At 48.0% G+C, this 138,840-nt stretch overlaps 1 protein-coding gene, 1 long non-coding RNA gene and 2 pseudogenes across 5 annotated transcripts; 3 read left to right on the forward strand and 1 right to left on the reverse strand.

The window, feature by feature from the left end:
- The first annotated feature begins 9,717 nt into the window (after positions 1–9,717).
- Positions 9,718–67,724, forward strand: ZnT35C (solute carrier family 30 member 3). Of its 4 annotated transcripts, none has more exons than XM_089566110.1 (9): positions 9,718–10,098; positions 44,320–44,376; positions 53,943–54,102; positions 56,686–56,803; positions 57,477–57,623; positions 57,942–58,095; positions 58,303–58,564; positions 64,445–64,685; positions 66,062–67,724. In XM_089566110.1, the coding sequence occupies exons 2-9, from the start codon at positions 44,348–44,350 to the stop codon at positions 66,205–66,207; spliced, it is 1,257 nt and encodes a 418-aa protein (XP_089422236.1). In that variant the 5' UTR covers positions 9,718–10,098; positions 44,320–44,347; the 3' UTR covers positions 66,208–67,724. The 4 variants fall into 4 exon arrangements, with proteins under 4 accessions (XP_089422236.1, XP_089422237.1, XP_089422239.1 ...); XM_089566111.1 differs by lacking the exon at positions 9,718–10,098 and adding an exon at positions 21,968–22,043; XM_089566113.1 differs by lacking the exon at positions 9,718–10,098 and adding an exon at positions 35,116–35,210.
- Positions 59,371–60,637, reverse strand: LOC149371827 (uncharacterized). Its single transcript, XR_016286930.1, has 2 exons — positions 60,531–60,637; positions 59,371–59,620 (listed from the first exon to the last, which is right to left on the reverse strand). It is a non-coding gene; the product is annotated as an uncharacterized LOC149371827 (long non-coding RNA).
- A 2,946-nt stretch (positions 67,725–70,670) lies between the features above and the next one.
- Positions 70,671–76,069, forward strand: LOC149371828 (uncharacterized; annotated as a pseudogene).
- Positions 76,070–92,820: 16,751 nt separating this feature from the next.
- Positions 92,821–96,515, forward strand: LOC149371829 (very long chain fatty acid elongase AAEL008004 pseudogene; annotated as a pseudogene).
- The last annotated feature ends 42,325 nt before the right edge of the window (positions 96,516–138,840 follow it).

Consider the following 138,840-nt stretch of genomic DNA (forward strand, 5'->3'; position numbering starts at 1 on the left):
GTCTCTTTCGTAGCCTTCTAATAAAAGCGCTGGTACTGGTAGTATGTCTTCCAGCGTCTCCGGGTGCATGCAGATGCGCTTTGGTGCAGAATTTACCCACAGGCTCTCATTAACGCGGATATTATTCGCTGACGATTATTTTAAATCACGTGTGCACAATGCGCACTCCAACCACCTATCGATTCTTCCGACTGCTCCAGCGCAGCACACGCTTGTCTTTGTAATAGCTGCGTATTTTCGTGCACCCTGTGTGATTTCTGCACACTCGGGCTCCTTCGTTAGCTATGCGTTTTTTTCCCGCTCAGCATGCACGCTGTCCTTACAGACTCAGTAGTTCCGCACCTGCCCTGTTGCGTACGCTTTTTTTTTTTTAATCAAAGGACCGAGGAGGGAGTTCCCAATGGCAATCAGGATCCATTGTCTGTCGTCTGCAAACCTCCATCTCAGCCTCTTCTGCCCATAAACCGAACTGTGACTTTCAGCTACTGTCACACTTCAATCCCACTGACCGCGTCCTCCCAAGCGGACAGGAACGTTTTATCTTTCACTCTTTTTCTTTTTCGCAGCGAAAAGTTGTCGTGAGCTCACCCGCGACGGCCTCGAAAATTGAGTCCCGTCACACGCGCAGCTGGCTCTGCCTTTCCGCGCGCCCTAATTACCGTCGAACAGCCAGGTGTGATCTACGGGGCGCTGACGTCACAGCGGACGTCACAGGAAAAAGCAGTCGCGACATCGGCGAGACCGGTGCGTCTTCGTGTCTGTTATCATCAACGCAGGTGTGACGGCAATACGCACCATGGCCCGAGTTTGCTGGTCTGCCTTTGATATCTCTTGCTAGGCGGGCGTCATGCCTATGTAATAGTTACCTAATAATTACAAGGGATGCAGTTAGTGTTGTTGTTTATCTTCCCTTGCTATCCACAGAACAACGGGTGGGTAAACAGGCTTATGTCATCCTAAGAATACTAAGGCAAACCGGCGATGCAGTCTATCGTTCAGTCACACGATAGGAATGATGGAAAGACATGAATCTTCATAGATTTGGCTTCGAATATCCTAGCAGCCTCCTATTTGTTTCTAATTATCTCTGTTGTTTTTCTTTCGCGCGAAAGAGGCGCTGCACATCGAACTCTTGGGGAAATAGAACACCAGCATGATTTATTTCACACATAAATAGCCCAACGACGACGACAACGGCTTTTCTGCTATCGCGACGCCGCTATACCACCGCCCCACCGCTCCCTAGGCACGAGAAAATTTGCCATATGGAGACAACTTCAGACGAATTTGTACATGCCACTCGTAGTGGCAAACTGAATACATGACACTGTACCATTTGTCAAGCCTCTACAGCTGATCTGTACTACTTCCCGTGAGCCAACCCGAAGCCGCGCGCAGTGAATATTTCTTCCCCATCCCGTTCTTCCTGGGAGGTCTCTCTGCTATAATCGCTAACCCATCCAACCAGCCGATGATGATCGTCAGGGCCAAGGGATAAGCGGATGCCAGAGGGCTCCTGAACGCTACAAGAGAGACTTTAATAAAAGTTTGTTGCTCCTCCACGAGTGGTACTCCAGATCCTGTTCTCTGCTGCCGATCGATTCTCCCGAGCACACGACACTGCTCCTCTACGGAAAGACTCAGTTTTCCGATGCGCATCACTAAAACGCTAAATGTGTACAGAGTGCAGAGAGACTGAAGACGTGCTCCTATATGTCATTGTACTCTTTGAGTCGAACCACATGAACGACTTCAGGGTGAGGGGGCGGACGGGGCGGTTGCTTTACAATCGGGAGCACTTGCGGTGAACCACCTTGTATGATGCAAAGTAGCGTTTAATTAGCTTCTCCCTAACCCCACGGCATGGAACTGGAATCCACAGCCACACTTTTTCACCAGGATGGAAGTGAACGTCACGATGCCGGAGATTGTACCCGCGTGCATCGACGCACTGGCGGGCTTGAACTCGAAGCAGCCGGGCTTCTTCCGCGTGCTGTTCGACAAGTTGCGCATCATCGTGAGTGTGTACGTATCTGGCTCGTGAGGCAGCATAGCGTTAAGCATTGTAATCACTTCCCTGCCAGGTAAGAACCGATGATTTCTTGAGTCATGGTGTTCTGAGCAAAAGCAATGCATGGCAGAGCTTCGTCCTGTGTTTTGAGCTCAACGATATGGCAGCCGTGTCTTGTTAAGGCGTTCGGCGAGTACGTTCGTTTCGGATGGAATGTTATAGTTCTGCGCTGCTCGGAGTGGCTTAAGCGCAAGACGTCTGAAGTTGTGATATAAACACGGCACCAAGGTCAGGCGCTCTGGAGCACCGTGACGAAGCATTGACTGGACGAAAAACTTGGCCACATCCGCAGTTGTTGATGAAGGTAAAGATCGCGCTTTGGTATAGCGTGTGGGCAAGTACGTCGTAACGTCGATCCATCGGTTCCTCGACTTCGACGTATGGAAAGGCTCGAGCAGATCCATACGATCTGCTGGAACACAGTTATCGGAGGAGATATGGGGTGAAGATGTCCTGCAGGCTGCCGATTTTGACACTCACGGCACATCCTGGTATAATGACGAACGATCTTAGTCAGCTGCGGCCAGTAGTACTTTGAGGGAATTCGCATAGGCGTTCGACTGTATCTCAAACGCCCCGAGGTTGGATCATCATGAGTAGCTGGCACAATTTCCTAGACTAGGTCAGCGGGCACAGCGAGGAGCCACGACCAGAGCATTGCACGGCCTCAGGTCGGCTCGAAAGCCCAGGCCCGGCCTGGCCCGGCTCATGAGCCGTAAGTTCTCTCCTTTGTAATCCGAGCTAAACTGTGCTCAACTAAGGTCTGCCTCTGGTTCTTAATGTTACTGATTGAATTTTGTTCATCACACCTCTGTTCTCATCCTGATTTCTAGCCCTCCCCGCCGCTCCCCATCCGGTCCTCGTCAATTGGGCATGCCCGGTGAGAAGGCTCGCCCAGACTGCCCATTCACGTCATCGAGGTAGGGGCTTCTAAAAAAGCAGGGAGATGTCTCCCTAATCGGTTGCAAATAGCAATTTTTATTTTTGAAGCGAAAAGCTTCACTAGGCTAGGCTAGTCAACACCGGGCCTGGCGTGCGCCGTGATCAATTTTAGCCACAGCTGCGCATGCGCGAGTTCGCCGCGTGACGTCACTGGAGAGGCGCAGGTGATCGGCGGAGCCGCCGCCGAGCGCGGCTTCGCCGGTCGACCTTCGCCGTCGTTCGCGCGCTCTGCGCGTGTTTACCGAGTGTGCATCGACGCGCTCGGCTTCCTCGTATGACGCTACTTGCAGCCGCGTGTTTACCACAGTTACTACGCATGCGGAAGGAGGACTGTATAACGCGCTTGCCTACACCGTTATCGTGGTGCTCCCAGTGCATTGTGCGCAAACTGCGACAGCCATGACGTCAAACAAAGCATAACTGCAGCTTTTCGCTTGTATATCCAGGCTTAACCAGACCTAAGCCACTGCCAATTTTTTTTTTTTTTGTAAGTTATACTCTACGCTGAGCTGTTAAATTGGACTCGAATGCTCGCAAAGACCACCTGCACAGATTTGTTGCATTACAATATGACCGTCAAATTCATTTCAGGTTCCCTTCAAAACGTGCATGCATCTTTAACGAGCAAAATATGACAACGGAAGAAGGGACGCTTCTTTGAACTCTGTGTAAAACGACAGTTTGCACACCGGCACAATTGCTCAACAATAATTTAGACGTGATCGTAATGCATGCGTTTTCTGTTAACGAACTCGCCGGTAAAAATCTACTGCGTAGTGTCGAAGTGCGTGTTCGTACCCTCGGCGCGATGTGTTGATATAACGTCTGAGAGCATGCGCGGATATGCGCACGGTCGAACAGGTGCTTTCTTTCTCCATATTTAGTTTGTACTGCTGAAACACACTCGACCTCATTACAAAACTCACTGTCAACATGTATTTTGTCCCTTCGGTGTTTTTGTTTTTACCGCCGAGTACTGAAGTCCTTTCGGAGCACTCGTGCAGCTGCCTTCAACGTAGATACGCAACGCATATGGGCCAGGGTTGCTTAATTTATCGACCTTCCTCAGTAAGTAGGCTGCATACAGCACATTTGCCGGCGATGCGCTGCCGTCCTCACTGACTCGTTTTCTCTGCGACAACTGCAGCTCCGCCTTTGTACGATAACTGCTCACAAAGAGGCGCGTGACATGGTTCAGCGAATGAAACAAATTTCCTGGCTTGCCCGCTGCCATCTTCATAAGTTCGAACTGGCAGCGCAGCCGGAGGGTTTTACACTGATGACTGAACACTGATGGACCGACCCTATACCTGCAGCCACTTAAGTCCTCCCTAGCCTTTCACCGGCGTTGTACTTGGGCAGCTGACTTTCATACCGCCCCAAACTGGTACATGGGCTCCCTGTTTTTCTCGGGGAGATATGCAGCCTCAGTGCATAATGACGCCGCACACAACGGGGTGGTAGGCTGACATAAGTAAAACAGTGCGAATGAAGGTGCCCGAAGGCGAAATGAAGAAGGCACAGGCTGATGAAGAAAACGTGGTGAAGGATAGAGCAGTGCCTGTGCACGCACAGGGCAGGAGCTGCTCTGCACCATATCAACACCGATGATGCCCGAATAGCTCCGCTGAACATGTGGAGCATGCATAATCCGCTTATCACCCCTGGCAAAGCTGAACGTGGGAGCAGATGGTGATAAGCAGATCAGGCATGGACGTGTCCTTTTGTTTTTCTATTAACCATCATAGTGCTAAGTCCACCAGCATTCATAGGTTGGGCGCTGATTAAAAAGATTGAAAGAAAAAACACTTGGGCGGACCTCGTTGTATTGCTTGAATGCGTTAGCAGCCAAACGTTTCCTTATGAGCGAAGTTGACACATTACAGTTCGTTAGAGCCGTGGTGGTACAATTAGGTTCACTATGTCTAGGGGTTGGAGTCTATCGCTGCTATTTTTGGAAAATTCGGCGGTCTATTTCGGTGTTTTTTTTTCGGAACGCAATTTATGGCTTTTTTTCAACGAATATTACTTTCGTTGAATGAATTACTGACTTTTTTTTGCTGATTCAATATGCGATTTCTGCGCGATCAAAAGTCACCTAGAGTGTATCTCAGCATTTCTGTAAGAAAAAACAGTTTAATTACCACTAATTAAAGCGCAGATCGCATTACTTCGAGCTTTGCTTGTAGAAGGAAATGTTATCATCATTAAAAAGTGACGTAATTTAAGCGAGATATCCGGCAGCCAAAAACGCAACTGGAAGTTCCGTTCTAAGAACTAGGTTGACATGTTATTTTTGGGTTGTCACGCTCGGGTGAGTGAGAGCGCGGGGCATCACGGGGCCTGCATGTTCATGGCAGCGACGGAACTGCCACAACATGGCACTTTTTCATGGGACACCCATGCATGGCTTCGTGTCAGTGTGCGACATGCAGTCTAGCGGCGCAGTACCTTTTACTGCGCATTGTGACAACTGTGCCTCGATAGAAACTGTGGAACATATCCTGCTTGAGTGCCCTGAGTATGCTAACGAGCGTGCGTACTATGAACATTGCATGCAGAAGCTCTGCCCAGTGCCCCTAACACTGGACAAAGTTTTAGGTCCCTTAGCCTGCTTCAGGCAACAGAGACTTGCAATGAACTTTCTTTTTACATATTTAAAAGACATTGGACATCTCGATAAGCTCTAAATTCACTTGCACGTTACCTTCATGCATTCTTCATGCAGTGAACTTCGTCAGCCCATTTGTCGGACTATGCACTCCATCATTCCATAGGTTACATCAATACTCGCCATTGCATCCTTAGTACCCATTTAATGGCCGCATTTTATCGTCGTTTTTTTTTTTACCTCTTCCACGCTGCTCTCCTTCTGGCTTTACCTCCCAAATTCCCCTCCCTACGCAGAGTAGCATGCCAGCGATATTGAAACGCCGGCTAAATTCTCTGTATTTCATTAAAGAGTCTCTCTCTCTCTCTCTCTCTGCACAGCTGCGATGCTTGTCCAACAATACCAGTCTCACCTCGCCCTTGACTTCCCTACATAGCTAATTTTCAATTTTGGCAGAGTATAACTCGTACTCAACAGCCAGCTAGCAATGCTTTGCATGCCAAGAGTACTGACCTCTTTCCGTTAAAGCCGAACTCCTGAAACTGAATTCAGTGTACTTTTGTCGTTTTGTTTGTTTAAACCGAAAGTCCAACTCCTCTATATATATATACGGCGTCAACATACTTGGTTCCTTATAATATGCAAGGTCGAGGCACGAAAGTTCATTATAACGAAGGTGGCACACTATCCGAGGTGGCATCTTAAGGTTCTTTATATCCAAGATGATGTACTAAATTCGTGTACGTAGTGCATACTAAGTTCGTTCGAAGCCCGGTGGGCAGGTTGCTACATGCCAGTGGCTACTGACAGACGGATGTCGTCATTTCCGCTGGCACAGAGCCTTCTAATGCCAACGCATTAATAATAAGACGGGCCAGGCGGGCCCCGAAAGCGGACATGACGGCGATTCCACGGGGAAAAGTCCGTCGTCTGTAGAGGTCGCTCCGCGAGTCATCAATCGAGGACGAAGCATGCTTCGTCGTCATGCCATCCGGTATTTGCAACAAAAAGGCTTTGCAAGCAATATCCATTCATTTTTGTGCCTGTAAAACGATCCGCGACCCGAATCTTTGGAAATGTAGAACCTGGTAAGAATTATTTCGGTGGAAACCAACACACCCGATGCATCGTTCGGAACAATTGTTAGTGAGAGAGGCTCTTGGAAACAGTACATTAGTCGCATTTGGCTTAAGAACTTGAATAATGTGATGGTGCCTGAGCCTTCAGCTACAAAACACTCCTTGCATGTTGCCAGAATGTCGGACGGAGAGCAGCAGATTGGGTGGGAATTCTCTATAGATACGATATGGTAGGCAAGTTGGTTTTTGACTTCCGTAACTACAGCGCATTTGACGGCGCAGAGACGAAGACACACAACAGAGCGCTATGTTGTACGTCTTCTTCTCTGTGCCGTCAAATACGCTGGAGTTATGACTCTCTATAAATCTTTAGGATCTGTTGTATTGAGTACCTCATAACGTCCTGTTTAGTGCTGGGCGAGAACGCATAGAAACAAGAGCCAGTTGACGGGCTAGTTGGTTCTTCTGCATGGGGACGGAACATCGAAATAGACGAGACACAAGGAAAGAAACATGGAAAGACACCCGTGTGTGTCTTTCATTGTTTCGTTCCTTGTCTCGTCCCTTGCGATGTTCCCTCACCATGCGTAGAAACAAACGGCACTGTTGCCTTCCAGAATTTGGTTGGGTTGAGTGTAGAGAATTTCATGTCACTTTTCGAGTTTTATCCCAATACAACTTGTATCCAGTTTGCCAACTGGTGGTTTCCACAGAGCCAGGGTATTAGCATCAGATCATGCGTGGTTCCAGTTATGTCTGAAATTTTTCTTGTATCGACTGCAACACTCCGGCTTCTTAACTGAGGACGAAACTTCCTCAAAAATTCTTAGATATATGGATGATTTTTTAGTGCTCTTGAAAAAACGTAACGCAGGTCGTCATGAGGAAACCACGGAAAATTTTTTTAGAACAGTTAGGACAACATGGTAAGTGCCTCTCTTTCACGTACGAGTTATCTGAACAAAACCGCCAGCAATTTTTAAACTTGAACATCAAGCTCGAAGAAAGGTAAATTTGCTGGTGCAACCTGCCTAGAGCCAAGGAATTTTTCTTGCCTTTTGATTTGGCGCAACCAAAAACTGTAAAGAGTGCTATTGCGACCCGCTCTCTGGAATCTGCACTCGTCAGTCATCCGCTCACATGATTCAGGTAAACTTTCAGGGTGCGGTAGCCCGATTCTGCAAAGCAGGGTTCCTTGACCACGTGTTGACAGCTGTGGCGTAGGTACAGGTATGAAAAATATGAGCGGGGAACACAGTTGGAGCATTCATTTATTGATTACTCCGTTATTATTTGTGACAAGCGCAGTTTTTCTCTCTCTTTAACTAGTTTTCGTCTGCGCCTACAATATCCCAATGTCGTTGTGCAATTTAATAGAGAAATAACCAAGAAATTTGCAATTTTCTGCGTGAAGTTTGTTCCCTCTCATATTTTTCATACCTGTACTCCTGCAGAAAGTCAAAGAAATACCAAATAAAACACGGAGACCAGAAGGACTTGGCAACGACAAATCGATGATAATCCCGTACATTCACAGTGTCCAACAGTTTGAAAAGGGTTGGTACGGTGTCCCTATGCTCTTCTCTACCATGTTAATTGGCCAAGATGTGCCCTAAGATCAGCAGTGGTGGTCCTACGACTTCCGGCTGTGAAACGAAACACGCAAAGCCGTACGTCCGGTGCGCCACGGGTCTACGAGATCCCCCTTTCATGTGGCAAAGTGTATGTCGGACAGACTGGGCGTTGTATCAACGAACGTGACAGGAAACATGAAAGATCAACAGAAAACGCATCGGACTCGTTCCAGAATCTAACTGCCCACTGTCGCTCTTGCCGGCATTACAGCAATAAAAACTGTAAGCCATGATTTGAGGAAATCAAAATTCTAACTAAAAGTAAAGACAGATTAGCACGTCAGCTATAAGAGGCATACTTTTTTTTTATCAGCGACAGAGGAGACGCGTGAATCAGCACCACTGCAATCTTGCGAGCTAGTGAAATCAGCCTGCTGGAAAATAGGCAATAAAATGCTGTCTCGTCTACTTAATTTATTTTTTTCTTTAATCGTCATAAATGCGCGCGTGCTCATCTCTCTCTAAATCAATGTATACATGTGTGTACATTGATGTGTGTAGAAAATAAGTAGCCCTGAATTACTATTCTAGAAACTATGGTGGCAAGTAGCATGGCGAAAGGCCGCGCGCATGCTAATCCGCTTACCGGTACCTATCTCGACCTTCACATTTGTAGGTGGTAATAAGTGGATTAGGCATGTCCATGGTCTTTCGCTGAAATATGTCCAAGAACATGACGGGCCAGATTCGATGGTTCCGCCCCCCCCCCCCCCCCCCTCCTCTCTTACGCACACAGCGCCTGACACTGGAGAAGGCCACAATCTAGCTTCAACATCAGTTCCACACATACAGAAGACACCTCGCAATACTATACACTTTCCACTCCACTGAATACGGGGCGGAATGTCCACACTGCACGGATTTCCAGGTGCCAATGGAACTCCCTAGGCTGTAATCCACGCAGTAGTGGGGGTCGACAGGTTAATTTCTTCCACCTGTCGCGACACATTTGACGTTTCTCCCCTTCTTCCTTTCTGGGTCCTTTCAACGTTAAGCTGACACCAATGACACGTGGCCAAAAGGAAGGAAAACAAAACGAAGCATTACAAAACGCCGCAGCCACTAAGCCATCGCGGCGGCTGATTAACCAAAACTATAGAGCACTCGCTTATGGCGGTAGCTGTCTGGTTGAACGCCCGGAGTGAGTGATTGGAACGACCGTATCGCTCGCGCCAGAAATGCCAGCTCATCTTTTCGTCCGCTCGAAACGCGCGCTTCATTCAAATTCTGTAAGCTACTCCTTGCGAGCATGCTGCTCCGATGCAGGTGAGCGTTGCATGCATCGTCCCTCCTCCCTATTGGTCCTTCGCTTTGCGCAGCTGTGCCGCGGCCCGGTTCCACATGCGTGGCTTCCGTTCTCGCCTTCCGTCATCGCGCTTCGGCCTCCGCCCATCTAGCACCATGTTGCGAGCCCGGCGCGTAAACGCCGTCGGCGGTTCGTGCGCAACGCAGCGCGCCCTCGATGACCCGATGGCGGAGGCAAGGGTCCGGCGATGGCAGCTCGCGTCCGCACACGGCACGGAAGCGCGTGCTCTCAATGCGGCTCGGGTGCAGCGACCTGAGGCCCGTGTGCAGCGCGGCACTTATCTGCTGAGACGGCGGCAGTAGCGAGCACAAGGCATCTCCTCCGGATCGGCCGACATTCCTCGCTGCCTCATCGAAGCAGCCGCCTCGACGGCGTAGACGATCGACGTCTCTCGGCGGAGACCAGACTACAGGCGACGACGCCGGCAACAGCAGCCACCGACCACTAATACTCGGGTGAGAAGTTTCTTTTTTTTTTTTTGTTCCTCGGTGAACCCTGCGGCGCGTTGAAGCGGAAAGAGCGCGTCAGTGGTGTGCGCGCATTGCTGGCGCGCCCGACTGTTTCTGAGCGCGTCGCCAGTGCGCCAGCCAGCTGCCTCCGCAGCCGCTTATCTGGCGCGGGAGCGAGATTCGTTCCGCTGAGCTGCGAAGAAGGGCGAGGGCAGAACCATCGGAGATGGCGGCATTGGCGGCTTTTTCATTATATATCTTCCGTAGAGCGAGCAGGTGCAGACGCCTCCAGAATGAGGCAGAGGCTCTGTCTGATGCACGATGAAGCATATCTAGAAGGATGCTTCGGAGCGGCAACGCGGGTCAAGACAAGGGTACACATGCAGCAAAAAGCGACACCTACAAATGGATTCATTGAAGCCCGCATCGACAGACTGGTATACACTTTTATGTGCGGTTCGATCGCGTTGCCGCACCGAAACGCCGTTGTGGAATTATCGCGAATTGCATGACCTACAGCGCAACCCTGCGAACGATATCTGTCGACTACGTCGACATCGGGCCATACGAAATCCTCCTAGTCGTAATCTTTCTTTGTCACCGCCTTTGTAATGGAGTAAAAAAAAAAATAGCCTAGGCTGGGAGATGGACCGGTCGTTCGCAGCCTGTTATCGCGGCTTCCAGCACGTGGCAACGCCGCGGCTCGTCGATACATCATGATGCGCTGTGTGTGCCGAGTTGCTGTCACGCCTCGCTGACACCAGCTGCGCTGACCTTGCTCTAACTGAGGGCGTCCTCGTGCGTTGTCATCGTTAATGGAGCGGTGGAATGCATGGCGAGGTTTTCTGGGCTGGAAAATGTTTATTCGCGGTTTGTGCATGTTTCCTCCTCGTTCTCTCGAATATAGCAGGGTGTCTGCAGCCCGCCTCATGGTGGACCGTGTTCACCAGCCGCATTTCAATAGAGACGAAATGTTAACACGCCTGTTTACTTGAAATTTCGATGTCCGTTGAAGAACCCCAGTCAAGTGAAATTAAGGAAACAAGGTTGACCGATTGTCAAGGGCGGTCGAATGTGTATAATAAGTTGCTAACATGTGAAAACGATTCGCATTTCTTCATGCCCATACTCTAACTGATGACGATAGCCAAGCTCTTGTTCTTTAACAGACTCTCACCAAGCTCACTGAGAAGTGCGGGCTCTAGCTGATTCATTATAAGTGCATTTAACAGCACAACGGCGACTAATGCAAAAACATAGCGCATGTGTTGTTACCTCTTTTGTCTCTGCACTGCTATGTTCAGCATTATAGTTGCAAGGAAACCGTTGTTTCCACGTGGAAAAAGAAATTGGCGCCGGCCTCCGTTTAGTTTCCGTCAGCAGCAGCTTCATCAGCGCTTCCATACTTTCCTTCATAGTCATGCGCACAGATATCGCTGTTGTTGAACGGTTGTTCTGTTACAAAGAATTATTGCAAGGGCGGCGTCACCAAAGATGCGTGATCTGCTTAGCTCTCATACTCCGTTTGCGCAGCCCGAAGCTAGCAAACAGGCACAAGGTCCTAGAGTGGAATTGTAATCTTCTGTCGTGGAGATAAGCGGAGATAAGCGCCCTTGCTTATAAGGGCGGCCGCAGAGGTTGTCGTGAGTCTGATTAGATGAGGAAGACGGTGCCTATACTTTTAGTTATTCCTGTCGGATCTAATCTGATAAAGACCGTGCCTTACTGATCCGCAGAAAATTAGCCACGGAAAATTCCCAAACTTGTCAGCTATTTACAACAATAGCTGTTATATCCACGTTTCCGACTACGCGTCGTTGATGTCGGCTCAACATGGGGTGCAAGGAAGAAAGGGGCAATTAGACAAATATTAGAAAAGAGTTCAGAAGTCAGCGGCCCGCGATGTTTCTGGCAATTATAGTAACACATTAGTGTGTCTAGCGTCAAACAGGAATTCGAATGGGAACCTATTGAAGTGAGAAGGAGAAAGCTAAGGCTTAATATTTTTATTTTATGTTGCAATAAAATTGCTATTCTTACAGAGTAGATTTTCCATCCGCACTACAGATCCGAGCGGGTTGATCATAACCATAAAGTGCGCGAATTCAGATCAAGAACCGATTTGTTTATAAGATAGCGTTCTTTCCTATTCGAGAATGGAATGCTTTATCTTCTTTTTTTGTTAATGTTATTGAAAATGAAGTGTTTTTGCAACTTCATTGAGATTGCCCTTGCAATTTTTCCTTGTTTTGTATAACCTACCCCCCCCCCCCCCCACATGTGGCGCTGCGGGTAAATAAATAAATAAATAAATAGAAAACAAGTGCAACGGGCCACGCTGATTGGTTCGAACACAGCGACGTTGTGCGCGACGCACGAGTACGTTACATCCCTACCTCCACCCTCGTGCTCCTTGTCTGGTAACATCACCCGGCTACACTAACGTGGGTGTTACGGCGTAAACAAAACAAACATCCCCCATCCGCACCCACAGTTAGTAAAGCCTTTGTCTGGAGGTATCATTTCGCACCATCACTACTGTCGCTGGAATTCCCATTACGGCCGACGAATAGACCGACTTCACCAGCAGTTGCGCCACGCCACCGCGATGCACCCTGGGAGTTGTGACGTTGGCGCGGTGTGTGGCGTACGCGCCAGAAGCAGTGCTCCTTACTTCTCCACGCGGTGTTTCTCTGCACGAATGCTGGGTTTGTGGGACGAGTGGATTCACGCGAGGGGTATCATGTGTACCGACAGCTGCGCGAAGCAAAGGGCCCTGCATATTTCGTATTTTTTAAAAGAAGAAAAATACCTCAAAGTAGACCACAGAGGCTGGCTATATGCGAGGCAGCTTTAGAGCTCTTGTTCGGCATATTTAGCTGACATTTCCCTGTTTCTAAGCGTACGTCGGGAAGTTGTGAATTTTTGAAGTATGAGGCTCTGGAAAGTCTCTTACGCTCCATTCAGCTATGAGGGAGGCCCTTAAGCTGCCAACAAAAGGAGGCGGTCGGATTCACTCTTGTGCTGCCATTGCTACTGATCTCTGTCCCGCCTTGGCCACATGAACACATGTGGCGCGGTGGCGCATTCTCTTGACCGCCCCCTACCGTGTGAGTCAGAAATAGCTGCTACTGCTACGCTTTAGTCCTTCTCTGGCTAACTGCGTTGCCACCATCGTGAGTCCCTAAAAGAGCAGCCATTGATTCCTTAGAGACATCAATTGCGAAGGGGCACCGGTAACAGTTAGTCTTCCTGCGTACTAATCGTTTGCCGTTAGTCTTACTCCTTTTCAGCTTCGATTACGGGACTACACTCTTTTTGCCGCAATATTTATGGAGGAATCCCTCCCACCTGAAGTACAACGCACCCAAACATTCCTAGGCAAGACGCAATTTTCAAGCCAAGTTAGTATTATAGCACGAGGTGAAACCATCAATTTCAGGAAACCTAGAAGGGCAAGCTAGCCGAGAAGTAAAAAAAAGTGCGTGACTGCTGACACTTTCTGTTGGCTGTGGATCACTGGCGATCGCATTCTCTATCCTTTTTCATTTTGCTTTTGTGCCCCGCCGCGGTGGCTCAGTGGTTACGGCGCTCGGCTGCTGACCCGAAATACGCGGGTTCGATCTCGGCCGCGGCAGCCAAATTACGATGAAGGCGAAATTCTAGAGGCCCGCGTGCTGTGCGATGTTAGTGCACGTCAAAGAACCCCAGGTGGTCGAAATTTCCGGAGCCCTTCACTACGGCGTCTCTCATAGCCTGAGTTGCTTTAGGACGTTTAACCCCAATAAACTAAACCAAACCATTTTCCTTTTGTCTTATTTGCTAAGTCGACTTTTTTTATTTCACGACTGGACACTTATAACCTGCGATACACAAGTGGCGCAGGTTGAGGCCACGCTTTTGTTGGCCTTAAACTGCAGTCTTCTTTCGTATGTAGTACATCCTAACAAGCCCCTCATCTCCTTGCCCTTGTCTGCTCGAAGTGCAATGTTCGGCTGTCAAGCAAGAGCGTTATGAATATCTCTTGCGTGCAGTCCTTGTTTCCATTGCGGCCAGAGGAACGCAGGACGAGGAAACCGCGAAAACAAAACATAAATCGCTGACAAAAATGTAAGCGTTGCTTTGGGAGGTCAGCACGAGTGCGTGCTTGAAACGTTACGGATCAAAGGCAAAGGAACCCTGAAAGGGTCGGTAAAGGGCTCGTCCCCTGGAGTTCTGCATTTTTAAAGGAAGGCGTTCTTTTCTATCCTAACTATTTAGTTTTTCGTTTCAGCTGAATAGCAACAACCTTGAAAGGTTGAATGGGGAAAGTGAATTCCAGGCCAAAGAGCCATTTTCTGACGATGTCGGGACACTCACATCTGTTCTTTCCGTTAACAGGAGGGAATACAACATGTTGCTTCCTCCCTGCTATTTCCGGGTGCTTAAAAAAAAGAAAACACAAATAGAGAGGGACGTCAAAAAGAGCTCTCTTTTTACTGGCCTGCCATTTGTCTGTCTCGTCTACTAGTACGATCGTCTGATAGGCCACCCGCCCGCTGTGGATACCGGTACTCGCCTACGGGGCAGAAACGTGGAGGCTAACGAAAGGTGTTCAGCTTAAGTTGAGGACAACGCAGCGAGCTATTGAAAGAAAAATGATCGGTGTAACGTTAAGAGACCGCAAGCGGGCAGAGTGGGTGAGGGAACAAACGCGGATTAATGACATCCTAGTCGAAATCAAAAGGAAAAAATGGGCTTGGGCAGGGTATGTAATGCGTAGGCAAGATTACCGCTGGTCCTTAAAGGAAGCTGCATATGTTTTAGAAATCAACGAGCTTAAGAGGGTCGAATGCGTGAAACTTGCAGGTAAAGCATGGGAAGTCTTTTTGGGCTAGCACTTGAAATAGTGAAGTAATCGCCGGTTAAACTCCGGACGCCCTTCAAGCTTTTCCGCAGCGCACAACGCGAAGTGTGGGGCGCATGATCACGTCATCGAAGGTATCGGTACGCTTCCAACGCAGAAACGCCTGCTTTGAAGGAAAAAAAAACCCAACGCCACTGAAGGCAAACCCCGCCGATAGTTGTTTGGCAGCGTCTAACGAGTCAGGTCAGGGTCTGGCGGACGACAGCGGTAATTTCAATTCATACCTTCCGTGACGTCACGCTGAATTTCTCTGCACTCCTCCGGTGCATTGAGGAGAAGAGCAAAATTCGACCGTCGATTACGTCACCATTTTAAGTGCTAGTACAAAAATACTTGGCATGCTTTACCTACACCATATATAGATTTGAATCCTTGAATGTCGCGAAATTCTCAAAAAAGTGCTGCAGTTGCCCTTTAAGAGTAACGGAATGTACCCCAAGCGGCAAGCGTCGCAGGGAGCGACAGAAAGTTAGTTGGGGGAATGAGATTAAGAAGTTAGGGTGGCCACAGCTGACAAAGGTTAGGGTTAATTGGAGAGACATAGGAGCGTCCTTTGCCCTGCTGTGGGCGTAGTGAGGCTGATGATGATGATGAACGAAGAAATGCAAGAAACTCGCTTTTATCCGACATTTTCATTGTCTGGCCGTTGCAGGGTTAAAGAGCCGGCCACACTCTTTTAACGCATCAGGGTTAAGGAGCCCATGTCTCAAAAAAAAAAAAAATCCGCGTCGTTGTCTGTGAGCGAAATAAGAGCAACCTAGGTGGGCCACCTAGGTCACATGACCTTGTGACGTCATCATAATTTCTTCCCTCCAGCAATGACATGGCGCAGCTTGCATAAGCTGTTCGTAAATATTAAGGGCTCAACATCTAAGATAGCAATAGAAGAGAATCTAAGGGAGACAGTGCCTCTGTGTTGGCTGTCCCCAATTATATTTAAGATCATCATCGATGCCGCCATTGGTATGAGGACAGCTTAGATGATGTAAATAGCTTGGAAACAAATTTTGCGCAACCGGAAGGGTGGAGCGAAAGGAACAAAGGAGCGTTTCTTTATTTGGAGTCATATGTTTGGAAGTGACAACGACGCACTAAGATTAATTGTATATGTGGACAAAAGATTATCCCTGAAAGGAAAATGAAAAAAAAAAGTTCTGAAATACTTAATCTGCTTTTGAATTTCGGCCGTGAATGTGAAATCTGAAAACGCTTTAATAAAATGGCAGTACGTCCCAGTAAACAGTTAACTAATTGTGATATTTACCACTGATCTGTAAGGGTGGGCTGTCAGTTAAGGTGCTTCTGCAAAAAGTAGCCTGATGCTTGCACTTTACTTTGAGGTTGTGAAAAGCGTTTTTTTTTTTTTTTTGCATGAAGGCTGGCGTATACTGGTGCGTCCACCTTTAGTTTTGCGAAGTGCATGTTTTTACTCGTTTTTCTGCAGAATTAGGACCCGGCACACTTTTGCACTGAATGCTCAGCTGTCGTGTTTAACGTGGCCAGAACACTTGGACTGTGCCGTTTGAAGCAACGCCGGTTTGCTTTCTAATTTATCCGCGGGGATTCTTGTACCGTTGGGGTGAAATGTCTCTAAAGAACGCGAGCAAAAATTTAAGCACAGTCTCTTCACTCGCCTTTTAAAATGTGTGCTACTTAAATTGGACGCTTGTTGGCACACATAGCACTAACACGCCTGATCACTCGTGAATCGCACATCCTGGTGACTTGTCTCGATAAAAGACATCCCCTCCCCCCCCATCCCCCCACACCACCCCACCCCCTACCTTTCTGGCTGATTTGTGGACACGGAAAAATAGCACACGAGAAAACAGCATGCATCAGAACAGCACAGAGGGAAAACGGGAAAAACGGTCCGACGACAGAAGAGCACAGGGAAAATACTGCGCAGCACAGTACTTTGCAGCGTTGCAGGAGGGTTGTGAACTCTATCCCTGTCATAAACCTCAAGGGTAAAGCACAATCCAAACGGCAATGGATTGTAAGGTGAAGTTAGGTTAGTGACGAAGTGCTTGGGAAAACACTTTTTCTGTCTGTCCAAGGAGGCACTGGTCTGTCATGTACACGTTTTTCTTCAAATAACGTTTAATTCTTAAAACACTTTCTGGAACTGGTTGTATAAAGTACGGAAGTGTACCATCACATTCAGATATCATCTAGCGGCTATAGCCGTACGGTTAACGAGTTTCGCATAAGATTTCATTGTAATTGAACTGCCGTCTCAATGAAGATCAGTTCGCCGCCGCGGCGGCTCAGTGGTTATGGTGCTCGGCTGCTGACCCGAAAGACGCGGGTTCGATCCCGGCCGCGGCGGCAGAATTTCTTTGGAGGAGAAATTCTAGAGGCCCGTGTACTGTGCGATGTCAGTGCACGTTAAAGAACCCCAGGTGGTCGAAATTTCCGGAGCCCTTCACTACGGCGTCTCTCATAGCCTTAGTCGCTTTGGGACGTTGAACCCCATAAACCAAACCAAACCAAACCAATGAAGATCAGTTCATCAAAGTTCACCCGGCGAGGTCGGTCAGAGACTGCAATCAAAAGCGAAAAAATAAAATCAAGTGGATGTCCAGGCCAATTTAATTTCTGAGTTGTCTAGAATCTGCTTGCACAGTGCAGAAAATCTAGGCCATTAAAGCCAAACAAGCGAGGACGGCATAACCACTAGTTCTGCCTTAAGCACTCTTCAAGGAACGCTGCACCGTACTGTACTGCGCGATATTGTCGTAGCGCTGTTTTTCCTGTCCCCTTCTGTCGTCTTGCTGATTTCCTGTGTGCTGTTCTTTCATGGCGCCACACGGCTTGGCTCAGCGCGTTGACATTTTATGCGAAGCATATTACTAGAGGTACACTACAGCCCTTCGCCGTGGTTACGCGCCGTGCACACCACGTGGTACAGTGACGTCACACCACGTGACATACCACGTGACACATGACGTCACGACAGAGGAAGACGGAGGTACACTACAGCCCTTCGCCGTGGTTACGCGCCGTGCACACCACGTGGCACAGTGACGTCACACCACGTGACATACCACGTGACACATGACGTCACGACAGAGGAAGATGGGGGTCGCTCGCTTGCGTCGGTACCAAGGCCACGACGATTTTAAGTGACAGCAAAACTGCAGTAAGAAACTTCGCGAAAGGAAGAATCTCGGAAGAGGCCAAACACGTCCTCGAGGCGAGGCCGATAGAACGTAACATAGAGATAATATGGATCCCAGCGCATGAGTCTATTGCAGGAAATGAGGCTGCACACGAGCTTGCCCGAGCTCTCTATCACCGGGCGGCCGCAGAGCAGCCCTCCCTCATAGACATGAAAGATAGCCTAATTTCATACCATGAGATCACGGAACATTATAAGCTGAGCAGGAGGGTCTATCCGCCGCCCGACCGTTCCCTCGCAAAAGAGGAGGCAATTGCGTGGAGAAGATTGCAAGGGGGGAATCATATAAGCCCCTTCTGGGTATACATAACAATCTCCAAAGAGGAGAAAGACCAATATTGCATAACGTGCGGGGAGAGGGGCACTCTCGACCATGTCATATGGGAATGTGCTGGAAGCCCGGGCGCCGAGCAAAAGATAGAAGATAGAGAAGCCTGGGAGACCTTGCTGCGGAGCGAGGACCCCGCTAAGCAGCAACAAGCCATCCGCCTGGCGGCTGAGGCCGTGAAGAGACAATGTGTCTTCACCAGACCTTAGTTTGCGAGGCTCCTAAGTAGGGCTCCCTTAGGCCTGCGTGCCGGGGGGTCCAAAAAGGAGTCTCATTTCGGTGGAAATAAACGTTTTGATGATGATGATGGGGGTCCACCTCGCGCCGTCGCTGTGGTTGCACGCCGTGCAGACCACGTTGTACAGTGACGTTACACCACGTGACATACCACGTGACACATGACGTCACGACAGATCGCCGTCACGCGCTGGGAGAGGGAGAACGATGCCATCGCACAGACACCGGAATGTCCTCGAGCGGCATTCCCGCGCATTTCGAACGCGCGTTCACACTCGGTGTAGGTCAAACGCTCGCTCCACCGGGCAGGCGGACGCGGCTTCCGTGGCAATCCAGGCGCCCACCCAACGCGCGTCTCGGGGTTAGTCGGCGTTCCGCTGTAGCCATGCCGTTGTCTTCCCCCACGACGAAGGCTTCTAGTGGTTGTATTAAAATGACCAAGTATTCAACCAAGGAAAGCCATGTATTACCAAGCTTAGCCATCAATATGCTTCGCATCTGACCAGGGTTAACCAAGTTAAGCCTCAGCCATTTTTTTTTGAGCGCAGCTCTTTGGCGCCCGTTTCTGCGTTTCGTGGCGTTGCCGTCGCCGCTGTAACCAGCAGTGGACACCCTTTAAACTGTGAAACCAATGGAGCGGTAGCTTGGAAAGCAGAGGGAAAAAAAAATTGGTGAATTGGTTTCTGAGGACAGAAATTACGAAGTATCTGTCTCTCACAGCCGCGAAACCAATGGCGCGGGAGCTTGGGAAGCAAAGGGTAAAACTGGTAAATAGGTTTTTGAGGGAAGGAAATGGCAGTAGCTGCATGCCTCACACATCTCGGTGGACACCTGAACCAGAGGGAAGGCGCATAACTGCCCTCTTGGAACAGCGGACACCTCAATCGTGCTTTAAGCTACGTGGCGGTAGTGACAGATGAGCGCTGCATGCGTTGGCATTGACAACGTTGTGCCAGAAACGCGGCGCTGAAGCCATAGGCCGTCGGCATTCGTTGTGTTCATTGGCAATGGCGGTGACAACGCTTTACGCTCCGATCATTTTAAGGAAAGGAAGTGCGCATAACTGGCTCCCTGGGTCAGTGGACGCCTGAATCTCGCTTATAGGTACGTGGGGTGATGACAGAGATGTGGGCTGCTTGCGTGAGCGCTGACAACGGTGAGCGAACTCTCGCGACCAACCATAAACTGCCACCTGCCAGAGTGGCAGGTTGGGTGGGGACTTAAATGTCGATATAAAGACAAACAGGGATTTTATTACCACTTATGCTTTAGAACATCCCGTTCCTCTCGCTCGTAACGCCTCCCACAGCTGTGACAACCTCGCGAAATACTTGCACAGACCTCGTTTTTGAGAATCAGGCATTGGTGCAGCAGGTCGAGCATATATCCGTCTATTTCTCCGACCACAATGCTTCCTTCATGACAATCAAGAACTGTTACTGGAGTGTTCCTTGATGAAGGAACATGTGTGAAAAATAAGTTGTCTGTAATTGTGCATACATGTCTTGCTCGAATTCTTCGCCTAAATCTATCGAAAAGCTGTAACAGTTGAAGAGCTGCGCTCAAACTTCGCATTAGGGAGTAACGTAATCGTCGGCAATTTTTTTTCGGTAGGTTACTTTGGAAACTTGTTGCCGCAGTAAGCAATCGTTACAGTAGGGAAGAAACTTTCAGTTCAGCAGCAGAGTTCGATAAATCTGCATAGTTGTCCTGCTTCGGTGCATACCGGTACAGATATCTTCGCTATGAAACGCAGTAAAAACAATGCCGACAGGCAGGGACATATTGTTTCGGGCTGTATGTGCACGCTCTGTACAGGCAGCTTGAAATGCGCTGCTATACAGGAAAGAAACGCACGTATCTTGTATACAGGGATTGAAGCTTGAATAAAAAGGGTTGGCTTGGTTTGTTTTGTGGGGTTTAACGTCCCAAAGCGACTAAGGCTATGAGAGACGCCGTAGTGGAGGGCTCCGGAAATTTCGACCACCTGGGGTTCCTTAACGTGCACTGACATCGCACAGTACACGGGCCTCTAGAAAGGAAAACCTTTATTCTTGTTACCGTGGGCTAGTTGCGCGGCCGGCTATTTCCTCCCGCTGGTCACACATGCCAGAATGGCTCGCATCTGCGGTCAGATTTAGATCGCATCAGCCGTTCTCATCTTTCTCCTCCATCGAAAAGGTACATGGTGATCATGCTGAAAAATAAGTGCTCTGAAAGCGGTCAGTGTCAGTGGGTCAAAAATAATGAGCAGAATTAGCGGATACAATTAACTGGGCAGCATTGGATACAAAGCACGAAAATTGTCTGTTACCCATTCTTACCCGAACCCGTACATTTACGCCCACATCTACCCCGATCTCATAGACCCCACCTGCAAACACTGCGGTACCACTGCCACCCTCGATCATATGCTATGGGACTGCCCGGAGGATCCTCCTCCGGAAGCTCTTATAGAAGCTCCCTCACCAGACGCCTGGGAAGAAGTGCTGCGCAGCTCGGACCCCGCCGTCCAGGCAGGAGCCATCGAGCGCGCCGAAGAGGTCGCCGCCAGCTATCAGCTAACGGCCACCTGGCCCTTCTGCTAAGCGCCCAGGAACCCTTCTTTTCCGACAATAAAGTTTTCTCTCTCCATCATGCTCGTTAAACGCAGCCTCATATGTGGGGGAAGGGAAATTGAGGCATGTCAGCGGCTGACCTACGCATTCGAGAGGGCAGGCAACGTCACTGCTTTCTGCCGCTGGAAGTGGCCTCATGTGGGAGATAAGATACTGCCAGAAGATGCATGTTTCTACAGGTATTGAAGCGCTGGACGAGGCATACGCACCGGATGGGGCGGTTAGTTGTGAGATCTGCGAGCACACTGCCCATACAGATAGCAGCGTTCGGAAGAAGCTTCGCAAACACGGCAAAAAAACACCGTTCGGGGCTTAACAGCGGCAACAGACTGACAGATCCCGTCGAGCTGCGGCGCCAAACTCAGTCAGGGGTCGCGATTTGCTACGAACAGATGCCAGCTGGTTCCATTGTGTTGTTGTTCTTGTCGCAGCTTTCATTGAGTTTATAAAGGAGCCACACGTCCCACCTTCCCTCCCCTCCTTCTCTTTTCGTACCCCAAGGGAGCTGTCCCATCAGGGTCCATTGTGAATCTGACACGCGTATATACGTGTCTGACGTGAACGTTCGACAGCGTAGCGCGAGCGAAGCTGCACGAGTCGCAGTCGACGCTGCCGGTGTCCGGTAGGCACAGAGTGTCGCCGAGGCTCGTCTGGATGACTCCTTCGGCCGTGCTGGTGGTGAGCTGCATTCCGCTACTACGTATACGTTCTTAGAATACCTCGGCCTTCTCGCTTCGGGGTCTACTCCTTAATTGCGCCCCGAGCTGCAACGAAATCTACGTCTGCGTTCCCAACATGCTTCGCCTGTACGGCCAGAGCACGGCGAATTTTCGTCGTAGTAAATACCTAGTTCGACGCAGAGCTGCTGCTGCACCAACAACGAAGCGGCGCTGCAACGCAGTTGTTTTGTCCGTGTGTTCAGTTCTGCGCTCTTATCATGGAGCGCCTACAGTGCCAAACCGACGCCTTTGTGAATTTTGGACGAATTCTTGCGGAACGGCAGTATGCGGCGGCATCTACGAGACAGAGTTCTCGCGCGCTCACGAGCCAACACAGGCCTGGAAGCTGACGGAGCTTGCGCAGGAAATTTGGTAAAAAAACAGTGCCGCCCCTTAAGACACGGACTGAGCAAGATAGGACGGCACAGCGCTGACTTCAACTATAGTTAGTTATTTTATTGCAGAGCGGCACAATATATACAGAAAAAGTAGGTGGGAAAACATGGTGAACAGCAGCTGGGCTTGCAGGTGACAGAAAGATAACAAAATGAAAGACAGGAGATAACAATGCTGTATCTGGAAACAGACTAAAATGGAAGGGCGGGTAAAAGGAAGATAGGCAGTAACAGAGCAACAAATGACAATATGTGATGACAACATGAAAACAAGAATGCAAGTAAGATCGCCAAAAAGGCCATTAAAAGCATAATGAAAATAAAATGCAATAAAAGAGCCAGAAGGCCTTTAAAAGCAGAATGACAATAAAATGCAATAAAAGAGCCAAAAAGGCCGTTAAAAGCAGAAGGACGAACCCTTGCCAAAAGGGCCAGTAAGAGCAAAAAGCTGAAAACAGGAACCCTAAACTTTGAAACTTCGAAATTAGGGTAGGACGACCTATAATTACTTTAACTGAAGGTGGCTCAAATAGCCAAATTCCCGTTTAGTTACAGCTATCAAGGGCGTGCTTACACAATCTTCTCCTAGCTTTAGAATGTGGGCGGCATCTATGATTTACCGTGTGATCTGATGCGCATTTCTCGTGATGACAGAGCATTCATGAAGAAAATGCTCACAGGAGGAACGGGAGGAGCACTTTAGGCAGTGGGCTCCGATGTTTTTCATTACAGTGTTGTAAGCATTGTTGGAATGCTGAATAAGACGCTCATTGAGGCAGCTCCCGGTCTGCCCCATGGAGACCTTGCCCAGCTCAAGACAATTTTACAGACCACACCAACTTCGCAAGAACGAAAGGTGCATGATGTTTAACTAGGTAGGTTGGCCTTCGCAGAGCTGGTGCATTCACTCTTCGACAAAGCTTGGATAGCTTGTCGAGTGCCGAGAACACGACACGGACACCTGCGTTATGCCCGATCCTTTCGAGACTGAGAATAAATATGCAGGTAAGGCACTGCAGCAACCTTGTGTTGGAGGTCTGGAGCAGCACTCCCTTCACTTCCTTGGAGTTTCTTCAAGAGGGAGCCGGCTGCTGAGATTTGCAAGGAGCTTGGGGTAGCCAGCTTTTACCAGCCGCTGAGCTTGCTCTTTGAAGCTTTGGCTCATAGAGTGTACACAGGACTTCATTAGGGGATTTGTGAAGCATAGGCTCGCGTTGCCTCTTTTAACGATCTTAGAGTGAGCCGAACTGTGAGGCGACAAGGACTTGCCCCCCTTGGCTCGTACCACCAACACAGGTGGTCTTTTGCCTTCGATAGCCTTAGCAGAAAACCACCTGTATATCTTTTGGCTGTCTTACTTGCATTTTTGCTTTCATGTTGTCGTCGCATATTGCCATTTGTTACTCTGTTACTACCTATCTTCCTTTTACCCGCCCTTCCATTTTAGTCTGTTCCCAGGTACAGCATTGTTATCTCCTGTCTCTTTCACCTTTGTTATCTTTCTGTCGCATGCAAGCCCAGCAGCTGTTTCTCATGTTTTCCCGCCCACTTTTCCTATATATATTGCGTCGCTGCGCTCTAAAAGAACTCGTTTAAGTCAGCGCTGTGTCGTCCTATCTTGCTCAGTCCGTGTCTTCACGGTGCGCTGTTTTTTCCAAATATGGACTACCAACTAGACTTTTCGACCTCCCTTGCAAGTTGCACAGCAACATTTTCCTGACGTCAGTTATACTCTCTGCAATTGGTAAAAAAAATAAAAAACTGGAGTACTTTGCCTATTTGTCATGGTATATTCATGTGCGTCGTCATCTTGTCGCAACACTGTACTAGATTCCGCCAGTTTCGAGCGATCCAGCCAGAAGCTCTAATCCGCGGCTTCGGTGAGTTTCCTTCTAGTGGCCCCTCTTTGCTCTGGAGGCCAGCATAACACATGCATTCCCAACACGTCAGTCCTGTGTTTTGTGTGCCTTCTGTGTCCCCGTTTCTTGCACCATACCAGTTTTTATTTCATTCCCAACACGAAGGGGGCTAGCAGATACAAAAAGAAACAACAAATAAGTCCAGCTTTGTGCACTATTTCCTCCCGTGTGTCGTAAATATGTGCTTCGCGTTGTCCCTGGGATGCAAAAAACAGCTACTTCAAATGATACTTTCATTCCATTGTTACCCTTGGCTGTCCTCTCATATTAAGTCGCACACGTTCCGATTCGCACTGTCCTTGTTCCGGTTAAGCGTGGCGCCGCTAGAGGCCACACCGTATCATTCCTCGGAGGTGTTTGAAAAGGCGTTGGTGCCTTCAAATTCTCGGCTGAACATGTCAGCGGAGTACATATTTCAAATCAGATCAGTTATTTGCCACTTAGAAATTTCAGATGGAGAAAAGCTGCTAGAAAAAACTGCCCTTGAACAGTTTGCCTGGCCCGCAGTACCGGTCGCAACATGCGAAATATTTATTATAAAAAGAGTGGGAATCATCTCTACCTAAATAAAAAAAAATGTCAATACCTCCAACTCCGTCCTTTCATTCTTAAGGGAGATCAATTTACTTTTGAACTCTGGCAAAACAGGCATCCAGGACAAATACGCGCAGAAAGAATAAACGCAAAAGTTGATAGGTTGACCTATAGAACTGGGCAAATTGCTTTCCCATATTTCATGACTATTGCGCAGCGAACGGGACAAGAAGAACACAGAAGAAGGACACAGGCAGGAACACAACACAGAGCTGTGTTGTGTCCCTGCCTGTGTCCTTCTTCTGTGTTCTTCTTGTCCCGTTCATTGCGCTGTAGCCATGAAATATCGAAACCAACTTGCCCAAAAACTTACCTTGTTAATGTTCTAGCTTATGAATGATTGCTCAAATATATACCGCGATTGTATCCACAACAATCACGACGGTAACTGGAGCGCCGCCATATTGGACATGCAGCGCCACCTACACTCTGGTCTGATCAAGTGCGCGATGATGGCTTGTGCGGTCGGCAGGGTTGCCAGATTGGGCTATTAATAGCCAAATTGGGCTACTTGTTGTCCGAGTTGGCGTCAGAAATTTCGTTTTGGCTATGTGGCTACTTTTGGGCTACATCTTTTTCATGAGTGAAAAAAAAAGTTTAAGTAGTTATAATGTGCTCTGTTACAATTACACAGTGACAGAAATAAAAGGTATGCTGGAATCAAAATGCACGCTATAGATGATTACAGAAATTCAGCGCGTCTGCTACAAAATGACAATTTGTAAACGCTGTGTTCGAGAAAACTTGTATTTCAGGCGGTCAAGGATCATGGCCTTTCGATTTCTTTTATAAAGAGTTGACACAACGTGAAAGTGGCCCCGCGGAAACACTTCATGGCCTATAGATTCCACTTAATCCGCAAACTTCCGCCACCCGCGCGCGCGCCATTGAATATAGACTGTTGCCGTCTGCACATGTTGAGCGTTCTCCCATTGACGGTGCACCTCGGGTGGCCATGACAACCATGGTCCCAGAATAGAGAGAAAACATTAAGAGAACTTAAGTCTCCCTACGTGGTGCGAATGCGTAAGCATTAAATGCTACTATTTCGCTTCTGTTGCCTGGTTTCGTGATCCTCACGTGTTAACCGTTAACCATAGACGTGGCCTAGTGGTTTGGGCGTTCGCTTCGGCTGGGGTAGGTGGCTGTTTGGAAACCCATCGCCAGGCATGTTCTTTTCTTGTATTGTTCATTCTGGTTTTGCGGACACATTCTGCTCAAGATTCGCGCATGAGGCAAGTAATGCTTACGCATTAATAAGGTCTTTTTCAGTTTCTTCCTATTGTCGTGCTGGACACAGCAAGCGTGCCACTCGCAAGAGCCTACGCTTTTTCTGCAGCCTCAAGCGGCACACGTGCAGCCCCCGATATTCATTGCAAGCGACGCGAGAGCGCCGTGCCCGTTGCGTAATCTTCGTGCACTCATGCGGAGCCGTGGAGCCATCCTTCGGCGCGGCGCGGAACGCACTGTAACTAACGAAGGCGCCGGAAGTTAGTGGCATGACATGGCATTAGATCCGTCGCTACGAGAACTTTCAGAATGGGCAAGTGGGCGATGTACATCCGGAACTACAAAAAGAAATGGAAAAAGGAGCCGGAATTCAAGGGTAATTGTTTTTCTCATTATTGTGAAGGTGCTGTTAGACTGAAGATAAAATCGACATAGATTATCATCTAATGGCATATATCCTTGATTTATTCTCAGCTCATGCATACCGTAGAATGTAGCTTCAAGAAGGCGCCTGCTCGATGCTTTGAGGTGACGCTCTCAGTGAGAACCTTCCTCTTAAAGCATGCAATTGAAAGTGAGGCTGCGTAAGTGTACAGTAAGGTATTTTCACTGTCGACGTGTCTAATCTGCGTGCGAACATTTAAAAGGTGAAATATTCCTAAACTAGAGCTGCGATTGCGTTTTTTAGCGCCGCCGATCTTTTCCGCGTGCAGACTGGCGCGTCACCCGCCTCAGGTGATATGGACTACTGCCGCACCTGCAAAATGGAACTGCGGCCCCGTCTTTAGGACCTGGTTAGCGCACCTGTTAGCCGCACTGGTTAGCGCGCATGACGGATGCGAAACGTAACAACGGAAAGAACACGCCGTGCGCACCCCCTCAGACATCATCTGCGGGAAAGAAATCTAATATGTAAATATTCTTGCCGAAAATTAATTCAATATGCTTAAGAAATGTCGTCAAAAAAGCAAATTTTTTTTGGCTACTTTTGGGCTACGCAAAAATTTCGCTGTTGGCTACGTTTGGGCTACTACGGAGGCCAATTTGGCTACCTGAGGTCGGAGCCATCTGGCAACCCTGGCGGTCGGTCGCAACCGCGTTCGGCTGAGCTAGAGCAGCCGTTTGCGCGCTGTGTAATTTCGATCTTTTGAGCCTTGCTTGTATCGGTGGTGGCTGAGTGACAAGCACGGATCTCACGTGGTCCTCTCAGGTACTGACAGTCCACATTAAGCATTGATGCGGCTGGCAAGGAGTAATCGCTCTCAGTATGAGCTTCAACGCACAAGAAGTGCTAAGAGCTCAGTTCACGAAGCAGTGAACACAATGTTTCTGAAAATTTTAGCATTTAGCACTCGATGAAAAGAACAGAGTACTTTCACTGTTTGTGCAAGTTGCGTGCACTGTATGAATTGTCATAGAATGCATATCGAAACTAAAATTGTTCAAAGCCACTGCGGTGGCTCAGTGGTTATGGCGCTCGGCTGCTGACCCGAAAGACGCGGGTTCGATCCCGGCCGCGGCGGATGAATTTCTATCGAGGCGAAATTGTAGAGGCCCGTGTATGTGCGATGTCAGTGCACGTTAAAGAGCCCCAGGTGGTCGAAATTTCCGGAGCCCTTCACTAAGGCGTCCCTCATAGCCTGAGTCGCCTTGGGACGTTAAACCCCACAAACCAACCTAAAATTGCTCACTCCGGACTCGTTGCGGCCAATTTTGAGCGTCACAGTACCTGTTGCACGCTAAACTTGCTTCAGATAACAAACTTGTGGTTTGTGAAAATATTAGATATAGATGGCTGGAAAGGAAGACGTTGGCAACGTTGAAATAACAAACTTCATTACACCATGCGGACGTGGCCCGCTTGACTTGTGGTCTGTGAAAATATTAGATATAGATGGCTGGAAAGGAAGACGTTGGCAACGTTGAAATAACAGAAACTTCATTACACCATGCCGACGTGGCCCGCTTGACTTGTGGTCTGTGAAAATATTAGATATAGATGGCTGGAAAGGAAGACGTTGGCAACGTTGAAATAACAGAAACTTCATTACACCATGCCGACGTGGCCCGCTTGACTTGTGGTCTGTGAAAATATTAGATATAGATGGCTGGAAAGGAAGACGTTGGCAACGTTGAAATAACAGAAACTTCATTACACCATGCCGACGTGGCCCGCTTGACTTGTGGTCTGTGAAAATATTAGATATAGATGGCTGGAAAGGAAGACGTTGGCAACGTTGAAATAACAGAAACTTCATTACACCATGCCGACGTGGCCCGCTTGACTTGTGGTCTGTGAAAATATTAGATATAGATGGCTGGAAAGGAAGACGTTGGCAACGTTGAAATAACAAACTTCATTACACCATGCCGACGTGGCCCGCTTGACTTGTGGTCTGTGAAAATATTAGATATAGATGGCTGGAAAGGAAGACGTTGGCAACGTTGAAATAACAGAAACTTCATTACACCATGCCGACGTGGCCCGCTTGACTTGTGGTCTGTGAAAATATTAGATATAGATGGTTGGAAAGGAAGACGTTGGCAACGTTGAAATAACAGCAACTTCATTACACCATGCCGACGTGACCCGCTTGACTTGTGGTCTGTGAAAATATTAGATATAGATGGCTGGAAAGGAAGACGTTGGCAACGTTGAAATAACAGAAACTTCATTACACCATGCCGACGTGGCCCGCTTGACTTGTGGTCTGTGAAAATATTAGATATAGATGGCTGGAAAGGAAGACGTTGGCAACGTTGAAATAATAGAAACTTCATTACACCATGCCGACGTGGCCCGCTTGACTTGTGGTCTGTGAAAATATTAGATATAGATGGCTGGAAAGGAACGGAGGCCCAGGTGGTCTGAGTCGCGGCCATTGTCGGCAGTGTGAGCAGGCGTTACAGCTGTGCCACATCCTCGGCAAGCAAGACCATGACGTCCGCAAAGATGAGCTCCGGTAATCCATCCACGTACCAGACATCCCGTTCCACACGTAGTGAAGGTCAAAACCTAGACCTGACTTTAGCAGGGCCCGCTCCTGTCTAGATTAGTATATTGCGCACAGTAGCGAGGAGAATGGGCTACCCTGGTGAAGTCATCTGCAAAACCTTTACCCGTTTGGATGCCGAAAAACACACTACGACTTTGTTTCCAGCATACAGATGATGTTCAGGTCCTTGATGGCAGTCCCAAGACAATGATGCTGCCTAAGAGGCGGTTGTGCAGAGCACTGTCGTATGCTTCTGCAATATCGATGAAGCACCCGACGAGGCCTGTTGCTTCCTTCCGAGTCCCCTTCAGTGTACTGGTTGAGCACAAATATATATCCCTCGAGCCGTCTGTTCGGGCGGTAGCCATTTTGTAGTACGGTGAAGATGCCTTCATGTTCTGGCCGATTTTTATTCCAAGGAATAAGTATTTTTATGCCCTGCGATCACCTACTGTTTAGTCAAAGATGAAGTAAGCATCATTTTGCCTGTGTACTTCATTAATGAAAAATTTCCACGTGTAACAACGAAGTAAATAAGAAACCGCACTTGGTAAAGCCAGTTTTAGGTGAATGGAAGCCTTGCACAAAAAAGAATCGTTTCAAGGAAGTGATCATCTGCTGTCTTCGCATAGGACACACTTGCACCTTACACGTAACTTTGTACTCACAAAACAATACAAGGATGAGCTAACAGTGAACCACGTTCAATTTCACGAAGAAAACTGGAAACACTAAGGAAAAAGCATTTTGTTGTGGTTTACAATGAACGCATACCATTCCATCCAACACTGCTCTTAGGTCAAAATGGTCTTGTGAATTAGTCCTGTATTTTCAGGTTTTTAAAAGAACAACACAAAATATAGAGTGGAAAAACTAGTCAAACAAATAAACACACTTTTGTCCTCGTGTTTGGCGCATGATAACCTCAGCTGCTTATGGGGCATAAAACTCGACACAACGCACACAAATTCAAGGAAAGCGAAATTAGCAATACAATATTTCGCGAGGCTGACTACGTGCCGGAAGCCGGTGGCCATCTGTCGGTTCAAGTGCGTTGAGGGTTGTTCGTTCCCGATCTTTCCTCTTGTTCGTTCGCACAGGCATCAATTCTTTATTTTTTTCCACATACAACAGCGCAACTCAAGCTTCAGTCAACTTCTTTTTTGTCCTGTCAGAGCAAAAGCATGTAATTAGCTCTGGCAGAACAGCTGCAGATCCAAAAGATAAAAGTTGACGAACTTGTTTGCCTAGCCGCTGTGCGCATGGAGGCCGGTTCTTGCTGCCTTTTATGCCGCTATTGAAAAGGTTCCTTCGGCTGAACAAAGACCTGCCTTCTGAAGGCATTGGGGGGAAACAATCTACACAGCGGGCTGCAGTCTAGGCCTTGTTTCGCCGAGGCCGGAGTGTGCGTGCAAGAGCGAAATCAAAATATGAGCTCGAAAAGAAAGCATGCGATACCTCCGCGAACCATGTACACTCCTAGTCCTACCTGGACAGCATTAGGACCACGTTTCCCGTGCGCGTTGCTTGCGGCGACTACGCCGGAAGGTTTTCTCGTCTTTGGGCCGCCTGGTTGGAAAGGGGTTCATCGCAGACCTTCCAGTGAACTCGCCAAGTATGCAGTGCAGTGAGGGTGTTCGAAAATGAGTAAGTTGAAGCTGCCCGGAACGCTCTGACTTATTACTTTGCCGTTATCCCCGACGCAATTATTTATTCTGAATGCTTCAAGGGCTCCGGGGAAGGGGCGTTCAAGATCCATATCATAAACATACTTCCGAGCATGCCGAGGGAAGCAAGACACGAATACACTAAGGGAATCAATAGAAAAACAAAGTTTAAAGAAGAACCTATAGGTTCACTGAAGTAAAAAAAAAAAAAATCTGAATATAATGCATGTTTCACTGGTGTTCAGATAAAATGACAAAAGACAGACATCGTTGTAGACAGTACGTAGGGCTGGAAGTCTACAGAAGCTACACGTGGGCTATGAGATAAGCGGCACAGGTGGACAAAAAAAAAAAAAGCACGAAGAATGCGCCACGAGGATAGCGGGGAAATTGGATTTGCAGAGAAAGTTTGAAGTACTGAGGTGAGCGCGTATGTGAAAAAGAAGTACAGTGAGCAAACCGAGGTGCAATACAGACTCACGACGAGAATGCGCTCTGTAGCGCGGCAACGCGAACCGAACGGGGACAATCACCAGATAAGGAATGATTTCATTCGTCGCTCTCGTAAAAAGTTTAAATGATAAATTTAGCTGAAAATGGGCATTATTTGCAGGGCAAGCCCAACTGATGGTTTATGGTTTATGGGGGTTTAACGTCCCAAAGCTACTCGGGCTATGAGGGACGCCGTAGTGAAGGGTTCCGGAAATTTCGACCACCTGGGGTTCTTTAACGTGCATCGACATCGCACAGTGACACGGGCCTCTAGAATTTCGCCTTCATTGAAATTCGACCGCCGCGGCCGGGATCGAACCCGCGTCTTTCGGGTCGGCAGTCGAGTACCATAACCACTGAGCCACCGTGGCGGCTGCAAGCCTAACTGAGATGATATGAAAAATGCGTTTATAATTAAATAATATTGGAGGCTTGCCAGAGCTAGGAATCGCAGGAGCATACTCGAACAGCTTGCGCCCTGAAGGTCTGGCTGCACTTGCACTGGCTGCACTTGCTGCCGGTTGTAATCCTATTAGAGACGGACGGTTGAACGCGTTTGGAAAGCTTTCGGTGTCGCTTCAGCTGAAAGGGACCGGTGGACCTTTCCTGGTGCGATGGCTGCTCCTTCTCCGATAAAAAAATACTGTGCAGAATAGATTAATCAAATGGGTGGCTAAGCTCAGCGTATTTCAGCCTTCCTGCAAAACTGCATTGCACTAGAGCATTTTAAACAGAGTGAGCCTGAAGTGACATGCAACTTTAAGCGCACAACCAGAAGCGAACGGTGAAGAAATGCAGGCGGCACATGAGCGCACGTGCGTCACCCGTCTTTCTTCACCGTCCGCTTTTGGTTGTGCGCTTAAACTTTCGGGTCATGTATACCAACACACCCAAGCTGCAACGCTAGGGATTGTGAAGTGATCGCCTTCAAATCACGTCGGTCTGTGCATGCGTACTGGACAGATGGGGCCGCACGCCTGCCTCTGTACTCATGCGTAGCAAGCACCGAGGACTGGTTCGGAACATGCATACTAGCGCGTTGGTGCTGTGCTAAAAGCTTTGTAATACGAGAGTTAATCGGCCGCGAAGTCATATAGACGCCGAAGGGAAGCCTGACCTTCGGATTAGGATTATAGGGTTTAACGTCCCAAAGCGACTCAGGGTATGAGAGACGCCGTAGTGGAGGGCTCCGGAAATTTCGACCACCTGGGGTTTTGTTACGTGCACTGACATCGCACAGTACACGGGTCTCTAGAATTTCTCCTCCAAAGAAATTCAGTCACCGCGACCTTCCGCGGTAGGAGAAGTTAACAAGAGACGTAACGGACATGCGGTACCGGAAAGCTTTTCGGCAAATCGCAGTGGCAGCATTACTGGCTAACATTAATCACATGACTGCGCGCCCTACCCTCTAGAGCGCCTTCACTCAGGCTTGTCTGTCCCTCATGGCCAATGGAAGTTTTTTCTACTATACCGCCTCTCTACCAGGTCAAGTATGCTGCACCCTGCATCTCTTCGCCCTGGGGGTAGCGGCGGCCACGACCGTATTTTAAGACCTGCAACTCTTTCTTAGTCTCACCAGTGTTACAGCGCTCGCTCTGTTGGTCCGGAGCGCCGAAAACATTTGCGCTCGGCAGGGTGTCCATCAGCGGCCTTTCCTCGCAACTAGTACGCGCTTTCGCTTTAGTGCCCACAGGCTGAAAAAGCGGTGTGCGTGTCAGCCCCTCTGCGCGGCCGAATGTTCATTTTCAAAGGTGGCGTGACCTTATTAGTGCTGGCATTGTCCAGCCGCGACAAATGTGCTCGCTTCATATGTGTACTCTTTTTTTCTGCGACGTGTTTTGTCAGCGCTGCACTTAATCCTGTATCGAGGACGCTGACGAAACAGTGCGCGCCTGCTCAAATGTTGGCGCACGAGGAGCGACGGCTGCAGAGGAGTGATGGAAGCGAGGCTAAGCGCACGCCGAGCACGTTACCGAAAAAAAAAAACAGGCCTGTTTTCGTTGCTCCGAAGGTGGTTGTGTTGGTATTATTAGTATTGATTATCGGGGAAAAGGACAGGAGAAAGTATTAGTAGTGGCCGTAACTACCATGCTCAGTGCTGGCACCTGCACATCAGCTGGAGCGAGGGCGATAGACTGATGGTAGAGAAGTGAAAAGGCAGCGCGCGGGAAGAATGTATGTACAAAAATAAATGCATAAGTATGTGTATAAATGTACGCACGTATAAATTTCCCATCGCAGTAAAATCGGGTGGTGTATAGTAAGCTGGCACGAGCAAGCGTGACGGAGTACTTGGCTGCTTGTTCTCATCACAAATACTCGGATGGCAACCGTGAAGCCGTTTGCCTGTTAGGGAATCTCCTGTGCGGCTGACGCTACAAAAGGCTTATTGGTAAGGGTTGAATTGTTATAAATAAGAACGAATGAGGGAAACAAAAGATGAAAAAGAACAAACAGAAAGAATAAAATATTATCAGCAGTGCACAAACGAGACAATACAACTCTTAGGCGATCACGGATGGATCGTCTGGATGCGCGGCAGCCAAATGTTTGTTATATCCGATGTTGGCACACCACTAAGCTTGTTGCATCTGAGGTCCGGACAATAAATTTCGTTATTTCGAGGTAACACATGCACGTGCTTATATTCAAGGTAACACACGAAAGTTGGGTGTATTCGAGGGGCACACTAAGGTTCGGTATATCCGAGGTGGCACACTAAGGTTAGTATATCTGAAATGGGATACTAAGTTCGTTCGTAGCCCGAGCAGGCATTTCCTCTTGCAGAACCCTCTAATGCTAACGTATCATTTAAAAGACGAAAGCACGTGCACATTCTCCGACAGTGAGTGTCGTTGCCTCATTCTGGTGCCGGCGTCACTGACCTTCCACCGGTTCTGTGCCGTGCGCAGGCGGCGGGCACACGCCTTCGCATCCCCTCGCATCACGCAGCTTCAGAAGCGGCGCTGCGAGCGCGAGCAGGAAGGCCATTCGCATTCTTCTCACCCCTTCCCCCCAGCAGCGTGAGTCCAAAGCACCTTGATTCCTATCGCGGCCTTGATGCCCCACACGGGACGTGCGCAGGGAGTGTTCATAGTGTCGTGTGCAACTTCCACGCAGCTGCAGTGAACGCGGCGCGCATCATGTGTGGTGTACGCAGCAACCGACGGTGCTATCTCTGTTTTTCTTCCCCCGCACTCGTTCTACCTGCACAAAACGACCCGACTGCTGGGCGCGTGCCCAGCTTCCGCTGGAGCAGTGCAGGGAGTGGCCAGTCTTTCAACAAGGCGTGTGGTCCAACGGCTGCCAGGGAGCGTCGCGAAGGAACAATTCGGTCCGTTCCAAGATCCATACCATTTGAAACGTGCAGTTTGCTGGTTTCCGTCCTATTTAATCGGCAGCGTTTCGCTGCTTTTCAAGATTTACGGCAGTCAACCAGAAGTCCACTGTTCGCTGGTTTTCAAGGTACACCAGACTTGACGGGCGCTCTACAGTTCACTGGTTTTTGAAGACCTGCCGCACTTAACCGGCAATCTGAAGTTCGCTTGTTTTCAAGATACGCGTGGCTCAACCGGCTGTGTCAAGTTAGCTAGCTTTCAAGATCCACCGGCCCTACCGACAGTGTGCAGCTCGTTCGTTTTCGAGGTATACTGGGCATAACCGGCAGGCTGCAGCTGAAGCGGGCAAAGCGTCGAGTTCTGGACTTGGCAGCGGGCGTGTACGCAATTTTCAACGCAGTGACCCGTCAGCATGTCGGACGTCGAGGTCCTCGGACATCACTCCTCGGAACACAGTGCTCATGGAGATGGAGCGCAGCGGAATGTAAATATGTAAGACGATTTAACGTCAAGCCCCACTTTATTGACCTGAATGCGAACCGCAGACGAATAATGTTCAATTCTTGCACACCAACTGCACGTGTCATCGACAGAGATCGGCGAGGTACTGTAAGCGCTCCCAAGGTTGTTGTGGATGCTTGTGTAAAGGTAGATGCAGACGCTCACTATGCTCATTATGTCGTGGTACCGAGAGGAAAGCTGTTCGAAGCGTGCAGTGGGCGAGTTCACTGTTTGCTTTAAACACGTCTATGTCGGAGCGATCTCAGCGTCCCAATCGATGTTCGTGAAATATATTTACGCTCTTAATTTCGAATGAAATATTCGTTGAACAAAATACGCTGTATTTAGTCGAATAACTCGCAGGTTCGAACAAACATATTCCTATTATAGAGACATCAATGCGGCGCGGTTCACAGAGTGGTGACATGTACCATTATAGAGGTCCCTCGAGCTGCAAGAGCGTAGCCGCCCTGCTCTCCCCAAACAAGAGGACAAATGTTAGCGTAGGGGACGAACGAAGCCCGTGGTTTTGCCAAAAGCGTCAAAACTGGAAAATGGGCAAGTTCGTACATACCTGTACGGAAAAGCGCGAACAACAGTGCCAACCACACCCCACAGACAAGAAATGATGGCAGGTGTACTGCAAAATTAATTTTAATGTAACATGCGTGAATATATGTCCCCCGAAGCATAAAACCCTGACGCTTGCTTGAGCAAACCATAATCTTATTCTTTCGGTGTTCCGGAAAGGCTGGCTTTCGCGCGTGCTGCCTTACTTGGAAGCGCGGAAAGCTTCCACAGTCTTGGTAATGTAAAGGCTTTTAGCGCAAAACGACTAAGAAAAGACTGGGATAGAACACAGACACAAAGGAGCGCTCCTTTGTGTCTGTGTTCTATCCCCGTCCTTTCTTAGTCGTTTTGCGCTAAAAGCCTTTACATTACCAAGATGAACCAACTCGCCCAGCAGAACGTGTTACTGAACTTCCACAGTCATGACTCATGAGTGACAAATCTTTGACATTTTGACAACATTCGCAGCTGCTCTTTGGATAATGCGTAGACAGGTGCTCCGAATGCCGAGACGAGGAATGCTTCCTCAATTGTGTGTTTACGCTCCAGTCCATCTGGGCCACGTCCTCTTTGCTACATGCCAGTGGTGTGCTGTTAACAGCATTTTTCTTTGCAGCCAGCACGTAGGCGCTGTAATACCGAACGAAGCGATCCAACTCCTCGCCTCAGCTCACGATCCAAGCGCCGGCACAATGTTATATACGCACACTCTGCCGAGATTTTGTCACGGAGCAATTCTGTCGTCCATCGCACGTCGCCACAATTTTCCTCGGGTGATGCGGCAGGCCGTGAGCAAACTGAATGACCGCCATCTTGCTCGTGTTGGCCGTCTTCGTTCTAACCTCAAAGCTTGCGTCCTCAACTTTCATTGTTCGAAGCGACTTGAAGGATATCGAAATCAATCCTGCCTGTTTCACACGACTATTTTGCGAGGCCACACTTTTCCGACAAAGAGAAAATACTGTTAGTGTTAACGAAGTTGTGTTAACGAACGTGCCAGGGAACATGAGCGAACCTTGGGAAACACATCAGACTCATGCATGAATCTACCCCCCCCCCCCCCCCCCCCCCCCATTGCCGTTCTTGCAAGGATCTAAGCGCTCAGAACTGTGAGCCACGGCTTGATAAGATCAAAATTCTGTCCTCGAGCAAAGGTAGATTTTATCAAGGCGAGAGGCGTCATGTGTGTCATCACCACCTCGGTCTTCCTGCATGCCAGCGAATTCACTTTGTTTAAAAATAGGGGACGAAATGCAGTCTGCTCATCTTAATCTATTTTTGCTGTCATCACTAGGGGGAAAAAAAGTAGAAAAAATAAACTTTCCTTCCTTCTTTTCTTTTCTTTCCTTCTGTGGTCAGTCGTAGATGCGCGTGCGCTCACTGAGGTGTTTCTTATATGCATGTTCAACGAAAATACGTGTCAATAAACATAGTTGGAGTCAGCGTCCGTCCTGTCATGCCTATCTGTGTATTCGTCTGAAAAGTTAGCGCTGTTTAATTTTGAAAAGGAAGTACTACTTCTCGCTGATAGAGCCTATGAGAATGCCGTTCTTAATGAACTTGGGACGACCCAATTTTTATAAAGTCTCTATCGCGCTCGGGCGCTTCATATTCGATACGAACCAATGGGGATAGAAGTTAGGCAGATAAAGGGACACCTCTTTGTAGGCTAAGAAACGCGGGCTATTGTTGCCATTGTGTAACGCAATGTTCAGGGAGAGCTGCTTGAACGGTTAATATAATACTGTGTATTCATTAGTATTTGTATTTTCTAAAGCGCATGTTCTGTGCGATGTGAGTGCCCGTTAAATAAGCCCGGATGGTTAAACTAATCCGGAGCCCTCCACTTCGGCATCGCCACATCCCAAGAGTCGCATAGAGAGGTTCAACCTCAAATTTGGTAATGCGTGTGACATCGCTGTGTTCGGATCTCTCGGTAGTGCGTTGTCACAGCTCGTTGCAGTGACGTCATTATTGGTGTCACTGCAAGCAGATGAATCAGCCTATTGCCAACAATTTACAGCACGCTTTGTATTTCAGGTACAAAGACAATGCTTGAGCTTTGTGCTGCCTCGTACGGTGACGGACACTATATGACGTGGTATGGGTTTCACTTCCAAAGCGGCACGTGGGCTATCAGAGACGCCATAGTAGAGGTCTGCGGATTAATTTCAAGCACGTGCGGCTCATTAATATACACTCACGTTGCGCAGAACACGGGTGATTGGCATTTCGCCTCGATCGAAATGGAACCACCGCCGCGTTCGGGAGTCGATCCCACATTTATCGGCGTTTGTCATTTATGGCATTTGTGGCGTTCGTAACCCGAACGCCACAAACCGAACGCCATAGCCACAATGGCACCGCGACGGCGACAAACCTGGACAGTGCGACTATAGTCGTATACAACTTAAGTCTGCAGTGAAGCTCCGCCCACATTCAGCCTCCGCGCACAGAATTCCTACGCGACAAAAAAGTAGTTCGCTGCTTAAACGTTTCTTGTTACGCACACAAGAAGCTTATCACAAGAAAAAAATTTATAAGCTCTTGGATTTTGATACGCGGATTGTTTGATATAGTCAAGCATTGAAAAGCTGATTTCATTTACAGTTGCGGTTGGCCAGCGGAGTAATACAAGACGCCGCGGACCGCGGCCCAGTGTTAGCAATTGTTGTTTTTTTAAGTTGTATCCTACTATAGACGGTGTATGCGTGGAAGTACGACTAGACAGCGTACGACTAGTGCAGTATACTAGTGCGGCGCACGGGTATACAGGCGGCGTACGGGTATATAGGCGCGCCCACGGGTATATAGGCGTGCCCTCGGGTATATAGGTTCGCCCACGGGTATATAGGCGGACTGCCACGCCAAACTACAATCATGGAATGGTTTTACGAGGCAAAATGCGCAAAAAAGACCCCACAGGGTCCAGGTGAAGGTTATTAAAAGACGCGGCACAATTTGAACAACTGCAAACAATTAGTAGTTTTGAGCCTTGCTTTTGTTGCCGTTCTAGGTATATCGCGGAACTGACCCTGGATTTAAGTTTTATCTTTGACACTTTGAAAGCCTTTGACAATCATTTTGAGGCTGGAGAAACATCCGTTTGAGTCATTTCGGGTGAATTGGTAACCTGAACGGAAATGTGGTTTAAAATTTATTTACAATCAACGGCCGAACGCTAGATGCGACTACTGATACGTGAGATAGTCGTAGTGTCTACTGAGAGACTGGGTTTCAAGCAACAAAGCCTCGAATGAGCTTTCATCTTTCTTTTTAAAGTTAACATTTCACCATCTAATCTTGCGAAATGATGATGATGATGATAATAATAATGATGATGATAATAATAATAATAATAATAATAATAATAATAATAATAATAATAATAATAATAATAATAATAATAACAACAATAATAATAACAATAATAATTTTTATTCCCATCACCGTACGTTGATGGAGGGGGTGGGATAAAAGCGATTAACCCTTGACAGTTCCCACCCCCTTTACAGCAAGTGAGCAGTGGCATGCGACGGCACTGTCACGATAGCAAACAAATAAATGAAGAAAGAAAAAGAAAAAAGATTGGTGTGGTTTGGTTTGGTTTATGGAGTTTAATGTCCCAAAGCGACTAAGGCTATGAGAGACGCCGTAGTGGAGGGCTCCGGAAATTTCGACCACCTGGGGTTCTTTAACGTGCTCTGACATCGCATAGTACACGAGCCTCTAGAAGAAAAAAAAGAGAGAAAAGGCAAAGTTCACTTGAAAGTGAGCACGAAACAGCAGTTCGCTTAGGAAGAGAATACGCACACCAAAACGACAACAGTCATTGAAACTAAATTATCACTTGTAAGATACTTAATGTACAAGGGAGCGTTTACACATGCTAAGAAAGGAAAGTTTCGCGTAGAAAGAAGTCGAGGAGGTTAGAGTAACTAATGCTGTCTATGTTTATATTCGCATCGATTAGTTTATTGAGCAGTAGTGGAAGTTGAAATGCAACCATATGGCGTCCATAGTTTGTTCTCATGCGCGCTAATACCCAGTGTTGATTGTGATGGCATGGATATGTACAGTCTTTGTCAAAAGTTTAGAGCCCAGGGGGTTCACTTCTAAGCTTTATATTGGGACTCCAGGAGCATTCGTGGAAGTCCTACCTAATGCAGCAGACAGTACCAGAAATCTTCTCATGTCCAGGAAATTTGGAGCGCTAGAGATCCATTAAGAACGACACAGCGTGGCTCAAAAGAAAACCCCCTGGGCTACAAACTTTTGACAAAGGCTGTACTTTGAAATAACTGAATGTGGGCTATGTCCGATATATTTCTTACGCATTTTCGCTTTTCTATAACATAGGTGAGCAGGAGTGTATAAGCATGAAGACTGAAAATGTTTGAGCTTATTCTCGGAAAACAAGTCTTTAGTGGAGTGTGTATTTGGCGGGTTATATACTATTCTGAGAGCCTGCTTTTCAAGAACAGCTAGTTTTTTCATACCGGCGTGTGTAGCAGTGCCCCACACTAATGGGCAGTAGTTTAAATGTGAGCGAAACAATGCATGAAAAAGCAGCAGTTTTGCTTTTTTTCGGGAGACAACTTCTGAAACGTGCCATAAATCCGATGGTTCTGGATACTTTTAAAGCTACATATGTTATGTGGTCATCCCACACCATATTTTGGGTGAATACTATGCCAAGCGACCTTAATGACCTTAATATTTCAATCTGTTCATTGTTATAGAATAGTGGCTCGAGTTCACTGCACTTTTTATTTTTTGGATGAAAAAGTATTGCCTTAGATTTTACAGTATTTACAGAAAGAAGATTTTTAGTGGACCATATTTGTATTTTCTCGAAGAGAATGTTCGCATTGGTTATTAAATTGTAACTAGTATCAACAGATAAAAACAAACTGGTATCGTCAGCGTAAATTATGAACCGAGCACTGGTATCCACACTTATTATATCATTAATGTACAGATACCTCGCCGCGGTGGCTCAGTGGCTACGGCGCTCGGCTGCTAGCCCGAAAGACGCGGGTTCGATTCCGGCCGCGGCTGCTGAATTTCGATGAAGGCGAAATTGTAGAGGCCCGTGTACTGTGCGATGTCAGTGCACGTTAAAGAACTCCAGGTGGTCGAAATTTCCGGAGCCCTTTACTACGGCGTCCCTCATAGCCTGAGTCGCTTTGGGACGTTAAACCTCAATAAACCAAACTATTAATGTACAGATGAAATAGCAGCGGTCCCAGGACACTCCCTTGGGGAACCCCGCTGGAGACTATTCGCAGAGCTGACCTATATTCATTTATTTGAACATATTGTTTTCTAAATGGCTAAATACGATTAAATTAAAAGTAATGCTTTTCCATAACCTTCAAGTTTTTGAAACAAGATGCTATGATTTATGCAGTCAAATGCTTTACTCTAATCTAAGAAATTTCCCAAGACAAGTTTCCTATTTTCAAAGTTCTGTAATACTCCTTCTGGTGTAGAAGAGCAAGCTCTGTTGAACGGTTTTTCCTGAAGCCATATTTACAATTGTAGATTATATTGTGTTTGTTTAAAAAGCTTTCATTTCGTTTAAGAATCAGTTTCTCTTAAAACTTTTGAGAACACAAGCAAAATAGTAATTGGTCGATAGTTCCCAAAATTATTTTTGTCTCTTTTCTTGTGTATGACTGCCACTCTAGCGACCTGCACTTTCGAAGGGGAGGTGGCGGTTTCAATACACAAGTTATATATGATGACAATTTGGTTTTAATTGCGCAAGGGCAGCTATGGCACAAGGTGCTTTTCGTGTACTCAAAAACCAGGGTCAAAAACCGATTTTCCTAACATTTAACTGCCATCAAACCCAGCGAAGGCTTGTACCCATTGGAGACTGGCGGGTATCGAGCCCCTCACCTGCCGCAAACGAGGCGCATGCTTAAAGGACCACGGCGGCAGCTTCCTACACGTGACGATTAGGCGGCGAAGCTGTGAAAGATCAGTTTAACGCTACCGGGACGTTGATTATGCAGCAATGTAAACCATACTTATGGTTTACATTATATATTTCCACCCTATATTTCCGCACGCATTGATCACCGTCACAAAGTTTGGATCCCTCCTTGTCGTACAAGATGTTTTCACGATTCATTCATACCCAGAACTTGTGTCAGCTGGAATCACCTTCCCCAGAATATTGCTGTAATTACGGATACTGCTGCATTTCGTAACGCTGTTATTAATTTTATATAAGTATGTGTCTATAACTTTGTTAATTTATTAGCTGCTGCTTTCTTTTGTGTTTTGTTTTGTGTAATGCTGCCTTTTGTTAATTCTGTTATTGATTTTATACCAGTGTGTGCTGTAACTATATTCAAGTTTTCTAGCTGCTGTTTTGTTTTTTATACTTGCATGTTATTCCCACTCCCCTCTGTAACGCCTAACGGCCCTGAGGGTAAATAAATAAATAAATAAATAAATAAATAAATAAATAAATAAATAAATAAATACTTCTTTGTCGTTGCCCAAATGTCAATGTCATTTTTTTCCTATGAAAGAATTAAGTGCCGTGATCAGACAGATGCAGCCGGAAAATGGCAATTAATGCAGCCGAATTATTAACGTTTTTAAATACCAACTTGGCTCATGAAACTTCTCAAATTCTATATAACCAAAGACTGTTAAAACAATGTTGTTTCAGTTCTCGAAGACATTGCATGACATTCACTGAAATAGCAAACTTGGAGCAGCCTGTATCAGCACGACTAACTCGTCATACAGGTGTGTGGAAAGTTCCCATGTCCCGAACTAATTATGGCGATCAAATGCTTCATTGTCGCCTACCAAAACTTCTAAATAATTTTCACAATAGGGGCATAGAAACTCCCAACCAAATGCCATCAGAATTCAAGTCGCACATGAAATGTTACCTCTAATTAGTATGAGTACGTTGCACCACTTGCTGTACATTTTACGCATCATTATTATTTCTCTCTCTTTTTAAAGCAATCGCTCCTTTTTATCCTTGCGTTTTATACATTTTTGTTTATTGTATTATACCCATTATGATTTGTTACCTTGTGCAAGTCCTCCATAAAGTGTATGTATGCCTTTCGCTGCTGCCACTTATACGGGAGTCGAGGGTTTCAAGCTGCTTGCATGCAGCTTTTTTTCTCGGTTTCCTCCATCCGTGAGAATGCGAATGAAGGAATGAATGAAGGAATGAACAAATGAATGAGTGAATGAATTTAAAGCGCTGTTGTGCTCTCGTGGTGAAGTTTAACACTGCGCTTGCTGTGTGTACTAATGCTTCGTCTTATAAGGGTTGCCATTTACATGTGGCAAGGTAAGACTGCCGTTTTGAAAGCAGATTGGTATCGTTCGCGCTTTATGACGCCTTCACACCCCACTCCATATGGTAAACGTAACCGCGTCTATACGTACGTAGGAATGTGGAAAAATGTATTGTCCTCACCAAGGGATAGTTTTCAACACCCCGTCCCTGAATGATTTCTTTCAACAGCCCATTGAAAGTCTATAGACCGTCTATAGGCTGTTTAATAAATTTTTTGTACGTTGCCAATGCTGAGTTTGACTTATTCACCATTTTCTTTAAAACCCGCGGCTCGCAACTGCAGTTTCGTATATGTATTGACAACATCAATACATTACTAGCAAATAACACTGCATAAACAAGACGACGTCCGTTGCAAGTGCGTGATGATCGCAATTTCCTCTGTGCCCTTTCCTCACCTGTCAGCGATTCGTGGCGTTTCCTTTTCATGAGCAGCGGCCAGTGCACCTTGCATGGCATGCTTGAAAACGGCAAGTTCGGAGCTGATAAATTATTTCCAGCTTGAAAGCTTGGCTTGCCTGCCAGATCTTGACAGTATTTTTAGAAAAAAGCCAGAAGCATCGTAACCTGTTTCAGTGAGGACTTACCTAATGTTTAGCAACGGTTTTATTTTTTTCTTGCTTTTCCCTCTCTTTTCTTTTTAACGGCACAGCGTTGCAGTTGGTTATTTATCAGCCCTACAATTCGAACTTCCTCCGTGCCATCGTTTTGTAAGCCGCAGTGAAAGCAAAGCGACGCTAACGACGATTTACACTAAGCGATGACGCCTTGGGCTGAGTTAATAGAACCTTTATGCTCTAGTTCTATTTTTAGTATATTTTTGTCGCCCTTCTCCACTGGCTGTATAAGCACCACGCCAGTTGGCGGAGGAGAATAAAGACAGAATAGAATCGAATGAAAGCAATCGACCGAATTACCGGCCCTTCTATACACTGTATAGCTACAAAGAAGTAAAGCGGAGTCCGTAAGGCAGTGTAGCGTCCAGACTTCTAAGACTGGTTTCAAAAAATGGGCCGTTGCCTATAGCTGAAATCCTAGAGCCAACACTCTGAAAGCTTAACAGCGTGAACATCCTCGGTCAGTGACGCGTACGTTTCCAGTGGTTTTCCTCCTAACATCTATTGGTCACGTGATGTATTTACGCATGCTCATCGCTGCTTTCTAAGCCTTCCATTCGCTTCGCAGGCAAGCGCCAAGTTCTCCACACAACGCCATGGTCGTGGACGAGGAAAAGGAACTGCTGTAAGTGGCGCAATTTATGTATGCTCTTGCACGGTTGTCCGTGCAAATGGAAGCCTTAAATGGAAGGGATGAACAGTAAAATACCTCGGATTGAAAACTGCTGAAGGTTTTCCATCCGCATGGGCTGTTCTTCTGACGACAAAAGAAAAACGGCTACAGCCGTTTTACTAGCTTAGAGTTTTAGGACTCGTTTAGCAGTCACGTAGGACCAGATTTTAAGAGCGCTCAAGATGCGAGAGAGAACAATGGAAAGGCTGTTACATTTCGCACCTGCGGGGACCAAAAACCAAGTTTATTGCCACAAGGTGCGTTTGCATGCTAGTACGTCCTATAGCGTTAGCAATAAACAAGGCAAATGGGGAGTAGTATTTTTCTGCAGCGACTGTTTTACGTCAGAGTGTTGTTGCTTCGTGCTCTTATCTCTAGTTTGCCTTGTGTTGTCGGCGCTCGGTTGTGCACAGATGCGCCACAGGTGGTGATAAACTGTGCTTTTAGCACGCCGTTTATGTGTTCGTTTTCGTTTTTTCTTTGCTAGCCGTAATTTTTCACGATTGCTTTTGAATGTGCATTGTATACCATAAAAAGGCAACCACTGGTGTCACGCTATGCTTTTTAGTTACTTCAGTGCCCAAAATTTACACGTGAGGCAAACAATGTTAACCGCGCCGTTCACGTTTTTTTTTTTTTTTTAACGACAGGTAGGTAAAACCGAGTAAACACTGTCCAGCAAGTGCTAACACACGAATCCATAGAGCTTCTTGCAGACAGGAAAAATAAACCTGTCACCGAGAACTTGTCCTTAAACGAACATGTATAGTCCTATAAATGGTTCGAAAATCCAGTTCTCTGTAGCTCATTCTGGTGAGGACATTTTTTCGGCGTCGTGGTGCAAGCAGTTACTTTTTGCGTCGTGTTAACCCGTGGCTTCCAGGTGTTCACTGTAGGCGCTGTGCTATGCATTCGTACGCAAAAAGCGAAACGTTAATTAACGGGAGGAGACGAAAATTCCGAAGTGTTGTGAGGCAGCCTGTCAAACGTAATTTTTGACGCCTTCAGTGAATGGCACTGTGACCCGCAAAGTTTGACATGAGCGGAAACAGCGAAAGCAATCTGAGCATACCGTGCAGACAGTCAGGCCAACAAAGAATAGAACTAAGGCTGCTCGTGGGACCCCGCTCTATGCACACGACCGAGCCAAAGAACGTACATCTGCGACGTCAGAAGCGTAAACACTGCCAGCTGCATCAAATACATTCAAAGTAAATTTCACGCCTCGTAGTCTCCGTACCTGTAAGGTCTTCCATAAGCTTGCCCCACACAACTGACTTCATCGAATCTGGTCCGCACAACGTTGGAGCTGTGAACAAAAGTGTAAAAGAAATGAAAGATCAGTTGGGTAGCGTCGCTGACGAGTGTACGCTGCACTGTCGGGACAGGTGCACTGAGTTGTACCAGTTCGCATGAGAAATAGCAGCGTAGGATGCTCCGCACCATTTGTTTTATTTTAATTTCCGCTTGACTGCTTCACCAAAATGCAGCAAAATGCTTGGAGCGCCACCAAAATGAAGTAGGCAGTTGGCTGCTCGGGGGCAGCATAGCAACCGCAAATGCAGCCTTAAGCGGGGACAGGAGCTGGTACTCGTACGAAGCAAGGGAGCGAGGTCCAAATTACAGTAAGCCGGCAGACAAATTCATGGCAAACACCAATTCCATGCAGTCGCAGATTTTAACTACACCTAAGATACAAGAACATCAAGACGGCTTGGATTCGGATATACTCATCCCTAGCCATGAAATATGACCGAAATTCAAAACATCACTAAACAGAACAAAGGCACATGATTACATCCTTCAGTCTGCCATTCTTGCCTCCCTTCAAACTCTTTGGTTTCCTTCACCGGTTTCTCCTCTCCATTGATGCTTTTTTTAACAAATCGGACCTTCAGTGTACGTGTCCACAGAAAGCCCTTTGGAAACCTCACCTCCAAAAGAGTGCCCCAGAGCTCCGTTCTCGCCCGCACATTATTTAATATGGCCTTTATTCCTCTTGTTCGAGTCACAGAGACCATTCCTCCAATCCGTATTCTTGCGTACGCCGATGATACAACCTTGTGGTGCTGTCACCCAGATGCGTCTATCCAACAGTCGGTCCTCCAGCACGCGCTGGATGTCTTGACATCTCGCTCCCAACTCTGGGTCTAACTCTCTCGCTTACTAAATCATGTTTCAGTCTCACTAGAAGTAAAGCCGACTTACGGAAAGCTCCCCCTTTAAATTTTACAATAGATAATTCCCCGATTTCTCAGGTGTCTGTATTCTTGGTCTTCTTTATACATCTGGGACTGGCACCCCGTGGCTGACAGCCATCCGTAAATCGGCTCAAACGGCCCGCCAGCTTGTGCGCTGTATCCCCCCAACCACGGATAATCTATCCGGCACAATTTCAACGTCTCACCCGCAGACAGTGGAACTCCCTTGAGGCTATCAGTTGTGAGGCTATGCGCGCCATAACATATCTCCCCCGTCTAACACCCATACTCATTTTTCAGGAATACGCTCATCTTAATACACGCACTGAACTCATCGACCAGCGGGTGGCAAACAGAGCTCGCAAATAGTTTCTACAACTTTATCGTTTAGACACTTCCACCGTGGTCCTACTGTCAGCTCACAGACAATCGCTCCACTGTTTCCCCGTCGGTATACATCAGCCGCGCATATGCTTGAAGGGTGCGTATTGTATACCAATGCATCACATACTGCAGAACGGAGAGTTACATGCTATATATAGTCCTTCCCAGCCGGATTTTAATTCTCGCGCGACATATACCGCGGATACGTGCGCCCTCCAGGCAGTGAAACATCAGGCCATTAACAGTGCCATTGCTTCCCTTCCGCTCGTCCCCACGCTCAATAGAGTTCATCTTTACACCGAATCCCTCACCGCAAAGTCACTAAACGGGCTCTTGACCTTCCCATTACCACATCCGAGCAGCGTTTACTGGTCTTGGGGGTGGGCAACATCTATCGGGAACTGTGAGACGCCCACCTCCTCAACCAATACACGCCCCTATCACAAAAGCCATCCGGTCGCCGCATTCTTGACCGACTCTATATCCAACACACCACCACCTTTGAGGAACTGGTACGAGCGCCAGATCCCTGGAGAGGCACCCTCAGGGTCCGACCCATTCCCCGCAAGATGTCACACTCTGACCATAATGGCCGTCGCCAGGCGCATGCGGAAACACTGGAGTGACATTATGGTCCACAACAATATGTGTACTACGTGGACATTGCCGGTTCCCATCGTGGGGGGTGGTGCACCGCGGCTGTGGTCCACAACACCAGCACAGTAGTGGCAGGACTCGCGTTCCGCGCCTACAACACAACACATGCGGAGGAAAGGGCGATTGCGCTCGCCCTCTTCCTCCCGCAAGTGAAACACATCATTACCTACTCAAAGGGGGCCTGTCGGAATTCTGAAATGGGTTGGATACATCCTCCTGGCGCATCCTGCAAAATTGCTGTGGTCCAGGGACCCTCCAAATTGCAACCTCGTCTGGGCTCCCGGCCACCAGGGGTTCCAGGGTAATGAGTTAGCCAATCAGGCGGCCCGCGCGCTTTCTCCCCACCCAGTCTTTAATTACATTCAGAGACATCACTACCGATTATAAGGACAGCCATCGTCGCTTTCCGGAACCCTGTGAGGTTCTCCGGAGAGCAGACGAACGGCTCCACAAAAGTTTTACCAATACAATGCTGTGCCCGGCAGTACTAAAACACTTCAACACAGAATTTGATAGTGGCTGCGGCGTCATGTGTGGAGCTACGTTCTTGGACGTTTTCCACATAGTCTCGGCCTGGGCAGGAGGAGGTATCCGTGTGCCGTATTCGGGCAGTGGCGGATCTGACCCCATCGGTAGCGTGAAAAAGATTTGCTAGCAACTGACGGGTGCCCTCACTGTGGCGCTGCACCAAACATTGGTTATGTGCGGCACCTATTACGGAAGTGGCAAGCGACGGCTCCTATTAGAAAACGGCTCCTCAGGGAGGTAGGCTTGCGGTGCAACTGCGAATGTAATTATGAGAAGTGGACAGTGTACAGTCACTATACCGGCAGCCTCTGCGACTACCTCAGTGAAACTGGACCTCACCCCTTCTAACTTGATCTCCTGCCTTCCGTTCCCGCGATCTTTCTCAAGTTATGCCTGATAGCACACTTCTCGAATTAAAAAAAAAAGAAAGCTTAGACAGATCCCGAGTGGCGCAAGGCAAAAAATCAGTGAAGCTGAAGCAACTATATGGCCCACAGCAGTAGCAAAAAAAGCCTTGGTACTATACTTCCAACACAAGCCGGAACCGTGGCCATCACGACACTACCGAGGAGACAGAGGCAGCGCCCTTGTGCTTCAAGGCCGCAGAGGCGCTCTACCCACAAACCAACTCCGCCACGAGTTATTCGGCGTGGACCCGACGTGTCGCTTGTTCGGAGCACGGCAAGGGACCCTCTTCCATGTCCGACAGCAATGCCCACGGCTGCCCGCCGATCTCCGATCGTGCACCATGGCCGAGAGCTTGGCGCTGACCGGAGGCACTGAAGAGAACCGAGTCGCACGCGCCGAGGCCATGATGCCGAGGCCAAGAATTACAGCGCTCCGCGTTCTGTCTCTTTCATCCTCTGCTGCGCTTCTGAATCGCTCTGCAGCGTGTTTGTTTAGCTCGCGGTTAACGTACGCGACGACTTAATATCAGTATCAATTCGCAAGCTTTCGCTGAGTGCACCGCCATTTCCGGCCAACAGTGATAAACAGGCCCTTTCTATTGTTCTTTCTTCTATTATAACGCAACTCTTCTCTCGCAGCTGTCACCGTATAAATTTTTTCCGAGCTTTGTCCCGAACATGCTGCGCGACAAGCCGCGTTCATTCGTCCTAGCACATGGCAGGGTTATATATGGTCGTTGTAAACATATGGAGGCAGAACATGTCACATTGCCGCTGGCGACATAAAATCGCTACATTCCTCGTACTCCGCATCATACACAGCATTCAACGCTTCCAAAGCTAGCGCACCTGTTCGCCAGGCTGTCTGCGCACAAAAAGTACAGTTCACCATACAACCAAAGTGAACACAGGCATATTTAGTTGCGACAAATCTCAAGTACCGTGACTGGCAACCTGTGCACCTCGTTTTACCTCTCGCCACATTTTCGTTTTGCGGCTAACCGAGACTTCGAGAAGCAAAAATGACATTTGGAGGTATGTTACGCGACTGGAAACGCGAATCGCTCTGACTCCATCCCCGTCTAAAAAGTGAACATAACTGGCTCCCTGGATCGGTGGACGCCTGATACGCGTGCGTGTGGTGATGAGGGAGAGATGCGGGCTGCAGGCATTGACAACGTAGCGCCAGAAATACGGCGCTGAAGCCATAGGCCGTCGGCGTTCATTGTGTTCATTGGCGTTGGCGTTGACAACGTTTTACACTTCAATCATTTTGAGGAAAGGAAGTGCGCATAACTGGCTACCTGGGTCGGTGGACGCCTGAATCGCGTTTATAGGTACGTGGGGTGATGAGAGAGAGATGTGGGCTGCATGCGTTAGTGTTGACAACGGTGAGCGAACTCTCGCGATCAACCATTAACTGCCACCTGCCAGGGTGGCATGGTGGGTGGGGACTTTAATGTACATATAAAGACAAACAGGAAAATCTTGCCACTTATGCGGGAGAGCATCCAGTTCCTATCAGGAGTTGCGGGAGGCCCACCTCATGAACCAATATACGCGGCTATCGCAGACGGTTGGTTGGTTTATGGGGTTTAACGTCCCAAAGCGACTAGGGCTATGAGGGACGCCGTAGTGGAGGGCTCCGGAAATTTCGACCACCTGGGGTTCTTTAACGTGCACTGACATCGCACAGTACACGGGCCTCGAATTTCTCCTCCAAAGAAATTCAACCGCCGCGGCCGGGATCGAACCCGCGTCTTTCGGGACAGCAGCCGAGCACCATAGCCACTGAGCCACCGCGGCGGCTGCCCGCCGGTTCCTGGGCGCCGCCTTCTAAGCCGCTTACACATCCAACACACATGCATACCAGAGGGGACGGAGAACATCCCGGTGCTGTGGCGCCACATGCTCTGGGTCGCTCCGCTCCCGCTTATAACATGGACATGGCTTCACATGAAGGCAGACGACAAGCGCGGGTTCGCACGCTGGAGAGGCAATATGGATATAAAGAGGGCGTCTACTACGTGGACATCACAGGGCCGTCGCCCGCGGGATTCTTCACGGCTGCCGTAGTCCACCGGGGAATGAATGTCGATGGGCTATCTTTTCGGGCCCCAAATTCAACACGAGCGGAGGAAGTCGCAATAGCTCTCGCTGCCGCCGATCCAAAATCGAAAACGGTTATCAGACTCTCGCCGGGCCTGTGAACATTATCTTGCAGGCGAAATATCACCTCTTGCCTCGCAAATTCTGAGACGCGCTCTCGCCGATCCAACTCGCACAAAAGTGATCTGGGCTCCTGGTCACCAGGGTCTACGAGGCAATGAGGCCGCTGATGCGGCCGCCCGAGCGCTCCCACACCGGGCTCCTCATCCTAGCTCTCCTGGCTCAGAAGCTCATAAACCGCTTCTGCGGTTCCGCGAAATCCTAATTCATTATTGCGACAGCCACCGTCTCTACCCGGCACCTGCCAAGGGGCTGAGTAAGGCGGAGGAGCGAACTCTGCGGCGCCTGCAGACAGGAACCCTTCTCTGTCCTGCCATAACAAAACACTTCGATCCGAATACAGATGGGCGCTGCCCGCACTGTGGAGAGATCTGCGATATCTTTCACATGGTGTGGGCATGTACTCAGAATCCTCACCTTCCCCCTTCCCCCACCGCCACCCGAGAGGCATGGGAGACTGCCCTCCTCAACTGCTCCACGCTGGAGTCCCAAAGGGCTCTGGTCAAGCGGGCGCGAGACGGGGCCTCGTCGTGCGGTGTCCCGGACTAAGAATACCGACCATGCAGCAGGGTTTTTTAACCTCAAGCTCTCTTTGAATAAAAGTTTTTCACCACCACCATCCAGTTCCTCTCGCTCGTAACGCCTCCCACTGCTGTGACAACCTCGCGAAATACTTGCGCAGACCTCGCCTTTGATAACCAGGCATTGGTGCAGCAAGTCGAGCATATATTCATCTATTTCTCCGTCCACAAAGCTTCCTTCATGGCAATCAAGAACTGTTAGTGGAGAGTTTCTTGAAGAAGGAATATGTGTGAAAAATAACGTCTGTAATTGTACATACATGTCTTGCTCGAATCCTTTGCCTCAATCTATCGAAAGCTGAAACAGCTGATGAGCTGCGCTCAAATTTCGCGTTAGGAAGTAACGTAATCGTCGGCAGTTTATCCTTACCCCGTTGATAGTTTACGCGGGTGCTGTAATGAGCAGCATGGGGATGTGTCGGAAGCTTAGACAAAGTTTCGCCACGAAGGGGTGGCTCCTTGTAGCGCCTCTCAGTCGGCTCGGGCGCGTGCAACTTGTGCACTTCAGTGCGCCCATCTGTGGGCTGAGTCGAAACGAGTGAGTGAGTCGAAATGATTCGGGGGTTGAGATGAGTGATTCGCCTAAATGATTCGTGACTTGAGAAGAGTGAGTGAGCCCAAATGAGTAGTCAGTAGAAATGAGTGAGCGAGCCCAAATGAGTCATGAGTCGAGGTCAGTCGTAACAAATGGCTGAATCCGGTTCAGTCGTGAGCCAGAGTGAGCCCACATGAGCTGCAAGCCTAAATGACTCTGCTTTCATGAGTTCGATTGAGCTCGGGACTGTGTGAATCTGAGTTTGAGTGAGCTTTTAGGTTGATTAAACTTTTGTTAGTGAGCATGATTGAGAACTCGTGATTCTGCCGGGGTATGTATCAGATAAATCAGATAGATGATAGAAACACGTAAATGATTGCCAGGACACTGGAGAGCATGAGCTGAAGCACACAATCACATAACTTACACAAATAATGCCTAGTACCTGCCGAGGATGCGACTGTCCTCGAGGAAAGATTTCAGCGCTATACGATCGGCCGTTTGTGTAGCGCGTGCGCAAGCCATGGACCTAATACCTTTTGAAGATTGAAAGGTCTTTTATCATGGACGAACAAGTCCCTCTTCAGTCGGGTCCTAAAACTGTCTTGCAGTGAAAACTGTCATGCACGGAATTCTCCAGGACGCGCAACAAACGATTTCGGCTAATAGCTGCCATGTTTTTTAGCGATCACCTGCTACCACTAGCATACATCACAGCACGCGAGTCCGACTTTCACCTTGACAAGTGTGGTCTCCAGTCCGCGGCTAATCAGAGCTATCGGCTTCGGTTCCCGATGACGTGTCCTGGCGGCTTTGTTCCCGACTGTACATCCTCATTCTCGTGGCTTATGCACATCGTGCTTTCTCTGCACGACCAATTTTATGTAGGAAAGGATTCATGTAGGCTCCCAATCGTAAGCGGTGAATGAGTTTCAGTAGAATTTGGCCCTAGACTACTTGGTCACTCATTCTTTGAAAATTGGATATAGCGCTATTAAAAATACCCCAGAGAGAGGACGACACAATAAAGAAGATTGCTACTAACAACTTGTTTATTTTTCGCTCCAGGGATTGTGTTTATGGGCTTATCACATTACATACGCACAGTGGGGTGGCGCCAGGCGTAAACAGGCGATTGCCGTAGCTCACACTTTTTTCTGCTTTCACTGTGTGGCTAAGCGAGTAACAAGGAATGAATCTGATATGAACAAGATATGAATGAACAAAAAGCATCAAGCAACAGAAACCATTAAACTGAGGAAGGACGAAAGCCGTTCTGCTCTTTTTGGCGCAGTTCTCCAGAAAATCGCTTTCGGCAGAGTAAAACAAGATCGAAGCGTCGCTGATGTACTGATCCGCCTTTTTGTATATGTGGAAGGCCTCTAGCAATAGTCTGGAATTAGCACTAGCGCCTCTGCCCAGAATCTTTGCTTGTTGAAAGCGTGGCACGCACCTGCACTCCGCACTTGCACTAAGGGCCGCCCTGCTCAACGCAGGCCCTGGGGGCCATAAATAGCTCGTAAACAGAGCCGTCATAGCACCTTCGACCAATAAAATCCTGACGTAGGGACTCCAACTGCGGAATTAATACTCAATTTGGTCAATGAACACTTTCAACAACATCAATACGTGCATTTTTCGAAGCGTGTGGCTGCGGGCCCACAGTTTGCGAAGACGACGAAGACAACGCAGAGGGGGGCATCAGGCAGCGGCAGGGGCCCAGTGCTGGTAGCGTACTCCAGGGGCCCGGGCCCCCGCAAGGGCCGCGGGCTGTACGTGACGCCGCCCTTTCCGGTTGCCACCGCGAGGCTTCAGAGACCGCTCAGGGCGCAGCCGCCGACGGCGCACGACATCGCTCCACGGCGGGGACGACCACGATGTTGTGCATGCGTTGGCTGGGGCGTGACTTGGTGGTCACCGCCGGTGGCGGTGGTGGGTGCGGTGCCGGAACCACGACCTCGGTTTCCTCAGATGGTTACGTGCGACTGGCGTGCAGGAGGCACCAGCAGCCCATGGGCCCGGCTGGCGCGCCGCGCCGCTACGAGTCCATCGTAAACGCCGGATCTTCTATTATCTACTGCTCGGCCCGCGGGGACCCGGATGAGCCCGGAACGGGCCAGCCCTCCATGCACATGCCCGTCAACGGCGGCTCGCAGGTAAGAGCCCCGTGTCTGAAACTTCTCTCACTTGGCGGACTTGACAGCCGTCATGAGCGCAGCTCAGAGTTTTCTCTAAAACCGTGCCGTTAGGTGTCGAAATTCGGCCGAAAAAAAAAAAGCAGACTTGAGGAGACCTTGCAGTAAAACCTTCGGTAAAAAGCATCAAGTGCAGCTTTCTCGGACATCAATTTTAATTCAGGCGACTTTTTTAGTGTGTTAGATACTGTTATGAACACATTGACATGAATGGCCCGATCATCCGATGCGTGGCAAAACCTTGCTTTTGAAACTTGTCCTGCGCTTGCGCCGAATAGTTAAGACTGCCATAGAGGACCAATGGTGTGAGTGTTTGACAATAAATAGGGAACTACCTCGAAGGCGGATTTGCGGGTATATTGATTGCTATGGTGCAGTCTTATGATGTGTGAAAAACTACGGTCATAACCGCATTCCCTTTGAAAAATGCGCTTTTCCAGAACTTCCGGGTGTGGTAAATCTCAACACTACTATAGGTGACCTTTAGATACCCCTTCCCCGTGTGCCCGTAGTGTACACTGACTCGCAAGCTTTCACCACACTCTTTCAAAATTTGACCAGATACTTAGCGCATCATAACTACGCTCTCAAACGCCTTTGAGAAGTGGAGGTATCTTATGCTTTCGTAAACACGCAGTTCGACTTCGGGAAGCGTAAGCAGATCTGGAATCCCAAGCGAGCTCCTCTCGTTTTATTCGGCTTTCAGCGTTCTTCGAGGACTGCGGTGAATGTGTTCTTGCCTGATGAAGCGTTCTGGCGGTATCGCGTAACGGTACGCGTACAATGGCCGCATTCCCACTACACCAGCGAGCCGTTTTTTTTCCACAGAGTCCGTCAGAAGCTCGGGTAACACTGCGCGCCGAGTGCACGGCGGCGTCTCGAGCGACACCTTCGCAGATCGCCTTTCCGTGCATCACCGCTCGGGCGAAGGACGCGCGAAGCTCTCCCCACCTTGTTCAAAGTCTTACGCACTGCTACAGCGACACGTTGGGAGAGTGGGGGAAACCGGGGACGGTGAACACGTCACAGGGGTTTTCGGTTGCCGTGGCGTCGACTGATTCGGATACTCAGAGCGCTGCTTTCCTAGTGCCTGCCTCGCTGCCTTCTTGGCTCCTAAACTTACCTCGTGGACGTGGCTGGTTGCTTGCCTGGCGATGACGGCTGTAAGTCTACCTGGCAACTCGGTCTTTTCTGCTTGTGCCTCTACAAAGCCTTTTATTGCAGTTGTCTTCAGGACGCCGCGTGTGCGACCGGCTTGGACGTTTGTCTTTGAAGCGCTCATTGAGGGTGTGTGGGATTTGTACGTAGACGCGTATCGGGCGCAGCTTATTGTATCGGGCCACCATCAACTCACATCTGCACGCCTTCTTACTGTATTTCTTCCCTGCGGAGTAACAGGCCAGCCGCGCGTTCTTGCAGCCGAGCTATCCACCCTTGCTCAATGTCTCTACCTCTCTCGCTCCCTCTACTGAGCATGAGGCGACTGCACTGTTTGACTAGAACTAGAGATGAGGGCTGGCGCCGGCTGCAGAACAGGCCGAATTCGCGAGGATGTATTCGCGCAGCAAAAACAGCCCCTGATTAGCTCAGTGGAAGGTTCTGTGGGAGACAGATGTTGAAGAAGCGACTGCTTGTCCTCGAAATGACAACATACTGCGGAAGTGAGAACCGCGCGAAGCTGTGTTCAAGTGCGATTTTTTTTTTCAGTGTTTGTACGTACGCTTGTTTCTGAAGTTGAAGAAATTCAAAGGAGTGCTGCATCCTGTGGTTCGCGGTCGTCTTTTTGTGTCCCTTTTTCTGCGGTTCTTTCCTTTATGAATGAATTGTTCAAACTAGCCGAGCTAGGTATCGTCTCATTAATTGTCCTCTACTCTTATTGTCGTAGTCGTATTCCCTGGAGAAACGCTGCTGGACGGGCCTTGAAAATGGGCTAAATCTTTACGCATCCCTTATTCTGTTAAGCACTAACAGAATAAGCTTTGAGCAGCCTCGGTAAAGAGACTGAACGTGTCGGGTGCAAGCATACGTGGGTTTTGGGGAAGGGTTCGAGCTCCATTAACAAGCGTGTACTGACCGGCCAGGGCAGTCAAGTAGCTAAAGCTACAGAAATGCAAAGACACTGTGAGCTTGCTCACTGAAAAGTTAGATGCCTCCGGTAGATTGAGAATACCCGAACAAATAAAGGAGGTTCCCTCCCACCGCTAAGGATCAGCTTGAAGCGTACTCGAACCCTCCAGGGTAGCTGTAATTAAAAGTGCACCCCCCCCCCCCACCTTTCCTTTCCTGCTCGTTTTATGCTGCCGTTTGCTTACTGCATTTCACGCGTTATGCGCATTCTTGCTCCTTGACATTTGACGCCATACTCGCTCGTGCTAAGCACTTCTCTCGCATTTAACCGAGGGCAGCCAGTGACGGAAGTATGTTGAGCATATTTCGCTGCCAACAATGCCTTAGCTGCAGTTCGTGTTTCGCTGATACGAGATCCGCTAAAAACAATGACAATAAACACGATAGTCATCTTTTTACGTGCTCTCTTGCTTTCAGACAAGCAGTGAGGAACATTGCCACACTTCGGATGGCGTCGAGGTCGACTACCTGGCTCGAAAAAAGCTCATATTTGCCAGCGTCCTCTGCCTGCTGTTCATGATCCTAGAAATTGTCGGTGAGTCGTTTGGTTTCTTTGGCGGAAGGATTGTATGCGCGCTGATTAGACAGGACTCATCGATGATCACTGCGAGGGGAGAACTGCAGACAAAGCCTGCATGTTATGTTGGTGGATATGGAGCTTCTAGCTGTCTCTGTGTGCCGATAGCAGCCGTTTCACTTTTGGTTCTGCTCAAGAGGCAGTGCCCTACTTTTTGAAGCTAGGTCAGGGTGTCTTAGAACGCGCAGCTACAAAAAGAAATTTAACGAAGATGATGACATATGTGCAGTGTGTGGTAGATCTGTGGAAACAATTGAACACCTCATAATCAAAGGTGATGGTATCCATACGGATGTCGATGCAGGCACAGTCACCCTTCCTGAGGCCCTACGGTTTAAAGATAACTATGGTCATGTAAATAAATCTGCAGTGGAAGTTATCAAAAAGCTATTGGAGGATTGGTGGCTGAAAAGCAGAGATGTGGCATAAGGTTAGAATTGTAGGAAACCGAAGGTAAAGATGATGGCGAATCTTAATGAGAATTGCCAACACAGTAAACAAAAAAAAATAATAAAGAAAGAAAAGCTGAGCATGGTGGCAATCGCCACCACCCCGTTTCAAAGGGGGCGCTCCTATCCATCCATCCATCCATCCATGCTCTGACGATGCCCTTCTGCTCCCTGGTGCATAGGGGGTCTTCTGGCCAACAGCTTGGCCGTGGCCACGGATGCTGCCCACTTGCTTACCGACTTCGCCAGCTTCATGATCAGCTTGTTCTCCATCTGGTTAGCGCACCGGCCGCCTACCAAGCGCATGAGCTTCGGTTGGTATCGAGCAGGTAGGTGCACATCATGACGGCATCTTCGTCGTGCTGTTTTCGGGGCTGACGACTGAAATTAACCGCAGCAAATTATGAAATGGTGTAACGACGCTGTAGACATTCCGGATCATTTGATATAGTGTCTATACAGGTAACGGTGGTTTACCGGACGCGGTTAGCTTTTAAGACTTGACTCGCAAGTCAGTCATAGTTGCACGACTGGTTGCTGAAAGCTTCTGTAGTCTTAAACCGTTGTTGAGGGCAAATATTACTGCAGGATTGTACTTCAGGCCGATTTGTTTGACCTTGTTTTTCCGCTGGCTACTTGCCTTGCAGAGGTGATCGGTGCGGTGACGTCAGTGCTGCTCATTTGGGTCGTGACTGGCGTGCTCGTCTACATGGCTGTACAGAGGATCATCCTCCAAGAGTACGAGATTAACGCCACCATCATGCTAATCACTGCCGGCATCGGAATACTCGTCAACATCATGTGAGTCGATATGGTGCTGTAGGGGACATAGTCACGGGGCCAGACCATTTTCAAACAGGCCGGGGCGAGTTTTTTTCGACTATGAATATATGAGAGGGCTGTACTTTTTCACGACCTCTGGGGTGTCCATCTGGCCTTTGGCCTGTGCGGCAAGCTTGCGGGAGCTTGTTATGGTTCCGCCATTGAATTCTGGGTCCGTTCACGCAGCATGGGCGTGGCGCTGCAAGTGGGCGGAGTGCCCCACGGCCACTCGCACGGAGGCCACGGCGAAGCGATCGACGAGCAGCAGCTCAAGGTGCGCGCGAACGGCAGTGCCGCCGACATCGAGGACGGCCCGCGGCCCAGCTCCGCGGGGAGCACGGCGCGGGGCTCGGGGAACATCAACGTGCGTGCCGCGCTCATCCACGTCATCGGCGACTTCCTCCAGAGCGTGGGAGTCTTCGTGGCAGCGCTAATCATCTTCTTCAGGGTGAGTTCTAGCCACACACGTTACAACGGCTGCAGGTTCTGGCTGGGCCAACAACTGGTGCGCGTGTGGGACTTCTCACATCCTTGCGTGTATTGCGCTACGATGGGGTTCTGCACCTCGCTTTCCCTTGAATGAGCTTCCTCTGCCTTCGTTTTTATTCGAGAGGTTGCCCTGTGGCATTTGCAAAGGAAGGTAAAAAAATGGCTGAGGCTTAGCTTAGGTCCCAGGCAGCACAACAACATTGGCCGAACGTCGCGCAAGTGTTGGCAAAACTTGGCACGAACATCGGTCTTACACTGGCATTTGGGCCGAGCGCTACCACTTCACACATTGGCCTTACTTTCATGCCAGTTTTGGGCCAACGCTCGGCCGATCAAGCGGCCAACGCAGTCCCGATGTTCGTTCTGCAGCATGGACCAGCAAAGGTCTCATACTGGCATCCAACTTTCAAACATTGGTAGCCAACTTTCAAACATTGGCAGCCAGCTTTCGAATAATGGTTTCCAGCTTTCGAATATTGGCATCCAGCTTTCGAATAATGGTTTCCAGCTTTCGAATAATGGCATCCAGCTTTCGAACGCTGGCACATGCAATTAACCCACTCGCCAATGACCGGCACTGTGGATAGATGTACATACATAACATTCTACCTAGCAAATATTCATAAATGAGGGTGCGAAAGAATTCCAGAAAAAAGACCCGTTTATTGCTTTGAGTTACAAGAATCACGCTTCTAGCGCACACAGGATGGTTTGCGCTACCACCAGCCACCGTGGGGAGTAAAGAAAAGGGGCCCAAGAGCATGGTGGCAGAGGCTGTGGGAAAACAATTTATTTTCAAGTTTGGTGAGTGCCGATCAGGTTGGACAAAGCATCTCGGCAAGCTGCTGCGGCACGGCTAAGGCATCCAAAAAGCGCTCAACGGAGCTGTCCTCCAGTGAACTGATCAGTCATATCCGAAGTAATCGTTGCACTCCACTTGCAAGGGGGCTGCTGGACTGCATTCAAACAAATTCCTCGTCCAGTTCTTGCACGATGGCCTCACGAAGTGCCAAGCCTGCAAAGAGATGCATGATGTCATGGTAAGTTGAATTATGGCCATCACAGAAAAAAAACAAACATAACAAAGATAACACCGAATTTTGTGAAACACAGTAATCGTGAAGACACTAGCAACATATTTTACAGGATAATTTTTAATTTATTCTTAAGAGCCAGCCCCACATTAGTTGCACAAAGTGGAATTTAATTTACTAAACTTCCCTTACACCAAATGGTTTAATTTAGTTTAATGCGTCGTGTCGCACTCCCAGTAAATATATTCAATGCGAGATAAGGAAATTAATGTGATATTGAAAACAGATTAATGTATTATTTTGTTTTAATATCATAACTTGTGTCTCTAAATTGCGAGGTAATTTTTTATTCCAGTAAATATGCACAGGTTGTAGCGTCTCTTCCACATGGACGTCAAAACAACATTTTTGATTAGTTTTATTTAATGGGGTCAAAAATGCGGCTTGCGACTTTTGACGAAATACGCTGAACGCAAGGAACTCAGGGCACCTTTGTTTTACCTTAGTTGCTTCGCATGCATGCTATAGTTGGATTCGAAACTGCAACTTGAAAACCACACAAAAATACTAGTCTGATAGTCCAGAGTAATGCCCTTTTTCATTGCGAGAGAACTTGGGCAAAAGCTTTAACCAGTAATTGCGGATTTTCTATTGAGTCTGCAAGAGTAGAAGGCAAAAAGAAACACTACGGAAGTATTACACATATCCTTACCAACTAGTCTGCAGTGGAAAATTAATTAAGCGGTTTTGATTTCCGTCGTGCATAAGCGGTAAAGGACATATTCCCGAATGCATCCTATCTCAATTCATATGAGTTCAAACCCGCTGTTAGCCAAAGTAGTGAATCTTTAGTGAGTTCATCTCACCAAAGACGAAAAATTAAATTCTCACCATTCGGCCACAATTCCACTGCGCACGACGTCAAGCAAGCCATTTCGCAATGAGAGTGGGTACACAGAAGTCGTCCTCGTGCTTTTTGGCTCGCTCTCTTCTCCTGCCGAAAAAATAAAGGCGCATGTAGTCAAAGCAACATTTACTACAAAAACCACTTTAACTTCCAGATGTATATCAAGATAAAAGAGTTTTAGTACTTACAAAAGATCTTGCAGGCGGTACGAACAGCGTCGGAGCTCTCCTAATATATGAGTGTGGCTTTTCGCGTGCGCAGACTATGAACGGTGCTTGCTCGAGTGTGCATGCATTTTCGTCGCGTTGGTTTGCACGTGGTTGAGCTCCGCCGTGCAGTCAAGAATGTCTTATTGTGATGAGTCGCGCGGTTCCAAGACGAGCAGTGGAGACGATGGTGTGTGTGTGTGTGTGGGGGGGGGGGGGGTTGGCTGGAGGGGAGAGAGGAATTTTCCTTTACACAGGTTTTGCGGTTCCGAGAAAAGTCCTCGAGCTGAAAGGTGGAGACAGGGAGGTGGAGGAACAGCGAAGCGCGTAGCTGCGCGCGAGGGAAAACAGGTTTGAGAAAGTGACAACCAAAAAGAAAAAATAGCGCTTCGCGGGGTGGGGTGTTAGCCCGCTACCTGGAAAAGGGCACGGCCGGGAGAACAGGTGGGGAGATATCGGACTTGAAGACTTGAAAGAGAGAGGGAAAGAGGCCAAAACACGTGAAAAGGGTTTGGAATTTTTGGAGAATGAGTCACATGGCCACAGGCAGTACAGAAAGGAATATCTACAAGAGAGAAGTGGATGGGAAACACGGAAGCGTCAAAGTATTGCTACAAAGCTGCAGCAAAAGCCTGAAAATTTTGAAGTGAAAAACTTGGAGCTTCAAGATGCATTCCGCCAAAACGACTTGAGACACTCGCGTATTTTGTGGGGCCGTATGATGTGGCTTCTGTTAGTTCAAGATAGCTTAAAATGTTACCACATAATAACAAAAATATAAAGCAAAAAAAAATATCCAAGCAGAATGCGCGCTCTTTCATAGTTTCATGTACCGTACATGCGCCAAACAAGCTAGGTTAACATGCGTCTAACGCCAGTTGTCAGTCCATTTATTCAGTGGTCGTCGAAGAATCCTCAAATTGTTTGTTGGTGTGGAAGTTTCGCGCAAAAAAGCAAAAACAAACAAAGGCATGTTGAATTGTGGTTCGCAACTACTTTCGACGGTTTTCATCAATAAAGGTCATGTTCGAAAGAAAAAAAAAACTTGCGAGTAAATATGCAAGGACGTGAGCAAGAGCTATATTGCCCCCAATGCAAATTACGCAACAGAAGAATAAAATGGTCAAAAACAATTTCCAACACAACGATTTGCAGATAAGGAAGGAAATAGCAAATCAGAAAACACGGGAAAGGCGCAATCACAGGGCACGACGTAGGGAAGCGTAGGAATCGCTTAGCACGTGTCCGCGTGCGTTTATGAAGCACCCGCCTAATATTTCACGAGCGCAACGCATAATTCGAAATTACGAGGCGACTGCTTCGTTTCTGGACGTTGCCAAAACTGAGCACAATTTCGGTTTAGCGAATGCACTTGCGCTAATCTATTACGTTTGTATCGCGATCTCCCTGAAGCAGACACCAGCTGCGCACTGCGGCAGTGAATTCCTAGAGCGAATAAAAAAAAGTGATTTTTTTATTCCAAAAATTTAATAAAATGAAACTTATTTGATTTTTGTTGAAGGCACCTGTTCACAATTTTTGTTGAAGGCGTCTCGGGTGTAATCAGAACGTTAATTCTGATCAACAGGACTTCGATCGCAATTCTAAACGTATTATTGCTGCTCACTGCGCAAGCAGAGTGCAGTTTTTCCAACGGAATCATGGGTAGCTTTGCTCACAAACTGCAAAAGTGTTCGCTTAAAATATAATAATAAATAAAACCAAATCTTTGAACTCGCATGTTTTAGCGCGTTCGAAAATTATGAACTGCCGATATGGTACTCGACAATAAAATTAATTTTGAACCCATTTTAATGGATGACACAATGTTTACCAACGTTTGCCAGTATAGTTTGAACACTGGAGAAGCGGTGGTAATCCTAGGCCAATATAGCCAGCTCCCGGAAATGGCATAGCCAATTCTGGCAAAGAGTGGAACAACACTGGCTAACATGGCCCATGATAGCCATGATTCGATGATGGCACAGCCAGCAATGGCAAACAGTGGGGCAATCCTGGCTAACCTGGCCCATGATAGCCAGGATCTAATGATGGCTCAGCCAATACTGGTAAAGCGACGGACAACCAGGGCCATTGTTGGATGTGCTAAGGAGTGGCACAACCAATATCGGATGCTCACTGGCTACTCTGGGCCTAGTTAGGGCCACGCTTTGCCAGTGGATTTCCAATATTGGCCCGCCGTCGTGTGCTACCTGGGGTTAAGCCTAGTCAGATGCGAAGCATATTGTCGCCGAGTTGCATATCGAGCACGCCGCTTGGCTAGACGTTCTTCACGCTCTTCATCAGTCTCTGTAGCACGCCGCGACTTTTGCTTCTCATCCCAACGAGCAGCCCTGTCTCCAGGAGGCATCTCTATCCCGTGTACGCCTATAGTCGGATACAACTTAAGTCTGCAGTGAAGCTCCGCCCACATTCAGCCTCCGCGATCAGAATTCCTCCGCGATGAAAATTTAGTCCGCTGCTGAAACGTTTCTTGTTACCCAAACAAGAAGCTTAGGACAAGAGATATATTATGAGCTCTAGAATTGTGATACGTGAATTGTTCGGTGCAGACCAACATTGAATAGTTGATTTTGTTTACTGTTGCGATTGGCCAGCGGATTAATACAGGACGCCGTGGACCGCGGCCCAGTGTTAGCAACCGCTGTTTTTTTAAGTTGTCTCCTACTATAGCAGAGGCAGGCGTACCCCCTTGTATACCGCCGCCCCAGCATCACGTGTTCACTACAGCGCACCTAGCGGCAGAAGCAGGAAACATATTGGTCGCGACGCCTCGCGCGACGGCGCGAGCTGGGGCTCCGTTTCTCCTATGTCGTTACGTCACGCATCACGTGGTCCTCCTTGGTCGCGACGCCTCGCGCGACGGCGCGAGCTGGGCCCCCGTTTCTCATCTGCTGTGACGTCACGCATCACGTGGTATGACATGGAGGTCACGAAAGGTCAATGGTAACGACACCGCCGCGCTCGAGGAGCTGGGTAGGGCTATTTTAGTATGCTTCGCATAAAAGGAAGCAGGCTTATGTAATAGTGGTACTCCCTGTTGAAATCCAGGATTTACCTTTTCCGCGAGCCATATGAGCACTGGGTGCAATCGAAGGGATAGCCAGGACGTAGCCCTGCAGTTATAACATGAGGACAGCGGAAGTGACGAATGCCGAATTGCGTCCGCAACAGATGTCGCAGATCCGCCTCCGATGCCGGTCAAGAACAAAAATTACGGGGGTGCCTAATCATCATTATGCGATGGCAATGCGTTAACATTAGGTCTTCTCCTTGCTTCGAAATGCTTCTCTTCTACCTTTTAACTTCATATTTTCTCATGCAACTGAAACAGGGCGCTAGTTGGTGTGTTTCGTTCCTGGGGTGGCTTCCGAACGTGCATTCTAACGCTGTCTTTTAGCATACCGTGTACTGTGTTACCGTTACTTGAGTACCGGGCGCCCTCCCACCGCCTGTGCGAATGCGCTGATTAATCTCGATGCGGCAGGTGTACGCGTAGCTGCCGGGTACCTGGCGCCATCTGGCACCCCCTAAGCGACCTGCGCATGCGCACTGACAGGGCGCGGGGTCCCTGTACTCCGGCAACTGTAACACGGTATGCTAAAGGCGTATAATTTTTGCTCTAGCTTCAAGTAGACGCCAACGTGATTGACCACCTTCTCTTCCCTCAGCCCGACTACCGCATCGCGGACCCGCTGTGCACGTTCCTGTTCTCGGTGCTGGTGCTGCTGTCGACGATGGCCATCCTGCGCGAGGCGCTCACTGTGCTCATGGAAGGCAAGCCGAGCGGCATCGACTTCCGCCAGGTGCTCACCCTGCTCGCGCAGCAGCCTGGCGTGCACATGGTGCACAACCTGCGGATCTGGGCGCTCTCCATGGACAAGATTGCCCTCTCCGCTCACATTGTCATCCGTGAGTGCGCTCTTACTACACCTAGAGCAGTAAGAGAGCGGTGTCGAGAAAAGGACACGCTGCCGACTTTATGCAATTTAGGAATGAGTTGGTTTCGGAGGATATGTATTAGCATTGCTCAGGGTATAAAGGAACTTTTCATTGTGCGAAGGACACCATTAAAGTCGTACACGCAGCAAAACTACTTACATCACGCACGTCCTGAAAGGTTGTCTCTAATAAGTCAAACGTGTTTGTAGTCTCTGTGGTTAGCTCCCGCTTGTGCCAGACGCAGCTTGAGTAGAATGTGTAACTGGCTCACTGGGTCGGTGGACGCCTCACTCGCGACGTGAGCAGAGCAAGCGGTGGCGTTCAGCTACAAATTGAGGCAGTTATGCGCCTTTCTTTTTCTCAAAACCAGGGGTAGGTATAGACTCCGTTCATTTTGAAGAAAGCAAAGGCGCATAACTGACCTTCTAGGTCAGTAGACAAAAAAAAAATTCCTTTCTGAGGAAAGGAAAGTGCGCAGTAACTATCTCACATCTCAGCAGACACCTGAACCGCGCCGTAAAGGAAGGGATAAAAGAGGAAGTGGAGGGGGAAAAACGAAGAAAGAGGTGCCGTAGTGGAGGGCTTCGGAATAATTTCGACCACCTGGGGGTCATTAACGTGCACTGACATCGCGAAGAAAAAGGCACCCGAGTGTTGTACGTTTGGAGGTACCGTCTTTGTCAAAAGTAACCAGGCTGCATGATTTGCTTCTAGCTCGTACAGTGGATCCCTTATAGCTTCCCTTAAGCTGAAATAGTCGTTAAAGGGAAGGACTGGGGGTCTTCTTACCTTCCAACACCTTTTGATCTTTAGGAAAGCCACACTATACACACTATACAAGCTAGAACCAAACCACGAAGCCTGGTTACTTTTGACAAAGACGGTACGTGGCGGTAATATCCACATGCACACGGTCCGCAGCTGTTGCTTCTCCTCCAGCTTCATCTCGACACAGGGTGACCTTTTCGCTAGCGGCCCATTTAGTGCTACCGCAGTAATAACGTTTCTGGATATAAACGGCGAGCGGCTTCTGAGAGGGTTGATAATTCCTAACAGCATTAATCAGATTTCGTCATTTTTCTGCATTGGTAACTCTGGCGATGGCACAGTACTGCATAAGGAATGCACCCGCATTAGGTCAAATAAACACCTACTCTTGGAAACATTTTTTAGCCTTTAGTGCAAGCGTATTGCTGGGCGCAGTGACGCTGCAGCGGTTGGTTAGATTTTTTTGAGAGGCTGACGATTATCTCCGTGGTTGTTCGCTTCTTCGACACATTCATCTAACATGCCCATCTACCCAATCCTTATTTGGACTCATTCCTATCTGTCTGCATGATTTGCAGGGCCGAATGAAGACGCCATGCAAATCCTCAAGTCGTGTTCTCGCATGATCCGTTCCAACTACGACATCTTCGAGTTGACTCTGCAGGTCGAAGAATACCACGAGGTGATGGACGACTGCGCCAAATGCAACGATTTAAGAAACTAAGGCCAGATGCGCACGCATCCGTGACGGTGCTTCTGGCCGCCTACACTGTAGGCAGTGATCAGACGAACACACGCATGGCCAGCGCCGGCAAAAGCGAGCAGCGTTTATCCGCCCCATCTGTTGGGGTGGTAAGAAAAGTGTCTGAATTGTGAACAGTTAGAACGTTCACCGTGATATATGTAAAGTTAAGCAGATGTGGTCGTGTCACGTTCGAACACAGTTCAAGGCTGCCTTTCTGTTTGTTTTGTGTGACAGAAGGTATGCTCCCTAAGCTCGAGACGGTTGTGGCGAGTTAAAACGTGCTATGTTACGCGTAAAGGTGGGTGCATGATCGGAGCGCACCGTTTTTATTAAGACTGTGAAGACTTGCATACCGTAGTGACTTTTTGGTCGCACATGCTACAATACTATTTTTACGTTGTGCGTGAACTTTTTCGGCTGGTTATTTGTAGCCTAAATGCGAGTGCAAATAACTAAACCTTCCCAGATTTGCAGTTTACGCTGAATTTAAATGTATTCGTGCGACACCATGTGACAATGTGTGGCTTTCTGTGTCAAAGTGATATACAGCGGCCTGAACTTGCGTTACAAAAATTGCGCCTTGCTCTCTGTAGACAGCTGCGTTACGAAGTATTGCTGCTTGATTATTCCTCGTTATTTAAGCTGAAGGTACATAAACTGTGCGCTTAAGTACTGCACTCTATAAAGTTTAACGAATTTCACAAGACGTAGCATCTCTGAGTAAACCTCAAGCCTTTCTCTTCTCTCTCTCTCTACTGCGCTTACGTGTAGTCTTTAACTTTTCACGGCCACGACTTGCCGGTATATTCACGCATTTATCGTGTTGTGCGCTACCGTGTTGCTGTAACGCGTACGTTTAGCATTGCCAAGCGTTCATTACAACTGGCAGCGCGCGCCACTGAAAACTGTCAGCGCGCTCCTTGATATTAAGCGGTACCTAAGCATCGCAATGCACACGAGGCGTATTGCTTTGTGGGCGCAGTGTACACAACTTTTACATTAATACTGCTGCAGGCTTGTGAAAAATCCGACATTTTAGCGCTTGCACTGGGGAGACCTGCTTCCCAGTCGTGCTTTTGAAGGCTACTAAGCCTTTCTTCCTTTCCTACACCCCACATTTTTTTTTTTTTTTCAAGTTTAATGTTCTGTTGTAGCATGGATGAGAGCACAACGCCGTAGAAACAAAATGTTTACGCGCTTGACGGCGTTCAGCACTGCTGGGCGGTGAGTAGAGATTAAAAAGTGTTTATTGCTGAGATAGGCTCATCAGTGCCGTTGATGGTGCAGGTTCGCTCATAACGGTTGTGATTGCTTTGCAGACTGTGATCTGGCCTCGGAATTTATTGTTAATCTGCCGCTGTGCTGCAATCTGTTCAGCCTGTGCTGTAATGCCTTCCATTGCTGTATTTCGAGGCCTGTTTCTTTTTGTACATAAGGCTGTTTCCAGAGGAACGTTTGTACATAGACTGATATAAAATTTTGCGTTTTATCAATGACTGCTTTCTGTTCACTCAGAAATCACGACACACCCGAGCACTAAAACTTGCTAATGTGTTCGAGTAGATGTCAAACAACCCAAGCAAAACACAAGCTTCGCAGTGTTGAGTTTCCTTCTGTGCCTAGGAGTGGAAGGAGTATGCGGGTTTACCGTACGACCCCTGCGCACGCGCACTGAGATGGGTAGGGCCAACGCCTCCTGAATGCTAAAAACGTCTATTAAAATTCGTATAATGGGTTTCAGTCAGCCTACATTGTTTGCGTTCTAGCCCAACGGCTCAGAGCACGGTCGCTGTCTTGCCTGTATACTCATATGTATTCAAGGTATGCCTGTGGGTTGCCTTGTTATCATAATGGGCCTGCAGGTGCGTATATGACGCAGCGGATAAGTCGCTTTGGCTCTTGGCTGCTGGGGCAAAGATTCTCGGGCAGAATCAGGACCACGGCTGCAGAGTTTTTGGTGCGAACGAAATGCAGAAAACGTCCGTGTACTGTGCGATGAGTCTGCTCACTAAGAAACTCCATGCGATCGAAATTAACCCGGAGCCCGGTACGGCGTCCCTAATAGCCCACATGCAGCTTCTTAGCGCTAAACCCAGCGTACAACCATAGGAAGGTATGAATCTGGGCTTGTTAGGAAACCATGTTTGACTTGAAGCACACAGAAAGACACGGACAATTGAAGACAACAGACTGGCGCTTCATCTAACCTGTAGTGTTTATTAGAAAATTTGTCGAAATATGCGGAAAGATCTGAAAGAAAAAAAATAAAACCAGAAAGGGAGCCTGCAAAACAAGCATGAGTCCGAAGGTCATGCCACACGTTTATTACACAGATAACGGATCTCTTTTCGCGAAAAAGCAACTGGCGGCTCATTTACACAGCGACTACCTCCTATCTGTCTCAGCGTGTGATCCGCGTAGGATGGCTGTCAATAATCTCAGATCTCTCAAAATCAGGTGCACACTGGCCATGGTGTTTGAAGTCAGAGTCGGGACAATGAACCGTAAAAATTTCACCCATCTGACACCGCTTGACAAAGGTATTTTGTAGACGATAACCTCCTCAATCCACAAAACTGTTGGCGTGTCGCATCTGACAGCTGATGTTTCGATTCCTGGGTGGGTTCTTGTGCCTAAAGCCCGTCTAATTTGTGGAGTGCTGAAAGAATATTTACTTTCACCCTCCTAGCAGTCTAATACATCTGAGCTTATAAGTAAATTAGAAAAAAATTCAAAACAGGACAGTTAGATTTGTTCTTGGAAATTATATAGCAGACAACTTAGCATGAAAGAAAGCAAACTTTACGTTAAACGGCAAGGAATAAAGGACCACAGAGGACATCTAAGGTAAAGGACATCTAAGGACATCTCTTGGTTATGTTGCTTTGGCATCATGCAGTCAGTACTGTAGTAAGCCAGTTAGTCACACAACATTATTATCGGTACTGGGAGTGACGGGTTCTGTCGACCCCACCAAATGGCCCTCATTCGATGCTGAAGGCGACCTCCTGGGGTCCTGCTGTGACCCGGACTTGCACCTCCGGATCAGAGCTGGCCAGCAAGGTCTCCCACTTTTGCGAGCCAAGCTTCTGGAGTTCTTCGGGCGGTGGGTCTGTGGGGCAGTCTCAAAAGATGTATTCCATTGTGGCTTTCTGGTCACATTTTGAGCGTAAGGTACCCATGTCCTGTGCGCATACACTTGATTCGCGGCTATGGTCACGATCCACATTACATTCAAGCAAATGCTGTGACTCACCTTGACCCATCAGACGACCCCAACCTTCTCCTCTTCCCCCAGATCTGTTCCTGTCCCATGTCTACGATTCACAAGCTCTGCGCCAGCTAACACGCGCTCTAATTCCTCTGTGTTTGCACCCTCTCTCCCGTAGTCTTACTTGGCAGGGAGAGGTATTAGTGCACCGGATTCGGACAGGGGTGGCTCTTACGCCACATATCTGTCATCGGTGACGTGATAAAGATCTGCCAGCAACTGACAGGTGCCCTCACTGCGGCGCTGCACCGGACATTTTGGATGTGCGGCACCTATTGTGGACTTGCCCAGCGACGGCCCCTACTAGAAAACGGCTCCTCAGGGAGGTGGGCCTGCGCTGGAACCGCGAAGGAGACTATATGTGAAGTGGACTTCGAACAATCAGTTCACGAGCAGCCTATGCGACTACCTCGCCGACACTGGTCTCCATCCCTTCTTTTAACTCTCTATATCCCACATTTCACTCCCTCTTTCTCAACTTATGCCTCACGGCAGATTTCTCGAAAAAAAAAAAAATCGAGTTTGAATTCATCTAGGTTGATGCGGTGCATTCTGGCCGGGTTGCGATGGACATACCTTTTAAGTAGTCGCAGACGTGTTTTTCGGGGGCATCAAATCCAGCACTGGCGTTCTGTGGGCTCTTGTCCGCTCAACAAAAATGCTACGGTTTGACTTGTTGTTAGACTAACAAAAGATGGCGCATACCCACACTAGGGGATCGGCCTGCTTGATGGTGATGATGATGTCCTCAGGCTTAATGGCACATATCCACGCCGGAGGATTGGCCTTGAGCCTCATTTAAGTTTTCTTCTCTTTCTGATAATTGAATGAACAATTTTTTCCGTAACCTGAGGAAAACGCCTATAGTAGTATTCATTACGGTGCCCCAATTGGAGACACGTAGGTAGAATGTAGCAACCAAAAACGTAAAAACGTCAGCTCAGCGGTAAATATACATACTGCTGGAGCCACTTGGACGTATGTGCACAGCACTGACGACGACGATGATACCTTACAGCCATCGCTGATCAATATAGCCAACCAACCAATCAGTAGCTGCATCTCACTCGGCAGTCAGCAGGACGATGTCTGCGCGCTTAGCCTCGCGCCGATTGGCTCTGGCCTACGCACAGGGCGCGAAATATGATCGCCGACCAGTGCGTGTGCACGCGCGCCCTTCATGCAACACACGGCACGCACTGGGAGCACACTGCTGATGGCCTACGCGCCCAGTGGACCGCGCCCAGCTTGAAACCATAGCCGCTTCGGCAGAGGTCACTGCGCCAAGAAAACTTCAGTGTGCGTCGCCTCAGTGGCTCGAGAAGCTCCGTCGCAGCCATCGATCGCGTTCATTTGGACGAGGTCGCGTGTGCTACCGGTCTGCGGCGCTGCTTTTGACTCGACGCTCCATTGCTCCGGTCACCGACAGGTATCGGCCGTCCTTTGCCGATAATCTCTAAATAGCCCACCTTTATCTTGTGAGGAAACGGTCAACCCGCAGCTGTACCGTCAGCTCCTGACTCTCCTGCTCAGCTCCTGACTCTGGCCTTGCTCGCCGCCAGCAAGCGTATACCGTCCATCCGTCGACCAAGGGTGCCTTCCTGGCTGAGATGTCTCCGACCTGTCCCCGATGCCCTTGTGTAGTTGGCGACGGCTACGCTGGCAGCAGTCATGGCAGTGACTCGAGCACTGGCCCTTTGGCAGACTGCCCGTGCACCATGAAGAACTGTTTGAGCATCGGCAACGCTAGTGACCTCACCGCTGACCGCGGCCGCAACCCCGAGTCGACAGCATATCGCGACGCCCCTCGTGCCTCGACGCATCCTGCGCTTCGTCGTCGCCGGCAGCAGGAACAGCTCTTTGCTAGCGGTGCCGAGGAAGCCGCCGTGAAGAGGGTGTTGAACGCCCAGCGCCAACGGATCCGCCGCCTGGACGAGACGTACCGGGCAGCCGAGAGGGCGCGCAATGCGCAACGCCAACGACGGCTCAGGGCCAACGACGAGTACCGTGCGAGCGAGGTGTTCAGGAACCGCCTTCGCAGGCTGCGCAAGTCGCAGGTGAGCACAGATCAAAGCGCTGGGTCCTCGGCGTAATCAGCCCTGTGCGCGCTTGCAAGTGCTGCGGCTACAAATCTACCCTGTCAGAAGAGGAAGCTCTTCCAGCGGTTGAGTCATTCTTCCGCTCGACATAATCCATTGACTCGATGTCCACACGTTTTACGCTCCATCATGCCGCGGTGTGATTTCTCATTTTGAAGCATATACAGGGTGTCCACGCTAACTTTAGCCAAGGGTTAAAAATAAAGTAGTTGAGGTAGGCCAGGGAAACCACTTACATACATCTACCAACCGGCTTGCTCATCATGGGCAATTTTTTGTTTTGCAATTAATTAATTAGCAATTTTTTCTGAACATGTAAATATTCACCTTAGACAACAAATGTGAATAGCAAAGTTGGAGAGCACCTTCAGAAACCCCCATTCCATTGATTTGCGATAAAGAAAGCCTCACGTGTATCTCTTTTCCGAGCTCCAAATAAAGCACGCAAAATACAAAAATCACGTGACTAGCGCATTCGCGCGCCACGATTGTGCTGCTCTCAACCGCGGTTTTAGTGAACGGAGTCAGCTGCTGGCAAGGCGCGACGACCTCAATGCTCCGGCAGGCCGATATGTCAACAGTGGTTGCGGCGCCCGCGCGAGTCAGTCTGCAAGCGTGACGGTGCAAGCTATCGCTTCAAAAGAAAAAATTCCTTCTCAGTCGTGGCGCAATGGGTACATGTATCCGCCAATCCCCCAAGGCTCACTGCCGCTAAAAGCCACCAGTGAACTGTTCTCTCTTAGGATCCTCTTCATGCAAATCAGCCGCTCGCTGTACACAATCGCACATTATTGGATTTGGTGCTTCGGAAGAAACTTTGTAACGTGGAGTGTAACGGAATTTAGCAGCACACTTCAGTTATCACAAGCATTTTATGCATGTTGTGTGTGGCGCCGCCGCGGTGGCTGAGTGGTTGTGGCGCTCGGCTGCTGGCCCGAAAGACGCGGGTTCGATCCCGGCCGTGGCGTTGGAATTTCTATGGAGGCGAAATTCTAGAGGCCCGTGTACTGTGCGATGTCAGTGCACGTTAAAGAACCCCAGGCGGTCGAAATTCCCGGAGCCCTTCACTAGGCCGTCCCTCATGCTTGAGTCGCTTTGGGACGTTAAACCCCATTAACCCAATAAGCATTTTGTGTGTGATTTGTTCTAGTCGTGTGTCTGCGTATTGTATGTGCAGTAACCTTCAGCCCATCGACTGTCGCCGCTTTCCTTTGTAAGCTACGTCAAGGAACTGCGAATTTGTTGTGTTAGGTATCACGTGAGTGTCAGACAAATGGTCGTACAGAGGTATCTGACAGAGCGGAGTGGCGATACAGGTATACTCACTGCGCGCACTTGGTGTGCACGCACGTTTTCTCGCCCGCTGTAATTCGAAAAAAAGAAACGACAGTACCATGTAAAAAATACAAGATATTTTGTCGTTTTGTCTTGACATTTTTCTGTTTTTGTAGTTTGACATTATTTTTGACATTTGTAGTTTTTCCGTAGTACTATCTGTGGTATGTATTTCTATGCTACTTTGGTGTAGTAACTACAGAGAATTACTTTGTTACTACAAGTTTCAGATCAAAAAGATTGCAGAAAATCTGTTGTGCCGACATAAACTTTTCTGTTGTGTTTTTTGACTGAGTTTTTCCGCTTCATTTCATCACAGGGCGCCATTAGAAATGTTTGTTCGACGCTCACGCTATACCATTAAAAAGCTGGGTGGGTGCACTGCAGACAAAGAGCAATGAATGTTAATCTTCGTTTCCTGGTACAATTAAGGCTTGGAGCACTTTTGAAAAATTGTTTGTGGCCTTGACTTCTGTGTTTCAGTATGACTGATAATTTTCGTTTTTGCGCCCACTGTTCGCCAGAGCGGCTCTAATCGTGGCAGAGTCCGATACGGTGCCTTCGAGGAACTCAGCTGGCTGCAGGAGAGTTTCAGTGAGGAAGAATGGAATTCTCTGAAGAGTATGTGGCCTCCGGAAACAAAACGGACCAGAAGACACTGGTAAGAACGGGCATAGGCCTCGTAAGCAGCGAAATCAATACTCAGACCACTTTGTGGGTCTCTCTGGGGTATTCAAATTCATGTCTACTTTTTTTTTTCGGGAGGGGATTGGAGTTCGGGAGAGTGAGGGAATTGAACATAGCAGGGGTAGAAGAGTTCAACGGGACAGAATATCTTTAAGACGGCCTAGAATTTCAACTGGTTTCCGGTCCATGGTAGCCACTAACATTGCAGAAGTACTTTGCGTCCGTTTCGACCAGGTCGTTCGACCTTCCTTCAAGAAGTCTGCGCAATGAACGGCGGTGGCGGCCCCATATGCAGCAGCGCTATGCGGTAGTGCCTTCGCAAGGCAGCGGCAGGCCAAAATGTTTTTAAGACTTAAAAAAAAAGGGGGATGGCAGATGTATTAACACGATGGAAATAACACCTCGCTTTCACCTTCCCTGAAGAAACGATGATCAGAATGCAGCATCAGTGTTTCCTGTATAAAATTTCAGGTGGTGTTCGCTACAATATAATCCTAGCCACGACTGGCTTTACACTTGACGACCTGCTCATCCCGCTGCCTCCTACACAAGCGCTTGTCCCGAGGAATGTCATTTTACATGATTACTGATATTTTCAAAGGACAAATTTTAAATCCACTTCTGTGGTCCATGTACCTTTTTTTTTTGCTTCATTTGATATTAATGCGTGAAACGAAGTTGAATGGTAGTAATTAAAGATTACTTTATAAAACGAGCTAAGCAGTAGGAGACAGCCATTATCACACATCCGTTCCGTGGGCTCAGGCTGTTATTTTTAATTTCACTTTCGTTCTTCTTTAGTGCATTTCAAGATCTAGCCTCTTCCTTTTCGTGCGCTGATGTGCGTACGGAAACACGCTTGGATACGAGCACACTCACGAAAGTTTAAACATGTGCTCGGTAATTTATCCCACCGCGCAAGTTCGTATCCGAACATCACTGTCACACGGGCACATTCGATCCTGCCTGTAGATATGAGCGCGCTCGACATGCAACGCTGCAACCTCCCCATTCGGCACTGATCGACGAGTTGGCCTACTAAATGACAGACGGCGCAGCATAAACATGCACTTCTACAAACGGTGACAAGCAAACGGATTTGTAATCAAACAGAAGTTAACAAAATCACTTCTGATCAAAAGAGAGAGAGAGAAAAAAGGACGGAAAGGCAGGGAGGTTAACCAGGCGATGCCCAGTTAGCTACCCTACACTTGGGGAGGGGAAAAACAAAAATTACGTGGATGTGATGCTATCAAAAACACACGTTAAACACCATCTGCGGGGCCATGCACGTGGCACTCGGCTACTGACCAGGTGAAGTCTAACACAATTCTGAAAAGCAAGCAGCACGAAATAAAACAAGTTTCTTTAAATTTTATAGTGTATATATAATACCTTTCTGGACGTTTCCTTTTTAGTTATAATGCAGCCCTTTGCCGGGATCGAAAAGCTTGATTGTTGCTTCAGGAACTGGCTTGGAGTCGAGCAGGATCGGGCTCGATCGCGGTTGAAATGGACGTGCATGCAGCAACGGATGTGGATTTAGTTCGGTCATGCTGGACCCGATCACGATCGAAAGTGCCCGTGCGACACCGGTACACGGTCTCCTCAGTGGCGGTTGAGCGAACTAGAACTCTAATAAGAAAAAAAGGAAAACAAATCTGGCGTCCTGGCGCACCAGCACACGAGCAGGTCGTTCTCTGTGAAGCCGGTCGTGTTCTTAGCGCAAACGATAATTGCTATCTCAGCCTCTGCTGACAAGCGCGTGAACCACCAGGAGCCAGTGTAGGGGCTCCGATCACGCAAAGACCAAGCTGTTGATGCCCGTCCAGAAACTGCGGTGTCCTTGTCGTTTGTCCTCACTTCCGCAGCTATGACAACAGTGTGCCCTCCAGCGGTGACGGTGACAGTCCGCGCATCTGGCCTCCGGGCACAGCGCGATTGATTCCGACACGGCGGTCCAGCTCGAACCAGGACAACTCGCTTGTCCCCTTCTGCTGGCCTCCGGTGCCCGCAGACGAGCCTCGGTGCTGGGTGTTGGTCTCCGTGCCACTCAGTGCTCTGACTGCTGCCTCCGCCATGACGCTGTCAGACCTTCTCTCGAGCAACGACAAGGCGCTGTGCGTCTTGCCCGACGGCCACCTGGTGTCAGCGAACGGAGCCCAGCTAAAATCGTGGCTTCCTACTAGATGACACGCGAGCAAAATACACGTGCGCTATGCGCGCCCTTCCAGAAGAAGCTGTCGAATTTCAGCTGCGCTCAGCTGATTTTGTTGTCAGTTTCTTCTTGCTCCCTCATGAGCTCGCTCTAGAATAACTAGTCCTCACCGCTAGCTCCTCCACTAGTGGCCGATACATAAAGCATGTCACCACGACTGAACGCACACACCGGAAATTGATTTTTTGGACTCACTGACTGTACTCCAATATGAAACGGTGCTAGATTACATTGTAATCTTCGTAACCCTTACTACAGGTGCACATTTTAGAAAATGTGCGCACCTTCATTTTTTAAGGTTACAGCGTACCGTACACTTTTTACCGGTTACGCTGGATCTTTCAATTTACCGTCGGCTATATAATAAAGTAAGAATAATATAAAATCAGGATTACGCTGTAATCCTTATTTGGCGGTAAGCTGCGAGTGATTTACAGGTTAAACTGTAACCTTCATATTTTACCGCCCGCAATAGCTTTCGTGCCGATCTATATCGTCATCGTCGTAAGCACTACGTTATTAGCAATCCTATAAAACGTGATATTTGTCTGAAGCCTCTCAGATACCTGCAGAAATAAGATAAAAATGACGTGACTGTGTTTCAAACCCACGGCGACGTGAACAGATCGGTTTCACTGGCCACTGCACGAGAGTTCTATGCAACACTTTCACGCTGGGCATTGCACGTTGCCACCTTCATCAACTTCCATCCGTGCGCAAAAAGCACAATTAGACTCCTACCCTACCAAATCCGCAGGTGGACCTGAATCCTCTGAGAACACGCCCAGAATTTTTCTTACGGCTGCATCCCCCCTCCTTTTTGCCTTTTTTTTTCAGCCAATCCGCCGCATCGATATATTAAAATGTAAAATGAAAAGAAGGGTGTCGGTTTCTTGGAAAAATGGTTCCTGTTCTTAAACCCGGTGGTACCACTAAGCTGAAATGATCGTTGCGTCTCCGTTTGCATGCGCTGGACTAAAAGCGTGGATGTAACAGTGTAAATTCCCCCAAACGCTTGCATTTAGCGTACGTAAGCGTTGGGACACGGACAGCTAATAACGCCTCCGGATCAGCACCTATGCTATCTGAAAATATGCTTTTGTCGCTTCGCTCAGCAATGAGATCCGCATGAGAGTCACAGCCGCCTCGCTAAAAGCTTCACTCTGTTGATTTTGACTTCCACGGTGGCGTTTCATTGCAATTTTTCAACTTCCTCTGATACAGATCTTGCAGAGTCCATCTCCTGCGTGCGTTATGCATTTCCCGTTTCTTTTTGGTATTTCTGCCTTCTGTTGACTTTTCTCTTCCCCAGTATTCTGTTATTTCTATTTATCACTTTATTTATTTATTTTTCCAAGAAAACAAAAACAAACATCACAAAAACCCTCTATGCACCCCTCTTCTTGGCCGATCCCCCTGTGTGGGTATGCGCCATTCTAGAAGGTGAACAACAACAACAACGGAGCGCTCGCGCTAGGCCCACAGTCATTAAAATCATATTTCATCGGTCATCATGTCGTTCGGTTCCTTGGCTTGCCACCACGTAACATTTGGTGTGAGGTGCTGGGTACATCGTCATCCTGTCCCTGGAGCATCGCCGCCTTCTGCTCACCTTGGTCGTCGGCCTAGGGGACATGGACTCCGCCGCCCGGCTCTCCCCAGCTCTACTTGGCTAGAACTGACGCTTTCCCCCCCGCCCCGTCCCCAGCCCCGAACATAAGACACGGCGACCAGGACCAGACCCGTTATGACACGACGACGACAAGAACCAAGACGGCACCCCCGCCCAAGCTGCACGGCGAGTCCATAAACCTTGACCTTCGGCTCTGGGCGACCAACCGCTGGCCCTGAAGCTCCGGGGGCAACTCTCCATCCGACCATCTCATCCATCGTGGTGGAAAGCCTTTCATCTTCATCTATCCTTTCTCACCATCCTCACCGTCAGCTCAAGCTTTAGAATTCACGCAATCGATCGGGACAATCGCTCGGTGGCCCCGGGTAATGTTACGAAGCAGATGACGAAGAAGCGTGCTGTGACGCGGGACGGAACGCTCGCGCTAGGGCCGCAGCCATTAAAATCATATTTCATCGGTCATCATGTCGTTCGGTTCCTTGGCATGCCAACACGTAACAATATACTTTCAATCTCGTGCTTACCGTGCGTGTGTATGGGCCCTTGCGTTGGCGCTTTAGAAATGAGGTCAAAAAAACCACCCAAGTTGACACTGGACAATTTCTTTTAAAAAACGATAATTAGACATCCAGTGCAAGTGCTGCACCGGCGACCCCAACAGAGGTGGCACTAGAGTCTCCAACAAGGTTAGCGGAACCTTCAGATTGGGCAGCCTCGTCCACTTGTTTGATCGAGAGAAATGTTTCCGTTAACGATATCGGACTTAACGCCGCATGTGGCCCAAGAAATCAACAAATTAGGAGTGACGATACGAGGCGAGACAAGAGCAGACGCTTTTGTGTTGTATATTATGCGAAATTAAGCCGCGATATTTCGTAAGAGTTTTTTTTTTGTCAGAAAATAAATGTTCGTTACAAATCAAGTCCTTGGAGTTTTGTGTGCACTCGTACTTTTATGTAGATATTACAGTTACCGAAACAACATACCATTCGGCTTTATTAAAGCAGAAAAATGACTAAGATATTGTTCGTGCGTAGGTTCTTTCTCTTTCTCTCTGTCTCTCTCTCTCTCTATTTTTTTATTTTTTACCAGCGGCGTATAACATTCCCTGAAAAATAGTGCTGTCTGCGTCCCTGCTTCTGAGTGACACTTTTTGTTATCTTGAGGTCATTGTCATGTGTTCTGACTCAGCGTTTCACTTTTTGCAATCTTAAGTAGCAGGTATATTTTAATGAGGCAATAATTTGTTTAATTCTTTACTTAAAGACATTTTTTGCGTTTCTTTTGCACTGGAAAAAGTGCCTGCATTGAGAAGTGCCTGCATTGAGAAGGGCCTGCATTTTTATCTCGTTAGTGTGCTTATAACTTGAAGTTCTACTATGACTGCCTTTAATTAATATAGATTGTTCTCCCAAAGCTTCCATCTCAGCAGGAATTGCAGGAATGTTTCACATTTGCACAATTCACTTATAGTTATGCAGCAGGAAAAACGCAAGGCACACTACGAAGAGCCCATTTTTAAGTCTCACGGGCAGTAAGAACTCAGTTTATAGAAGATACAGATGTCTTGCATGCTTGGAAGAAAAGATGTGCTTATTGAGGGTGGGTGAGAAAACTTGTTGCTGTGCTGTCTTGTCCCTCTTGCCTGACATTTAGCCTATTTTCTGAGATTAAAGGCGCCTTTACGCTTAACAGAGGTGTAGATATAATACAATTGTTGCATGAGCCGCCGCGGTGGCTCAGTGGTTATGGTGCTCGGCTGCTGACCCGAAAGACGCGGGTTCGATCCCGGCCGCGGCGGTTGAATTTCTTTGGAGGAGAAATTCCACAGGCCCGTGTACTGTGCGATGTCAGTGCACGTTAAAGAACCCCAGGTGGTCGAAATTTCCGGAGCCCTTCACTACGGCGTCTCTCATAGTCTGAGTCGCTTTGGGACGTTAAACCCCATAAACCAACCAACCAATTGTTGCATGAAATGACACTGCAGTTTCTTTTGCCCTATTGATACGCAGAATATTGTCGGAAAAGAAACTGCTGTGTTATCTTGTGCACCCTTACCTGGTGCTGTTATGACCAGGCCTGTAGGTGATCATAAGACGCCTTCCGCCGGTGGAGCCGTTCTCCACATACGCACTCACGGTGGCGTCGCAATGCTCAAGGCGCAACAAGATGATATGGAACGTGCGTCGGCAAGAACAGACGGTGTGCGGCGCACGTGCCAGGGAGGACACGCCATCCTCCTCACCGACCACGTCCACATGCACGAGGGGCACGAGCCGGCCTCGTCCTAGGGAGCCCCATCGCTAAAACAGGTGGGTGAGGGGGTGGGGGGGGGGGGGGGCATCTGCTACAGCCGGCGTCGTCGCTTCGGCGGACGCGGTTGTGTCGACACTTATCTGTTCTTTTTAATATCCACTTTCTGTTCTTTTTAATATCTTTCAGCTCCCCTCTGTATGCATGTTGCAGTGATTGTGGCTCAAATCGAGCCAGTGGGCAGGCCCGTGCCTTCCTTTTCATCCTTGCTTCAGTCGCGACAACAACAGGTGGATTAACTCGAAGTGAACTCGAGATGGGCTCGTAATGGACTCGTGTTGTCTCGCGATGTACACTCTCGATCTCTTGTGAAGACGCATCTCGGCGCTCTTGTACATAACCACCTGCAAATAATTTAAATAGAACCGATTCTTTGTTACTCCTTCTAGTAATGCCGCCGCGGTGGCTCAGTGGCTATGGTGCTCGGCTGCTGATCCAAAAGACGCGGGTGTACTGTGCGATGTCAGTGCACGTTAAAGATCCCCAGGTGGTCGAAATTTCCGGAGCCCTCCACTACGGCGTCTCTCATAGCCTTTCGTTAATGACTGCGACATTGCAACTAGCGTGGAAACACAAGGACAGCGACGCAAGAAACCGACGGGACAGCACGCTGTCCCGTCGGTTTCTTGTGTCGCTGTCCTTGTGTTTCCACGCTAGTTGCAATGTCGCAGTCATTAACGAATTCACACCAACTAGCCCAACTGTCTTCCATGATCATACTCTCATAGCCTGAGTCGCTTTGGGACGTTAAACCCCATAAACCAAACCAAACCAAACCAAACCTTCTAGAAGGCCTTCGGAGCTTCACTCCCTCGAACTGCCTGGGTGCCTATCTCAACGCTAAACGGAACTACAGCAGTACCTATAGACTTTTGCTCACAGCAAATACGCCGTTCTTCTGCAGACAACAGGCCAAATGTCAGGCAAGAGGGACAAGACAGCACAGCAACCAGTTTTCTCAAACACCCTCAGCCGCCGCGGTGGCTCAGTGGTTATGGTGCTCGGCTGCTGACCCAAAAGACGCGGGTTCGATCCCGGCCGCGGCGGCTAGAATTTCTTTGGAGGAGAAATTCTAGAGGCCCGTGTACTGTGCGATGTCAGTGCACGTTAAAGAACCCCAGGTGGTCGAAATTTCTGGAGCCCTTCATTACGGCGTCTCTCATAGCCTCAGTCGCATTGGGACGTTAAAACCCCATAAACCAAACCAAACCATCAAACACCCTCAGTACATAGTTTTTAACAAGGGAATAATTGTTCACTGTCATTCACTCGAGCGCAGCCATACGTCTACAAAGGAAAGCTCTACAGCTTTCTCAGAAACTTCGTAGTTAAAGAAAAATTCGTCCTGGTCGTAGGCTCGAACCCGAGACCACCGCTTGACCGAAGCAGTCGCTCAACCAATTGAGCTAACCTGGACGGCAAGCTTATAGTAGGGCGAGAGCGAATTGATCAATAACTCGAAGTGGGAAGTGTGTAATTACTCAATGAGTAATTACTCCCTGATTACAAATCTACTCCACCTTGGGAGATTCCCCTAAACATTGGGCCATCACATAAAGTTTGTCTCCCAAGCATGCAAGACATTTGTATTTTCTTCCCAGTTCTTAGTACTTGTGAGACATCAAGCATCGGCTCCTTGTAAAATGTCTTTCATTTAATAGCATTACATTACCACAGATACAAAACGGCTAAAATACCAGCTACTAGCATTGCATACAACAGCTACAAAACATCTAAAACATTTCATTACAGCTAATAAGAGCTTCACCCAGAAGTACAAGATGTCAAGGTAAACTTCTCATAGTCGACAGAGAGGCTACATGATATCTTTAAGACTTCTGTCGGTTAGCTAAAATCTTAGCTATACTTCTTTCAGACGTCAACACGTCTTGGTGTAGATGACTTTTAGATGTCTGAAAATCTACTAGCATGTTTTGTGCTTCGTTGGAGTCGCCTGTAAGACATCAGAATGGGCCTGTCACTCCAGAACACTCGGCCGCTAATGCCAATCAGCGCGATTAATGCGCTAACCCGGTAAGCTTAGATATAATACTTTTTTTTTCACACCGTGCCCTGGAGGCATATTATTAAACGCTTTCAGCAACTGTCTGCAACACGAGCGGCAACTTAAAAGAACAGGGCGAGATGCCAGATCTGTGCGTGCGTTTGTGCATGCATATGCGTGTGAAATGGAAGGTATATGGGTCGCTAGCGCTTCCGCGTGCTAATAGAAGGCAGTTTGAAGGAATACGCGAAGAAAAGAAGAGGTTGAAAGCAGACTCGCGCCGCAGCTAAAACATGCACTAAAGCGACGGCGATGGCTGCGTGAAAAAGATAAGCCGAAGGATCACCCATCCTTCTCGCTGCCTGAGAGATTAATGGAGATGCTTCTGCATCTGTCTACGAAAGAAATGGCGATGTAATACAGACGCGTGGCCTTGTGTGAATCCTGCACTGCAGTGAAGTGTTCAAGCTTCGTAATGCGCTGAAAAGCCTATAGGAGGCGCAAGCACTGTCGCAGCTTTATGCGAAAGTTTTGGTGTTAACGCTTTCCTTTGTTTTATTCTGGTTGCGACATCTACCGTTTAAACAAGGAGGCTTGTTTTGCTTCAGAGTACACGTTTTACTCGAGAGATGCCGCATCTGTACCGCAACCTCTATAATCTCTATTGACCTCAGACGCGGGCAGGATACGCAGAGATAGCGTAATAGTCATAGATAGTGCTGTGCGAACTGTACTTTTTTCAAACCAAATTCAATACGAATAGTTTAAGTGAAAACCGAGTAGAGTACGAATCGAATACGAGTCGAATATTTTACATATATTAGCTGCTTAGCGAATATTCCTACGAAAGCAGCAATAGCGCAGAATATGGCAGTGCCAACGGCTTAGTTGTGGTACGGCGTTATATCTTACGGAGTTAAAGCTATACTTGCTAAATGATGCAACACTAATCACCACTCGTGGTCGGAAGACGAATGGTGTGTGTTAAGTTTATCCTTAATTTATACGCACATGAAAATTACCTTGTACTGTTGATGAAGGAAGAGAATAAACAAGGGCCACATCTCAGCATATACATGAGAAAGGCTAGAGCTACGCATGAGCTGTGGCCTCCGAGATCGGGCTTCGCGGCAGGTTCTGCTGAACCTGCCTGGGTCCCGCCGCGTCGGCCAAATTCAGAGTGCGTGTATACTCATGCCGCCACGCGAACGGACCTCATCGCGGAACAATCGTAGATGAAAAATGCAGCGTGCCTTATTCAAACTTCGTCCCAGTTATTCAAAAATAATTCGAAAAATTGAGGACATATTCGACTAGTTTCGAATATTTTGCACATGTACTATTTGTCTCGTTTATTCGTATTCGATTCGCTATTCGAAATTTTCAAATATTCGCACACCTCTAGTCATGAGGGTGATCACGAGCCATTGCTAAGAAATGGTTTTATGGTTTATGGTTTAGGGGGTTTAACGTCCCAAAGCGACTGAGGGTCTGAGGGACGCCGTAGTCAAGGGCTCCGGAACTTTCGGCCACCTGGGGTTCTTTAACGTGATTGCACTGACATCGCGCTGTACACGGAAATATGGAATTTCGCCTCCATCGTAATTCGACCGCCGCCGCCGGGATCGAACCCACGTCTAAGAAATGATACGAACAGTATGATAGTGACGCTGTGATAGTAATACTATCCCAGCAACACACAGATCGATGTCAATTTATTCAAGTCGAAAATTCATGGTCTAATTCTAAACTAAATTAATCAATCTGGGAGTCCAAAAAGCTCGATCCTTGGGCGGCTGCTTTCTTTGCTTTATATTAATTACTTACCATCTAACCCCAACTAAGCTTATCCTGTGCTTTACGCAGACGATACCAATAGAGATGAAATTACGCCTACTTATAAGGTTTATGCTGAACTGCAAAATTTGCATCACTTGTGTACAGCAAATGCTATTCGCCTTAACCTATCAAAGACTGTTGTTATCGGTTTTCTCTTTGAGAAAAAAAAAACGCTCTTCAGTGCGACGAGGTTTATAACAATTTCCCCATAATTCACGCTACTGAGGTCAAATTTCTTGGAGTAATTATTGACAACCATTGAAATTTTATCACCATGTGCGTTCTGTGGCCCAGAAGTCTTCCTACGGTCTACATGTCCCCTCAAAATGTCTCTTCTTTCCCATTGAGATACTTCTTAACGTTTACCATGCCTTGTTCTCTCTCAGATAAACTACTGTGTTGCGGTATGGAGACGCACATATAAAACTCACTTGCTTCACGTATTATCTCTTTAAAAAGGACGCTTCGTATAATAAAATCAAGCAGTTCATACACTCATTGTGATGTTAGATTTGGTTACATACAATACTGTTCCTTTATTTCATCAACTGCTTCACAACAGGATAAATATATTGACTGCCTTCCTCCTTCCGTTCGATCTGAGGGGTCATCCTCAAGTCATCGCTTTCTACTACAAAAGATAAATATAGATCACGGTCGTCACATTTTGGAAATTTCAGGCATTGCCTCTAGGAACTTCTTCCTTTGACTGAAAGAGCTATACGTGGAATTCATTCCTTTCAGAGAAGCATAAAATCGTTGCTTTTGAACATAACGTAGCACTTTATTTTCTTTGTGAAGCTTCAATGTGTTATGAATAACTTAGAAATCAGGTATTTTCATGGTAGTAAGTGCTGAATACTTGTTTATTCCATATGTGTATAAATTTTGTTTTCAGTATTAGGGTCTTGTCTACAGAAGCAATGCTTTCTTAAATAATCCTCTCGAGACACTGTTGACATTGTATATCAATCTTAAAACTGAAAAACTGAAACTTAAAAATCAGGTATTTTCATGGTAGCAAGTGCTGAATACTTGTTTATTCCATATGTGTATAAATTTTGTTTTCAGTATTAGTGTTTTGTCTACAGAAGCAATGCTTTCTTAAATAATCCTCTCGAGACACTGTTGCCATTGTATATATTATGCAAGTGAAATTTTTCAGGGGTCCTTGAACAATTTTGTCGGGTCTCAGAAGTTCTATATATTATATATGTAAATTCTTGCTTGTGACAATCAACAGTTCAAAGGGTGGGTGGTACGCGCAAGTCAAGGTCAATGCACTGCCAGTCGAGAAAACGGAAGAAGCGAGGATCTTCACTTCCTCCATTTCAGCGCACGAGTAAGCTACCTGAGAAGAGGAAAAGGCTGAACTCGGTTTTATTAGCGAGAGGCTTGAAGGTCGTGATTTGCGAAAATAGGCATAAGTTGCCGAGCTGATAGCAAGGTGGGCGGAAGATCTTGCGAACGGTGTCATCGTAGCCACAGATCGCTATATCATACCTGTAACTCACAACTCCACCTCTGTTGGACGGACATGTGGCTATGAACAAGACACCGCCGGCAATGCTTTTGAAGTTGACGAATGAACCTGCTGCTGCCACCATAGGACAAGCCCTCCCAATGGGTTTCCTGAGCTTCGTTACGGCGAGAGCCGGACCACCGTCGCCTACCACAGCAGACAAGTAACGCAGAGTAGACCTCGCAAAGAACGGGCGAATCTGCCTAATCTCACCGTTTTGATTAGGCTATTAAACAAAGTTCGTGTGTCTGATATCCCTAAGCAGGGGCTCACAGACCACACTGAACAAAGGTCTAGCACCGTCATCTCTTATAGCAGAAATGGGAATTCTTCGCATCGATAGAGGAAGCAACTGTATTCGTATAAAGGTTCGAGACGAAGCCCATTTTCGTAAACTTCGCACACTCTCGCCTCTGACCGCAACGATCAGAGACAGCCTGCGCATACTGTCAATGAATTATGTCATAGCGCGTACTTCAGCGTTTGTTTTTGAATTATGAAGTCGTCCGCGTTCGTGAATACCAGCCTCTCCCGATTGCTTGCTACAATTCCCGGCGCCTGGGCGACGTGGCTAAGTACTGTTCCTTCCGTTCGGTTTGCCGAGACTGCGGTAAACCATCGCACGCTGCTGGTCCACATTGCATGCGATTTCCTCAATGCGTGGCTTGCAGCGCCTCCATGCACATCGCTGTCAGCCCTCAGTTTCCGAAACACGATTTTTCCAGTCAAGACTCCAGTCGTAGCGACCCATATAGGCCGTCTTTGAAGCAGACTACAACGAAATCTTATAAACAGGTAACTTGGGCTCAAAAAAGCTGCTGCTCCTGACCTTACTCAGCTCATCACCAGTCTACGGAATGAAATCCAGGAACTCTAAGAAGAAAATGAGACTCCGAGAGCTTGTGCTGAATCCGAAACAGCAAGCACGTTCCAAACCTCCCAAGCGCTGCAAAACTAAGATTTTCATTCAGAGCCAGTCGACAGCCCACCGTGTCAAGCCGGTCACTGACTCAGATTCAGCTTACTCTCATATCATTGGACTCCTACGACAATAGCGGCTTGAGGAGTCTCCCAAACTAGAGCAACCCCTCTGAGGCAAATTGGTCAGCAATTTAACATAAGGACTGAATAAGCCGGTACCAAACTATGTTCGACGATCTCCTGCGCACTGTCCTCACTGACGACTACAAGCGCCGGAAACCACTGCCGTCATTATGAGTTCCGCGGCTCTAGGCGTTCAGCGGAATTGTTGCAGCTTTAATCAATCCAGTCCCACACTTCGAACTTATGTTCAAAAGCACCGCCCAATGTTTGTTCTTCTCCAGTAAACGCGCAGGCCCCCTTCGCTTCCAGGATACCGAACATTTCAGCCTCCTTCGGTAAGACTAACGCCAAACTCCCCAGGGCCAGGCAGCAGTCCTAGTCCGCACCGATTTCCCGGCCATTCAGCTGGACCTTCCTCCTCTGACTTCCAACACTCGATAAATAGTATCTGCTAAGCTAGTCCTGACGGCCAAAAGCCATTCACACTTGCGTCTGCCTACTTTCGTCCAGGCAATATCTCGAGCGAACCCTGCGCGTGGCTTCAAGAACTCACGCAGGCAGCTCAGAGCCTCACTCTTTTGAATAGAGAGGGGGACTTCAATGCTCACCATTCTGCATGGAGTATTTCGCAGCTTAACCAAAGGGGGAAATATATCTACTAGGCTATCGAGCTCTCCGCTTTGGGAATCTGCAATATACCCTCATGCCAACAAGAATCGGACTACGCAAACCACAAAAAGACACATGTCCCGACCTTACCCTCGTCAGCCCTGCTCTCGTGCAGCACTGGACAGTGTGCGACAAGTCGTGAGACAGCGATCAACTTCAGATACTCCTGGCGCTTGATTGCAAATGTCTCCGTATTAAAACGATGACTTTTTCACGAATTGGCCCAGAGAAGTCCCGGGACTTCTCTGGGACCAATTCCACTGAATCCTTTACGTCATTCGACGGTCTCTCAAATATCCTGCAACAAGCACGCACCCTCGCTCGAGAAACAGTGCCATGTGATGCAGCAACTCAACTGATGGATACCCGCAGCTGTGGCTCAGTGGTTACAGCGCTCGGTTGCTGACCCGAAAGACGCGGGTTCGATCTCGGCCGCGACTGCCGCATTTCGATGGAGGCGAAATTCTAGAGGACCGTGTACTGTGCGATGTCAGTGCACGTTAAGGAACCCCAGGTGGTCGAAATTTCCGCTGCCCTTCCCTGCGGCATCCCTCATAGCCTGTGCTGCTTTGGTACGTTGAACCCTAATAAACCGAACCAATCAACTGATGGATACACATTTCGCGAATCTCTGGTGACAAGTTGATCGCCTGGTGCAAAGGTACCGTTTGCACGGCAAACGCCATTTTGATCTCATAAAAGTCAAGCGTCAGTTCAAGTTAATACGAGAGTACCGGCTTCAGCATCAGGGTGAGGCCTGGCATTATACCTGGGACCGCCTTAGCCGAGTACCGGGATTTCAGGGCTTATGGCGCATGCTTCGTAGCCTCAGCGGCATGGGTCCCTCTCCTCTGTCTGAACTCTTAATGAACTCGTCCACCCACACCTCCAGACCCTTACGTTATCTCAGAGCCGCTCCACGATCTCAATCGCCCCGTCAGCATGGGATAAATGCTGGCTGCAGTCAAAGAAGGTTGCTCTCGCTCTGCACCCGGCCACGATCGAGAAACGTGGCATGAAGTTCGCAATTTTGGAGATGAAGCGCAGGATGCTCTCTTACAGGTCATTAACAATTTCTAGGCTTCGGGGACTGTTCCTGACGAACTCAAACTCTGTCTCATTTACCAAATACCAAAACCCCGTAAAGACCCGAAGCATCATAGCAAATGTCGTGGACCTCAACTTCCAGGACATTGGGGTAGCCTTGCAATAGCTGGTGCAGCGGATGAATATCTTTACCAGATGCAAAAAAGGTCGTGTCATCTGCGTACACATTCACTTCGATATCACTCTGAATAGGCATGCATCGCGTAAGTATGTAGAAAAGTGAAGCTTCCAGGATCAATTCTTGAAGCACACCTCTGGACTGGGAAAAGGTTTCGGAAGTGAATCATCCTTCAGAACAGAATAAACGTATATCTTTTAGGAATTCCTGTAACTATGCAAATATGTAAAAAGGTGGCAGAATTTAGTCACATATCTAAGGAATGGTTGTCCCCGCGAAGTCGGCAACGCGTCTCCGACTTCCAAGCTTTGCTGCTTTGACCAAAGCACCAGCGATTCGTGCACTGTAAAGGTCGAGGATGTAGCAGGTCGACGCGGTACACTAGCCAGACATTCTTTAAACTCTGGCGCTCGAAGACCCCACAAATGTCGCGATCACAGACCCAGTCGGCACACGAGAGCCACCAGCAACTCTGCTACAGCGGAAAACTGGTATGATGAACACACTGGCGCCCCACACCAACATGCGCAGTTGCTTCTTTCTCGCTTTCCTCCTAGCTTCCTGAGTCGTGGTCTTCGCGTCTGTTACGGTATATTTACTCTATCATCATTTCTTTGTTGACCTTCTCCGTGTGATGTGTACCTGCAAATTATGTACCTGCAGCAAAAGGTACTGTTAAAGGAACTTTCCTGAACACATGCTTTTTAAAGGTGCAGTGAAGAGGAATCTGAACTCGTCTTTTTGCCGCGGGAACTCAATCTACACGTTCCGAGCATTCTTAGAAACTCCGATTTATTGCCCTCTGTGGCCGATTTCCCTAATTAAATAGGATTAACGTCCGGCTCCCACCTTTCTTTTTTTTTTTTTAATTCTCCCCATACAGTGGGCGGAGTCGACCAACGCGTGGAGTGCCTTTCAGCCAGTTCCGTGGAGGCTTGCCGCTCTGCCATCGGCGGAGTAATACGTAGTAATCCGTAGTAGCAAATAGTCCGCGCGTATTTTTATTTCTGCGGGCTTATTTTGGGGCTATATTATCTGCGAATGAAACTATTTATTCACGGAAACCTAAAAAACAAAATAAAGCGAAAGCAAAGCCTCCACGGAGCTGGCTAAAAAGCACTCCACGCGTTGGTCGACTCCGCCCACCGTACGGGGAGAATTAAAAAAAGAAAGGCGGGAGCCGGACGTTAATCCGATTTAATTAGGGAAATCGGCCACACAGGGCAATAAATCGAAGTTTCTAAGAATGCTCGGAATCTGTAGATCGAGTTCTCGCGGCAAAAAGACGAGTTCAGATTCCTCTTCACTGCACCTTTAAGGCTTTATTTCTCTACGGGTCCCGACTTTGCTGCTGCTGCAGCTTCGGCGCAGGTTCCAGAATGGCACATTCCAACCAAGACAAAGTCTGAGCGTGGGCCGAGCGGGGTTTTCAGTTTCCGCTGTGGAACGACGCTGACTGAAGCACCGTGAAAGAGGCTCGTCGGCCCTCAAACCTGCGCTGCGTCAGCGCGGACGGTAATGAAATTGCGAGATCTCCCCGTGCAATAGAGGTCGATCGCCATATACATTCGTCGTCCTCCAAACTTAGCCCACTCACTCCGCATTCATACGTATACACGCGGTGGTAATTTAACGCTCACTTCATTTTCGCCCCGCTTTTTCCTTACACTTTCCATTCTGAAGATCCCCTACTTAAAGAAATACGATTGTGGCAAAGTTTTTTAGTTTTAGCTTTTCTTTTTCTCTGGAAGTCCCTCTGACGTGCAGTAATCGCGGAACATCGATTGTTCTAGTTCAACGGTTGAGTAATTTAGTACATTGTCGTTTCGTGAGACCACCTTCGGTTTCTATTGTGAAGAGCACAGAGTTTTGCATGACCTCACGACGCACAAAGGCAAACACAACTGGACGTAATTATTAAATGCAGCCCACTAGCCTGTTTCTTTTTATTGCAAGTGCGGGTTAATTTTCGCAAAAAAAGTCAAGCTAGCTTCAACAAACATCTTCGTACTACATTTCGGTTCGTAATTCTATTTATTGTTGGCCCATCTTACTGATACTACCGTAGAGGCCTTTTTGGAACTTTTTAACGAAATAGTGGCACTGGGAAACATATCTGGGGTTTTGGAAAAGGCTACAGTGTTGGCTGCGAATGGATTCTACTCAGACTGTGTTTTGTTGTTGAGCACACTTAAAACCACACTGATAGATGTTCAGAAGTTAACGGGATTGAAGCACAAACATTAACCTAATACTCACAATACTTTAGAAAGATTTGACGAGGTAACTGGTTAGAGCTCTTTGTATGTAACTGCTATGAGATCATGGTAGCTTTCAGAGTTTCGGAAAACGTGCTGTGTAATTCTATTTATTTATTAAGTACTGTTGACCTGAGGCCGTTACAGGGTGGTCACAAGGCATTAAACACAGCCAACAGGCCGGTCTTAAGCTTGCAAAAATTTGTCCGAATCATCGACCAGATTCATAAAAACCCTTCCCACCTTATTGTATGCAACTACGGCTCCTGACTGGTCGGTTCCGGTCCCCTATGCCTGTCACGAGAGTGAATGAGGCGACAGACAAGGCAAACATTTCGAGTGGGCCTGTGCTGACCGTTCAGGATGACCGACTAAGCGATATAACCAGCGCGTTGCTCAATCCCAAGTCAACCATAGACAGTCGCTGACAATTCATACAGGCCGCTGAGCTTATTTCTGGGTCCAGCAGTGCGGTGACTTTCGCTCCTAAAGCGTTCCAACTTGCAAGTCCCTTGATGATGAGCTGAGTTGTTCTATCTATACCTCCGGCGCTGAGAAGGTCTATAGGCGAGCTGCAACAGACCCGCATTGTTAGCCCCGCAGTAAACCCTGTGGCGCGCATATTCTTGACAAATCCTATACGTGCAACTTTGCCGATGTGGTCATAGGTTGTAGTCATTTGTAGCAACGGGCTATACACGGAACGCAAAGAAAAAGTTTGCCAAAGTAAACTGGGCGTGCCGACCCGTGTTATAGTTTCAAAGCCAAATTTAAAGCCCTTCTGTGACGTACAGTTGGAAGCTCATTGATTGGCCTTTGTAGCTGAACAAATGTGCGATAGGCTAACATTTTAACAGAAAAATAAAACTCGTAACCTTATTTGTTCTAACGCGTAGTTTTCAAAGTAGCTGCTGTCGCAAAGTAGGCAAATGATGTAGTGGGCCCTTTACCATCTTTTTTCTTTGGGGGGGGGGGGGGGGGGGGGATGGAAGCATTGTACGTTCTTGCTTTGTATTCCAAAAAGCAAGGAAGGAAGAAAAATCATCACTCAGCATTCGGTGCTTTACAGCCGCTGACTGAACTTCTAATGGACTAAGTACATCAGAACTCGGTTATTACATTATCGAATAAAAATCGTTGTAACGAGACTTTATGGCGAAAGTTTTTGTTTGTTCACAGGGATAGTAATGATTCTTTCCCTGGTGGGTCAACAGCAAATGTCTGCATTGCTCCTTTTCTAATAACAGTCTGTAACAGGATGTAGTGTGCAGTAGTGGCGCTTCAATATACGCTCTTGAAACATCGGTCCCCAACGAAACTCGACGACCTCCAACCAGACTGAATCCTCTTGGATGGCCTTTGAATACGTGTGCATGGGTAAACGAGCGTGTAGAGCTTCATTTTCAATCAGGAAAGCTGACGCATAAAAGGAGAGGGAAAAAGCAGGTATCGCACAGACAGGACGACGTTCTCGAGACACATTCATCATCCTGCCCGCCCGGCTAAGCTTCTGAGGCGGCATTTTCCTCCCGTTCAGCGGATCCCAAAACCACCTGCCGGCTGCTGCATATAGATGCGCCAGCCTATAATTCCCCTTTCCGGTCCGATGCTCTTCACTTCATCCCAACCACCGCGCAGCCAGATACGCGGCGCCGACGAGATCCGCTCGAAGATCGAAGTGCACGTCGCCCTTCCAAACCAATCAGGCCCGCCGCACTCGACAAAACCGCGGCGCCGCTCCACTTGAGAATTAATCAGAGCCCGCGGTAGGCGAGGGAGGACGGAAAGAGGCGAGAATCCCGCCACGACGCGAAGCCGCACGTCTGTTTCGCAATTTCCGCTCCACCGGTGGCCGCTGCCCGATCACCTCACATCCTCCGCCACCACTGCCGTCGGTCTCATCTTTGGTGCTTGTGGAAAAACTCGAACGCGCGTACATTTGTATCCAAGCAACCGGCGACGTTGCGTGGAGAGTCAGCTACTTGAGTCGCCACCGGAGGAGAGCCTAAGCAAGGCGAAACGGTGGTGGCCACGTCTCGCTCGCCGCCGTCTCGGTGCTCCCATCACCGTCGTCCCAATGGTGAAAAAAAGAAAGGGATGGAGAGGATAAGATGAGCGGCAAAATGCTCAGGGATGAGAGGGTGCCTCGGCGCAGCAGCCGGCAACGGCAGAGATGCCAGCGCACACTGGCGACGGTGGCGAGGAACAGCGACCCTTTCTCTTCGCCGACCCGCCTTCCTCTCCTCCACTCTCTCCCGCCTTCTGTCCCGAACTGCATCCCTCCCCGGCGGCACTCAACAGCCAGCCCGTTCTCTTCCCTTCTCCCAAGGGTTTCGAGGCCGCTCTCCCTGCTACCTTTCGTTCCCTCTCCTCGCGCACGTTCTGATCGAAAGAAACACTCTCCTCTTCGCGACAAGCCAGAGAGCCGGCCGTCACCGATTTTTCTCTCCCGAGCGGAGGAGAAGGCAGCGACGGTCGCCGGCAGTGTTCGATCAATGAAGTCGTCCCGCTCAGTCTGAGAGAGGAAAAAAGGGAGAAGGTCGGGCGCGGCGCCGCGGCGGACCAAATACGCCGCCACCGTTGCTTCGAGCGGCCGCCCCGACGATCAGCGCTCGGCGGCTGCGTACCGCTGTTCCTCCCGCTGCACCGTGCCTGCATAAGCTCGCACCAACATGGAGGTGGGAGCCGCCGCTGCCGCCATGGACCTGCTGACCGGCAGCGCAGGAGCGGCCGGCGCGACGAACGCCGGAGCGCACGCCAACGCCACCTTGGTCCGCGACCCGCGCACCACAACATGGCCGCTCGCCGGCAATCCGCCGCTCATCGGCGCCCTTCTGCTCAGCTACGTGTACCTCGTCAAGGTGGGAGGGCCGCGCTTCATGAGGGACCGCAAGCCGTACAACCTGCGACGCGTCATCCTCGTATACAACGCCGCCATGGTGTTTCTGAACGCCTACTTCGTGGCAAACTTCCTGTCGCGATCCTACCTGGGCGGCGGCTACAACGTGCTCTGCCAGGGTATACGCTTCGACGCGGACCCGCGGACCCTGGAGCTGGTGTCGCTGTGCTGGTGGTACCTGCTGGTGCGCATCGCCGACTTCCTGGACACGGCCTTCTTCGTGCTGCGCAAGAAGGACTCGCACGTCTCCTTCCTGCACGTGGTCCACCACGTCCTCGTGGTCTTCAACGGCTGGTTCGGCCTCTCGTACGGGCCCGACGGCCAGGTGATGTTCTGCATCTGCCTAAACAGCTTCGTGCACGTCATCATGTACACCTACTACTTCCTGTCTCTGCTTGGGCCTCGAGTCCAGAAGCACCTGTGGTGGAAGCGCTACCTGACGCAGCTCCAGCTGGTGCAGTTCATCGTCATCTTCGTGCACAGCACTATACCGCTCTTCAAGGACTGCGGCTACCCGCGGCCGCACACGTTCATCGTGCTCTCCGAGTCGGTGCTCTTCTTCGGCATGTTTGTGCGCTTCTACCGTGGCGCCTACAAGGGCAAGCAGCCGGCCAAGGCAGCCTGAACGTCACGCGCAGCTGCTTCACAGAGGGCTGGACACGCAGGGGGTGCTTGGTTCTTGGCGTTCAAGGAAAAGCTATACTGAGTCAGTCGAACGGGTGGAGCAGTGTGACGGCGACACAGGTTCCGAACTGTTTCAAGGCATAATTCACCCAATACGTTCGCCGTCAGTATACTTTCGCCAATCTCTACATTAGCTTGGAAGGTTAGCCTCAGAAGAATTTATCGGAAAAGGATCGGGACGAGCACTTGCCGAACAGTTCCAGCTCACTTTCTATCCTGTGGCGATAGCTATTTTTATCTCCCTTCTTTTCATCTTGAAAGTTCCTTTTACTACACCGATAAAATCAAGTAAATTCTTTGCATGGTTAATAAGTTCCAGCATCGGGAAGCTGTGACTTACATCTTTGTTAGCAATGGCACTGAGGCTTCAAGAAAGTATTGCCATGCTGACCGCACGCCGTTATCTGTTCCACTGAAATATGCTGCAGACGGAACACAGGGACCGAAAAGTTGCGTCCTTTCTACAACTCTTTCTAGAAATTGCTGAATGAGGTTAAGTGTGGCCCGAAAAAAAATAGGGTTTTGAGGGTTAGTAGCCCGTATAGTTTCGGCAGTCCAGCCCAAGGTGACGCGGAGTATGACGATGCCACGAGAACCACTCCTGAAGCACTGGTATCGCGGCTGGAGGATCAAACGCGACAGATCAAGGCTCTTCAAGATTAGTGAACATTCCCATTTATGACAAAAAGGAAGTACCCAAGAACATGCAGGCTACGACGAAAGGTGGCATGCGCATGTCTGATGAAGATGAGATCGGAATCTCAACTTTGAGAACATGTTGAGCGCTGCGTTCCTTCGCTTAGAGACTGAGGATTGATTTAAGGACTACTCTAACTAATGGGGGGTGGGGCACGTTCAATGGACTTATGTTTTTAAAACCTTGAATCGATGTTGGATGCACCTGCTCCTACAGTGCTGTGGACCACGTTACAGACCTGACTAGCGTAGATCACCAGTATAGCGATGACAATTGTCCCAAACGTGTACAATCTGTTGTGAAAAAAAAAAAAAAACACTACGTAGCTGAGTATAGGATTGCTACGGCACGTGGAGGTTACCGAGTTGAACCAGAAAACAAGGACGTGGTTCTTCCCACACAGTCTAGAACAAAGCTAGAAGATGTGCAATGGTAAAAGAGTGCAGGAAGCTTCAAGTGCTCGAACGAACGGGTGTAGTACTCTGAGTACTACATGTTCACGGTCTGGGTAGTTGCGCACCGTAACAATCTGACCCTGTTCTCAGTACTCGCCATCAAGCACGGTGAGCACACCGCGAAACACGAGGGGTGCTGTGGATGCGCATATACACAAGTACTGCTGAGAAGGGTTCAATACACCAAGAGAGAGTTTTCATGGCGATCCGTATATTTACTGAAAACTCAGTTCATGCTAACGTGCGACACTTGACAATTCGCTGAAAACAGGTGCGAATGTGTTCTTGTTGCCGCAATATCACATTTAAGCCGTCTGGCTCACTGCGTCCATATTTAAAGTACCGATGCGTCCAGTAAACTCTTCTTCAGCCGGTAATTTCAGTCCGAGGAACAAACCGACTCATTGGCCACAATACCGACTACGGCGAACGGTGGCCTACATACTGACGTGTGCCATTGTCACAGCAACGCTAAGGATCTTGTGCTACATTAACTAGCCGAAGAGAAAACGATAAAGACAAAAAAGAATCTAATAAAAGACCGGGATAATTACCGCGTATTACTGATTTGTTTGTATCCGCTACTAGAGCTGTGCCCAGCCCTGAGAAAAGTGAAAAAAAAAGCTACGAATAGAGAGGGACGTCAAAAAGAGCTACCTCTTTTTACTAGCCAGGCAATGGCCAGTCCCATCCACTCGAATGAACATCTGATGGGTCACTCGCCCGCTATGGATACCGCACGGGTACTACTTCATGATGTCAAGCAAGGATCCAGCCCATACCTCAAGACAAAAAAAAATTAAAAAGCATATACGATCGCCTTGTATTACGCAGTTTGGCTGTTATGTGTGCTTCCCCTTAAGGAAACCCGTGCCTGTTTAGAGCCTGCAGAAATGCGCTCGACTCGAGCTCTGTCCCCGGCCTGCGAGAACAACTGCTGCCTGCCCTGAGCGCGTTGGTCTCGGACGAACTGAACGCCACGTCTTTCGAGCACACAAGGAAAACAATCTCCTGGACAAGCCTATAGCGTCTGACACTGACCAAGCCAGAGTATGCCTTAGTGCATCACTACAACGGGGCATGCTTTCCTTCCGTGAATTTCAAGTCTTGAAGCAAAAGGGCTCTGCTCTAGCCGAGCCTTAGCCGTGATAAACGTCTTGCCATATTTTGTGCGGCGCTCTGGAACACTGCGTGTGTGTGCGTGCGTGTGACTGACTGGTCGTTGGACGTATGTGCGATATATGTATGTGTATAGCGCTTCTTAGAGTGTACACCTGTTTTGTGACCCACGTGGCGTTGGTTGAAAGAAAACACCCATTCTTGGAAGTGACTGCTTGTTGTCTTTCCATTGGCTACTTGCTGGCCCAAGCAATGACATCAGACAAAGTTACAAGCATGCCAGAAGATATAGTAACGTTCGCACAATGATTTTTTTCAGCTGCATACAGGATGCACCCGACTTCTCGATACGCATAATTAGTTCTAAATACGCAAAGTTAGAGGCGCAATTGATTTCTTTCATCGGATGAAGTCCTTGTTGACTTATAAAATATCTTGTTGGTCGTGGTGTCTACTCAATTCTGTGTATTTCATTTTTGTAACATCGATATGCTTTTTAAAGTTTGTGCAGTTATGTACATTAAAGCACTCTCTTTCCTGCGATATTTTTTTGCACTCATAAACTGGCTCACCAAATCACCGACTCTAACGATAGCAGGATATTGAGTTTTCACGAGCCAATATAATGAACAAGAGAATAAGAATCAATGCCGTATAGAGTTGCAGTGGAAATGCTGCGTTATACCGGACTTCATTTTCTTTGCATGTTTTCTTCGCTTAGATAATGATTCAAAAGACGTTAGAATGCATGGACCACCACGTGGTATTCGTCTACGAAGGCTAAATAATTTGTAATGAAATTTCTTCTCTCACACTGTTTCGGATTTGGTTTCATCAATCGGACGATGCTTGTGACCTGTAAGGAGTGTTTGGGTCACGTGGGACACGAAAAACCGCAATATTATTGCAGATACGTAGTTTTGATTTGCTACAGTGCAAAAACAAGCCTGCTGCAAGAGCTGCAGTTGTTTTTATGCCTCATGTAACCTAAACACTCCTCACATCACAACCATCGCTCGGTTGATCAAGCCGAGACAAAAACACATCCGCGAGGGAAGAAATCCCTTTTGAAATTGTTTAGCAGTTGTAGGCGAATACCACGTGGTCGTCCATTTATTCTAATGTCTAACTCATTATTTGAAAGATGAAAACGCAGAAGTAAAAAAAATTGCCCCAGATTTACCCGGTGAAGCTAAATGTGACTTTCTTGCAGTCGTTCCTCGGCTTTCCTCTTCCGATAAGCCGCCTGAGAGGCTCAGTGCAATTGAAGTCGCCGTTGCCTCTATTCGGCGGTCTCTGAAGTCACTTGTACACACCTGTATACTGCACGTTCCTCCGGCGACTTCAACATTCTTTATCTCTCCTCAGGACAGGTTACACTGTCTTCGCTGGTCTGCTCCGTCTGCCGCCTCGATGTATCCACTGGATCGGTTGAGTCACGTCGGGGCTCTCTCCTTTTGCTTTGCTGTACAGCTCCGTGCATGTCGTTCGGCTTCGGAATCAGTCGAAGGACCGACTTCATCCATGATTTACCAATTGCTGCACGTTTCATCGGAATCTTCATCCTTCGCCTCTTCTTTCAGGCAATCAGAATGTGCACGCAACCGGGTTTTCTTCGCACCCTCTCTCCACTCGGTTGCAGCTGGCGCGACGCCCTCCTCCCATTGGCTGCAGCTGGCGCGACGCCCTCCTCCCATTGGCTGCAGCTGGCGCGACGCCCTCCTCCCATTGGCTGCAGCTGGTGCGACGCCCTCCTCCCACTGGCTGCAGGTGGCGTGACACCCTCCTCCCATTAGCTACAGCTGGCGCGACACTCCTCCGAGCTTGCCTCAGCTTACCTGACTTGCTTCGGGGCTTCTGAAACACGCATCAGGGCTTCTTCGCTAGTGTCACATGTGGTGCTAGCTAACACACTAAAAATTCGTGTCTATACTCCTTTATGGCTGGTTATGATAAATGTTGAGTGACAACGGTGTTAGTGCCGCAGTGAGTGCCAGTAACTGCTCCTTTCAAGTTCCTCCTGTTTCAAGCAATGGCCGCAGCATCAGGAGAATCTTAGATGTTTCTTAATTTGTTTCTAATGCGGCAACACTTCGATGCCTTCACTGTATTCCCGAAAATGCACGCTTCTCAGGCTTGGCTGACTAAGTCTCTTTTTGTTCTATATTAGGCTGTCCGTGGGTGCGACATATCGAATTTTTGGAACGCAGGTCCGATTCAAATCGACTTTGTCCTTCGGCGCAGGCTACAATATTTGAACAGAAAAAAAATATTGTTTTAACGTTCTCAGTACTCCGGGTACTTGTGTGCGTAAGTAAACCCGCCAGCGATTCCCTCCAGTTGGATAAAATAAGTTAGAAGCAGCAGGCTTTCTTTTTTTTTTTCCATGAAAAGGCGCGGGCACATGCTGATTCTTTTAGACCTGACGAGCTCTGAGAAAACCCGAATTCGCCAGTGTCTAATCAACAAAAGTTGATCATGTCACTATAATTACAGCCATAACGACGCCCTCGCATGTTTTCTCTATTAATTTCTTCCATTATTGTAGCAACCATTTCCAATTTAACGAATAGATGACCTTTCGGATTAGCAGACCACCATGTGTCGTTATAGGACTGAAAGAAAAAAAAAAGCCTCCTTGAGGGGCTGTCTAGCAAACAAGAAACGCCGGAGTTGAATGAGGAAAATTCGTTTTGAAAACGAGTCTCTTTGTCCACTGTCACTAGTATAGGCCCAAAAAGCGGCTACCTCAATGCCGCGTCTTCTTTAATGTGCTATCGTTAGCGTACATACACTCCGCTGGCAGACAACGAAGGGAGTGACATTCCAGCAACGGGCGTTGTCATTCCAACCACGATGGAAACACGTGGCAGCAATGTGGTGAGCTTCAAGCGTTCTCACACGTTCAGCGTAGTTTGGCAATTAGTTCGGTCACAAATGGTGCCTGCCTGCTGGGCTACGTGCCGACGCCCTCAAAGAGACTCCCCCTTCTCTTTTCATTTCGCACAAACGAGACTAATTTAAAAAGCAAATGCATGTTTACGGCCATTTGTGTTGGTTGTGTCTAACTGACATGCACGGACTAATGGTGCAGTTTTACGGCTTTTTCGACCTTTGACGATTGTTTACCAAATCACATGCTTGCAAATGATATGGGTGGAAAAATGTGTGTTCAATGCTATTTGCTTAAACATGTCTGCAATAACTCGAGAACGTTTGGATCTAGTCTTGTAGCTTCATCATAATGGACCAGCGCCAAGAAATGCGAAAAACATGAAACGCTGACCTCCAAAAGATTTCGTTACGAAAAGCTGCAAGATTACGCAGTTACGCAAAAGAAAACCTGACAAATCAAAAATATACTTGCAGTGGTTGCAATACAATCATTCAAGGCTACAGGCACAACCAGGTCCTTCTCTAACGTAAGGACTTTAGTATCCTTGTCACTAAAACGCAATGCAGAAACAAAGGGCTATCTGCGAAGGACCGAGAACATAAACATTGCATCCATAGTTGCCCAACCAGGCTAAATATCTCAACCTCACTGCAATCTAAAGTGCAAAGGAAGGTGAGGTCCCCTTCTCTTAGCATATTTTATTGCGTGAAAATAAACCACGCCTGATTCATTCATGAGGACGCATACTCCTCGCATGTAAACAGCTGACTACACTGCTATTCCGCCAGTAGTTACTCACAGCGCTGCGAGCGCTTCTCAAAACTTCGGCCTTCGAGGTATGCACACCTGTATGAGGTGCAACGGACATTCACGAATTTGATTACGGCCATCAACTGGTCCGAACTGCTCTCGGAAGAAAAGGCGGGGGACCCGCACAGCGATCTGTGATGCAGTTGATCCAGCGACGAAGCAATGCTAATCACATGGAAAGGCCGCACCTCATAAGTTCTTTTGCTAAAATGAGAAATTGAATGTTGTTTAATGTCGACGTCCTTCTTTGGCGCACGCTTTAGAATGTTTCAACGGAACGTTGGCTCTTGAGTCACGCCACAAAACAAAGCAGGGACCGTTGTTTTTGGGCTGGTTACTCAAGCGGCAGTCCGTAGACTGCGGCAGCCATGTTAGAGTGCAGCGACATCATGAGCGTTAAAGTTGCATGCTGCTCACCAACGAAGACTGTATCCTTGCCTTTGTTACATGACCTGAACAACGTGAACGAGCTCCACAACTTGATGGGCGTGAGCTTTCCACGATGTGGGTATATATACCACGGTACCCGTGTTGCTCGTTTCGGCTCTTGGAGTTAGCCATCAACATTGCCTTGTGATGCCGTAGTAGCTGTCATGTGTAAATGGCGTGTGAAGAGGGTGTCAGATTTAGCCACGGACCAATAGATATTTGGCAACGAGGCGCAAAGTCAGGTTGCTGTTCTTATTCTGGAGTGCGGTGTGCTTTCGTGCATTTATTGTATCGAAATAGGAAGCTCATATGCTGCCTCGCATGATATGGCATTCGTCCAGGATTCCGCTGCATCGTCCATCCACCTCTTCTCGAGCCAGTGCTTCCCCAAGTGCTATAAGAGGTGGCGTATCACTTACAAAAGGAGCATGAACAGGCGCCGTCCCCTTAAATACGCCGTGGTGCCGGTGTGCCCGGCGCCACTACTCGGCGCCGCTATCACATACAAGAGTTGACACGCGAGTTATAGTTTGTGTCTGTCATCTTTTTTCGTCCTCGTCCTTTGCGCTGTGCGTAAACACTATCACTTCTGGGTCACTTCTGGGTTCTATCACTTCTGGGTCGCGCACCATTACTCGTTTAACCCATCCAAGCGTCGCGAAAAGCACACGACGCCGCCGCGCTGGCCGGTTGACGAGTGCATGTGAGATAGTTGAGAGAAAACTGCCGCCAGCCAATATTTTAATTTTGACCAACGTTTCGTGACCAACTTGGTCCCTTCTTCAGGGGTGACTACTGGCTACACGCGCTTGAGGAAGTCGGATTATATTTTCCGAGCCAGGCAAGCCAGAATTTCCAGTGCCGCAGTGTCGACGAAAATAGCTTTTCCGAAAATGCCGAAATGGCTGTCACTAACGTCGAGCAACAAATCTCTGATTGCAATGCCTACGAGTTACGACAAAAGCAAATGTTAAATTTAAGTAACCAACTTACCAGTTTAAAGCCCTAGTTCTTTTTTCAATGTCCGCCTCCGGTGACAATTCTATTTCAAATAAAACATGCGTCCAACTAGAAAAAAAAATCTATTTTAAATGTTCATAACAGCCTTAGATGGAACATCCTGTACACGCTTCTCGCTCAAGATCTCATAGCTCCACTTTTTCTCTCTGTCCCGCAGGGCGAAACGACAGTTTTCAGGAGCACAGACCTTTGGGCTAGTTGGTTCATAGCAGACACGTACAAGCGCAAAAAAACACGGACAGAGAAAGAGACTTGGACAACAGGAGCGCTTACTTCCAACTGAACAGTTGTTCAGTTGAACAGTTTTCAGGCGACAGTTTTCAGGCGTGTAAAAACAGCGTGACTGAACAGGGTCGAGTTAGTGATCCTGAAAGTGACGGCTTTACGCGTAACGTGTTCTTGTGCCGCTGCTCCATGGAAGCACGAACCCTTGTTAACGATTCGCCATTTCGTCTCCTCGCCACATCTCTTCAGCATAGACGCACCATCGCTCAGAAATTATTTAGGCACAGTTCATCCTTGCCCTCCTACCCCCGTTATAGCACAGGATCCTCTCAGATAAAATAAATAGAAAACAATTAGGCAGGGTCGAGTAATGATTATGCCCAAAGGTCGAGCGATAGCTGTGGCATGGCTGGACGGACGGTCCCTGCTCCTCTTCGTCCATGGCTAATGAGGCAAGCGCTGCTACGCGGCGCTTATATATACGGCATACGTTGACGTCACGTGACCTGACAGTAGCGCCACATCGACGAAACTCGTTTAAGCTGAATTGTCCAAGGTAAAAATCAAAGGTCAAGGGTCAAAGGGCAAGCCACTACGGTGGACATGTGGCACTATAGTGTACCTGGTACATCATAGGGTTTTAAGTTGGTCAAATCTATTACAGCGCGAAAGCATTCCCAAATAGCCGAAGTCAGATTTTTTAGTATGGCCCGGGTCAAATTTAGAGGTCGCCAACGTGTCGAGCGCGCTCAGTTATGGTTGGACATCGATGTTGGTCCGAATTGGCCAAGGTCAAATTTTGGGGGTGGCCCGGGCGAAACTTTGGAAATCACCGGGGCCAAATTTGGAAGCCTCCATCGTGTTGGGCACGGTGAATTATGGTTGGACATCTATTTTGGTACAAACCACACCAAGGTAAAATTTACGCTAATCTCGGAGATCGACTTATGTATCTAGAAGAGCTATCGCTCTAAAAGCAGTTAGGTTTTTACGCTACATTTTTCTCGGCCTCTTCCTTTTCCTTTCTTCCATTCCAAATCACTTCCGTAACACCCCCTCCCTCCCTCCCTCCCTCCCTCCCTCCCTCCCTCCCTCCCTCCCTCCCTCCCTCCCTCCCTCCCTCCCTCCCTCCCTCCCTCCAGGGGCTTTTGTAGCCCCTCCTCCCCTAAACAGTAGATCTGGATCGGACTTCGGCGACGTCACTGCAGAGCCGAGGATCCCTTAGCAACCTTCTTCTCTTTTTTTTCTTTTTGATGAAATATCTGTCTTGTATTTTGCATTTTAATTTATTCGTTGCCGCGAAACATTTTGTTTGTTTTTCCATTAACTTGGTCGGCTCTGTCGGCACGCGGCCAAGATATTTGTAGTCATCCTTTCTGCCCACCTCTCGTATTAAAATGTTGTCCTTGCCACTTATTCTGCAACTCTCACTGGATATATATATATATATATATATATATATATATATATATATATATATATATATATATATATAGCAGTCTAGCACTTCACGCGAAAGCGTGAAGTACTAGACTGCTTATAAGAATATATAGCGAAGTATACGCTTCGTTAAAGGAAACAGATTTATTCAACTCGACGTTTCGATCGGAAGACCGATCTTCTTCAGGAAGAAGATCGGTCTTCCGATCGAAACGTCGAGTTGAATAAATATGTTTCCTTTAACGAAGCGTATACTTCGCTATATATATATATATATAAGCAAACTAGGGAAGAGGAATGAGGGGCAACACTCTCAAGGTTAGGTTACTTGTAAACATAAATACCCCCGAAAGCAGAAGGTTTGACAGCTGTCGCCGTAGCTCAGAGGTAGAGCACCGGACGCGTAATTCGGAGGTCGTGGGTTCGGATCCCACCGGCGACATGTGGTTGTTTTTTCTTCTGCTTTTCTAATAAATTAGCTTTAAGCGATAACATATTCAGTAATATTCTAAATTGATCAACAGCACAAAATAAATAAATAAATTAATAAAAAAAATCCCCTGTGCCCCTTGGTTTCTGTGGCTGTTGGCTTCTGTTATATATATATATATATATATATATATATATATATATATATAGGCGTCTAGATAGGTAAACTACGGTCACTATACTGCGCCGTAGTTTCTGTCAGTCACAAGAAGTGATGAACGTACGACCCCTTTTCACGTCCTCGAGCTTGGCAAGGACAGCCGCTGAGAGTCAATAAACACCAGGCATTCTGCAGCGCACCATTGCAGTTGCACTGTCGCTTTCTTTGCGCACCAGATGCTCCCTACCGTCGCCTCGCTCCGTCAGATACGGCTGTGACGCTAGTGTCACGTTATTAAAAACTCTTGAGAGTTCGCGATCCCACTCGTCCTGTCTTAAAGCGGCGTCATCGTGCAGGCTTGAAAAATTGTCAAATAAAGCATGCCGGAATAGTGCTTGGAAGCTCTGTTGCAACGGAGAATAATAATAAAAAAAAGGTTGTGCGGTGATCTGCGTCGGTTAGTTGTGCTGCTGAAGTTGCGCTGTTGAAGACACGAAATGCAAAGCCCCGATAGCTGCGAGCTTGCCCTTACAGTGCCGGCCTTTTACAACTGTCTGGTTGTCTCCTACCATTCTCTTCTCGAAATACTGGCGGATCTTATAACGAGTGAAATAGGAATGCCTCCTGACAGCTTGTGTCGTCGTTTGTGAAGGCTCTCTGCGACGCCCAAGGAGATGAAACTTATAAGCTCCTGCTTAGCCTGCCAACTGCCATGGCGCAGTTATCATTATATTCTTGACAGGCGTCACATATTTAGCTCCGCGCTTTAGTTCCTTTTAAGCCTCCCAAATAAGGACTGCGCGTGGCCCAGGACTTTGCCCGCACAGCGCCTCGCTTCGACTCAAATCAAATTCCACGTACCAGTCATGCTTCGTTCGAAGCTTTTCAGTACTGTCGCACCGTTAAATGCCGTATAAATGGTAAACGACATATTCATGAACAGAGGGTCAGACACTCTTTGGACGCAGGCTGCAAAACTACATGCGCTAAAGGGAATGCTCCTGTCGGAGTTAATCCATTGCTCTTGTTCTTGCTGCCTTGCTTTCTGACATGCCCTGTTTGAAGAGGCACGGCCCGCACAAGTCTTCCTCGTCGTCGCCTCCATCCATCACCGTTTTCTTTTATTCCTTTTCTCTTCCTTTCTTTCCTGTCGCGCTCGCTCTGTTTTCGTTCCTCTTTTACTTTTTACTTTCCAAACGCTCTTAAAGAACGTTGAAAGCAAGAGGCGTTACCTGCTTTACTCGTGACTCAGTGCTATGCGTGTTTCGATGCTGAGCCTGAGAATGCGTATTGCGAGTCCAGTTCCGGTGGCGGTGGACGCGTTTCGATGGAGGCAAAACGCAAAGTGCATCCGTGTGCTGCATGTGCGATGTCAGTGTGCGTTAAAGAAGCCCATGTGGCCGAAATTAATCCGGGGCCCTCCACTTCGGCGTCTCCTTCTCTCTTCCTTATTTCACGTTCTTGTTCGCGACGACGAAGAGAGGGCGAGTAAGGTTAACGCGTGCCTCTTGAATTTCCGGCTCTTTCTAGCGTATTTTGCGCGCCCCGCACCGCCAAATCATGAGGGAATGGCCGAGACCCGAGCGCCATGAATAGGCCAAAGTATCCGCCATAGCCTGATTTCGGGGCTCCTTTGCCACTGACCTCCATGCCGGCCGTGCCATGGCCACGGAAATTGAAAATTGAAAATTAATATTTGAGGTAAAGAAATGGCGCAGTGACTGTCTCACATATCTCGGTGGACATCCGAACCACGCCTTAAGGGAAGAGATAAAGTAGGGAGTGAAAGAAGAAAGGCAGAATGAGGCGCCGTAGTGGAGGGCTCCGGAACAATTCCGGCTTCGTCGTCAACGTCGGCGTCGTTGACCGGGAGCGAAAAGTCCACGTAAAATCTGCAGAGAAGCAACCCTGTAGGCAGGTGGCCCACCTAGGTCCGTAACCTTGTGGGGCCATCACAACGGGCCCATCGGATTGTGAGCAAAGTGCGCAGTGGCAGGTGGTATAGTTAAATTAATGATTGGCCACAAGAAGTTGCCCGCAAAGAGCAACCTGGGGCGCACAAGACCCATCTGTGGCAGCACCTGTCATCTCAGGGTAGTGGCGTATCGCTTAACCACTGAACCACTGCGCCAGGAGTGATATGAGGAATCCCAGGGATATATGAATGTAAAGTCGAGAATGGCCACTTCCGCATATATGGGCATTATTAACACATAAACGCTATAGTACCATACCCTTAAGGCGGACCTTAAATGTCTCTCAAATATTTTGCTATACTTTATGGTTTTGACATCCACGCGTTTTACTAAAACTTCACTGTATATTCCCGGAGTCTCCTTATCCGGTCTGCCAAATTTGGCGGCTTTTTGTTGCAGCGCAAATTAATTTTAAATTTTCCCGTCCGCGGCGTAAATTGGGGTGATTTTTACGATCAACCTTGCGTTGATGACGTCACGAGCTGCACGCCCGCTGACGTTCACTCTGCATTTGCTGAGGGAAAGATTTATAATTTGGTTCCGTCATTTAAGACAAACAATGATCGAAGCTGTCGCTTAGATTCCAATCAGCGCGGACACAAGAAGTTTTGTCAGTGATGTTCCAATCGAGGGAATTTACCCTCTTCCACAGAATCTAGATGGTAAAATTTGCCGAAAGGGAATTTCACGAAGTTTCAGGGAAACTTAAGCACCGAAATTGTCCAGCTTTTTCCACGTTTACTGAATGTTCAGGTTTTCAGCAGCTGCATGAAGAAAAGGAACGAAAAACTGGATTTTTGGGTACAATTTAGGGTATCTTTGGTTACACCATTGAACGTCACTGGGTTTTGTGGAAGTATCCGTAAGTCATACTTAGGTCTGTCCTGGCTTCATACTTTGGTCGAAGCCCAATTTAGGTTCCCTAGTTTGTGCTGTTTTATAACTTTTTCTCCTGCATTTTGAGAGACGGTTCATTGGAACTAAGAGAAAGAGAGATATATGTCTAAGAAATATAATGCTGTAGTTAGCTCAATATGTTCAAAAATTCCTTCTGAATTGCACTTGAAGCTTATGTTGACAGCAATAAGGAAGTTTAGCTTATTCTGAGAAAAAGGGGCATAAACTGACCCACAGTGTGATGTAAGAATATTGTGTTGATTGAAAATTACAGCATGTTAAAATTTCATGTCTAAAGGACGACGTACAGAGCAGGCACATTGCAATGTCGCTGTCGGTGAAGTTCGCCTAACTGTGCTTGCTAGGAAGGTAACAATCAATGCACTCCTCCTGGATATTCGAACTGTCTCGATAATTTGAAGCAGACAGGAGACTGAGATCTAGAGCTTAGCACGAATATGCCCTACATAATACTCGATTCGTAGGAGCATACTAATTCGTATGTTCGCAATTGTTACACAGGAAAAGTTACGCATTCTCCGTGGACCTGACTTCCTTTACAAAAATAGATATTGAATCGCTGATATCATTATGGTATAATTGTGGTGAGTCATCACGAATTAATCACGAAGGCCACATGTGTTTATTCGCATCAGCCTGACATCTTAAAAATGAGTTTCTGCATTAATTTTTTGTACTAGACTGACATCATAAATTCTTGATGAATTTTTCGATTAGCTTTTAGGGACCAAACTGACAACGTAAATTCTGGATGTGTTTGGATGACCTTCCCTGATGAAAAAAAAAAAAGAGTTTTTCTGACGCGTGAAGACATCAGAGCAGTATCTTTTTCGAGCACCGCCTCAGACACTTTTAAATTTCTCGTGCTGCAATGATGCACATCAACTAACAGAACTCTGCAGTTAAACCTCTTGATTTGTACTTGCCCGAGATTGCGTATATAAAGCTGAAATTATATCAGGAAACTCAGCTTATTAATAGCTCCTCCCTGTTACCTCGCAGTTACTATTTCCAGCAATTTAACCAGGTCCGAACACATCTTGAAATTAGCAGCCAATTCATCCAAATCACTCGGCTTCATCAGACGATCGTTATACTTGGATCCTCCTTCTTTCCATAAATTAGCATATGAAACCTTCATCCGTAGTAAACTTGAATATGCATCTTCTATATGGAACCCTCATCAAGCGTACTTAATTAACACCCTAGAAGCTATTCAGAACCGCGCAGCACGTTACATCACCTCAAATTATAATAGATACTACAGCATCACCAGGATTAAATCAACACTCAACCTTCTACCACTTGAGAACCGTCGAAAAATCTCACGACATTGCCTTTTTCATAAATTGTATTACAACTTTCCTTACCTCCGCGACTCATTACTCCTACCTCCCATCAGAACATCGCGTCGCCTCTTCAATTCCCTGAGTGTTCAGCGTTTACATGGTTCTACAATAGCCTTCAATAAATCATTTCTACCTACAGCAATAGAAAATTGGAACCAGTTACCAGACCACATTGTAAACAAGCGTGACACTACTAAATTTAGAGACGCACTAATCGAACATTACAGCAAATGAAAAATCAACCTCATGCTTTGATTTTTACCATTTATTTTTCTTATTACTATTCCCTCCTTTAGCCTATCCGTCACCATGTATTGATTGGAACTGCATCTTAACATTTTACAGTGCATTCCAGTTTTTTTTTTGTCTTTTTTTTCCTTTTTTGCATTGCATTGTGTTGTATTTTACTGTATTAACATTGTTATTCTCTTTACTTTGTATTTCAACTGTCCCCCCCCCCCCCTTATGTAATGCCCGAAAAGGGCCTCTAAGGGTACAATAAATGAATGAATGAATGAATAAATTAGGGGCCGTCTTATTGGCACTATATAAGCATGAGCGCGTGCTGTGAAGTACAGATCAGGTGAGTGTACCGGTTTGGCATGCACTTGCAGAGATTGTAATGCCCTATTCTCGATCTTGTTACGTGCTCCTTTCGAAGAGAGGGTCGATGGAAGCTGTTTGCAGCAATGACTGGCAGGTTATGGTGCTGGACTGTTCCACGATTCAGCGAAAGTAACACATAGAATAGTCTAGTGGATGTTTACATGACATGTAAGAGAGAGCTTCACCGCAGTGGTTTTTTGTGAGAATTCACGACATTTCGTTTCTGGCCATAACACTGCTTTCAATGCATCATGAACCACTCAGAAAGGCATAATGAATTCAGCACGTATGCAAAAGAATTTAATAAGAATCTCAACACGAAAACACACATCACGCCTTCATAAAAAAATCGGTGGCCAATTTTCATCACCACTGCATCAGAAACTCAACTCAGAAGTGACCAGAAATACCTGATGAGTGGGATGTCTGAAATCATTGACTTTTTATCAGAAACTGATCACAAACGTTTGTGAGGGTTGCTGGCACCGATTAAATACGTGATGAACTTCTGTGCACCAAAGGAGAAAAAAAAAAAAAACTCCGAGCCGCTGGATATTGCAGGCATGGCTTACGCTACGAGGTCATGCAATCGAAATGAGCGCACTTATCGGTCTGCAGATCCTTTGTCAGAAGTTTGCGTTTGTGCCTTGCAGCATAGTTTCGCAATCTCTCGGGGCTGAGGAGTATCCTCTTCACCTTCCAATCAGCGCAGGGTTCGTGGGGTTGCTACAGGATTTCAAAACCTGACTCGGCTACTTGTTAGACAATGGCTGCCATCCTGCGCTGCCTCACTACATTATGTGGCAGCGTTGTGGAAGCTCTACAGCTGGAACCAGCATACCAGGACCTGAACTTCCGAAACGGTTCGCGCCCAACTGAAAGGAGTATAGGTATCATATTATTGCGTGTTTTCTTCTTTCAAATGCTGCATGAGACATTAGTACACTTGGAGCACCACTTAGTATTCGCCTATGGCAGTTAAATAATTTATAGTTGAATTTCTTCTGCATACCGCTCCGGTTTCATCAACCGAACAATAGCTGTGACGTGTAGTTGGTGTTTTGTTCACGTGAGCCATGAAAAAACGGCAATACGACTGCTGATACGTCGTTTGTTGTCATTCCAGCTATTGAGGCCGATTGGCTTTTGGGTTGTAGGCAATTAAAACTACGTATGAGCGATTGCATTGCTCGTGCCTCACGTCACTTAAACACGAACTACACGTCATTGTCATCGTTCGGTTCATGAAACCGAAACAGCATCAAGAAGAAATTCAGTTATAAAAAAGTTTTCAACGGTCGTAGGCGAATACCAGGCAGCGATCCATGTATGTCCAACGCATCAACTGAATTTTTTTGTCTACATTCCCTGAGCAGTTCTGTAAATGATCGGCCTTCTAGCTGTTGTGCGCTCTGTACTAATTAATAACCCAAAATGCACGAGCCAGTCACGTAAAAACATTCCTACCGCTTAACTATATATGCACCACATGGTTAGCAGATGACAGCAGTACACCTTCCATGAAACACACGGTGTTTAACGCGATCATTTGAGAACATGCTGCTAACATCGCAACGTGTTCAAAGTCTTCATTCGCGCACTGCAGACTAGCAAAAAAAAAAAAAAACGCCCGTCTGCAAGGCATGTAGAGATATGCAACCGCATAATAGAGAGCATCGTTAGGATCGAACAGGTAGCCGCCTCCATCGCCGTTACCTTGGAGCTCGCACTTACCACTTGCGTGCGGGCAATTTAAAGAGTATGCGCCAGACGGCGCAGCGGTCGCTGTCCCTTGTAATCAAGGCAAGAGCCGACGGGGAATCTCGGGATCGGCGCTGTATGCGCGTGCCGGGTAAACACGTGCAAAGTTGGGCGCAGCTACAGCACTCCTGTCGCATGCCAGGCGCTTGGTTTAGTCTCTCCCCTGCCCTCACCACCCCATAATCCCTCCAGTTTCATTAACGCCGCCGGCATAGCACGCAAGGGGCAGCGATCGCGTATTGATTGGCACTCGGCGGCAATGTGTTGCGCTAATCGCTCTGGGCGTGCGCACCGCTGCACATTTGGCTTGAGCTTTGTGAGAGTTCGAGCAAGCATTTCAGAAAAAGAACGATGCCCTAGGGTATACTGTCTGCCGATGAAATGAATGAGGTCGTTCCTGGGCACGTTTGGGTATCTGCGTTTTTGGTCGTCGCAGCTGGATGCGCGCAGGTAAGGCAGAAGTTTCGAGGCCGGGCTGGTCCACTCAACATGCAGTAGTCTCAGGACATGAACTGTTAAATTATTACTTAGTGTCTTAACCATCGCACGCTGACCTCCCTATTTTCTGGCGAAAACGGGAATTTTCTAATTTACGCGGTCTCTCAACCTACATGGTAGCATGCCCCGGAATATCTGCACTAAGCTTTTCTGCGTCGCTCTTTACGGAGAGCAAGCCCGTCTTCTGCAGAAAAGAAGCCAAGAGAATGAAATTGGAAGGCGATTACGATAATCGATAATGCGAAATTTGAGCGCAGCTCTTAACACGCATCTGCCACCGCTGGCAGGTGCCGTGTTACGCTGCCAGCCACGCAGCAGCCGAGCGCTGCCAGTCAGCGCTCGGCTGCTGAGCCGAAAGACGCGGGTTCGATCCCGGCCGCGGCGGCCGAATTTCGATGAAGGCGAAATTCTAGAGGCCCGTGTGCAGTGCGATGTCAGTGCACGTTAAAGAACCCCAAGTGGTAGAAATTTCCGGAGCCCTTGACTACGGCGTCTCTCATAGCCTGAGTTGCTTTGGGACGTTAAACCCCAATAAACCAAACCAAACCTATATGAACTCTGCACCTCGCAACAGCTATGCCAATTGTGGTATGAACGACGAGGTACGGATGCACACGTACGAAAACGGAGCGCACTGCTCCGTTCTGAGTGCAACCGCGGCTTCCTCATTAGAAATGAAGAAACATTGTCCTTGAAAAAACGCACAAGCGTCGCTACCAGTATGCACACACCAAAATTGGTAATTTTAAATAGGCAGTGAATGACAAATGTTAGAAGGAAGTAGCGTGCGGCGATTGCTTTTGTCCGCACCTATACGAACCCGCTGATGGCGCTGCCATGTCCTAGAAAAACAAAGAAACTTACACACATCTACCTAAGGCTAATCACCTTAGACATAAAACGTATTCTACTTTGGTAAGCGTCTCCTTTATCCAGTGCGACAGCGTTTAAAGTCATCATAATGTCCTGCAAGTGTGCACTGGGTGATGCGAAGAGATAAAGACGCTAGAGTCGTCCATAACACATTCTATAATGACTATGACGTCTTTTTCTTACCACCCAAGTAAAAGCCCGATGAGACCAAACACGAACAGCGCAACGCGTAAGCGGCGCGTTGTTCGCATTGCTTTTCATTGCGAATGTACGTTCCGGGCTCCTCGCGAGCTTCAGGTTTCTGCCGCCACGCTTTGCCTCTCGCTTAGAGCTCAAGAATCCTCCATTCGGCGTCTTTGACGCGTTCCTTACTTCCCGGTCGAACGCAAAGTACCGAATGCGGGCAGATCAGAGGCAGATCCGAGTGAGCAATCCTTCCACCTTGCTCACTACGGGGACCGATAATATACAAGAATCGATCACAGCATCATCTCTCTTTCTCCCTAAACATCCTTCTCTCTCACACTCAACGGCAGACGCATTTTCTGAATGGGGATGCATCAAGACCGCGCACAAACGAACACGTTCAACGACGCATGCAATAATACGCGACTTGGAAAGAGATTCATATCGTTCAGCCAAAACAGAAACAGAAGCCTAAGAAGCACGAGTTTTCCTGATTACGGCTGTCCATTTGTGGAAGTTTTATTGCACTTCCAAAAAAAAAAAAAAAACTGGCCATGGCTTAGCTCTGCTATGCCAGTATATACGTAGCGTGAGTTGAGGGCGAGGTGTCCACATCTCGGTGGACGCCTGAACCAAAGGGAAGGCGCATATCCTCCATGAAGCGATTCTTCAACAACTTCAGGCTCTCGGCGTCAGACATCGCACGTATGCGTACGTCCGAGATTTCCTCTCCGACCGCACAGTACAACTTATAACGCCGGAACGGGAGATCCTTCCATCATCTCTCCGGGAAACCGTGGTACGCCCCAGCGCTCCATGCTTTCGCCAATGCTTTTTAACGTTGCACTAATAGGCCTGCCCAAGCTACTTGCCGACATCCCTCACCTGCATCACAGCATTCATGCTGACGACCTCACACTTTGGATCACGCACGGCAGTGGCGGCCAGATAGAAGATACTCTCCAGACCGCAATCAAATGGATCGGAGATTACCTCATAACAGTTGGCCTCACCTGCTCGGCGACGAAGTCCGAGTATATCATCATCCCGTCCCCGGTACGACGCCCTCCAAAGATACGTCCCGAGATCAACCTCCAGGTGCAAGGCAACCCGATCCCTCGTACAGATCACATCAGGATCTTGAACTTACACCTACAGGCTAACCGTAGCAACAACAACCCGCTCCAACGCATCGACCAGTGGGTGGTACAGATTTCCAACGAGCATCATGGTATGCGAGAGTCCAACCTCCTGCGCCTCGTTCAAGCCTCTCTGCACCCTACCTATGTCTCACTCGTGCCGAAAGCTCATGGCTAGAGGCGTCACTCCGAAAAGTGTATAACACGGCCCTGGGTCTTCCCATGTACACAGCTACCCATAAGCTCATGGCTCTCGGAATCTCCAATACCGTGAGCGAACTTATCGAAACAACCCTCACTGCCCAATACGAGCGGCTAGCTCTCACTCACACACGCTGGCCGAGCGGTACTGCAGCAAGTTGTGATATCCCCGCCGAGAGCGGCCCCAAGTTATGCTGAACTTACCCCAGAATATCGCCTAAATCTCCGCATCCCTCCCATTCGTAAACAGATGCACCCGGAACACCACGCCGTGAGACGGGCCGACCGTGCACGTCAATTCGAGAAATGCTTCAGCGGACGTCTGGACGTCACGTATACGGACGCCTCTTACTATCCCTCGAAGCCAGCGACGGTGGCGGTAGCTCTCGCCCCTCACCGCATCTGGTACACAGCCTGCAGCATTCGCAATGCAGAAACAGTCACCGCAGCAGAGGAGGTTGCCATTGCGCTAGCGCTAGCCGACCCTAATACCAAAATCGTCATCATTGATTCTCAACGGGTCATCCGCAACTACGATGCTGGCCGTATCTCTTGCCAGGCGTTACACATTTTACTTTCTAATGCACCCACTTCCAACTCTCGCTTACTTCTTTGGGCTCCAGCCCACGAGTCGCTCAGCGGAAACGCCCAGGCGCACACTCTCGCCGGAGATATCAGCTGCCGAGCCGAGTGTATGATCAGCCGCCCTGCTTCCTCTGACACTAATATCTCACGCGCTTCTCTACTCACCACTTACACGGACATGCTCCAGCACTACCGGCTCGAAAGATGTTTCTACCCTTCCGCACACCGTGGTCTAACAAGACGCGAGGCCGTCCAATGGCGCAAACTACAAACTGGCAGTTTTCCAAACATCCTCTTATACAGCAGGATCTTTCAGCAACGGATAGACCCCATGTGCAAACACTGCTCAACTCCGGCCACTCTCATGCACATGGCGTGGACTTGTACATATTGCAACACAAGCAACTCAAACACCCCAGAGACGTGGGAATCTCTCCTGCGTACTTCCGAGCCAGCAGAACAACGCCGGCTTATCCAGCGCGCGGTGCAGGCCGCGACATCCCAAGGGGTCCCCGTAGACCTCCTCTAAGCCAGCGCAACCAGTCCTTGGAATGGTCCCCTGTTTTGGGAGTAATAAAAGAGTTAACCACCACCACCGCCTCTAAAGCGTACGCGTATGAGGATCAAGCCAGATGGCAACGGAGACCTAGGGAAGACTGTCCATGTGGAAAAGAAATGAACACTGGGTTCAAAAAAGAGTACAACGACAGCCGTAAAGGCCGCCAATTCTCAGGCGGTCTTTCACACCTCGGCGGATGTCGTTAAATAAGGTACACACTAAAACTGACATTTAAAGTCAAATCAAATCAAGTTTATTTTCAACACTAGTACAGTGTTGATTCCCTCACTGGGAAAAAGGCTGGGAACACAGCTTGACTAGGCCAAGGAACCATTTTGGCAGCAGCAACATTACATACACAGTACAATGCGTTCAGAGAATGATTCAGGTGCAAGTGAGAAATGCAGACAATATGGTAACACACTCCGTTCATCAGCACAATTTACGCTAGAAAAGGAAAAGAAGAAAGTGAATAAATGTAAAACTTCTCTGCAAACATATGGCATTCGTACTCTAAAAAGTTCTACATTGAGAACGAGGAGAATAGGCAACAATATAACAGCATCGTAAAATATAAATACCTAAACAGCTGTCACTGAATCTCGCGTTACACGGCGGTAACAGTACCGTCATTTTTTTTAATTTTTTTAAGAACAAAGCAAAATTTTTTCTCTTTGATCATCTTTACTCGTTCGATCGATGCCGATCGAAAGTTTTCTTACTGATTTTTACTACTTAACAAGTTTCATTTTGAAACATACATTGTAGTGCTGAGAAAATGTGGTCAGACATGTATTATGTGCTTTGTCTGTAGTATTTTTTACAAAAACTCGACTCCAGCCGCTGCTAATGATTATATGCCTAAATTCAACTAGATTTAGGGCAGTCGCACGCGATACGCCGGGCATGAAAAGGTTAATCGCTTTATTGTGCATATCGAGCTGATGATAACGCGTCTTCTGAATACTTGGCCTTGCTATTGATGGACTGTTGTCGCATACAACTCAAGAACGCAGCTGTGAATGTCCCTTGCAGGAGGACCTCCAGCCAGTGGGGTCTGCCGATTGTATTGACATCGCGGTTAATCCCATTTCAAAGAGGCACCGGCCATTCACCGACGATTTCATGCCAAGGGATCAACCGCGACGTCATGAGAACTGGCCGATGCCATGGCTAGAGGGCCTTCTTTAAGTGACATTCGCCGCTGCGTTCTTTTATTGTATCCAACTATAGCTCTAGTCCTTCGGGGGACGGGGGTAGAAGCTAAAGAAAGAGGCCTTATGTTTGATAATGGACGCTGCGGCCGCTTTTGAAAGAAGGAAAATTTCACCTTTGAAAGGCGGCAGGCGGTCATGCTCCTAGCTCGTAATCGGACAAAACGTGCTTCTTCACTAAGATTTGTGCTAGCCTTGAAGGAGCTCGGGCGGTTGGAAACTGGGGATTTATCCAGGGCCCTCCACTATACGCCAAGCCTTTCTTCCAATAGTGTAGATTTAGTGTGTGTAAAGCCGTAAAATCATCATTTAAGGCAGTACAAGGTTGGTTTCTGAATCCTATCCGGCGCTGGCAAGTGAAGGACGGGAAAAAATGAGTGTAAGGTTTGCTTCCGGATGCGGGGCAGTAGTGTCCAGGGCTTGGTCAGCTATATCTGGGCGATCATACCCTGTCGGGATACATACAGTTCAGGGGGTACACCAACGTGTGGTGATTGGCAGATTTTTTACTCTTGAGGGCAAGATGCACGTGTAATCGCCAGTTCAGGAGACAGTATTCACGCGACCGTCTAATTCAATTTCTCAGCGGAACGTTGTGACCTTGCACTTCTACCTTGTACGTACATTTTAATCACAGCAAAGGTATGCGCCCTGTGTTTCACTTCGAATGACGTATGCAGATGCGCGCTTTGTGTGCTGCGGTTATTTCGTTTCATATTGGCTTTCAATAAGGAAATCACGTGGCTTCTTTGTCGTGGAAGACATACGTGTTCTGCACGCAAGTGGAGTACAGAGTAATTAGTGACGAGGTTAACTGCGAAATGGCGAACAGAGAGACGAAAAAGCCAGCGCACACGGCGCAGAAAGGCTCCCAATAGACACCCGCCCCTGCAACTCGGCTCTACAGTTTTTCTCGTTGCGGAGGCAAGCGATGTACCCGTACATTTCGCCTATAGCTGTCTTCCGGCTTACAACTTCTCACAGAAGCCTCCACCAGAGTTTCCCGCGTTAACTACTTGTACCCATGCCCTTCCGCTGAGTAGGTGTGTTCAAGGCCGCAGACTTATTGCTTTTGTTGTAGCGTTTCTCGCCTGTCCATTGTCTTGAGCCCAACTTCCTCCTATATCTGCAATTATCGTTTTTTTTTTTCCTTTCAAGCTATATCGGTTAGTGTGGCGACAGCGAACAACGCTAGCTGTTCGATTGTGCGTTTTCAGGACTGGCATTAAAGCCAGAACTGGGTTGTACTAGCGTGACAAGTTGAGCAAGCACTTGTGTTCTCTTCTTCCTCTGTCGTCTTCTTGTTTGGGCTCTCTAATGAAGAATAAGGCCAGTGTCACGTGGCCGCAAGGAATGATATAAGGTGCCGAATGCCATAACCGTGAATGCCATTAATAGCTTTAGCAATTTTACGAGGTCGCCACTAATCACTCGTCCTCGAAACACCACTGCTCCCGTCCCTGTTTTCTCGGTGCAATTGGACATTAATCTGGTTTGAAATAAAATGTTGCCGAAGAAGAAATGCATTCGCACCTTTGAGTCCGGGTAAGGCATATCATAACTTTCTAGCTAATGACGCAGTTTTATACGACGTATTCAAGAGCAGACAAATGGCTTAAATGGGGGTAAATGGCTGATTCGCCGAATGAGGGGGAAAAGTGTTACACCGCCATCTTCAGCGCAGTATATAATAACAGCGCGACAGACGGGATAATAAGGAAAAGACACAAACCACGAGCGCTCGTGGTTTGTGTCGCATCCTTATTGTCCCGTCTTTCTCGCTGTTATTTATTGAACCAACTGACCCGGCTAATTCCACTCTTTCGGAGCAGTATCTTCAGCGTTACATTTAATTTCTAGGCATTGCATAAGGAGATGGTGGTGGCACTGTGCGTTTATGTACACCTTTGTTCAAAAGTCTTCAGACCACAGTGTGAGCCATGTAGTGAACCACCTGCGGCACTTCTCAAGATATAGCGGTTTGGCAAGGTAAGAACCTTAGTACTCAGCCTGGAAGATAAAAGGAAGAAGCGTACGCGTACACGTGCCCACTGCGCCTCAGGTATAGTCTGGAGGTACTTTATTCGTAGCAAGGTGGCATGTTAGGTTCTCGCATAATATTTAGCTGCCAGTGCACAACTGTTTCTATACAGCAAATTCTGCGGCACATTTCTAGTTTAAATAGGTTAATTTTTTGCACATATTCTACCAAGACTTTCATGCGTGTCTCTTTTTGGTAATATGTTTCACGTTTTAAATGTATTCCACTGAATTTAAAATGCCTGCGTCCTTCACAGAAACGAAGACCAGTTAAGAGCGAGTGCTGTTGCATGAGGGAAAAAAAGATGTTCATTGCTCATGTCCGGCGTTTTATGCGCGCTAATGCGTAACTGTGGTTGAAGCGGGAAGGTGATCTTGTCGGTCGCTTTGAAAGCGCGCGACATGATTGCGAGTGATGAACGACATTGACAATACTGATCAGTGCTGCCCTTGTTATCAGCTTACAAATGCAGTTTTATAGCTCATGAATGTATTTAATTGGTAAATGTTTTCAACTGGCTTCGTAGCGTGATCATGACCATGGTGTATCCTGTGCCGTTGGTCAAGAAATGGAAAATTATGGCAGCATCCCTCTTATTTCAGGGTGGTGATAGCTAACTGCCCGGTAGCTAACATTTTCAACGTGCTTCCTTCGAGTCCACTGTGACAATTTTTCATTCTCTGGCTAAGCCACCTTCTCTGTCCTCCACAAGTCCTTCAATCGCGATCGTCTACCTTCTTTCCACGCTAAGAGAATTCTACTTGTTTACACTTTCCGTAGGGGAGGCATTGTAGGCCCTGCGATCACCGTTACTGGCAGTTCTTCCCCGGAGCGCCAAAGCCGGTCATCCATCGCTGCAGGAGCCCGTGTATTTGTCCGTAGAATCTCTCTTTGTAGTTGTCATAAGCGAACATTTCTGCCGATTAGAGGGGCCAAAAATAACGTGTATTTTTATGCGCCAGAGCTGCACTGCGGCCTAAGGGGCACACTGCAGAAGAGTCACCTTGAGCTGTAGAACGTGCATCGAAATCTCAGGATGTGGGTTTGACCTAAACCTAATTCCGATCGACGCAGCTAGAATGGAACATGCGAAGTCAGCAGCCATACGCCTCAGGCATTGGACTGCCGCGAACCACCATGGATTGGCACATACACTATACTAACACTATACTGACCAGCAGCGACGAAACGGCGCCAAAGAGAGGCCGACACAATGGGCTGCGTTTGTTGTCCACAGCACTGCGCATGTACGTCTTCTCACTGTACATTTGAAAAAATTGCTTTTGAGGAAAGGAAATGACGCAGCAACTGTGGTGGTGAAAAACTTTATTTATTTGATGTCTCGCGTATCTCGGTGAATACCGGAACCGCGCCGTAATGGAAGGGATAAAGGAGGGACTGAAAGACTGCGCCTGATTTTTCAGGCGATAGACACTACTTTCTTCTTCTCTTCATGTTCAGTTCTCTGTTTTACTGTGTGTGCTCAAGCGCTGCCCGTCACAGATGGCAAGGGACGAATGTGTCAACAAAATAAAAAAAACACAGTTGATACCTTGATATAATTTTTTTACGTTTTTTACTGCCTAGTACCCATCTTAAAACGACCCTGTTTTAGTGCAATGTCACTACTGGCCACACTTTAAGCACTTCAAGCAAGCTTCTCGCACATTTGCGCGTGCTCACGGGGGAGAGGAGGAGGTGGTAGAGCACAGATGCGGCACGGTGGAGCCAATCAGAGGCACACGCCTCTGATTGGTACGTCACAGGCGGAGCAGCCATTCAGAGAGCTCTTGCCCCACAGGTATACCCACAGGTGACGCCACAGGCTGCTCCGCCGTAGAGTTCCTGTATATAACTCTGCTCCGTCGCAGCTGTCGCGCTGTGGAGTATCTGATCTCGCTTTGGCGAGCGCGGCTTCGGCCGCTTATCTGGTTTTTTCAGCAGCGTCCGCTCCGGCGGACGCAGTTGTTGCTGCGACGCGCGTCTTTTCTTGCCTTTTTCTCTTTCCTCTGATCTCTTACCTCTCCTCTATCTGCACGTTGGCAGCGGTGGTGGCTTGGCTAGAGCCAGTAGCAGGCCCGTGCAATTTCCTTTTCATCCTTCTCTCAGTCACAACAACAACAACAACAGCTGTCGCGCTGGGGGCAGAGTATCCCTGGAATATCCCAAAGCAGAGCCACGACTCGCTTCGCGTTCGCAGATGGACGTGTCTGAACACGTTCTGCCGTGGCGCCGCTTCTCGAGTCAGCATGGAGGCTAACCTGGGGTTGTACAAGAAGCTCGTTCAATGCGAATAAATCATCATTCTTCCTGGCACCGCACTCCTGTTCGGACGCATCTATCTCTGTTGCGCGAATGCCTGCTCGGACGCCTCCTCCTCGGCGGCGCTCGAACCATGCGCCGACTCGGGCGTCGTAAGCATGGAGTGTGAGGCGAGGCCTTCCGGATTATCTAAAAAATTGGCAGTGGCTTAGCTCAGCTATGCCAGGATATACGTCGCGAGAGGTACGGTATATCCCTGGTCCCGCCTCGTACGCCGCACACCGCCGACCTCGCTCTCCTTGGCCGCCATGACAGTGTGTTTTTTCCACCACCGCATCACGATCATTTATACACCGCGACCCTCCTCCTCATAGAGCTTCTTACTATTACCTAGAGGGAAATCTGGCAGCCCGTCTATGGGAGTTTGCATGGAGGCCCCTCGAGACCACATAAGCCACCATGGGCGCTCAAAGCATCATGGGGCAGTGAGCTACCGACTGAAAACTACAACTTTTGGCCAAAAAATTAAGGGCGCACTTTGACTGTCTAAAGTGCGTAGAGGCGAAAGCGTTTTCCGCACCACTTTCAGTGCTTCTGTGGCACTGGTGGCGTCACATGTAATTGAGTACTAATTACTAAGTCATGACAAATCACTAATTAATGGTTAATCACTGATTAATGCCTGAATACTAATTAACTGCTAATTAAGCTTAAGCTTAAGCTTCGCCTTTAGGAGTGGAACGCGACAGCGTGTTGTAGCGCTGCCAGGGAGTCCACGGAACGCCACCACCCGTTCGGCGCGATGCCTTGCCGTTTCAACGCAACGGTTTTTGAGGAAAGGAAATGGCGCAGTAAATCTCTGTCATCTCGGTGGACACCTGAACCGCACCGTAGAGGAACGGAGGAAGTGGGAGTGAAAGAAGAAAGACGAAGATGGCCCGTAATGAAGAAAATGAAAATTGTATTTGAGGAAAGAAAATTACGCAGTAACTGTCTCACATATCTCTGTGGACACCCGTCAAAATTCAGGGGGGGGGGGGGGGGGTGCACTTTTTTGACCTAAAGTGTGGTCACTGATGTGTGGTTAAGATGTTAAGCTTCGCCTCTAAGAGTGGAACGCGAGAGCGTCTTGCAACGCTGCCAGGGAGTCCATAGAACGCCATCGCCCATTCGGTTCTACGCCTCGCTCGTCGGTAAATTGGTTTTTGAGGAAAGGAAATGTATTTCTCTCTCATATCTCGGTGGACACCTAAACCTCGCCGGAAGGGAAGGGAGGAGGATGGCAGTGAGCGAAGACACCGTATTCACTAGACGTGCCTTTGTTCATTCCGAACCATCGAGCTGGCATGGCGATGGTTTGTTCATTCCGAACCATCGAGCTGGCATGGCGGTCAATAAAGACAAAAAAAGCTGGCATGGCGGAGTGGATAGCATGCTCGTCTCGCACTCCGAAGACCGGGGTTCGATTCCCGAGTTCGACCAATTTCTTACTAGGTTTTATTTATTTATATGGCCTGACTAGAGAAGTTAATTAGGCCAATTGGGTACTTAAGCAATTAACTAAGCTCAGTCCCACTTACTTGGAGCATCACTATATGGTCCCTTCAATTGGTTGCATGGTTACTAGCCAAAGTACAATTGGCCCCGTTTGAAATTGGCGCACTGTGACGTCACGACCGCTTCGACCAACTGAAAAGCGTGACATTCTCTGTCGACAACTGCTGCTTACAACGATGAGACATTAAAGGCTTTCGCCTTTAAAAAAAATAGAAAAATAAAGCTGTTAGATAACTACGAATGTCCTAGCATTCAATATCCTGTCTTTAAATTGCAACAAACGAGCAGGAAAGCATGTAAATGAAAAGTTTGCCCCAAATAAGAGATGACTCGCTCTCCTATTGGCCAAGTATTGCACACTACAAAAACTAATATTTCGTAATTAAAAGGTGCATTTTAAGGCGAAAGCCTTTAATGCCTCATCGTTGTAAGCAGCAGTTGTCGACAGAAAATGTCACGCTTTTCAGTTGGTCGAAACGGCCGTGACGTCACAGTGCGCGAATTTCAAACGGGGCCAATTGTACTTTGCCTAGTAACCATGCAACCAATTGAAGGGATCGTATAGTGATGCTCCAAGTAAGTGGGACTGAGATTAGTTAATTGCTTAATTACCTAATTAGCCTAAATAACTTTTCTAGACAGGCCATATAAATAAATAAAACGGAGTAGGAAATTGGTCGAGCTCGGGAATCGAACCCCGGTCTTCGGCGTGCGAGACGAGCACGCTATTCACTCCGCCATGCCAGCTCGATGGTTTGGAATGAACAAAGGCGCGTCTAGTGAATACGGTGTCTTCGCTCACTCCCATCCTCCTCCCTTTCCTCCTGGCGAAGTTTAGGTGTCCACCGAGATATGAGAGACAGATACATTTCCTTTCCTCAAAAACCAATTTACCGACGAGCGAGGCGTAGACCGAATGGGCAATGGCGTTCTATGGACTCCCTGGCAGTGTTGCAAGATGCTGTCGCGTTCCACTCTTAGAGGCGAAGCTTAACATCTTAACCACACATCAGTGACCACACTTTAGGTAAAACAAGTGCCCCCTTAATTTTCACGGGTGTTCACCGAGATATGTGAGACAGTTACTGCGTAATTTCCTTTCCTCAAATACAATTTTCATTTCCTTCATTACGGGCCCTCTTTGTCTTCTTTCACTCCCACTTCCTCCCTTCCTCTACGGTGCGGTTCAGGTGTACACCGAGATGACAGAGAATTACTGCGCCATTTCCTTTCCTCAAAAAGCGTTGCGTTCAAAGGGCAAGGCATCGCGCCGAATGGGTGGTGGCGTTCCGTGGACTCCCTGGCAGCGCTACAACACTCTGTCGCGTTCCACTCCTAAAGGCGACGCTTAAGCGTCATTAATTAGCAGTTAATTAGTATTCAGGCATTAATCAGTAATTAACCATTAAGTAGTGATTTGTCATAAAATTAGTACTCAATTATATGTGACGCCACCAGTGCCACAGATGCAGCGAAAGTGGTTCCAAAAACGCTTTCGTCTCTACGCACTTTAGACAGTCAAAGTGCCCCCTGAATTTTTCAAAAGTAAATATGTTTTCAAAAATATTTTGTTGCTTGGGTACTTTAAGGGAATTTTTAATAGCATTTCGGAAAAGTGAAACCTTTTATTGGTGTCGTGTCGTTGCGGTTTTGCCACTATGATTTTTGCATACTACATTCGCACCAAAGTCGTCTGCGCAGTCAGCGCACCCACTAACAGCGTTTTCGGAATGAAACATCTTAGTAGGGCCACTCCGTGTTCCTGAAAAAATACGACTGTCCCGCAACAAGTAGCTCACCGTCCCATGATGCTTTGAGCGTCCATGGTGGCTGAAGCGGAGCGCTGCCAGCTTTCCCTCTAGGCAATAGCATAGTCCTTCAATGGCAATAGTAAGAAACTTTATGCTCCTCCTCCCCTTGCCGCGCATGCGCAGTAGAGCACGGCGCGCCAGCTGCGTGTCGCGCGTGCGCAGTCTCTCTCTCAGTCGGAGGCAAGCGGCGTCGGGGCGCGGCGCCGGCAGCTGTGACGTCATTCGGTGGCTCCTCTCGGTCGGAGGCGAGCAGCGCACCAGCTGCGCGGCTGTGACGTCACTCGGCTCCTCGCGCATGCGCACAAGTGGCGCCCAAGGTCCACAGTGAAATGGCGAGACTGCGGGTAATGTAGCTCTCGCTACAAAAAGAGCTTCACCGTGCTGAACGGCGTGAACAGCGAGCTGTAGTTGGATACAACTTAAGTCTGCAGTGAAGCTCCACCCACATTCAACCTCCGCGCACATGATTGCTCCACGACGAAAAAGTAGTCCGCTGCTTAAACAATTGTTGTTAAATAAATAAGAAGCTTATCACAAGAAAAAAATTAGAAGCTCTAGAATTTTGACACATGGAGTGTTTGATATAGACAAGCATTAAAAAGCTGATTTCGTTTACAGTTGTGATTGGCCAGCGGAGTGATACAGGACGCCGCGGGCCGCGGCCCAGTGTTAGCAACTGCTGTTTTTTTTAGTTGTATCCTACTATAGACTGCAACTGCATGATATTCCGCGCTTATAGGATGCTAAACCGTTTGCTAATTTTTGGAGTAGAATTACTATCCAGTGTACTGTGCGATGCCAGTGCACTTTAAAGAACTCCAGGAGGTCTAAATTATCCGGAGCCCTCCACTACGGCGTCCCTCATGGCCTGAGTCGCTTTGGGACGTTAAACCCGATAAAACCAAACCAAACTACATAAAACATGGCGGCAGCTTGTTTACAAAACTGGGACTCGTAGCGTCTGTCTCCGTTACTATTTCGGTGTGCTGGCAAGGGAGAGCGAAACATCGCTCGCGTGTGGATACTTGAACGTCAAGGATACGGCGGTGAGTTTTGCCATTTTGGCGCCGCCTTTGTGCGAGGGATGAAAAACGCGCTCTTTCCGGCTGTCACTCTGGACAGGGAAATTTGGCTGAACTTACGGTGAAAAAACGACAGCTTGAGTCGTTGCGCCTAGTGCGCCCAAATACAGACCACAATTGGACAACCGGCTGCAAGGATTTTGAGTGTCAACGGCCTTGTGATACACCATCCGGGAAAAGAGCGGTGGTAGAACGTTAATGCAGCGAAGACTTAACGACGCGAAGGCGACACATCAGTGTGCTTCATATGCACAGGCTGCCGACTGAATTGCTTCCGGCTGTTTTCCTTTCCCCTGCGCTGTGTAGCGTACTGTAAGTGCGCTTTTTTGGAAGTCGTGTTTCGTTTAGTGTGCCCTGGCAGAGAACAGCTAAACCTCGTTTTGTACGTGCCACTTCTAACGAGTCAGTTGATATAATGAAAGGCCGTTTCGGGGTTGGTATTCTCGATATTCTTGATTTTTATATTTGGGAGAGGGAGGTAATAATTGACCGCCGCTTATTTCTATTTGGAAACCATGTAGGTTCCAACTGCTCTTTAGGAGAAATCGTACCAATATTCACCGGCTTCTTTGGTTTCATTTTTACCCACGAGAAAAACTAAACCATAGCCTTTTGCTCCGGCGGGCCATTGGGTGCCTTTTTTTTCACACTTAATATTACAACTTGCGTACCGCACCAATTCTACAACACGGACACACAATTAAAAGAAGGCCCTCCAGGTAGTGGCGTCGACCGATTGTCATGGTGTCGCAATGAATCCCATTTCACGGAGGTACCCGCCAGCCATCTTGCGACGTCATGCTAGGGGATGATTACAGCACTTATTAAAAGTAGCTTTAAAAATAGGCATCTACACTCAGTTATAACTCAAAAATTACGTAGTACACTCATGAATACTTACGTGCAGTGAATGCGAAAGAATGCACGAGAGGTACTCGGCTGTGACGATGGGGTACTAAGTACTCTAATGCAGTGGGCTGCGAAGCTAATCTGTTCACGCAAGCTTGAGGTTTCCTTCACGCGTCTACGTTGTCGCGTGCCTCACTTAAAGGAGAACCCGAAACGATAGATCATTTCTTGTTGACCTGCCGCCGTGTCTCCTCTTTACGGAGCCGCCTGCTGGAGCATCCGTTACGACAGCTATACTCCGTCTCACAAGATGTTTGCAGCACTACGAAAGGTAGAGCTCTCTCGTCCAATCAGGATGGCGCGCACTACATTTGTGTGTTCCTACGCGTCTGTCGCCCCGCCAGTTACTGACAGGTGGCTCCATCCATGTGAAAGAAGGCGTACTAGTAGTTAGCTTTTTCCACTCTGTAGCAGGCGGCGCTTGATATGTTTTTATTCTTTTTTTGGTTTGTTTTTGGACAGGCGGACGCCCGTTCCAAAGGGACTGGCCCCACTTTTTTTTTGTCGCGACCTGTTCTCATCAGTTCCTCTGTTATCGCGTCGCAGTAAATTTCAGTAATCGTGTCATGTGCATATAAATTTATTTACTCCAGCGTGCCGAGGCAGCCGAGTGTCGATGGTGGCCAAATGCAAAACAAGCCCATGTGCTGCGCGAAAGTCAACGCACGTTAAACGGGCTCGATCATCTCATCGTCCTCATCACAACTGAATTCAGCACTGCTGGTTGTGTCGTCCTCCAGGTTGACAACAATGGCCGGTCCCTGGTCAACAACATCGTCGATGATGTGGTCCAGTTTTCTCATCACATCTTCCTCACTGATAATATGCTGCACGTAATTCTTCCATTTCTCAACAGCCACTTGCGTGATGCCTTGCCAAACCAGAGGCTCGACGTCTTGGAGCTTAAACGTTTTGTTTTGGCTGGGGTTGCTCTGTCTCTTGGGGCTTCCTCCCTTGGGCACAGCAACTGGAATGTGCTCTCCGCCATGCAAAACTTCTTTACAGACACTAAACGGCTGCCGTCTTAAGCTCTGCTCTTTCTCATGATCAATATTTCTCTGGAACGAAAGCTTTCCGAAACATGGAATATTTAGCCCCGTTCTCTATTTCAGTCACCGATCTCACAGTATTTGTTTAGCTTATTTCAATTACACATCTGAGTTTCTTTCATTTATTTCCGAATTGCTATTATTATCATTATTATTTTATTTTTTCCATCATTATTTTCTTGTTAAACATTTTGTGCACCTATCAGTTGCCGCCTGTGTCTTGGCCAATCCCCCGCAGTGGGTACGCGCCATTATCTAAAGGACAACAACAATAACGACTGGCTGTAGATCATTTTTTTTTGTTGTGCTGCGATGAAGGCGTAATGCAATAAAGAAATAAAAGCGGTGATGGCCTAATGCTCTGATGAAATGGCCATCGAAGCTGATCTGTTCGCGCCGGCGTCTGTTCGAAACCCATTCCGGAAAATATGTCATGTTTCTTCTATGACGATGCAGGCATGCCGATGACGTCATGAGGTCACGTGGGTTTTGGGTCCTTGTCTCGTAGACAGAACGCTGGATTTTCTACTGATGAGCCGTACAATGTTTTCGCATTAATACGCAGCGGGGAATGCCCCTCAAAGGCGGCTTAAGCAGCCAATTGTGTCACACGGTTCTGGCTCTTGAGGAGAGGCTAGGCAGGAAAGGGACAAGGGTTGGTCTTTGTCCTCCGCCCTAACGACCTCGCACCGTCTTTTCAACTCCCCCCCCCCCCCCCCCCCCTCAACCTATCCGCACCCGTAGCCTGAACAACGAAGACCATTCCTATGGCGGAGACGAAGGCCCGTCCATTTCTTACCTAGTCTCTGCCTCATGAAAACTGGTCTACGTCAATATCTAGTTTGGCATTCGTCCACGCTACTGCACGCCTGCGTTATGCTGGAACTATCTGCTAATGATTGTTTTTACGCTTACGACACACAGGCCGCAGCATGAGAGCGAGAAGTATTTCCTAATTTTCACCCAGGCCATTCGCCAGGACGTGAGTGTACTGAAGTAAACCCAGGCGCCTCGTGGGTGCTTCCCCAACATCGCACAACGCCGGTTACGAACCCTACACGAACGAGCGATTAGAGACGGACATTCAGATGCAGATAAAGTATATCGGCTGGTTTCTCCATGCGTTGAGGATTGCAGAGTCTTGGCGCAGCCAGAAGGTCGAACGATTGCACGACAGATTGTGACCGATCTGCTGCCTCGAACGGCCAGGAAAGACCGCTCCACCTGCCAGTGTGCTTCGATCCAGCGTTCGAAAATATCGGTCATCAGAAAATGAAAGGCACAGTATCTGTCTCACTTCTTTGTGAACACCTTAACCGCGCCGCGAGGAAAAGAGAAAGGTGGGAGTGAAATAAATAAATAAAGAAGGAAAGGAAGGAAGGAAGGAAGGAAGGAAGGAAGGATAGAGAGCAGTAAAGAAAGAAAGAAAGAAGGAAAGAAAGAAGGAAAGAAAAGAAAGAAAGAAAGAAGGAAAGAAAAGAAAGAAAGAAAGAAAGGAAGAAGGAAAGAAGGAAAGAAAGAAAGAAAGAAAGAAAGAAAGAAAGAAAGAAAGAGAGAAAGAAAGAAAGAAAGAGAGAAAGAAAGAAAGAAAGAAAGAAAGAAAGAAAGAAAGAAAGAAAGAAAGAAAGAAAGAAAGAAAGAAAGAAAGAAAGAAAGAAAGAAAGAAAGAAAGAAAGAAATTGCTCCGAAAAATTCCGGCCACATGGGCATTTCAACGTGCGCTGACATCGCACAGCACACGGGCGCTTTTGCATTTCTCCTCCATCGAAACGCGTCCGCCACGTCCGGGTTCGAACCCGGGTACTCCGGCTCGGTAGCCGCCTACTTTAACCACTCAGTCACGGCGGCGGGTTAGTGTTCGAGGCGCCTTACACTGAGCAAGCGCTGTAGGCGCCCGGATTGTCCACCGGGCTATAACTTCCAAATGCTTCAAAAAGAATGCTTTGCATGGCTTTTGAATGCCACCCTGTGTTTCGCACGCATGGCTAGGCCCAATGATGCCCTACTGCAAAGATGTGCGGCCGGTTGACGTCACAGACTAAAAAAAAAAAAAAGCTCTTTTGGGAGAGTTACAGCTCTCGCGCTTGCGTGTTGCGAAAAGCGGCGTCAGAAATATGACGGCACTACATTCCTACCTTAATCACCAATGAATATTCTTCAAATTATTGCATTCACAAGTTGTAAAGCTTTTGCGCTGACAATTCAGACTTTTAGCACAACTTTTATTGCATATCTACGTTCTTTAGACCTCACTAAGGAAGACGCGTGCCCTTTGTCCTGTTTGCAAAGTTAACTTTGGGACTTAGCCTCGATTGCGGCTAAATGACACACAACAGTTAGAAAGTAAGATTATAGCCCAAACGCGCCAACGCCTTAAAGCTACGTGCTTGCACACACGCATGTAAACAAGAAGGCATTGACGTGTTTCCTCAAACACGAACTCATGGTCAGGGGAACTGAGATGAAAGACGCTGTCCACCAAACAAACGAAGCCCGTGAGTGCGACGCCCACGAATATAAAGTCCTTCCGACGCCGTCACAGCTTATCCGTCCACTGATGCGTGCGCTAGGTCTATTGCGCGTCTCTTATGCACGACTGAAGCCTGGAGGAAGGATTCCGATGGCCTTCAGCTATAGGGGAAGTGCTGCAGGCAGAGAGAGATGAGAAACAACAAAATAGCGAGTTCTCTCTCTTTTTTTTTTATTGCACGTCATTTTAACCGACACGCACACATGTCGCATGACAGGTCCGCCTGTGACTTAACCTTTAACTTCCTCTCCGTATTGTCAAAACAGATCGTCCAACTATGCGCCTCGGATGTACGGTTAGGCGACATCTGAACGCTTCATAGTTGCGTGCAGCTTGAAATCTACAGTGACGACAGAGTTGTGCACCGCTGACGTAATTTACGAAGCAGCTTGCGGTGCACTTGCGTGTCATTTGCTGCGACTGCACCGCTTTACGTCGTCTGCCTCGGTAACAATCAATCCGAAAATGAATTCATGACGCTTCCGCGCTTCGTTTACGGTGTACCCTTTGTACATACCCTTACAAAATTGCTTCTTGCGACAGTGTTGGACTTCTCATGAGCAGACTCAACATGCCATGTTGAATTTGTGTTGGGACCAGAACGGCCTCGCGTTGGTGAACTCCGGAAAAGTAGCCACTGTGCTAGAGTTGAGCGTCCTCAACAGAATTTCTGCATTGCTTTAATGTTTAATTCATGTTGAAATTACTGGGGTGATTCAACGCATCATTCTGAATCTCAGTTGTGTTTTTAAAAAAATCCTAGGAATACATTTACATTCCGTCAGATGGGCCTAACGATGCAATTTTTGGCGGTATATTCACATTCACATTTATTGCTACAATTTCTCGTTCACTTAACTGACATCCCCAGCCGTGTAGTGTTCCACACATATATACGCACAAACACAATGTGCTAACATAAATACATACACTCTCGCCTATACAGCCATCAGATAAAGAACACGAACACATGTTCGTAAGAACATGAGGGCATAAGGTTACAACATGACCTCACTAAGAGTTCATAACTTCTCCACCTTAAGCACAATTTCAGCTTCACTCTTATATACTCCTACATATGGGTGTCCGGATCTGCGCAGGTAGTGGCCTGCCGAGCAGCACAGTTATGTAAGTTATAACTATTACTATTTATTCATTTATTTAGAAATAAAGCACTAATTAAGCGCCCTTTTTTATGAGCGCACATACAAATCCTCCGAAGTAGGTATGCCTGAAAGAACATATTGCTCCACTAGCACTTTTTTCTGTTCAAGAAAATGTCTTTGAGCGGTTTACGAGAGTCTTAAAAGTGCTGCATGCGTTCTTAATATGTATTATGTGATAAGGTTCTGTTTACGCGACGCATGTCGAACTGATTTCATTTAGTCATTCTTAGAAGCGGCTGCCATGAGACTCGGTTCAACGTAAATTAAACTGATATCACACAACAATTAATGTGTTGACTACGTTAAACAAAAATTTCGTTTAGCAGATGAGGCTCAACATACACTGAGTTCATGTTGGTTTCAAGTTGATTCAACAAGAGCTCAACAAGACGTCAACTGAAGCTCAAAAGTCATTTTTGTAAGGGTGGGAAGATGTTCTTTCTCGACAACATATAGTAGTATGGTCGTCGTCGTTAGTTAGGTACGCAGCGGCAGCTGCAGTGATAATGTACTTAAATTGTGATAATGATAGTAGACCTTTATTAAGAAATGGAAGATGGTGCGAATAATTGCTATCATCCAACTCCGCCACTTTTGACGCATTTGGCGTCCGGTTGGTCCACGTCCTGCGTCTCTTGTTTCATGTCATCTTTATGCTCGCCTTCATTTGGCGCTGATGAACTTTCTATAGCTATATAAACATCTGTAGCTATATAAATATCAGAAAACATCTTATTTCTATATAAGATGTCTTCTGAATGCACTGAGTCTCATCGAATCGAGAAATCGCACGAATAAGTGTAAAACGACGCTCCAATTTCTCTCGGAAAATGCAGTACTGTCTGCATGAATACAAGAGGCACTGCGAATGGATCACTCATAGAGACTTAACGAACTGCCGAAGTGCTGTGATCTTTTGATTAGGTCAACGCAGTTTCACTACTCCGTTTCATACAAGCAGGCAACGCCGCGGAGGTTGCGGAAGTGGTGCGCCCGCAAAACCATATCGTATCATTCGTTCTTGGTGAGCTTGCACGTAGCATCGTATAATATTCAAACGCGCTGGGAATCTCGTGTATTAACAGCACAGAACTGAAACTTCGGCACATTCCTCATCTAAGTGTATACTGTACAAATCCCCGGGTCATTTTTAGTAGGGGCTTTTGTTCATGTTTCACGATTTTTTTGTACCCCTTCCCATTCAGTTACGCGCCGTGTCGCCACCACTGCCGACAGATGGCGCAAGTAGTACATGTCCCGTAGAGTCACTGTTCCAGTGACTCTAATGTCCCGGAAAGCTGGGCACGAAAACAAGGTTGGTTGGTTGGTTGGTTTATGGGGTTTAATGTCCCAAAGCGACTCAGGCTATGAGAGACGCCGTAGTGGAAAAGCGGTGTAAAACGAAGTGCTAGCATTGAGAATCACCGTCGAAAGTGTGAGGCGCTCAGTGTTCGAGCGTTCTGACTACAGTTTTCACTGAATGTGAGCTACCTTTCAGGCGCGTATGCAGCCAGAGCTATTCGCCCTGCCAGCCGCGTAACATACCGCCAGATGTCATTCTTACTTTTTTTTATTCGAGAAGTCTGCCATGAGGCATAAGTTGAGAAAGGGAGAGTGGAATGTAGCACTTCCCCGTTGCCATTGCAAGTGCTAAAGTACTTTATATTTGTCGGAACCAAATATCGCAGTGTTCACAAGGAGGAAAACAATTATATAGACCTAAGCTTAACGGCTTAGCGCATTAATCAACGAAAATTGATTGCAATCAGTGGCCGAGAGGTCTATAGTGGCAGACCGATTTTCACGTTTCACAGGCCTACTGACTGCCTGCTTGGGCACATCACAGGTCAGTTTGAGGGTCTATACGCTCACGGGCATACTCGGTCTTCTTCCGCTTGCGGACATTTCGGTTCGATTGTGTTTCCGGCACATTTCACTGACTTCAGGGACCGCTTGCACGAATCAAATAGTCGAGTTCTTCCCAGAGCCGTCTTATTCACAGCCTAAACCTTCCGTTGATTTTGAGGAAAGGAAAGGCGCATAACTGGCTCTCTGGTTCAGTGAACACCTCATTCGCGCTTTGGGGTATGTGGGGATGGTGTCCACCTCGCGCTTTACGCGTAACGCGTTGCACAGCTGCCGTTGTACCCGCAAACTTCTACGAAATGACTTGCACAGATGTATTACAGCTTTCACAGCAAAACTCAGGAGGGAGCGTCCGGCGATAACCTTGAACCCCAGTCATAAAAAGAAGAGAGTTGGTCCTTCAGGTGGTGGTGGTGAAAAACATTTATAGTGCAATAAAGTTTTACAGAGAGGTGATTAACGGTAGGCCCTTTTGGCCCTTTCCCCTAACAATACTAGATGGAGCCTCTATTCCGGAGCCCCATTGGCAAGCAACGCCGCCCGCGTCCGGTGAACCAAGGCCTTTTGGGTATTTAGGTCGTGACAGCCGAGCAGGGCCGCCTCCCAGTCCTCTCTGGTGGGGTTGGGGTTGGGGGGGATAGATGGGTTAGATTGACACGCCCAAACCATGTGGAAGGTGTCAGCCACCTCCCCACAGAACTGGCACGTGCCATCAAAGGATGTGTTGAAATGTTTAAGTACCGCCGGGCACAGTACAGTGTTAGTAAGAATTTTGATGAGGAGGCGTTCGTCAGCGCGATCCAGTCCATTACAAGAGACCGGGTAGCGCCGGTGCTCCTCCTTGTAGTAATCGGTGATGTGTTTGAATGTAAGGGCCAGATTGTCTGATTGGGAGTAGGCTTCCAAGGACAGGGAGATAGCCCGGGGAGAGAGTGCGCGGGCGGCCTGATCGGCCTGATCGTTTCCTTGGAGTCCCTGGTGACCGGGAGCCCAAATCAGGTTACGTCGAGTTGGATCTTCGCATCGGCAGCTATATTCTAGTATGCGCCAGGCAAGCGGGGGAGCCCAGCCCAACTCATAGTTCCGACAGGCCCCTTGCGAGTCGGTGATGATGTGTTTCGACTTGGGAGTATAGTGAGAGCCAGAGCAATGGCAATCTCATCCGCGTGTGTTGCGCTGTAGGCAGGTGACCACATCATATGATAGCGTGCGGTGTGCGCGGGCATACGCGGACCAGCGGAGAAACTGACTCTAGACCAGCCTTTGCAGGGACAGCCCGCCACCTCGAGCTGGGGGGACTGGGAGGTCCTGCTCTTGTCTCCGGGCCCGACATTGCAGCTTGGTGCGGTGACTCTTGCTGCCGACGTCACCAACAAAAGGGACATGAACGTTTCAACGCAGCGTACGGGACCACGCGGTGGTCCAGTGACTCAAGGGGGTCCGAACTCACTTGCTTAAATAGTGCCTGCCTGCCTGCCTCTATAGAATCCCTAGAAATACTTTCTACTGTTTTGGCGCGGACTTAGCCTGCGCCAGCAGGCACGCTAGCTTTGGCAGCGTTGACTGCCATGAATGACACGGAGTATAGAATGGAAACGACGGAACTCCGCTTTGCTGCGCGTTCTCCGGCGTAGCAAACAAGCAGCTGCAATATAAATGGGTGTCACTAACGTCGTAGTATCCGTCATGTTGGAGACCAGGGGGTACGGTGATAAGCAGGGTGTTTATTTAATCCGCTTCTGCTGCGACGTGCACTGCGGAAACTTTGCGTGGACTACTATACCATGGCGGGCTCGTGACGCCACGGGAAACGTAAAGACGGCTTAGTGGAGTATAGATTTTGCCAGGCCAGCGCTGCATACCGCTATACTGTGTGCGCTGTGACGTCGTCATGCTTGAGTGAGGCAGACGGGGAAGGCTTTTGTGTGCGTCGCTTTTCTTCCTTGCAGGAAAGCGACATGAATAGAAGAAGCGGCGCTACTTCGGCGGGAAAGGAACTCTGAAAAGTGTCACGGCCTTGTTTACACTTCTCTGAATAACTATGAATAGCTGTTGTGCACATTTTGCATAATGCTCGGCCAACAGAACCGAAAGTTTGTGCGCTTGTTTCCCTAATCTTGCGCGCTTTTCTCTGTTTCCTTGCTTATGGTTGTTTACGCACGCGGGCGTAAGAGGTAAATTTCTTTTCAAGTTCCAAGAGGACTCTTCCAGGTGTTGTTGGAGATTTACAGCGTCATCTGTCAAAGGCCTATTGTGCGGACATCGCGTCTGTCATTTGATCCACCCATGGGGGGCAAATTAGTCATAGTAATCATAAGTCATATTGTCACGTGAATCATTAACTGATAGAGGCCATGCGACTCATTCATAACCCTTATACGTGACCATGACCCCAATAAGAGGGGACGCTGAAGTGCGTGTCTCATTACGTTTCTAAAGGGTTAGCTCTAGTACTCGCATTACTCAAGGTCTTGTTAGTAGGAACAACAAGGTCATTCAAGAAGGACCAGTGGGTAGTATTTTTTATTTATTTATTTACCCAGAGCGCCAAGCAGCATTACAGTGAGGGAGGGAATACATAAAAACCAAACATAACATAAGCAGTGTCAGCCACGGAAACAAGTACAAATTGCCTCAAAACAAAGAGAACAAAAACAGAAAAATTTCAAAGAACCGCGAAACTGAAATGGTTATTATAAGGTAGAAAAGAAAACATCATTGGACATAATACAAGCAGTGTCTGAAGACAATTTGTTCCAATCGCGTATTGTTCTGGGAAAAAAGACAATCGAAATACATCAGTTTTTGAGGCAATCTCCTGTACTTTGGAACTATGGTCTACGCAGTCAGATATACGTATAATGAGGTACCAGTATATAGGCACCCTGCGCATCTAACTCAAGCGCGACGCGCGCGCCACTGGCGGCGGCGCGCGCCCCTGTCAGGAAGGCGGGGGCAGTCCGACAGCTCCCGCTGTGTTGCGCGCGCTGTCGCGAAGCAGTTGTACGCCTCCTTCTCGAGCACAAAATGGCACATCACAACAGCAGGGCACATTGCTGTGTTGTAGGATGCAATAATACATATATAAATTCACCTCGGACAAGATTTTATGGATTTCCAGAGCGACATTGGGAGACGGCCCACCCTTCGCGACGGGCAACACGCGCGCGCGGTTTCTGGTCAAACAACGGTCAAACCCGTGCGGAATACGCTTGCTTGACTCGTGCATTACCTCCTAGACAGGTTTTTGAGTCATGGCAAATTCAGCACACTCGGAGAAATGCTATTGGCTCTCTGGGAACCCTTCCCTCTTCTTGCACCCACGATTTCCGGTCACTGACTTGGCTGTCAACAATATGTAAGCTTAAAAAGCCACGCCGAAACTCGCCCGCAGTCACACCTGAAGGTGCCCAAATTTTGCGCAGTAAAGAATCGTTTCCCTTAGTTCCAGTTATGCGCGGAATCCTTGCTCGCTTCCACTGCGCCTTGTCGTCCAGCGTCTTTTTCGACAGTTAAAGGCACGTTTTAAGGGGCAATGGAAACATGTTCCTGATAAATCTTTGCTCCACATCTGAAGGACTTGGTGATAATTTTCTACAATAAACACATATCTAAATGTCGAATATTCAGGACACTTGAAATTAAACAAAGCTTGAAATGAAATTCCGCTTCTTCAGCACAAGCTTTCGTCAAGAATCCTGCATAAATTAGCTGGGATACTCCTTTTTTGCAGAATCCAAATCAAACAGTTTGACGTTATCCGCATGACTTTCAGTGCGCACACCGAAGGTGTGGCAAAAGAGAATGCTATGAAGCCAGGTTTGCGTCGTTCGCTCAAAAACTGGACTTTCCTAATTACCTTAAATGTTATGCCGCCTGGCCGTCTTTGAAAGTTTAGGGTAAGCCTTTTTAAATGCAGGAACACCCCAGGCTTGCGGGCGGCTCGTTTTGGAGAGCGTTTCACACCGCTCCAAAAACACAGCATTGGCAGCAGCGGGTTTACATTTGCCTGCCTTGCAACTGCAGCTCGCGGCAACAAGCTATCTACTGGAAGATAGCTACATAAAAAAAAAAAAAAACTCAGTGAGAGTGCAGCGCTGACAGGCATTATATAGAAATATTTCTTAGCGTTAATTTGATCGTTTTCGGTGGCGCAGTGATGCTTGTCTGCGCAATGCACCGAGCTGCTACTTCGCTCCCGTCGCACGACACCACCTCTTTCACATTGTGTACATGGCCTGCTTCAAAAAGCTTCGTTCCTTTCCTGACGTTCGCTCCTCGAGAGAATTTTTCAGCCTCAAGAATGAATAGGTCAAAATCCCGCCTCTACGAACAGCGGCAGCCGCTATTAGACGCCATCCCTTCGCAGTCGTGGGGCGAGCCTTCCTGACAGGGACGAGGAACTGGCCGCGCGGGGGAGCTGAACGCAGCCTCGACGGTGGCGGTGCCTGGCGGGTGCAGGGTGCCTATACTTCGCTCTTTCAATGCCATCAAATCGCGACTCAGGCTATGAGGGATGCCGTAGTGGAGGGCTCCGGATAATTTCGACCACCTGGGGTTCGTTAACGTGCACTGACATCGCACTGTACACGGGCCTCTATAATTTCACCTCTACCGAAATTCAACCGCCGCAGAAGAGCAGTCTGGGAGACCCAGATTGCTCTTTCCGATCTACCTCTCGCAACCGATCATTATTTGCTGCCACCTGCCGCAGTAGTCAGTTTGCTCACCGTCCTGTGAGCAGGTTGGATGACGCCAACAAGGTCACGTGACCCATGTGACCCACCTAGGTTCCTTCTCTGGGCATTTCCTGAAATGAGGGGGTCTCTCCCTCAAGGCGCCACATTTCATCTCCGTGCTCCGGCCGCTTCGGCTGCGAGGAAGCTTCAAACGGTCGCCAACGCGGGCACCGGACAATTGCACAGCATTGCTCTAAACGGCAACATTTTCGCGACACCCAGAAAAATATTTCGCTGCCCAGAAACCACTCATTAGATCTATGCGGCATCGTAGTGCGGCAAAGATTTTTCTGACCTCCCACACTAAGACAGAGCGCAATGTAGGTGTACCACCGCGGGTAGGTGCCTATGAGGGAGAGGTCGAGTAGGTCTCATACTTGCGTGAGGACAGCGTGGCAGATGTATAGCTGATGGCTTAACATCTTCCTCGTATGTGAAGAGTACTGGGTTCGAGTCACCTCCAAGATCCCACGGGTTTTTCAAGGGGTACAAGCACACCCCATCCAAGTGATATGCCGATGGAGTACGCACAAATGCTATCATCATTCAGAAGTTCTATGCGACTTGCACGTCGGTGCGAGTTTGATGAAAAACCAGGGCATGCATTGGCGGAGGCGCTGAAAAGCGTAATCGAGAAATAAGTGTCTTGGGTATATGATGGCGTTGAGCCTGAGCCGTCTTGCGTGAAAAATCTCTCCCTTGAAATGCAACCAAAAGTTTGAAATACATACCAGAGTGTAGCGAAGTGTGTGTCGTTTTTCTTTATTCCACACATCGTGTCACTCTTGTATGGCGTCCATTACAGATGGCATAATTCCAGGTTACGTGTGTCTCCTCCTCAGTAGAAAGCTGCATAGAAACACTTCCTGCTCTCTTACTCTTCGTTCATGTTAGTTTTTTCGGCTACTTGGGCAACGCGCTTCCACATGTCGCTTGCAAAACTGCCCGCATTTACGTAAACCTTCCCGTGTTGCTTGAAAGAATGTAATAAGGCTTCAAGCGTAGACTGTTCTCTTTTTCCTTAGCTCGGGATGATAAAAAAGGCAGCGAAAATATATAATCAGAAGCTCCCAGCTTTTTCTCTCCTAGTTCTTTCGGTGCGTCGTCAGCACTAAGTTCGCATTTTTCAGGTTTGATGCGACAGACTTTTGCTGCACATACGATCCAGTAGTACTCTAAGCTATGAGTTTAGTCACTGACTTCCAGGAATAGCTTAACCAACGATCACAAGCTGCACGTTCTCGAGAGTCCCGATTTCCTTGTCTGCCCCCCCCCCCCCCCCCCCCCCCCCCTCATAGCACAGTTCCAGTTTTCTGGTGCGGCATACTACTAGACCAGTGCCATTCACCCACAGGAGGAGCACTCGTTGTAATAGTTCTTAATATAGTTTACCTCACTTAAGGAAAGCTTTGCGAGCCCGAGATGAAACCTTCGCTCACGAAAGCTCACAAATGCATGCGCTTCGTCCCATATGTAAATCGCCAACGTGTTGTCAGAGGTACCAGTAGAATTAGGCGTCTTCCCTCACCTACGACTCCTACAGTATTCGTCACAGCAACAGTTCTTGAAGAGTGGCTTAAAAACGACGTCATGTTGTTGATATGCAGCGCGGTCGCACGTGGCCGCCACAAAAACTGGTGTGGTCATGACAGGCATTGTGGATAAAGCTGGCTTTCCAAAATAGGTCCATCTTCGCGGCTTCTGCTACTAGTTCAGCCATGTGAGGCGAGGCCTTCAGAAGTGTGTCACGCAGGCTGTGCAATTGCGAAGCCACCTCAAGGCCGCATAGACGAAGGCGGTAAGCAAACGACATCCTGCTCCACTTCCTTGTCTCACCAGGGGGCTAACAGGGTGAATGTAATTCCCCTTTCTTGATGCCGTACACGAAGGATCTCAAGATGTCACAGCCGGTGTAGCACACGGCTAGCACTCGGCATTTGCGGTAAAAACCGAAAGGTGCCGAGAGAGATAAGCCGAACTCCGTCAGCAGACATTTCACTTTACCCGAAAGGAACGACAAGATATCTACCTCTCCTGGGGCGAATGAGTGAAAACAAAAATTAATGAACCGAGACGGCACGGGCCGTGCGGCAAACGCGCCACATCTCCATACCCGGGTCATATGGCCCAGGCTTAAGTGCAGCATGTAATCACAGATGTCGCGTCGTCAAAGAACAGGCCGCAGGCTAGTGTCGGATTTGTTTGTCAGAGGTGAAGCCACTGAGGTTGGTGTTCCGGCAGCCAGACTATCAATCAATCAATCAATCAATCAATCAATCAATCAATCAATCAATCAATCAATCAATCAATCAATTAATCAATCAATCAATTATTCAGACATGAACTTGTATGCA

This window comes from Amblyomma mixtum, chromosome 1 (assembly GCF_055824585.1).
Source record: "Amblyomma mixtum isolate Tamu chromosome 1, ASM5582458v1, whole genome shotgun sequence".
In the NCBI taxonomy this organism is placed as follows: domain Eukaryota; kingdom Metazoa; phylum Arthropoda; class Arachnida; order Ixodida; family Ixodidae; genus Amblyomma; species Amblyomma mixtum.

Bases quoted from the DNA above. Each gene is read 5' to 3' on its own strand.
- ZnT35C (XM_089566113.1), top strand. From the start codon at position 35,131: ATGTCGGACGTCGAGGTCCTCGGACATCACTCCTCGGAACACAGTGCT. The intron at 35,211-44,319 runs GTAAGACGATTT...TTCGCTTCGCAG, and splicing joins GCGCAGCGGAATGTAAATAT to GCAAGCGCCAAGTTCTCCAC. The intron at 64,686-66,061 runs GTGAGTGCGCTC...CATGATTTGCAG, and splicing joins CTCCGCTCACATTGTCATCC to GGCCGAATGAAGACGCCATG.